Consider the following 134,898-nt stretch of genomic DNA (forward strand, 5'->3'; position numbering starts at 1 on the left):
GATTGTTCCTCATGCCCCCAAACTCTTGGTCATCCACCATGACGTGCTCAGCCCTGACCTGAACAAGTTCAACAAAGCAGAAAGAAAAAAATGGAAGTGAAATAAAAACAGCAAAGTTTTTACTAAGAAATGAGCACTGTATAGTGCTAGCACAAAGACTGTGGTGTGTTTTGATCCTGTAGGGAATTAATTCAGAAAATTAGTTTGCCATCGTTTATTTTTATAAATCTGAGCAAACTTTTATTTTTCACTGACATCTCATTTGAGTATTATATTTTCAGTGAAATCTTAACAAGGCTTCCTTTATGTCAACAGAAATCTCAAGAAGGTTTGATTTTTTTATTTTTTTATTTTTTGGTAGGGAAATCTTTATCAGTGTACTCATAAAACCACTATTAACAATACCACAAAAACGTATGAAGTGTAAAACAGACAACACATTGCAGAGCACAAGGAGCAGCATGCCTCCCTGCCCTCTTGAATGCCTGATGTTTATTGCAAAACAAAAAGCATGGCATATTCACACATGGTTAAGCATGCTTACATGAAGGTCTTTAAGTACAGAAAGAACAGTTGAAAGGCTGGTGCTTTCTAAGGCCTGTCTTTCCCTTGGTCAGATATCTACACTCCTGCAGCTCCACAAAACGTAGTTCCCATTCTGATCAATAACTTGCATCCCACTTGATTCTGATAGTTTTAATAAGCAGTTCCTTTATTTGCTATTGCAGGAGGTCTGCCACATCATTTCTCACCTCCTTTTTCTCCTGTTTGTTCTGATTGTGCTGCTAATTAGACACTTGTTTCCTGACCTCTGGCCTCTTGACAGCCTCATGCAGCCCCTGTGATGTTAAACAAAGGAAGGCACAGCAGCAATCCAGCAATCAAACCTCTGAAATCAGCCTCTGCAATCTAGGTGGGCTTCGTTAATATTTTTGTTCTGCGCAACACAGGAAGGAAAGACAAAGAGTGGAGTTATCACATCTACTGTTTGCTAAGATCTCAACAGTGCACTGAAGATGGTACACGGAAATTAGGTGTGGAAAAAAAAAATCTATCTTTGCAGCCACAATAACAAAGCAAGAGCTGCCAACATTTATTTAATTATAGGATAGTACCTAGAACTGAGATGTTCAAAAATGTTAACAGCTGCCCAACCTATGGCAAACCCAAAAGTTAAGAGGGAAAAAGTAAAAACTGAAAGATGGCTTTTCTGAGGAGCTAGTGGAGTTTGTAGAGTTCAGAGATAGTTTGGGGATGGAAGTCACTGTGGAAGCAAAAGAAATGAAATGAAAAGAGCAGGAGAACAAGAAAAATAATTGTGATAGCCTGGATGAGAAGGACTGGGGAAGGGGTTGTTTCACTCATCAGAGAAACAAACAATGAGGGAGCAGGCCCAGTCAACCCAAAATGAGGTGAAAATGGGAATGTAGCAGCAGTCCATGAAAATCAAGAGCTCTTGATCTCTAGACTGTATCTACCAAAAATACCATGTTTTTTTTGCCACGTGACTTCATGCCTTTAGAACAGTGGTCATCACTGAGGCAGGAGAACATTGCAGCCTGAAAAAGGTATTTTATGGCATCCGTAAAATGCTTTGATTCTTGATGGGGAACACAGGTGTTTCTGACTGGTTTTCACTAGACCTCCTACTGGGCATCTTAGGGAAGAACTGCATAGTGTGTAGGTCTCTGAGCTGCACAGAAGATGGGGATACATGTGTAGGGCACACTTGGAGGAAATCACTCACCACAGTGTAGAAGCAGTGACAAAGTGAAGTACAAACTTTGTTTAAATTCATCTACTTTATGGCAGCTACTGAGAAGTAAATACATGGAAGACTTGCTCTTTTATGTAAATCATTCATGTAGATAGACAAAACCTGTGCCTTTTGTTCGAAATGGTCCAATGTGAACCATTCTTGACAAAACTGTTAGCTGAGTCTTTTAATCATCTTTTTTTTCTGGAAGAGGAGGAGTTTTTTGGAAGCCTTCTTTTCAAACTGACGTCTCCTTACATTTATTGTGTTGTTTCTATAGAAGCGCTGCATACTGGCTGGATGGAGTCTGTCCTGAACATTCATGTGATGCTTCCTCTTGAGAAACATCGCAGTGTGGTGGATTAAAAGCTTCATATAACTCGGTTTCTGCAGAAACTCTTAGTGGACCTAAACTTGGCAGTTTATTCTCTTTGATTCTCAACTGCTCATAGAAATATAATAGCTTTAATTTCTTCTTAATACTGAGATGAAGTATTCCACTAGCAACAGCTGCTGTATCTTAAAGATGGTAATAGCAAGCATTCGAACAGTACTTTCATCTTCAATGTACTTTGTAGGTGTTCTTTACTTCTGAATTATGTCAAGTTTCTGTCCCTATCGATGCTTTTTCAAGTGAGGTACATGATTGATCTGCCATGGCAAAGAGGCAAAGCCAGTCACTCCAAATTCTGCACTGGAATAGGGCCATGATCTGACTTAGTGATGGAAAATGGCCCCAAAGGCAGTACAGCTGAAATCTCTTCTGACAGCAGAAATCTTCAGGCTGTGTAAAATCAGTTACCCAAACTTTTTCCTTCATACAGAAGGTGAAGCTCCTGCCCATCCCATGCGCTCCAGCCCTGTGCACCAGGTGAGGTCAGTCCAGAGGCTGCTGAACGAAGCAGGGGATTGAACTATCTGGTGCAGACATGATCCCCTGCTCTGAAGTCTGCCCCTATCCGTACCTCCCTGAATGACTATGCCTGAGGGATGAGAAGGCGATGTCCTGTCACTGGCAGCACTGACAAAACTCCCATTGAGCCTGGTGAGAGCAGGAGCAGGCCCAGCAGTGTTGACTTCTGATGTCATCGTAGTGGTTCTCTTTGTTTTCCCCAAGATCCCTTTGTGCTTTTCTGCTTTGCTTTGTATTCTGAATATTCAGATTGTTTCTGCTCTCAGGCCTCCGTTTGTAATTAGATTGCATTGGTTGTGAATCTGTCCTACAGGTTGACAAGCAAGTTATGCTGATCTTCACTGTAAGGTTTAATACAAGCCACCAGAGGAGGAGGGGAGTGGAGCTGTGGAGGAGGAGTGCCACTATTGTTCTGCCCTCAGCACTGCCAAAACTGTCCCTTGTTTTTTCTGCAGGCTGCCTGTTCAGATGCTGTTTGGACAAGCCTGGAGGCTCACAAGAGGGCAGGGAGAGGGTTAGCAGGGTCTCAGCTAGAAGTGCTTGTGCGAGTCAGGAAGCAGGCATGGGAGGAAGGAAATTAAGTGAAGACATCTGTGTAGCTTAACTCCCAGCAGCTCTGCCTGGGGTAGGGGTGGGAGTGCTGTGCCTAAGATGACATAACGTAGTTCGTCTTTCATGGGCTGAACACAGAGGAAACTGCAAAAGTGAAGCATGGTCTGTGTCACGCATGGGCCAGGCACACCAAGTGCATAATGGAGCAGCGTTGGCACTTTCTGCTCCGCCTTCCACACCTCAAAAAAACTCTCAAAGACAGTGAGCTGAGGAGGATGTGATATGGTCCAGAAACTGATCTTGGACTTTTTTCGCAGACGACTGAGCCAGAGGCCGACAGCTGAAGAATTGGAGCAGAGGAACATTCTGAAACGTAAGTCCTGATACTACTGACATTGAATCTGAAGCCAGCTAGTTTGCATTAGTTTAGATTTATATTGTGTGGGTTCTTTTTATAAAACATCGGCTATTCCATATGTGCATTACGAATAAAAACAAAGTGCATCATAAATGCAAGTAAATGTGCAAGTCTGCAGCAACATTCAGAGCTGCAGAAATAATTCATTAAAATTGCAGTCAGTAAATACACATGAATGAACAGCCTTTGGGAACAAAAAAAAAAAACAACCCTGAATCTTTTTTGCAAGTCCTGTTCCCAACAGAGGATCATTCTGAAAAGCCTTTCTGTGCTGCTCTCACACGGATACGAGCATCCCATTATAAGCTGGTAAAGCCATTAGAGCATGGCTTGATGAGTTTTGCTAAAAACCTTCACAGCAATCTAGACTTAGGTGGAGCCTTTATTTAATTCAAAAAAGAATCCTGTGTTTCTTGGGATAATTCCAGTGAAATGTTCCCCTGAAACTCTTCCTTTACATCAGCCAAAAACTCACCGGTAGATTCTCAGATCATTAAAGTATATTTTAAAGAGACAGACTACCATTTGGAGAGCCTGTGCTAAGTTGTGTGACTAGATCTGTTGTCACCAGTTCCAAGAGAAGCAGGACTGAGTCTAGCACAAACCTTGTAATCTTGTGAATGAATAGGGAAAAAAAAAATGCATTTCATTACTCACACTGAAGTGTTTGATTTTTAACAGGAACACAAATCTGTTCATCTCATTGTTGTTGTACTTCAGAAATAGGGAACTGAATAAACAGTTTCTTCCTTTTTCAAGTTGTTAAATCCTTCATTCCAGGAAAATTTTGAAAATGAACACAGACAAAAGTATTCCTAAATGGTACCTTAAAAGAGCATCATAGGTTGGTCCATTGTGTATCTTCTATTGTTGTTCAAACAACAGACTTGCACAGAATCATAGAAGTGTGGTAGCAAAAGACAGATTCTCTGGAAATTAGCAGAAACGATTGATTAAATTTTTTCAGAATCAAACTGCCAATATGTTATTCATCTGTTCATGTTGTCGTGCATGGCAGACAAGGGAAGACAGAGACACCACTATCAGTGCAAAGAGGAGCAAAGAGTAAACAGCAAAGAGAGTGCAGGGAGCCCAAGGCTGCCAGGAAAGCCATTTCTTTGTGTTAGCCTGTGATAGCCATGCTCCTACTATTCATCCCTGTGCCAGCAGCTGGCGGAGTTCAGTCTTCAAGGGGGCAGAAACTGGGGAACTGGTGGCACGTCCCTCTGTGATTGCGTTGGGACGGAGGCTGCCAGGACAGCTGGAGGAGGGGGAACCTGCAACATGACCAACAATGAGCTCAGGCTAATGGGGACAGAGGGCAATTCTCTCAGCAGCTCATGTTGTCATCCTGGCTCTGGCTACCAGCATGAAGCAGTGCGTGCCATGCAGCACCTGGCACTGGTATGTGACCAGTAAACACCACCCTGGCACTGGTGCTTGTGGCTGCCAGGGGCTGTGCAAAGGTAGGGGGGTCTCAAGCAGCAGCTCTGGGTGAAGTGTTAGAAGCGGAGAAGTGACATGACCAAAGCTGGAGTCCTATCAGAGATTTCCTAATCTCTCCCACGCAGAGACCTGAGTTGTTTCATTTTTCAGGGGAATTATCAGCCTCATCCGTTTCCTTCTGAATTTAGTAAAGGCTCCTAGATGACACAAAGGTGCCTGAAAATATTGCTGTGAATCCAGAACTATACTTTTATTTCCTAAATTGATTTTTTTATCTTGATTCTTAAGCACGCATCTGCCCCAAACCATGTCTGTCCTGGTAGACAAACAACGTCATAGTCACAGGAAAAGCTAAGGTGGTATTCCCATGGCATCTTAATTTTTGGTGAAGCACAACAGGACAAACATTTAAAAATAGTTACACAGCTTAAAAAAATACGTAAAATAATATTCTACCCTTAAACAAGTAAATATAGTGTCTGTTCAGTACAGAATTACTTTCTTCCTTTCCCTAGATTTCTGAGAATTTTGATAGATATAGTGAAGCCTATGGAGAAAGAGACATGGGATGCAATAATGAAGACTTCAAACTCTCTGTGTAAACAGCTCAAGTTGTTTGCAAAAGCCCAGTTCACAGCACACACCAAAAAGAAACCCCAGCATTCTCCCAAATGAAGTAAATAGGATTTCCTCTGCAGTTAAAGCTGACATTTCCTTGATGCAGTTGTCGTACTGAGTATCGTTTTGTTCCTGTGATGTGTAACTGCATTATTGCCAGTTGTGATGGGAAGAAATGAGGCAAAATGCAGATGTGCATTCATTCCCTGTAAGTGAAGTGATCCCTTCCGAGCTCCGTGCTGCAGGGACACTTATGAAAGCACTGTCTTTGTTAAATTACAAGAATCCATTACTTGCTTGTAGCAGCAGTAAGATTACAGCAGCCACAGCAAAGAAACTGAGAACAGGGGGACATGTGCTTGACCAGCCCTTCACTGACATGCACCCAAGGCAGTGACTCCTAATGAAATCAAAGGCACACAATGCAGAGAAGTACAGACCTGTAGAGTTAGTGTGTAGACTAAACTACTCTTTTTGAAATTAGTACTTGCAGGCCATGTTAGTTTACAAGGAAGGATGCCTGCATGCCCCAGTACAACTTCTGTGATGGATACAAATACTTCACTTGTCAGTCTGGCATATCAAGCTTGCATGAATTCCTCATAAAAACTTGGGTAGATGGGGTCTGATGGTCTCAGAATGTGCCAGGGGACATTTCACACTAGCACAGAAATTAGGCCTGAAAACTGTGACCCAGTAAACCCTGAAGAAACAGAGCATCTCCTGAATACATAAAATAAAGCAACAGTTCTGTAGATCAGCACTGTTTAATAGAAATGAAAGAAACAGTACTTTCTGTTTTCAGAGGAGAATGTATTCCTACTTCCCAGCTTGTTCCTGACCAAGGTTTTCAGCCTGCCTGGCTGTCTCTGAAGGTGGGTAAATGGGCTGAGAAATGAGGAGAAAAGAAAGGCATTGTATGCGGAGTACAAAAGTGAACCACTTTGACTCAGTTTATACATAACCCCTCATATACTTTCAGTGCTGCCCAGGCACCATGTGGACTCCATTTAGCGTTCTCTCTGGCTTAATCTTAAAGGATTTATTAGTGGCTGTGCTTCTGTGAGTGGCTATTTGCAGTCCTGGCTTCTCCAAATTTGAGACACAATGGGAAGAAAAAAACTGCTGAAACGCCAATTGCTAATCCAGAATCCAGCCCAGCAGGAAAAGAAACTATTGAAAGATGAAAGTATATGTAACAATATAGGTATTCTAGTTACCATTTAAAAACCTATTGGTAAGCCCATGGTGTCTTCTAATCTTTTGGCTCCAATATCAGATTCCTTCTTCCAGACAATGCAAGCAGTATTTTGGGGAAAATGGCATTTAAAGATAATGGGCGTGTTATAAAGCATCATACAAACTATTGGTGGGCTCTTTGTCCACTTTGGTGGAGAATTCCCAGTCCTGATGAAGTCAGTGAGCAATCACCTTGGAGTGGCTCTCTGTTGTCCTGAACAGCAAAAAACTGGCACCCGGCCCTTCTTGCTCGTTGTGTGACTTTGCCACACAGTGGCTTGAACAAAAATCCTGTTTTGTTACTACCATTCTGCCAGAGGTGCCTGCTCCTCTTGGATTTATTTTAGACCAAATTTAAGTGATGTAGTTCAAGCCTCCTACCCCAACATGGCCTTGGATGTCTTCCGTAGCTTCCCTACAGAGTTATTGGTGCCTGAGTTAGTTCTGTCTGAGTGAAAACCAAATCACACAATGGGCACTGGGTACTTGTAGCTGAGTTGCATTTGCTTTCCTTTGGGCTTGATTCTAGTAAGGAGCAATTCAGATATCAACAAAGCAGTTAAAACAGATCCTAACTGTCCATGGACAGGGCAGGGAAGTGCTGTGCAGGCTATTAACAGTAACATCTTGGAGTTGGCCAAAGTAAGGTCTAGGCTTCGTAACAGAAGAAGCTTTGAACTATGCAGGATGCACTGAGTAGTGGAGTACACAGAAACCTGTGATTTTATTGACTTTCAGTAAAGTTCATTGCCAAGACATGCATGAGAGCCTGTTCCTAAATTGAAAAAAAAGGTAATGTAGTCAAATCTTACTGCCCCCTCGAGTGGTCATGGTTGAGGCTTACCCTGGTGAGAATTTGTAGCATGTGATTTTTTGGCTTACTGTTAAAAGTGGACTTCCTGGGATGTGTTTTTGCACTCCAGTACAATGCTGTGAAGGCTCATGAAGGAGGGAAGGAGGCTCTCTTTTCACTCTGCTCAGGTCATATGAAGTTGCAGATGTTGCCTAACATCCCTACTCTGAGTTTTCTATCCATTTCCATTCCACAGAGGGGAAAAAAAATTATACACATGTTTCTTTTTCAGCTGTTGACCTCTCGGAATCAAACCATATCATAGCTGAACCCCTCACAGCAGTGAGATAATGGCTCATTGCCTGGCCCTTTGGCAGAGTGGCACACATGAAGAGTACCAGCACAGGGAAAGGAAGGTTGTGTAGATGTTTATGAATTGTGTGAAGAAGCAAAGAAGCTATGGGTCAGGCAGGTTCACCAGTCCCAGGGGGGCATGCTGTGTATCAGAGAGGTCCTGAAACATTAATATACTGATGGACAGGCTTATTTGTTGCACGCTTTGCATATTTGATAAGTCTGCAGCTTGACATTCCTTTATATCTCTTACAGCCCGGAATGAGCAAGAGGAGCAAGAAGAAAAACGAGAGATAAAGAGAAGATTAACACGTAAGGTGAGGAGCAGCTTTGATCCTAATATGGCATTACCATAACTTTCTTCCTGCTGCACGACTGTATTTTTTCTTTTCCACAGCACTATTTTCAAAAGTAAGGTATGAAGTCAGTCTTGAAAGAAGTCTTTAAAAAAAGACATCACCTCTGCTACAGAGTTTAAGTCCATGGACAGGGCAGGGAAGTGCTGTGCAGGCTATTAACAGTAACATCTTGGAGTTGGCCAAAGTAAGGTCTAGACTTCATAACAGAAGAAGCTTTGGACTATGCAGGATGCACAGCCTAGCATCAGTCTAACTGCTCTGTGTAAATGGAGTAGCCTACAAAGCTATTACAAGGAGAGAGCAAAGTTAAAACAGTGTTGATTGCATTTGAAAGTTCCAACTTAAAAAGCAGTAAACTAGGAAATAAACTTTTTCTGGAAGGGGAGATTGCCACTTGAGGCATTCCAACTAAATAGAGAGAAGCACTTGGAAAATGGTGTGTAGTGCAGAAAACAATCGCACAATCTTCGATCAGCAGGGAAGGACAAAGTAAACAGGACAGTTTGGTTTTGGTTTTCCTCCCATTTAAAAGTCATTTGCTCTTAAAACTGAAGAACAGTAATTTCAGATACACATGTTCAGATTCTCGGCTGGTGTAAATGTCTACAGATGTCCCAATATACATAGCCAGCAGTCTGTCCTGTTATTGTAGGTAAACTTTATTTCACCACTGGCTTCTATTTCCCACCTACAGAGCAGGAGAAAGTCCTCTAAAAACTCACAAGCTTATGGAGCAGCACCATTCTTCTATAGGCTTTTAGGTGGCTTAGTCTTTTTGGCATATGTGACTGCAAGCTTTTATGGTGCAAATAATGACAGGAAAAGGACTGTGAATATATATGCAAAGCTTACATTCAGGGAGCTGGATTGTTTTCTTTTCATGCTTAAAAATCTCAGACTTTATTCTCAATTAAATCAGCAGAGTTCTCTGACACCAGCTGGGTGATACTGCTTTTGTCTGCAGGAACAAAGAATGTGGCCCAGAGAGCTATAATACTATTTTAAAGATGCTAATTCCTTCCAACAATGGTAGAGATGCTCTTATCCCCTTATAGCATTGTCTGAAGGAATAGAACCTAACTGCAGTGCAGAGATTTTGTAGGACTTAAGCTCAGCGCAAAGGCTAGAAGTGCTGCTTTACCGGTCTGTCAATTTCTATATGTATATGTAAACATATACAGGAATCCAGTACAAAGTTTTATGCCATCTAATGAATAACTGTAGTAGATAAAAAACAAAGCTTCCCATAGCTAATCTGCTGCCTTACAAGTGGGGGCTTGCTGAAGTACATAGCAAATCAATTGTCTGTTAGAGATAGAGGCCACAGCTACATCCTGAACTAAAACACCCAGGCTACATGACTGCTCCCTGAAATCTCAGCAGATTTCTGTAAGGTTTTTTTCCTTTGTCTTATTTTAAGTAGGAACAAGCCAGTCCAGGTCCTTGGCAGTTCACTGTTCCATACCAGCATTCCAGGCTATGCTGTTTTTAGCCTTTTTTTTTTTTCCTTTAACAAATATTTTCTTTTGCCCCTAGCATGTTTGTAAGGTTGGTAGCAACATAACTTGTATTGTTTGATTTTGCTTACTTGTTAAACTGATGTAAATTGTTCCAGGACTAGATGATCCTAGCAGTCTTTTCCAAACTTAGTGATTCGATGATTCTAACCACAGGCTTGGTCTAACAAGGAATTTCATTCTCACCTGCCAAATGTACCATCACAGAGGCTCAGTAATGTCTGGAGCAAAGAAGTGAATAAAGTGTGCTAATGGCTAGATGACAACTAGAAATGCCAAGTGCCTAGTGAATCCTGCAAGAATTGTTATTCCCCAGCTCTGTCTTTCATGAACATGTCCCAGATGTGTCGTGTTTGCAGCAGAGAGGCAGGCTCCTTCTGTCGATTTGTACTGAAGTCTTATTACCAAAGGATTTTAAACCTCAGATCAAGCAGAAATTTAATTGAGCACGTCAAGAGCATTGCCCAGCAGACCTCTCTATTTGCACTGAGCTCTCATGCAGACGTGCCCACAGGGTGAATTCAACGTAAGGAAAGTATGCCATGTTGCCTTCCTGTATCCATGTCTGGTTGTAATCAGAAGGGGTTCTGGAGAAGCCACTGAAAAGACTTTTGACTTTGCACTGTAGAAATTGTTACTGTTCCGAATTTCCGATGGCATGATTCCAGCTCTAAGGGTACAACTCATTTCCTCATCCATTAGAAAGCTGTTCCTAAAATTCCTTCAGCAATCACACTTTGCTACAGTATAATGATGATGAGTTGTAACATGACATGCTGTAATAACTGAAATTACCTTACTAGGTCTAGATGTCTTATTAAAGGCAGTAATAAATATCCACTTGAATTCATCATATGGACAGGCAGTTTCTAAAAAAACTCTAATAAGTTGGGTAGCCTATAGCAAGCTGCACTTTTAAGCACTTTTCATGCTCTCAGACTCATCTAACTCCAAATTAACTAACTGGGGATAGGAAATAGCTGCCACTCAGAGAGTAAAAAGTAGGTAGATAGTGCTTGAAGCAGTTTCTCAGTAACTTTTTTCCCTCTTGCCAGATGAGGGAGAGATGTTTGCCTCCCACCTGAGTGCCCAGGGGTGGGTTTTGCACATCTGTCCTGCCCCGTGCTCTCTCCCTTGGAGTCCCACTGGCAGCTTTGGTCACCTGGACTTCTACTGTTTGAATTGAGGAACATGAATAAGCGGGGATTTTTCTGAGTTCTGGTTGCAGACGTCTACCAAGCCCATTCCAGAACTGTGAATGTGCAAAGATCCTCTGGGAGAAGTGTTGGATCCACTTTCCTTTCACGAGGAGATCTGGGCCTCCAGAAACTACAACTAAGAATTTATCCTCTCCTCGCTGTTGAGAATTGGGTGTAGCACCAAGGCAATTAACATGAGCCTGAACTCCCCCTGAGGTTTTCCACAGAGATAGAGTTGTAGGCTGAATGAATGGAAGATATTACAGATTTACTTGTAAAGAGGAAGCAAAGCTCTGCTTTTCCTGCCTTCTCTCAAATAGCATTATTCTCCCTGTTCCCCAGAGCTGTTCACTGCTTCCTGTCCCCCCACTGTCAGTAGTCTTTCACTGGCTACAAGACTAAAATTCTTGTAGCAGTAGAAACAACCAAAGTGAAGAGATGTGGCTGTTTCTTAAAATCCATGCAATAGTCTGAAGTCTTTGTTCCTGTTAAATTCCTCCTCCAGTACAGCTTAAAGCCCCTATTCATGGGAGAGCAAGCTGGAGCCTCTCCAGGAAGTGTCTTGCTGATAAGTATTTTCTATAATGGACCTCCCCTCACCTGCATCAGGACAGGATGTTTGAAATAATGAGTTGTGTGGCAAAGCAGAGGGAGGTGAAAGGAAGGGGGAAAAAAGGTCAGAAAGCAGTAAAGGTTAGCTGCTAATTTGGATAAACAGCATTTATAGTCAAAGAGGGAAAAGAGCTTTGGGGCATTTAAGTCACCTCCTGCTCCTATGTCTTAGCACAAGAGGTGAGGAGCAAAGAGGTGAGGAGGTTGTTAGCACTGCTAGTTAGAGTCTGTCATTTTTCACTTTGGTTTCTTCCATAAATAACGATTGTAACATTTTAATGAGGTAACAAAGCAAGCAGTGAAGAGACAGGGTAACAAGCCTTGTTGTGTCTGAAGTAGAGCAAAGTCAGCATTTCACATTTGGCTAAATCCCAAGATCAGACTGACAAGATTGGCTTTTCCTGCACTTTACTTGTTGACAGTGCTTTAGTTTGCTTCATATCCCATGCTGAGAACAAAGGGGTTTGAGTTAAAACTTCCCTGGAAAACTAGCTTAATATCAAAACTTGTAATGTGCCCATATTTATCTCTTGTGATACAAAACATCCAGAGGAACACTTGGCCTCCCATGACAACAGTTTCTGTTCACATTCACACTAAAATAACGTGCTGACTTGCCACTGAATTGGCATTCTCCCACAACTCACAAATGTTCACAAATGGATGAACAGGGAATGTATATGCCGAGGTGGTACACCCAGACAAGACACATATGGACATCCTGCTAATTCTAGCAGTGGTAAGGAAAAAAAAAAACACTCTTTGTCATACTTATAAAAAATGCCAATCCTCATGCCATCTTTTTAAGAAAATGTCTGCCTTAAATACCTCCCTCTGGTGCCCCTGAAAAGTTCCCAGATGTCCCAGTGTCCCTAAGGTCTGACTGAACTTATAGGGAGCCACAGGGTGAGCACAGAGAGAGACCCCTTTTCCCCTGCTTGGAGCAGCACTTCTTGCTGCAAGCAATTGCATCATGTCCTTGAATGTGTCCTTTTCCTGTAACTTTCAAACATTCTTGGTTCTTCCTATCTGTTAGAAGAAGCAGAGCTCATTTCAGATGTGGTCCATGAAGGATTGTGTAGCATGAAGTAATTTTGATCCAAGAGACCGTAACTCACAGGTCATTAAAATAAATGCCAAGGTGAGATCTCAGGTGAGCTGTGCCCTTGTCACAAACTGACACTGAATGGACACTTACAGAGTGTTCTGCAAAGCTGTCTGCCAGCTACTGCTGCCCTTAAGATTTAAGGGTGCTCTGCATAATGCAGACGTATGGAAAGAGCTTAGCAGTTCACAAGAAGCCTCTGTAATGGTATGAGAAAGAGGCAGGGCAGTTTGTTAACAGTACAAATAATGAAGCTTTTATTGCTGTCTTAAAATAATTGTCCTTTTCTCCCCATTTATTTTGATTGGATCTGTGCTTTGGCTTAATATATTGAATATTTGTGTATGTGTGCTTATGTATGCAAATATATGTAGATTTATGGCTGTACATTAGCTGTTGGATATAAGGACAGTATTTCAGCCAGACCACTGGCACAGGAACAGTGCATCTCATGGCAGCTCAGAGCTCTGCCATGGGGTCCTGGGTCACCCTGAGCTGGTCTTTCAACTTCACTTGCCCCAGCTGCTCAGTAGGGATGGGAACACAAACCACCACTGTAGTGGGATGTACAATACCTGTCATTGCAGTGGTGTTGCAGTGATTGTGTGTTTCCAAAGCAAAGTCAGGGTATCTAAAAACAATATGCAGTTTTAGAGGAAGAGAACCAGCTTTTAGTCTGTGTTACATTTAGGTGCCACCTAAGAATGAAAAAAGCACATTAACACCAAAGTTTCACAATGGGCATGTGATGCTGTAGCATTCTTGACACCAGCCAGGCATCAGGTTGGCACAGCATGGTGCAGTGGATCAGCAGTCATCTGCCCTCTCCTCTGTAGAACTTGTTCATCTCTAAGATGGATACAAACACGAGAGTCAGCTGGTAACAGTTGACAGAAGCTGCAAAATAGAGCCAGTCATTTTCTGGAAGGCTTCTTCCAGCTTGCAAGGTTTATAGGAATTCCTTTTTCACTTGGTACCATTCAGAAACACAGAGTTAAGCTGATAGATTTCATTTTTTGCTGATGTCACCATACTCCATGTCATAAAACATTTTATTTGAAAGAATAGTCCAAGTATCATCTGTGCTGTGTCCTGAAATGTTAAAAGCTGAAAATGGTACAGATAATATTGGTGATTCACCCTTTATTCAAGCTGCTGGGTAAAAAAAAAAAGATGATAGAAGTAAAGATGGAGTCTCACACTCTTATCTTTGCAATATTTGGCTGTAGTTGCATCATTATTTCAGTATAAAGATCTTCTCTATCCCCACTGTCCGGGCATTTTAAAAAAAAAGAAACTGAAAGAAAGATTCTGCTGTGTTGTTTCGTTAGCAGTGCATCAGTGCTAACAAAGCTGCCAGCTCCCAGTAGCAGGACTGCTAGAAAAACTAGTGATTTGGAATCACATTCCAGATGAGTTGTGGATCAGAGAGTAGCCTCTCTGAGGCTTATGACTTGAGAGACAATACATGAACCAAGCTACAACTTGATGGATGCTGCCCTAGGCAAAGGCACAACATGGCAGTAGAGGTGTGTGGTTGGTTGCACCTCCTTCTGTGATTTCTTTCTTTTCTCTGGGCAATAATGTCTCAGCTGCAGCCAGGACAGGTAGAACAGGGTTCCTCTTGTCCTGAAGCAGTTCACTGGGGTATCAGTTCAGCTTTGCAGCCTTTCTACAGGTGATGTCTGAACCCACTTTGTGAGTGGTGAGGACTGTCTGCGTCAGTAGAGCAGCACCACTGTCACCTCCAGTAGCACCGCTTTCTTATAAAAAAGAAGAGAGAAGCAAGCATCCTCCAGGGATGATCCAAGGAGAGTCACACAGGGATTTAAGTGCAGAGGTGGGATAGGATGGGGTGCAGTCCTACCCCAGCAATTTGTTGCTCTAAGTAGGTGGGGCTTCTTTCCTGTGATCTCGCAGATTTTTCATCCTCCTCTCAGCATCCTCTCTGGTTTGAATGTTAATTCTTCCTGGGAGGTGAAGTGAAAGGTACTGAGATGCTTAATTTGGGAGGTAGGTGGAACTGCACGTCAGGATCCAGGAGCCTGAACTCCTTGCAGAAAAGAGTCTCAAGCATTTTATGAAGTACTTAACTTTTCACTGGTCACAAGAGTGAGGTATTGCAAAGCCCACTTATTTCTAGTGAGTGGTAATAGCATGAGATACTGTCTAGCTAAATGTTAGCAGTTTATGTTTATTTTTCCTGATAATATCATTGTTACAGATGTTTCACTAATGGAGGATTAGCAGCTAATGCACATCCACATGCACACACCTGTTGTGGCTTCTTCAGAAACAGTCATTTAATTCCACTTGACATTAACCAGCAAGCTGAGCATCCAAGGAGAACTGATCCCAAAATGCCAATACCTGTCCTTGCCCATGTAAGCGGCCATTGCATACATGGAATACCAGAGATTGACTGGCTGCTCTCTCTGCTGAGAAGTTTGAAAGAAGTGGCTTTGGAACATTGAAGAGGCTTTCCTGACATGATACAGTCCACCCTTGCAATTTGTTATTTGGCTTGTAGTATGCAGCGTAAGCTGTTGAAGTCAAATATGCTGTGGCATACAATTGAGCTGCAGCACTCAGTGAAACATTCAGCAAGCAATAGTCATCATCCTGCCCACCATGTCTGGAGGATAAGGGCAGGACTGCAGAATGTCAGGATGGTAAGGAAAGTTGTTTGTCACCTTTTGCAACTAACTCAAGGCAGGATCCACCCTGTTCCTGTGCATAGCCGTTCCCTGGCAGCACTAAAGCATCCACAGCAGCTCAAGACAAGGGATCATGTGGGAGAGTGTGAGGTTATAAGGTCTTCATCTCCTCAGGAGGCATCACTGTGCCAGCTGTCTTTGTTGTGTTGCATTCAATTTCTGCCAGGGATCGGGGGCTTCTTCCATGGCTGCTTCCCAAACAACAGTGTTCTGCTCCAGCAGCAAGGTGGCATAACAAACAAGGTGCTGTAGCAAGCAACAAGGTATCTATCTCCCAGGCAGCAGGTCTGTGAAAGCCCAGTAAAAACAACAGTCCTGGTGATGTTTGAACTCTCTTATTATCACAATGGTGGCTGTAGTAAAACTGATCCCCAGGCAGCACTCTGCAGGGAAGAAGTGAAGTTCTGATGTCTTTTTCCACCGCTTCTTCAACCATGCAGCTGAGTCAGAGGCCCACGGTAGAGGAGCTGCGTGAGAGGAAGATCCTCATCCGCTTCAGCGACTACGTGGAGGTGGCCGACGCGCAGGACTATGACAGGAGGGCAGACAAACCCTGGACGCGACTCACGGCTGCCGACAAAGTAAGTGGAGTGACCTGGGGAGAGCCATGACCTGAACAGCTAGAGCATGTCATGGTCAGCAGCACCCCTCAGGTCCCACAGCCACCAGGGAGGAAACATCAGAGCTCTCTTCCCAGTTCACCAGGTTTGTTGGTTTGAGTTATACACCTTTGGCAAGAAGGCTCCTGTGTGTGTGGAAACACAGCAGCGTTACATCATTTAAAAAAGAGTAAGACCCTTGGAAGAGAAGGCTTGATGGTAGCCCTGTGTTATTTGTTCATTGATTTGGGGTTTGCTGCACAATTCTGCCAGCTGAGAATGCCCAGAAGCAATTTTCCACAAGACAGACCTAACAGAGCAGCACCTGCCAGAACTGAGCAGGCCTGGCTGTAAGAATGCCAGCAGGTCAAATTGGCAAAAGCACCTCCATCCCACCAAGGCCAGGTTACTTTTCTGTAGGGGTTGAGACAGGTGTGATTCTTCAGGATGCCTGCTCCCTCCCACACAGTACTGTAACCACTGAGCAGAGGCTTCATGAGCCCTGCAGATGAAAAACAGCTGTATATTTGGTAATAAGTGCACTGTCCTCTGAAATCCAGTTCTGGCTCCATGAAGCAGCGTCTCTGGTGTCAGCACTGGTGGCAGAGAGGTTAAATGGCTGTCAAATGGTCAAAGTCACATCCTGAGCGTCTAGTGGCGAAGAAGAATTTAAATGCTTTATGGCAGTTGTAAGAAGAGAGGGCTCTGAGCCTGGTAGGTGGCTGCTGTGCCTTGAATTCACTCTGTGATGCCCTTGTAATTTTGAAGACATTCAGGTACTTGGATTTAAGCCCTGCATATGTCTTTGCTGACGGCCTGATGCAGTGATGGAGGCCACACCATGATATCCAGTGTTTAAAGGAGCTGGAATTCTGGCTGTGACAATCACCTGTGGTGCGCTTGGTTCGCTTCATAGAGGAAAGGACAGACAGTTTTACTTAGTTAATTTGTTTAATTGTGAAGTTTTATAACCACTACTTTTCTCCTCAGTAGAGGCCCTTTTCAGCTTAGCTTTCAGTAACTTTCATGTAGTATAAACTGATCTGATAAAAAAAAATCTTTTTCTGGACGGTCCCCAGACCATAATATAGGGCATTAAATTTGCTTTTCCCATTTTACATCACCATATTGGCTAAATCAGTTGACTGAAGTCTTGTCCTATCTATCTATTGGGAGTTACATTCTCCCAGTAAGTGAGGGAAGGAATAAATTTCTAATCAGTTCTTCTGTCGTTGAGAGACCTCTGCACTGAATGGAAGGTGTGGAAATACCTCATCAGGGAAGAGAAGATGAAGTGACCAGAGAGGTCTTTTCTCACCCCGTGTCTGTGGAAAGAACAATTATCAAATATCTCTATGAAACATAGCCTGTTAAAGAGTTCAGTATGAAAGAGAATTACTTTGAGGTCACTTTTCCTTCTTTATAACACATGTGCGAGTCAGTACACAAATCAGAAGACTCATTTTTCTCTAAACAAACCTTTTTTTTCAGCAAAGCAGGAGAAAAGAATAATTGTCCTCCCAGTATCAATGCCCCTTCTGGCATATTATTCATGTTTGGGTCATCTGGGAAGTGTTCTAATTCCTGCCATTCAGATCACCTTCTTTTCCCTACCACTATCTTCTGTTGAGAAAAAAAAAAAAAAGAAAAAGTCAAATTGGAACCAATGCCACAGAACCTGACGAGCTACAGCATCCTATAACAGATTATTTTCTTCTAAAAGTTCTGATTCAATAACTGTCTTCATTGGTCAACACAGACTAAATTTATTGCAAAAGTAGAGTTTAGTAATGGGCTTTTCTGTTTCTCAGTAAATCTTTCTCTGTGTTCTGGACATGAGGAACTCTGTTCAGCCTGGCTTCATCTTTCCCAAATCTGACTGTTGGAGGAAGAAGGGCATTTCTGCATCTCCCCAGCAGCTGAGAGACGCAGGAGGTGATAGATTTCAAACCCAATGGGAGGTAGCAGGCCATTTGACCTTCTTCACAGTCACTTGAGCAGCAAATGGTCTGCTGAAGGTAGACCCTTGAGTTGGTGCATAATCATCTCTCTGCTCTGACAGACAGAGGCAGAGCAGTGTAGGAAGAACACGAGAGGCTCGTTCTGTAGAGCACACTCACAAGATCTGTCATGTAGGCCTTGTCCAGGCACAGGTCATTGGTGACCAGATCAGTGGTTGCTGTGAAAGCCCTGACGTGGGCTTGAGCTCTTTATCCTGGTTTAGACTCAATCAAGAAAACGTTCTTGACAGCCACAAGTACCCATAATTGGAGTGGCCATTTGCAGCCACTGATGTTCCCAGCAGTGGCACACACCTCGGGCTCCTGGGACCACTTGGCCACACTGGCACCTGGCATATCTGTTCCATATGCTCATGGGGAGGCCCACTTGTATGCTACAAATATCACAGCACTGTCAGAAGCCTGCAGCATGGGGCGAGGGCCATTTTAGCTGAGAGCCATTTCCACGAAGAAGCTGAGTCACTCAAAGTCAACCTTTCTTCTTCTTCTTCAGTATTCCCCTTCTCATCATTTTCTTTTCCCACGTGGACAAACCACAGAAGCTGAAGGTAACAGGTTTTCCTACTGAAGTTGACCCAACCACTTACTTAGGGTGAATTTGGATGGGTTTGGCATGTGGAACAATTGAGTCAGAACAGAGGATGGGAGCAAAGGGGCATGGCCTGAGGCAGAGAGAAGAGCAGGGAGCCAGGCCGGCCCCTTTCCCTCTCGAGTAAGCTCAGCCCCAGATTAGGTGGCTTCACCAGAGGGAATTTAGGACTGCATAAAGGGGAGAGACATTTCAGATGTAATTCTGGTGAGATCTACCAACGCTAAGTTTACTCATGGTCCAGCTCTGAAACAGAGCACGGGGTTTGAGAAGCTCTGGTGCATGATTTTTGTCTCATACTTATGGTAATTTGGATTTTGTGTATGAAAGTGTTTACATAATAAACCAAAATTGACTTTTGTATCAGCACTGTCTGCATTTTCAAATTGATCCATCCCACTGAAGCATTTATTTCTTCCCTTTATGCAATTTAGAACATTTATCTCTTTTCCTTTTCACGTGTTGTTGTTTTTTCTCTCTAATAATGTTATTTATTTCACTTCTAATATATTGTTTTGAGAACAAAGTGAACTTATTTTGATTTCTGTCATTTATACATTTATGAGTTTATTTGTCCTTTGCAGGCAGCCATTCGTAAAGAGCTTAATGAATTTAAAAGCTCTGAAATGGAAGTTCATGAATTAAGTAGGCATCTAACAAGGTAAGTTCATTATTTTAAGGACCGCAATGAATACTGTTGTTTTCCACAAAATAGAAAACAGCAACCATTTCTCAAGCACCCTGTGAACTCATGACCCCACTTAGAATTACAGGCTGTCCAAGAAACACACTAATGAACGTGTGCTGCCCTATTACACGGCTGTATGCAGGCACACACCATTCACTGTGTAACCTTTTGTTTGAAATCATCGTGCTCTGGTGTCAGTTCTGCTGCTATCGAGGGTAAATAGCATTGAAGAGAAGGACAGGGAACTCTCACTGAGTAAGTACATAGAAAGGGATGAATGAGTGCACATTCTCAGTACTGTCATCTACATCTTGCATTGGCCATGCAGAAGGGGAATATTTACTCAGAACTGTACGTAGTGCCAAAGAGCAATGACATGAATAAGGTCTGGTTGTGAAGTGAGGGCTATTTCTCCAGTAAGAGAGGGTTTATAGAAGTCTGGTGAAGAGACATGATCAGATTTTCGTTTGAGCTGAATGTGTGATTACAACTCTATACATTCCATTTGAAAATCTGCAGTTCTAATATATTTATGTTGACTGAAAAGGGAGCCACAAATATATGAAAAAAACTGACGTTATTTTTTTTAATCTTGAAGCTTATTCTCAAGTTCCTTTATCAAAACAGAAAACACAGCTGAGTATTTTTTGCTGTTCACAGGACCATGGCTAAGCCAATGTATCTGAATGCACACAATTATTTGCCATCACTGGAGTCAGCACTGCACTGTGCCCTGCCTGTGTCCTGGTTTCAGCCCAGACAGAGCTGATAGCACACTGATGTATTCATCAGATGGGCGGTGGTCATAACAGTTGCAGTTAAGGTTTTGAAGAAAAATACAGAAAAGCTTAAGTGTATGGGAGCTGCTGAGTCACAGCCTGAACCTCTGATTGACCACCTGAGGCGAGCACTGAGTCAGCCACAGGAGCACAGGTGAAGGCAATTCAGCTGTGTGCCGGAAGGGGGGCAGCCTGGCTGCAGCTCTCCTAGACCTATTGAAGAGCTGGCTGCCAGTGGGGAAGGGTCTCTGCTGGAGATCTGCTCTGCTGGAGTTTTGTGAGTGAGCCCAGGATAGGGATAAGCCTTCTGTTTATTCTCTTTTGTTATCATAGTCTGCTTTGCCAAACTCTCTTGTTTATTTTGTGACTATAACATTCTACTATTCTTTGATGATACGCTTAAGGAAAAATATTTTTTGCCCTAGGGGATTTTTTTAATGTATAAATTCTTTATTAAAATTCACCACATTTATAATGCATGTATCCCTTGCTGTAACAACAACCTTGCACTTCCTGTCATGTGCTGTGATGATGCACTGGGGTTTGCAATGATGAAGTGCTGCTAAAGGCAAGCAAGCAGCTGCCTTTGAGCCATGAGAGCTGGCCAGATCTGTCAGCTCCAGTGACTGAGGCTTTCAGGAACACCTGGCTCACTGAGCACATCTAACTTACAAGGGATGAGGCTGTTTAAGAGCAGATGTTGCTACAAGCAGTTGAGCTCCAGTGACTTCCTTGAGGCATTTTAGCATCCCACAAAACTACAGGCTAGTTTAGTTTTTCTGGGAGGCCTCTTTACCTGCTTGCCTTTTACAGGTTTCAGAGCAGTATTTTGCTTCTTTTCTATTGCTAGGGTGAGTGGTTACCCTTGGAGTTATGCTCATTCATGTTTGACAGCTACCACATGGCTTTGACCCATTCAGGCCTGGGTTGGGCAAACTCACAGCTCCAATAGAAATTGGCACAAGTGTTGGAAGTTCAGCAGGACTTGCTGGTTTGGCAAATGGCCTCAGGAAATACGCACTTGAAGGGAGCAGGCTGAAACAAAGGAGAGTAATTCCCTTAAATAAACTTAGATAAATCGCCATTATAAAATCATTAGCAAGGTAATGACCTATTCATGTCATTAAGCAGTGGCATAAGCTGGGCTGAGAGTGTCACTGCTGCTTTCCTAGTGGGACAGATTAATTAGTTCAAAAAAAATCTCACATTCAAAAAGTCAAACCCTAAAAAAACGCATTTGCACAGCTGATGAAACAAGCCTTCTGCTGATGAGCTCTTGCAGAAATGGTGGCCTTTTCAGCCCTGTTCCTCTCTTCAGACCTACCAGAAACACAGAGAAGCTTCTGATAGATCTGAGTGCTAACTGCTAATGCCTGTGAGCTGCAAGTCTGGTGAGAACCAAGGAAGTTTCCATTTCTGTTCTAACTCTGCAGTGCCAACATGGTGATGTCAGTACTGCAGGAATCCAGCTGCATAATTTTGTAGCAATTAGGTCTTTTTTTTTTTTTCCTTTTAATTTGTACCATATATGTGAAAATATTATCTTACTACTTCTCTCTTTCTTTTTCCCTCCCTTGCATTTTAGGTTTCACAGACCGTAGCAGTTAAATTCTACCTGAACTACTATGCTGTCTTCAAAACATAACAAAAAGGAACCATAAGTGCTGGTATTATTCACTTCCCTGTTATGTACAATGTAAATCTTACAAACTGCCTTTCTACAAAAAAAAAAAAAAAAGTAGATGAATATTTAAAAATATAAAAGAAAATTGTATGTACATGTGATGGGTACTGCAGCATCATCAGACCTGCTGGCTCAAGCTTCAATTACAGAAAACACCCCTGGTGGGAATCGTGCCAAGACGCAGCATTTATGTGTAAGACTTTCCTGGCATGTGGATTTGCCATACGTGTTCAAGCCCGGCTGGTGGGGCATCCATTAGTTCACCTTCAGGTACCCCTTCACCCTGGCAAGCCTCTGTCGTCAACCTGAGAGAGCCCTGAGATGGTATTCAGGGAACCACGGGCCTGGGTGAAGTCTCCAGTAGACCTGCACCTATGGCACTAAAGCACTTCCTTATACCAAATGCTCCTTTCAGTCTGCAAGCACCTTACGAGGACAGAGAAGAAGCAAAACTACTCTGTGGGCCGTTTCATCTGCAACCATCATCTGACTTGAAGCTGCTTGCTTGCCTACCCTGGAAAAGCATATGGCAACAGTTGGCTCCCAAGAAGAAAAAAGGACTCCCTATGTGGTCACTGCATAGTATTCTTTCAGGCTGTAGCTTGTTTTTATGCTCAAGCCTCATGATTGTGTGAGGGCCAACACACCTCCAGCAGCAAGAAGGGCTGGGATTGCCACCTGTGCTGCAGAGGGCACACCATGGGAAAATTGGGGGCTGATGGGGGACAGTTATCCTCCCTATACCAGGTATAAAGAACTGATCCTAAATGTGTACTGAGAAAAGCATGACGGTGTGTCAACTAGCCTAACAAAGGAAGGCTGTTTCATGGGTATGGATGGTGGGACTCCTCACTGGTACGTGCAGCTGAAGCATAAGGACAGAAATCCAGGGGCCTGTTGTTGTATTCTTATTTGTTTTTACCGTAGAGGTTTAATGTATGAACTGACCCAGTAGGGCACAGAGAGCTGGATGCTCTGGGCCTGGCTTACCTGCCTACTTGAGTGTGTGCTTAATGCTAAACAAGCATGCAGACAGTCTCACTGAAATCCAGACCAGGTCTCACAGGCTTCATTGAAGCTGAACACATTTAAGTGCTTTTCTGGATGTAGGCCAACACCTTTTAGATTCAAGTCCTTAACTAGTGCAATGCCAGTAAGCATGGGCGAACATTGCCTACGAGTCCTTTCTAGCTCTGGCAAGAAGCTATTACACTGTTTTGGGTCAGTGATCCAAAGCACAATAGCAACATTACTGTAAGTTCCAGATTATTACTTCAGGACACCTTTTTATTTCCGTAATAGCTATTATGCTTAGAAGATTAGAGCAGAGAGGCCAGAGTTTAACTAAAGCACTGTTATTTCTGTTATTTTTTCTTTTTCCCTTTCTGTCTTCCAGTATCTATCTATCCCTCTGTGCTCCCAGTCTGCCTCCATGCTAAGCTTGCCCTTCACTGATCGTGGGCCAAGAGGCCTCTCTCTTGCATGAGCATTTTCTGGTCAATAGCGCATAATCCCCAGCGCTCCTGCCTCATCTCAGGCCTCAGTTTCATTCCTCTGGTGCAAAAGAACCTGCACACAGCCCATGGAAATGTACTCAGCCTGCCCAAACAACGCTCAGGCTCCATTTGCGCTTAGTGGTACTCAGTATCTCACAGATGTGCTCCACTGGAGACAAGAGGCAGCATCTGAGAGCACTGATAGCCAGGCAGGCACTGCTTTGCAGTTTGCAGTTATGTTCTTGAAAAGCTGGGGATCATGGTGGTTGAATTTATTCACACATATATGTAACAAGACTGCATCACAGGCTTTAAGAAAGGGGAAAAAAAGCCTCTAGGCTTTTAACCACACAGCAGCAGGAAGGGGCTCTGCAGAATGGCTGAGGAGCAACCAGCCCTCCTCTTCCCTGCCTATGGTGCCTATAGGACCGTTGCTTCATGAGCCTAGAGGTTCAGTATGAATGGGAAGGAGAGCAGTGACAGAGATTGCAGGATGGAATAGGCTAGTGGGAGGGAAAGGAGATTTTTATTTTATTTTTTTGATTATTAAAATGAAGAGAAAAGAGGTAGAAGTAGCAGGCTGTTGTCAGTGCTAACGTCTACAGGGGAATGGGTAGTCTGTGGGCAACATCTCATACTGCTACTGACCCTGACAGCACCCACCTCTGCCAGCTGGTAGCCTAAACAAGCCCTACAGCAGTGGTTAAGGGGCATAACAGCCAGGTGCCAATAAATGCTGGTCAGTCACCAGCCACCAGGCCTTTGGCCAATGGGCCCAAGGCAAGTTTTTGCTGACCTCTGGCTGCCTCAGCATTCACGTTGTCCCCAGGGCAATGCTTTTATTTTATTTCTTAATTATATTCACTTCTAACAGTCCAAGCAGACACAAGGAAACAGTGGAAGAACTGCTGGATTTCCCCCAACTCATAAGTATAGCCTGTTACTGAAAAGGAGAAGGAAGAGGAAGAAACAGCACTATGAAGTGTTTAGACATCAGTAAGCACTGCAGAACTGGCACCTCGCCTGGCTTTAGCTCCAGCAGTTTGGGGTATTTTGCAAAGTTATTCTATGACAAGGCATTCTTCAAGAACTTGTCAGTGCCTGCATATCACAGCATGTCCTCAATGGGCAGACCCAACTCTGTCATTCTTGGGAAGTTGGATTATGTAAAGACAGCATTCCTGCTGAAGACTCAGTTACCACCAGTCATTCTCATTCATATTAGGAAGAGATTAGCAGTAGCAATAAACTACATCACATTTAGAGAATGGAAAAAGTCAACACAGAACAAAAACTGGTATTCCAGGGCTGATAATGGATGTAATAATATACGAGAGTCAAGTTTTTTTTTTATTATCTGCTGAATTGTGGGTTATTCATACTTAAAATGTACAAGTAACAAGACCTATCCTATAGCCTGTTGAAAGATGAGCTGGAAAATGAGCAGGAAGGAAGAAAGAATTGAAACAGCAACTGCAGAACTTCTAGATGAAAGCTCTATGATTTGGAAAAAAGCAATGGCAAGGTAGCACAACATTGGCACTGAGTTCTCACCCACACTCTTGCCAGGGCTGGACGACAGGGACCTGGCAAAGGACTCAGGATCAAGGGGGAAGGTCGGTGTTGTGGCCTTTCTCCACCCTAGGCACCATTGGTTAAGTACTTGCATGCTGAAATAGTTTTAGGCTTGATGCTCCCTGGGATAGGGCTCAGACAATTGGTCTGGACAGTTCCAGGTGCACACTCTAGACGTTACTGAAAGAGGAAGAAGGAAAAAAATAATATAATAGATTTTTATTAACAATTTTATGTCAGCTGAAGCTTGGTAGTAAGCCCATTCCACAGATACATTTCAGCCTAAGGTTTACATGTAAAACCACAGCACTTCATCACCACTGCAACTGGCCACCAAACTCACCATCCACTATTTCTACTGTGCCATCTGTACAGTGGAAACACTGCAGACCAAGAGTGGGAGCACTTCCAGCCTGCCTAGTTACATTAACGCTTGCATTCACACAAAAAAGGGCAAGATGGAAAACCCGTAGTTATATGTGGACAGGGGCTCCCTAACGTGCCTGCAAATACCATCACTTTGAATAGCCATGGGAAATGACTACGCTGATAAAAAAAAAAAAAAAAAATCAGGAAAGAAAAAAGGGGACAAATAATTTTTCCCAGGTGTTCAGCCTGCTTGAGCTTGGAACAACTTCTGTAAGCAAAGAGGAGGTGACGGGCACACTACCTGCTTTCCCATGTGTCCCAGTTACTCCTGCACCAGTTGCATTTGCCAGTTGATATCCAAGTGTATGTATATAGTTTGTCTTTGTATAGGAGTGAGTGTGGTGGCTGTCAATCATGTGCTCTTCCAGTATTGTAATTTAACAGATTATGGCTGTATGAAAACAATGTAAATAACTAGAAAAAAAATTAAGCTGGATCTCTATGTCCTAGGTTTTGTACATACTGAAACTGCATGCTATTTAAATTATTGTTTGTCCCTGATGTATGCAGTTTCTTAAAAAAAAATCATTTAAAAAAAAAAAAATTCAAGTATCTGTGTGCTTTCTTACACTGTCCCAGTGACTGGCACAGCTGAAGGCAGCAGTCCCCTGCTCCCTGCATGGCAGAGGCTGGCCTTACCAGGACAGGTCTATGGGCCATTGCAATTGCGTTGGCTGAGCCTCTCGGTTCAGTGAATGTGGACAAGGGACAATGATTCAGCTCGGCTCCAAAGCTGTACCGACACCAGGCTAATGAAGAAAGAACAAAATCGGCAGTCTGCAGTAGGCACACACATAGAGATCTAAAAACATCACAGTGTGATTAGAGGAAAATGCCTGTTAGTAGTACAAGCATTATTGCTGTTCAGCAAAGCAGCCATACCTGCCCATCCCACTACATTCACGTGGCCTTTCCATCCTCTGATTTCTCCAACCCAAATCCCAGTAGTTTCAATAGCTGGGAAGCTAATTACTTTAACTGACCAAATTCTGCTGATCTGTGTTGCTGGCACAGATACATACCATGATCAAAACGCTGGTACTGGGCTTCTCTGTTTGCTTCCATTCAGGTATGTTTTCACTCACCTCCTTCCAGTTGTTTGTGTGTATTTCCCATTCTAGAAGCCAACAAGTCCGTAGCTATCCTAGGAGATGTGGATGAGTAAGTGTTTTTTTTTTTTAAATCATCGGTTTTGACTAAAGATCCCCTTTCCCCCAACTACCTACTGATTCCAAAGCAGGATCAGATCGTGTTTTAGTTACATACAGGAATTTCGGTGCATTAAATATATATATACATTGGTAGGGCTGCAATGTACAAGGAATGTGAGAAGCCAACCTCTTCCACAAGGATCCCTACACCAGGGCTGTGTTTTTACATTTTCACTTCAGCTTTTTGTAAAACTAGCCTCAGGAAAGAGAGACATGTATTCAGCGAAGTCCTCTCATTACCTGCAATCAAATTGCTATCTAATGCCACCTGCAGGCAGGAAACTGAGAGAAGGGTTGAAAAAAAGTCGGCTCTCTCCATCAGACGCAGCCTCCAGGATCCAGCTCACCTTTATCAGCTGCTTCAAACCACTTTGAGAGATGTGCCCTCTGATGGTAAGCCCACAGAAACACCCAACAGCAAGGTGCAGCTTGCAGTCTCTCTTCTGATATCTGTTGTTACAGTGACATGAAATACAATAGTTGCTTCTATTTGATGAGTGTCCAAGTTTCATCAAGGAGATTCTTCAAGTGGATTCATCAAACCTGCCTGGTGGCAGCTAGAAGCTAGCTCCAAACACACACAGTTAATCTGCTGTTTTTGCAGCCCCAGGTGAGGAGCATTTCCACCTCTCCTAATGCGGACTACTGCAGTAGAGGCAGTAGACAGCACTGGACAGGACACCTACCCAGGCAGATTCCTTTCCCAGAGGTCTCCACCAATAACCTGGATTAACGATTAGCATATGAAAGAGAAGCAACTCCATTCCCCCATACTCTCTTGTACCAAAAGCCTAACAGAGAGCATTTCACTGCGCTACTCAGCTAGGAAAATATAGAGTTTTGGACTGGCTTTTGTGAAATCCATTATTGGATACCAACTTGCCCTGTCCAGCTCGAGGTGAGGCAGGATAGCACACAGAGCAGTAGGGCTCTTCTTCAGCACAGGGATTTCCAGCCATAACAACAAACTTAAGAACCACTAGGACACTCAGGCCTAAGCAGCTATCTTGTAAAGGTAACTACATTGTGAAAGCATCCCTCATGCAACACGAACCCAGTTTTTACCAGCTGATCTCCTACCCACAGACGCCTGATGTATCACTGTTACTTTACCAACCTCTGAGTTATTATCTCAGGCACTTAACTCCACACTCTCCTCCATTTCTTTCCATGTTTTCAAGCCCTTCACTGGAGTTCAAATTACTCATCATTTCAAGTACATATTAGAAATAAATTCTTTACTGTGAGGGTGGTGAGATACTAGAACTGGTTGCCCAGACACAATATGGATGTTCCTTCCCTGGAAGTATTCAAGGCTGGGCTGGATGGGGCTGTGAGCAACCTGGTCCAGTGGGAGGCGTCCCTGCCTATAGCAGGGGGTTGGAACCAGATGATCTTCCAGGTCCCTTCCAACCCAAACCATTCTGTGATTCTGTGATCATTTTTAAAGCACCATCCTCTGACATCTGCCATTACTTTTCTTATCTGGAATTTCCATCAGTTATTTGGACTGTAACTGAACAAGAACTGGTGCATGCAACATGGGTGAGCACAGATGTGGCATTCCTCTCAACCTCTCTGGAGGGAAGGCACTGCTTGAGGGGAGAACTAGATCAAAGCAAAGTCCACAAAGATATTTGGCATGGGAAGAAGAGGGAGGGGCTTTCACTCTCCAAAGTGAGTGCTCCAGTGTTGTTTCTATTGTCTCTGGGGAAAGAAAAAGGAAAAAAAAAATACAACTAAGCTGCTAGTTCTGTATGGAGAAACAAGTGGGCAGTAAGCAGTTACATGCTCAGTCAGTCAAGCAGAAACAACGTAAATAAAGAAAAAAAAATAAGTTTCAAGGTTCTCAGGAAAGAAGAAAAATGACTGCCGGATGACTCATCAACATGCTCCTGTAAAGACACTGGGTGAAAAGAAAACAAATTTGAAAGCTAACCATTTTCCTTGAATTACTTAGCGAGGGATTTCAGTAGGGCGCACAACTATGTGAAACTGAAAGGAAACTGTGACAATAATGATCTGTAGTAGCTAAGTGACCAAATTGGGATTGTCCACTAAAAACGTACATCTAGAAACTGCATTTATAGCAGTGCTTTAGTGCAAAAGGACAAAGAGCAAATGTTAGCAGCATATCATAGAATGACAGAATGGTTTGGTGGGAAGGGACCTTAAAGACTGCTTAGTTCCAAGCCCTCTGGACACCTCCCACTAGACTAACCTTTATCCAACATGGTCACCATCCAGGGATTGGGCACCCAACAGCTTCTCTGGACAGCCTTTGCCAGTGCCTCATCTCCCTGTGAGAGAAACTGTTCCCCACTTGCCAAAGGCAGACTCTGTTCTAAGCTGGGACTATAAAGACTCTTGCTTTGAACTCAAATCTGCTCATTACACGAAGGGAGCAGTGACAACTCACATTTCTCCCATTCTCTTAGAAAGCAGGCTTCAGAACTAAAGTATTACATTCAACTGAGCAGATGTTACTATAAACAAATTAGTAAGCCACATTCAAACTTTCAACCTCTTAAGAAGTCAGTAAGGTTTGGTGGGGTTTTTTTTTTTGTGGATAAACCATATGCCTCACAAATCCAAAGTAAAAGCTGCAGATTAAGATATACACAAACATCTACTAAGATCAGTGAAAGCAGCATGGAGATGAGCCATTATTCATTCTCTGGAGAGCTTCCTTTCTTCAGCATAGTCCAGAATAAATAATGTATTTGGTTATAGAAATAATCCTGCTATTTCTTTGCATAGAATCATAGATTTGCTCAGGTTGGAAAAGATCTTAAAGATCAGCAAGTCCAACCACAACCTACCCTAACTGTAACAACCCTCCGCTAAATCACGACCTGCTGCAGTCCTGTCCAACCTCAGCCAGTCTGTGATGCTGAGCCAATTCTGTGCCTGTCAGAGCAGCTCCAGGGTTACTCACTGATTGAGAAGGATTCTCCAAATTAAAAGCAGAAAGTTTAAAAATAAACTTTCAGCTTTCAGTCCAACGGTGATTGGAGGAATACGTTCTGACTAGTCTGAAAGCAGTAACACTGAGTGGCACTTTTAATCTTGCTTCAGGGCTTCTCTCTTCACAGAATATGAGTTATTGATTCCCTTTCAGCACTGAAACTGCTGAACACCTTCCGCATCATCAGTGCTTGGCTTTTGTTTTTTGTGTGAGTGGTTTTTTTTTTTTTACTAATCTGCAGTGTAAAGGCTGGAATAATGCATACATAACTTACTTTTAGTAAGCTGTGCATCCTAAGGGAAAAATGTTCAAATAAGCACTCTCTGACTGCACCACTGCTGCTTATTTGAAAAACTTGTGCACTGAATGGTACAGAAAGAAGTGCTGTTATTCACAGAACATATACACTCTTTCTTAACCACATTACTCAGCTTTCACACCTACTCTGGAAAAACAAGCTCCTTTTTGAAGTGAGCTGAATGGATTACACTACACTACAATGCAGACACAGCAGTGCTATCAAAGCAGACACAAACAAGCTTTTTCTGAATGGGGCAGACTCAGGCATTTCAGGAGCACTAAGGGCAGCATTCAAAATCTCACACAGATCATCTCACCAGATTCTTTCCTATAACCTGAGCTGAGCTCCACACTTCCCCAGCTAACCTGCTGGAAAGTAAACCTGACCTAGTTTGAAACAAATTTAAATGTCTAAAGCATCTGAAGTCTGCCCCGAGTACAAACTAAATACACTCTTTGAGGAGCAGCAAATGTACTTGGCATAGAAGCACCTCTGAGTCAAATAACCAAGTAAGGTATTCTTATACATGATTCTGTGGTCTGTATGAGGTGTGGAAATGTAATTTTACACTTCTACAGGATTAGTTCTCCAGCAACCTGCACATGTGGCCAATCACTCTCTGCTTTTACCTGCATCATAAGTTACATTTCTGCATCTAACTTATTCTGCAAACTAAACCAAACAAGCATAAAACAACAAGAAATTCAAGCCACAACAAATAAATGCAGTAAATATGAAATATCTATGTAGTCCCTGAGTCATGCTCAGTGGTATTTTTATTACTTGCCTGCAATTCTGAATTGTAATTACTCCTTTCACTGATTTCTTCCATACTTGCCTAAAGTTACACTTCAGTATAGGACAGATCACAAGGTACATCAGGCTGGAAAGGACTCTGCATGTCTCTCATCTAACCTGCTCAAAGCAAGGCCTGCTAAGGGGTAAGACCAAACTGCTCAGGAATATGACCAGTTGGAACTTGGAAATCTCCCAAAAGTGGAAACTGTACAATTTCTATGAGCTGTATCTACTGCTTGACTGTCCTCATGGGGGAAAAAATTTTCCCTATAGCCTGAAAACCCTCATTTCAGCTTACACCTACAGTCCTGCCACTGCTGTATCACCTGATAATCAACGCTCAGTCTGGTTTCACCTGCAGATGTTAAATGGAATAAGCACTCCATCACTTGTCCTACATCACTGATAAAGAAGCTGAACAGGACAGGTCCTGTCCCAGACACAGCCTCCCTTAGAAACACTTCAAATCATGAACCTAAATGAGATGAGGACTTACTGGCCACATCATTTTGCCATTATAAAATGAGGAAACCAGCAGGTGGCCAAAGCTCCTGCTTTACACATAGCAGTGTTTTCTTTTCAAATAATAATTCTTCAGTACATCTACTATCCAAATATCCAGACACTCCAAAGATGCCTCCTCCTTTGTCAAGATTTAAGATTGTTAAGATTGCAGATTGACTACAAACTTATGAGAAAGAAAAGCTCTTCATTATTTGCAGAGTAATATTTAATTCGGCCAAACCACTGAGCACCTCTCAAGAGCATTTTTCACTGAGCACAAACAAAGTACAGCCATAACAGTTCACTGGCAGACAGGAAGAAAACACTTCTAAGATATTTCAGAAAAATACGACTCACCTGGTCACTGTGATGTCTTTCTCTGTCTCAAATTCATGATGCCTCTTTTGCATTTACCTGCAAATCTATGGTTTTGATAGAGTACTTTGAAATTTCCAGCAAAGAACATGCTTTGTTCACCACTGAGTTCCAGCAGAATAAGAGATACTACGCATTCACCTTAAAAGCACCTCCAAGTAGTAACTAGTTCTATCAAGTATAAGCTGGCATACAGAAGTATTTTCTACAAGCCTACTTACCTTGCTCCAGGAGTTACATTTACTTCCCCAAAAGCCATAGAACACATTGTGCAATCAGAATAGTGTAGCTGGCTGGATTAAAATGCCCTAGGCATCATCATATCACCACTCAGTATTTTCACTCCATCCATATTTATTGAAAAACATTGAGCGCTATGCCGTGAAATGCTTTAATAGCATCTTCGAATTGGAGAGGAAAGGAAGAACATTACACCACAAAGAGGGAAGAACAGCAAGAGGAAATTTTTTAAATGCTTTTTTTTCCAAGCTGTCATAAGTGGGGAAAGTTGTCAGACAGAGTGTGCTGGAGTCCCACAGTGTGTGCGCCACAGATCTACAGCTTTGCTGACAATAGCATCAGTGTTATCTTGAGGAATCTACAAAAGATTGAGTTAAGATGCCTTGTCAATGCATTTTATGTGGACTGTTTCATTTTAAATACAGATTTTGAATCTCCAATTCAAATTTCATCTCTTTATACAAAGAGAAACTACAGTCCCACCTCCCTGCCCTAGCATCCCTCACATCCTACAAGCACCCCCAAGCTTTAGACACAAAACAGGAGAACCCAAGGTTCTCTTACTTTACACCCCTCATCTGTCATCAGACAGGACTTACACTGGCCCATCCACGACCATAAACACATCCAATCCAGCTACCCTAGGTCACATGAGGCTCCTACAACCCTGCTGTCACACTCATGTCTTTCCACAAAGGGAAAGTTCAGGGCTAGGTTTAAGATCCCAATGCCAAAACAACAAAAAGCATGCGCTGAGCCTACAGGTTCATGCCCAGAAAAGGAACAGAAGGGGTGCAAGACACCAGTCCTGGTAAGAGGTTCTGGAAAAATTAATCCAACTTCATCCATGCTTATTTTTACAAGAAAAAAAAAAAAAACAACACGTTATTATCAGAAGGAATGGTGTCAAATCTGCACAAACATAAATAACATATTACCCAGAGCCTACAATCCCTTCATTCTATGGAAGCCTTACCTCCTGACAGAAACTATTCCTCTCATCCCTTCTTCTGGTATGTTTAAAACAACAAATGACCGAGGCCAAAAGACATTTTTATGGGCCATGTGAGGTAATTGCACAGCACAGAGTGTAATGTTACATTTCACTTACATTTTCCAAAAACTGGGTGATCTTTTCTGCAGTGGTCAGCGCGATTATCTTCATTTTAAAGGTTAACAATATCTCCAAAGCAACAAAAACGAGAATTTTGCAGGATCCACTAATAACTTTGTCCCAAACCCTGCAAAAAGAAATGATAAAGGAATCACTAAGCATTACTGTAGTCTTTATCTGCTTGTATATCTGCTAGAACAGTGTTTGTACAATTACCTTTTTCAGATTGTTTTCCTGACTAGCAGTAAGTATATTGAATTTTTCAGTCAGTCAGTCAATGAAAGATATTTTATCAGTTCTTCAATCTGTACTGAGTGATGGTAAGCAAATGTATTAATATGGCATGTCCTTGTTTAGAAATGGAACTGCTTACAAGCTCAAGTGCAAAAAGCAAATCATGTTTTAACAGCCTGAACTGTGACAACTATTCCATATGGTGTGGTAAGGGTGAGAATTTTTCCTAGTGCAAAAAAAGGAAACAATTTGCTAGCATGCTCAATAATGAGATTCTTCAAATAGTCAGGTAAATGAACACTCAGAAGAATGAAATCCTCAATCACTACATCTCAAGCAGCAAAATATTCCAAGTCATTTCTCTAGAAGATATAATTATCAGCAAGATACAGGCCATAATGTTTAATAGTTGTTCCTTGTACCAAATTTAAGTGTTGCAACTCATTCCACTGTGCACAGAGTCTCTCAGAACTACAAAGCACTCCTACCACCTGTAAGAGCCAGGCTTGGACCTCACAGTTTTAAGGAAACCAGAAGACCAGGCCTTCACAGAATGCATATTCTTTAGCAACAGAACCTCTACAGCTACTGGGAGAGATTCACAGTACTAAAACAGCCTGCAACAATTTGAAACCCTTCATCCAGCAGCTCTATTTCAGGCCCAACTCAACAGACACGGGATGAAAGATTATCCAAAACCGGTGTGAGACCATCTGTCAGATGGCAGCTTTAATGTTCCTGCATTATTTTCAGTTCTTCACATTGAAGAGCTGTGTCAGAAAGACCTTCTGAGGATTACTTTTCTTTAATCCATTCAGGTACTTGTGAAAAGTGTTTCTCCTTTCAAACAAAACCACAGGAGACAGAGATCACACACCATTCTCTATAATCTCTGAATACAGTAACTGGAAAACATCTCCTACAGCCCACCTATAAACTCGGATCTGCAGGTGTGTTTCTTCAAAAGACAATTCAATTTTGGCATGACCTCTTCTCTTGGAAGAACTTGCACTTCAGCCTGGAGTGCCATGAGAACACAATGCAGGCATAATGAGCTTCAAAGGCCAGATGAGAGATCCATCACCCCTTTAAGCAAAGTCTTTCTTAATTCATAATATGGAATGTTTGCTGCTGTCATACAGTGTCTACTTTTCAAACCTTTCAAGTCACATTTTTGTCAGTTTCATCAGGGCAAGCAGAGCAAAAACACTGCATAAGCTCAAAGGAAGTTTCTACATGAAAGCTCTCTACGTTAGTTTTCCAAATCCACTTAAAATAAATTGATGTGCAATTTCTAGCTATGGTTAAGCATAGGAGTGCACTGTAAGAGTACGTACACCAAATGACAACCTGTCAGGAACACAGCTGGCCTTATGTACACTTCATCTCACCATTACTGGATAAAATTTCTGTACAGTGTACACAAATCTTGTGCATCTTAGGAAAAAAAAAGATGAAATTTCAGTTTTGCTGCCTGGCAGAGAGGGCTACAACTTAGACAAAGCAAGCAACCTCTCTAAGAAATACAGTATTAAATCAGAAGTTAAATTAAATCATAAAACACCACGCTCAAATCAGCTGCCACTTGAAAAATTAAGTAAAACTCACAGGAGAACCGGGGAGCTGTTTGCAGTTCTCAGCAGTTCTAATACTGCCATTTGGATGCATTTCAGATAAGCATTCGGGCTTTCAGATTCTAATCCAAACTGAATCTCCAAGCATTAATTAAGTTCATCTGTCACACGCTGCCCACAAAGTATGTTATTTCCTTAGCAAATATGGCCATTTTGATTACAACTGAATAATGTAGAAACCTAAACTGGCAAAGGCAAAGTGCACATCTATCATGTTGTCATACAAATTGTGGGTAAATAGAACTGTTGTGCCACCAGAAGTTCCAATGCTCTGATTCTGTAGCTAAAGCAAGAGTAAAAGCTTTTAGCCTCCATATTATAGAGCCACAACACACAGAACAGACTGCTTACAGGTGCTTGGTGGGCAGAACCTGCCATATAACAACAAGCACGCCACACACAGGGCAATGCTGAAACTGCAAACTGCAGAATAAGGACTTCACTAACCTAGTGATGCCCTAATATTGTTTTGCTCAAATAAACATTACCCAAATCTATTTCATCTGATAATGATACAGTATTACCATTGCTCCCCAAGCAAGGATTTCAGTTTAAAAGCCTGAGAACTGACTCCTTTCAGCTATCTATCACTAATAGGGGATTAGAAGTTCTAAATCCTAGGAGGTGACAAGTGCCTTAGGGAATAAATTGCTACATTCAGCTTCCTTGCTAGAAGAGATCACAAACAGCTTGTCTTGTATCAGTAACAAGTAGAACAAAACAAAACTGTGTCATTTTCAAGTCACCAATGAAGCTAACTCCATAACTACACAACAGGTAAAATGCATGTGGTAACAGCAATTTAAAATTACTATGGAATTACAAATAGAAAGGAAAAAAAAATAATCTTGCCTCTGTAAACTGGACTCAGGTAAACAGCCTGCAAAACACTTCTTAAACCAGAGATCATAAGGGAGCTTGCTCATCGCAGCACATGCCTTCAGATGCATCAGAAGCCTACTGTCTTCAATGTTTAAATACTGCTCCAGAATTTTTGGCTGAGAAAGGAAGGGCAAAAGTTAGGTTCCTTAAATTGCTGACCACCAGCAGGACTTCAAAAACATACATGCACTCTTCCCTAATGCAGGTGTTGGAGAGCTTAAGGCAATGCAGAGATTCCCTCTGCACTAATTACTGTTGTCCTCACAAGTAACACTGAGTTTCATCCACCTTGAAGCTCACTGCCTTAGCACACAGCCTAACAACCTACACACAGTGCACCAAAACCAAGAAAATCAATTATCAGACTAAATCCCTGTGCAATAAATAAAAATCTGGGCATGTATTTCTTGTTTAAAAGCAAAACATGCATAGAAAGGGCAACAGACAAACACACAAATAGGCTTAAAAATGTGAATGGTTATCATTTTGCTCAAGCTCTAATGTAAGACAATGCATGTTTTCATAAATCCTGGAGTGTCTTTAGACTTTTTGTCATAATAAGATAAGGAGTTAATGTAGTTGTCAAAGACAAAAACACTTCCTTTATCCATCAGCCTTGGTACAATGTGTGTATCACAATGACATCTTAGGGATACTCCCTATGTAATTGAGGCACATAGCTTCTAGAAAATGTTGTGCTTTGCCTCATTATCACCCAGTGTTGGGTGAGCAGTATTGGACTCTGAAGGACAAGCCAGAAAAGCAGCAGACATGAATCTAAATGTTCTTAAGCTTCTTACATCTTTGTTTTAAACAAAACTTCAAAGTGACTGAGAAATAACTCATCTAAATGCAATGTAAGCTTAAATGTAAGCTTAAAAAAAAAAACGTAATTGAGAACTACAATGTAGCAAACAAAACCAATTTTTTTCTAACGTTACTTTAGGCAAAGTGACCTATCAGATAACACAGCCACAATTCCAAAAGCTCTGCTCCTTCCACTTGGAACTGCTGCCAGAACAGAATCCACAGGTACTGGCCTGACACTCCAGCTGTCTCTATTCATTGTGCCTACCAGAATGCTCAGAAAGCATGCTTCCCAGGACTTGTTTACTTCTTTCCCTCTTACAGTTTTCCTCTTCCTCTCTCTCTTTCTCTAACACACACACACACACAGAAGTATTTTATCCTTACTAGTTGTTGTAATGAATCTTTGTGCTTGCTGTTAAGCTGATTCACAAAGCAACTGACAAGCCAATAGCATTCTATAGGATCCTCCACCATTTCCTCCATTGCCTTAGCAATTGCAAGAAACACTTCATCTTCTGGTTCCTGGAAAACAAAGTGAAAAACGAACTAAACACACAGCAGAATTAGACTGTACAACTCACATTATCTGTACATTCCTTTTCCCTGCTCTTGGCAAAAAAGAAAATGGAATCTAAGTATATAAAGAGAGATGCCAGCTGTCCCTGACATATTTATAAATAAAGCACTGGGAAACAGCTGCATTATAGTGACAGATATCTAATAAAGAAGAACAAATAAGATTTGTCTTGTTTTTAAAACAAATCATTCAACAGGAGTTTGGATCAACTGCGATTCAAAGTTCCCAAATATTCTCAAATGACAATTCATCTCCTGATGGCACTGCAATATTCCTACTTCTATAACCCACATTTTAAACCAGCAGATTTTTTTTCCTTTCCCTTGCCAAACAGGCCCTTCAAACACCATTGTCATGGATATTAATTACAGAAGAAAAGAAGGCAGCCATGAGCTGCCTTCATCTTATTTATTTGATTTGAGATAAAACACCTTCCCAGAGACAAATAAGCAACTTTTCCAGATGATGAGTCTGTTATTCCCCACAATACAAATCTAGAAGTGTGTGATGGGCACACTACTTCATTTTCTCCAGAAGAAAAGATCCTCGGTACAAGAACTATGAGGATGCCTAAAACACAGTTCCAGGTGTGACTGCACACAGGACAGAGCTGAGCTAACTATTCCACAGATACACTCTATTCTATAAAGAGTAATAAAGCTGGGCTCGAGTGAGCATGGAAAGTGAACATAAAAAATAAGGCAATGGCTCCTTCAGAAAGTTCATGGTTCCTTTCATCACCTCTCCTTTTACAGAGGCTTATATATGAAGCCCACACACTTGTCATCACACTACAGACACAAAATACAAACCTGTTTACCCACGAGTGGGCATACTGTAAACCAGAGAGTACATGAGAGTACATGACAGACCCAGATCAGTTCAGACTAACAGAAAAAGGAAGGCAGAATATTAATACCTGGATTTAAAAGCAAATTACTCTAAAATTTTTAAATTATTTAAATGAGGTGCTGCAAGATATGCTTTAGTAGCTCAGAGGGAAGTAATGATGATAGGAGAACGATTGGACTAGGTGATGTTCTAGATCCTTTCCAGCCTTGTGATTTTATGATTCTGTGACATAAATACTATTAGCATGGAAACTTACCAAAGGATAAGCCAAGTTTCGAGGCAATTTGCCTGATTCCAGTTGATGTATGCGGAGGAAAACATCTACCTGTGGGGTAGAGTCACTGATAAAACGAATTACATGAAGAGCATGGTGGATATCCCAGTACTGCTCCTTCCGGTAGTTCATCACCAAAGCATGAGATTTATGGTGAGGAGGAATAATTCCTAAAAATAATAATAATAATAATAATAATAAAGAAGAAAGAAAAGCATCCATAAAGAAAAAAACATCAAAACTCTCTTTCCAGGAGCCTAACTTCAATTCCTACTAACACTCCAGCCTACGGAAATGTAGGACCTGGCACAGAATATACATACAATTAACTAATGCAAAGATGCTATACATTACAGTTTTATTACTTAATTTAATGTTAGATCTCTGCTGGAAACACCTTTGCACACCGTATTACAGAAATTAATCCTCTCTAAAATCACACCTAGAAGCAAAATCAACCACGTGGTTGAACCAACTGCAGATTAGAATTTAAGAATACCATCCAAGCACCTTTTGATGCAGGGCTTTTGGCTTTCTCGACAGAGAAAACAGATAGGCATACATCCAAGTAGAGAGGCAGAGAAAACAAAATTGTTTCTGACATCCAGAAGAAATGCTCAGCATTTCTTTGTTTCCTTCTCCACCCCTGGAGGCATTCAAGGCCAGGCTGGATGTGGCCCTGGCAGTCTGATCTGGTGGTTGGTAACCCTGCACAAAGCAGGAGGTTTGAAACTGGATAATCACTGTGGTCCTTCTCAACCCAGGCCATTCTGTGATTCTATGATTCTAACTCAAAGCTGAATCTTGCAGTGCTCACAACAAAGCTGTCACCGGCTACAGTAGAAAGAAGATCTTAGAAACATCACAATGAAGAAACACCATTTTCATATCACCAATGGAGCAGAATTCTTCCTGTTGTAGAAACCCATGAGAACAAGACATTCTTCAAAACCCAGTCTTAAAGCAGGCTACCCGCTGCTTTCATATTTCATTTAAAGGGAAGGGGGGGTGAATTGCTGTCCAAGTGTTAAACCATGACATGCTTGAGGTCTAGTATCAAGCACAACAGACAGTAACTTATCTTTTATTTCCCAACTGCAAACTTATTTGCACTGCAAAAGCTGGGACGGAGCAAGACATTTTTATGTGATCCAAAAGCAGTTAACATCTGTGTTATGTTACACACTGCCAACTCCTTTTCTTAAACAGAGAAGACTCCTTTTGGCAAACAAAAGAATCTCAACACTGGCACGTCTAGAAACTATTTCAGCCTCAACACCATCCTGAGTCACATGTGAACGAGAGGTCAACAGAAACATCTCTGACATCCCACGTCACCTGGGACAACATCGAGGTGTACGAAGTGAACTATTACTATGAAGGCATGATTCTTAAATTGCAGGAAACTGGGGAGGGCGGAGGAGAAAACCATTTTAAAAGATTCTTTAAAATTCAGATAAGGCTTTCTCATACATTATTTCCAGCTCCACGTGTAGTGGCATGTGGACACCAAGAACAAGAAGAAGACATACTCAAGCTTTTCAACAGTGGCGTGATGCTCAACCATCAGTAGTGCAGTAGATCACCTTTCTCTTCCAAAGATTCAGTCATGCACCCTGTTTCACACTCAATTTGGCAGCGTTTCTTACATTCAGCCCTCTAAGAGAACCTCTCCTGATACCTCTTGTGAGTCAGAACTCCAGGACCCTCCACAATCTGCCCCGTCTCCAAGTGTCATGATCTCAAATCCAGTAAATCCAACACACTTGACCACTTAGTGAAAAGTCATTAGCACCTTTCAATTGATCACATGATTATCAAACTCCAAGGAGAACAGAATCTCTGCATGCTTCGTGTTTTGTTTTTCATGGTTTCTGGGCTATATACTTTCTCCAGCCTCATATCTTCTTAAACAGCAAATATCACTTAAAGCCAGAAACAAAAAACAGAAGTAATCTTCAAACCAAGATCTTACAGAACACAACTTCTCCAAAACATAAACATACATTTGCAAACCTTGCCAAGATTTTTAAGCTTAATCACTGCTTTATTCAGATATTGTTTCATACCTAAAAGAACCTTCCACACCAGTATACGATACATGGATGGGAGAGGGAACCTCTGACTGAAGGTGCAAAGCTTCTCAATATCTGTAGAGAAATAAAAATTTAAGATAAAAAAGTTTTAATAGAATAACAGTTTTGAGTCTCTGCTTATCTAAATATGACAAATACTAGGATCAAAATCCATGTTTACATGGCATATTATTAACAAACGCTTTCACTCGTTCAGTTGAGAATAGAATGTGTCTAATAAACTGCAACACTATTTCCTCTGAAAAAAATCATCGAATCATAGAATGGCCTGGGTCAAAAAGGACCACAAAGATAATCTAGCTTCAACCCCTCCACTATGTGCAGGGCCACCAACCAGCAGACCAGGCTGCCCAGAGCCACATCCAGCCTGGCCTTGAATGCCTCCAGGGATGGGGCATCCACAGCCTCCTTGGGCAACCTGCATTGACTTGATTTACAATACAACTAAAGCTACCCTACATCTCACCAGGAAGAAACTACCATTTTTATAATCATTTTGTAAACTGTGTTGCTATCTCAAAGCAATTAGGGACTTTGCTAAAGGGACATCTATCTTTCCATCCTATTAAAGATATGGCATTAATAAGAGACAAGCATCAATAACAAAACCATCACTGTTACAAGGTTAGATGGAATTAACAGCAGGAGACAATATATTTTCAGATGGAAACTGTTTTCATTAAAAAAAAAAAAAAAAAAATTAAGCTTATTGACCATAGAGAATGACAGAATAGAAAAAAACAACAATGCCAAGCATGCAGATGTTTGATACTCTTTAAAAATCAGGTTCTCAAACCCTTGAAACTCAAGGGACTGCTTGTACTGAGAGATGAAATAGGAAAGATGGAAAAGGATAGAAAAAAAGAATCCTTGGTAAAGGATGTAAAACTTTAATGTGCTCTAAGCACAGCAGCAATACACCATGCATGACTCCCTCCCCATCCACATGCCAAATCACCAAAGCAATAGAGGAAACATTGAAATCAACTTGCCCAATCGGTCATCTTTTAACAAAATTTCCAGTGACTTCTTTTCTTCAACTCCACGAAACCCCACTTTTTCATAATAGACCGAGCGGAAGTTTCTTTGAGAGTCTTCGGCCATGGCTGATTCCTTTTGGAGAAAAGCAGTAATTCAACTTATGAGTTGCAAAATCTAGGGTACAGAGACTCAAACTGCATACAGCTGCTAGGCAGAGAAGTTACCAAATCATCAGGTTCCAAACTCACCAGACGAGGCAAGCAGAGACAAGGGCCAACTGACGTTGGCCTCAGCAGCACAGAGGTGACAGGAAAGCACAAGGCAACGTACCGAGCTCTCTTCTTACGTCGCAGATCTGGATTAAACGCTCACGTTGCTATCAGACACAGGCACAGTGCGGAGTTTATCCTTTCAGTAGTAGAGAGGCACAACCGTCTCATCCCTATGCTGGAAACAATAGTAAAATGCTGCAGTGAGTACCGCGTCTTTTCTTATGTTCCACCTTTTAAGTATCAATTCTCAGTTCTCCCTTGCAGGCTTGCGTATATAACAAAGCTCTAATTTTCAATCCAAAGGGTTACAGAAGACCTTAACCTTTAAGCACAGCGATGGCAGCAATGCTGGCAGGCTATCTGGCAGAGCAGACGGGCTATGATTTGAAGGGCTTCTCCAGTGAAACTAAGCTACTCCTCCATACACCAAAACGCACAGCAGCATCTGCAGACACCAACAAAGACCACGTTTTGGCAACAAGTCACCACATCCACTAGGCCTACTTGGTCGTGATGTTTTTTTTTTTCCTTTGGGTTTTTTTTTTTCTTTTTTTTTTAATTAAGTACTTTTTCACTGCTTTGTAGGATCAAACCCAGACCGGCCAGAAACCATACAGCAGAATGCCTTTCGGCAGCGCAGAGCCGAAGCCGGCCGTCCGTCTGTGAGGCACGTGTAGGGACAGGGACACGCTGGGCAGCACGCGGCCTCAGCACAGGGGAGGCGCGGCTCACGGAAGCCGAGCTGAGGCCGAGAGCCCGGCGAACGGAAGAGGGACGCGAGCGGAGCCGAACGCGGAACCCCCCCACACCGGCCCGCAGCACCTACAGTAGCAGGACGGGCTCCTCACGGCGCATGCGCAGGCACCGCCCGCTCAGATGGGCGGGTTGGAGCTCACGGGGGTGGAGGCGGGGTTGCCGCTTCTGGCCTCTGCGTCCTCGTTCCTCAGTGCCCTGGGCGGGCCGTTGCTGTGCCTCACAGCTCTTTATGAGAAGAATTTTTTTCCTGATACCCATCCTGAGCCTCCCATGCCACAGCCTGAGGCCGTTCCTCTCGTCCCGTCGCTGTTAGCAAGGCAGCTGTGCTCAGTGAAGTGCTTCTCGCGCATCAGCAGGTGGCAGCCTGCTGCCATCGGTGCGGGCTTGCGATTTTCTTTTGGTCTCCCATCGCTAGATGGCTCTTCGGAGCTGTTAGAGGCTGACTCGAGAATGCAGACGATCAGTCAGAGAATCACCAAGGCTGGAAACGGACCTCCAAGATCATCCAGTCCAGCTGGCCATCTGTCACCAATATTTCCCACTAAACCACAACCCAGCATCCCGGTCACTGTGTGTGCATTGCTACAAAAGAAATCATTCAAGGCTTTTAGAACAAAAATGACATTAAAACCGCAGGCTTAGCATGAATTACTAATGATTGTTATTATGTGGATGATTATTATTTATCATTTAATAAAAAAAAATGATGCCTAGGCTTCTGTTATTATTATTGTTTTAAGACAGCTCTATAAAGAGTTGGACCTTCTTATTTTAACAGGCTTATTTTTTTGTAACTTCTACATACGCCTGCACTGAAAATGGCTACTTGGCTCGATATGCTGTGAATCAGTGTTGCCAAGCACACGGGTGATGATGTGACTTATGGAATCATAGAATGGCCTGGGATGAAAAGGACCACAGTGATCATCCACTTCCAACCCCCTGCTATGTGCAGGGTCGCCAACTAGCAGACCAGGCTGCCCAGAGCCACATCCAGCCTGGCCTTGAATGCCTCCAGGGATGGGGCATCCACAGCCTCCTTGGGCAACCTGTTCCAGTGCTTCACCACCCTCTGAGTGAAAAACCTCCTCCTAATATCCAACCTAAACCTCCCCTGTCTCAGTTTAAAACCATTCCCCCTTGTCCTATCACTATCCAGCCTTGTAAACAGCCGTTCCCTCTCCTGTTTATATGCCCCCTTCAAGTACTAAAAAGCCACAATGAGGTCTCCCTGGAGCCTTCTCTTCTCCGAGCTCAAGAAGCCCAGTTCCCTCAACCTTTCTTCATGGGAGAGGTGCTCCAGCCCTCTGATCATCTCAGTGGCCCTCCTCTGGACCCGCTCTTTCATAACCCGAATAAATGATCTTTTTGCCCTTTGGCTAGAGACATTAAATATCTTCATTCCTATCCATGGAATCTATTTGTTGCCATTGTAAATGAAAGCAGAATCTCATCACAAATAGCTGCAGGTGTCAACCAGGTGAGTGGAAGAAAAATCAGTTGACTGATGTATCATACCTTCCTAGGCATCTCTCCAAACAGCGGTAGCATATATGCTGAATCTTTAGAGTACAATAACATAAGAAAAGGTAGCATACATGAAAGATAAAAGCAGTACAGTTTTGGAATTAGCTTGGAATTATTGCAGATAGCAAAACCAGAATAATTATTATCCTGCTAACGTACTGCGCGTCTCACTTTCATCTGTTACTTAGAGTGGTAATGTGTTTATTTTATAGTGATGTGTCTGTATTGCACAAGTGAGTTAATCACTGGCATACAAAGTCACATCAGAGAGAAGACAAATGGGCATTGCTAATACTTTTATGGCTTTTTTTCATTCAAAATATGAACTGCATTGTGCTCACGGTTCTTGATAATCAGTGCTTTTACTGTTAAAGCTGGAATAATTACAAGGGAGTGGTATGCTGCTGAATATTGCAGCTTTTGGGAAGTGTACTGGGTTTTGTTCTCTCATATATGACTGATCTATCAGTGGAATTACAGATAATCACTGGGAGCATATCTTGCTATGTGAATTTATCAGAAGAAGATGAAAATGCAAAGCAATTGAACATTGATTTTACTCAGCACAGAGGTCCACATTTGCATGGTGTCACAATGCATGTTGTTACCTACAAAAAATAAAAAACTGCTTTTAGGTGAGCTTCATTTGCTCTGAACCAATTGAAGATGCACTTCTTTTTTTTGTATTACACTTGCATGAGAATATCTTCACTAGGTAAGAAAAGCAGTGTATACTTTCAGCCTTCTGAAGCACCAAGTTGTGTTCCTATTGCAGTAGGAGGTGATTAGTGTTTTAGAAAGGGGTTATAAGTGTGTAGTCTCAGTTTTCCTAAGACACAATTTCTAAGATGCTTCTGTTTCTTGAGAAGCGTGAACAGTTGGTGAGCAGAGCTGTGTTAATGGAGTAGAGCTGTGCTAATGGAAAGGACAATTTGCTTATACATTCACACGACTTTTTCATCGTGAACATCAACAGATGAAGAAAAGTTTGGCTCCATTTCCTGGCCAAAACAACATCATTCTTCTGTTTACATTCTACCTGAGAGAAGAATGCATATCAGACCTATAAATGCTCCCAACTTAATCTCTTGTTGAAGTGAGACAGAAAAAAACAACAGCACTCTAGGGTAATAAAAATATCATAAACCTCTTTGGCAGCAAAAGGGAGCTTAGCTTTTCATTTCAGCATGGCAGCACAATAACCAGGTCTGTCTCCAAGCAGATCAAACTCTGACTCTGTAATCACCATTTCATATCCTCGAATGGCAGCAAGGAAAGGCCCACGGAGCTGAAAACACCGTGATGAGTGGCTAAACTTGGGATGCTGAGTGCACGTATGTCCTACTTCTCTATTTTCCCGTTTCTCATAGAGAATGAGAGCATTTCAGAGGTGACATGCTTTTGTCTGCAGACACGTAAGAAAAGTGCAAAACAATTACTGAGAAAGTAGTAACATGCAGTTGCTTGCTCCTTTAGTAAATGAATTCATTCAAGACTGTGTTAGTGATTTTTTAGGATGCCTTCTGGATTCCAGACATCACTTGGATTTGTTACTTAACATCAGATACACAGTTGTGCACACCCTGATTCTTCTTCTACCAGTCTGACTGGTAGCTGAGTTAAAAGGATGTAATTGTTGTTTTTGACTGAAAATGTTGTGTTTTTAAATAGTACCAAAAACATGCTTTGTAGTGTCAGCATGCGTGGCACATTTGGGTCTCTGTGTGATAATAAATAGTCTCAAAGCGTCTTTCTTCTGCTTTGTAGCTCTTTAATTGGGATGTGACAGTGAGATGACAGGGGAAAAGTGTTGGTCAGTTTAGACAGTTTGATTTTACTGTGTATGACTAGAGACGAAACAAATCCTGTTGCCATATTGCAAGTATCTGCCCGAGGCTCGGCAGGGAGAACCGAAACCAGTGACTTCTCTGGATCACTAATGAGAGGCGAAAGGCTCAGATCTCACCAAAGCCATGCAGCACAGCCAGTAGTTGTACCCCCAAAGAATAATTTGTCACATAATCGCCTCCTTTCAAAAGGACTGCCTACAAGGGGGGGTGAGCCTTGTGCACAAGCCGGCTTTTGATCTCGGTGGAGCTCAGGGGGCTTTGTAGCGCATTCGCTTAAAAGACTGAGAAGCAACTAATTAATTACTCTAAATGATATCAGTCATGGTTTCCAGGCTTGTTTTAATGCACGAAGACAAGCTGTTGAAATGGAACGTCTGAGTGATGTTTGTTTTGTGATGGGACAAAGTAGTCTCCACCTCTCTCCTGATCATGGTTTTCTATACTGGCCATCTCGGTCCATGTTCCCATAGTCATTAAAAGTACTGCCAATGTCCCGCTGCCTCGTTGTTGTCCTACAGAATAATGGAAAGCTGTAAAAACACAGAGCAATTCACCCCACAGAGTCCCAAATTGCAGTAAGATGATTGCCATCTGCCTCTCCAGGTGATGATTTGCTGCTGTTAGCACTGAGAAGTTCCCATCAGGAAATAAAAGGAATTTTCTGTAAAGGTTCTTTTTTGTTACAAGAAATCTTTGCCAAACCAAGCAGTGTGAACTGCAGGGTGCAGGCAAACACACTCCTCTAACACCCTTCCTTGCAATGTACGAGAGAGCTGTGGAGTGACTTGGACTGTTCCAAGCCAATTGATTGTTTTAGTGATTTCCTGGTGAGCACATGGATTGCTGCTAATTTTATAAGCTTGGTTTTAAAATCGATGCTTGGAGAGTGCAGCATCTCTCACTTTCCCCTCCATAGATAAGGTTAGATGAAATGTGTTCACTTAAATAAAGCTGTTGGCATTGGCTTTGGTGTTGCTAGAGCTTTCCTAAACTGATGAATTTGAACTTAGGCTATGTTGACAACACTAGCTTATTTGGCATTCACAAATGGCAGCAGCTTATTAGACATTAATTATATATGACTAATTATATTAATTATAACGAATGAGATTGTATTAGGCTTAAGAACTATTTAAATTGAACTAAAAATTAAAGCAGCAGGATTTAATATCTGGATGTCATGGATGTGCTCTGTGTGGCCTTGAACAACGTGGCATGCTATTTTTTTGGGGTTTTCCAAAAGACAAGGTGAAGATAATGAATGGTATGTGCCTCCTTTGTAAAGCCACTGGGCTCCTGCCAGAAAAACAAAGATCACTGTATGTATTTTAAAACTGCAATTTCAGTTCTTCTAGTTTTAAGATCTTTTTTTGATGCTGTACAGTTCAGATCAGTCAGTCCATAAAAGGAGAAAATTCTACCCAAACTGCCTTTTTAATGTGTTTTATAAATAAATATTATTTATTTATAATTATTATTTGCAAGAGTATTTCTAAGCAGGCAGGAATTTCATAAAGACCTGAAGTTGTACCCTGTCTAGAATGAGAATTTCAATCTTGGGCATTTGGAGGGTCCCTCGGCAGTGATGTTTCAATAGATGGGTGCAGCTACTGGGGGAGGGAACTTCTAATTGAGAAGAAAACAACACCAGGTAATTCAGAGAAAAGCCACCTTCGTCAGAGAATGAGCTCACCAGCTTCTCCTCTGCCTCTGCCTTGCCAGCTGCCAAACTGAGATGATCACACAGCTCATTCTGTGGGGACTTGCTCGTGTTTACAAGGCACTTCAAAAACGTGAAGCAGTACAGACATTTGCCAAACGTGGGTGGATAGCTCTGTCTAATCAGCAAGTGACTCAGTCCTTTCTCCACGGAGGCCCTGTTCCTCCTGTAGTGCTAACAGAAATTATTCCTAGCCAGAAGTTTCTGAAGCCAGAAGGGCAGGGTGTCCTGCTGCAACTTGATTCTGTTGTTTTGAAACTGCAAGCAAAAGGCTCAGAAAAGTGAGTGGTAAAATAGTCCGTTTCAATCAGATCGCATTGTGCTGAAGTGGCTCCGCACAGCTTATACCTGTATTGCCTCACTCTGTGTTTTTTTAACACAGTAGCTTAGTAATATCAACATCCACCAATTCTACCAACTCTAAACTACATCTACAGCTGCAGATGAAGTGCCTGGGACCACCACTCTCTTGGCACCAACATCAATTGGTGCAGATGGTCCGTGACCGTGTTATTAACTTCATCACCTCCAAAAGGGGGTGGTTATAAGCAACTTGCTTAGGGGGAATAGTCTGTGCTGTGTGCTAACTTCAGACTGTGCCACAGGAGGGATACAGAAGAATACAAGTTGATCTTAGCCAAAAATCATGCTTGGAATGTTTCTAAGAAATTCACAGAATAGAGAATGGGTCATTAGCACCCAGGAACATTCTTGTTCCCTGCATTTCTTGTGAATCTGCTTTTTGTCTTTTTTGTGCTTTGGTCCCGTCTTCTGCTCTCTGATTACCTTCCTTCACGGTCTGGAGAGCCTGGAACAGTCTGAAGTGTAAGTCCTTTTTTACCATAGGCAGAAACAGCACCACTGCAATGTTAAAGAATAAAATCTAGTTGTGTGGAGACAGCAGTGAGAAAAAAGGCCACCAAACCAAATGTAGTGTGCTACAAGTCAAGCTCAATTTCCAGCTACCTCTGAATTCTCGAGGGCTGAAATGTAGGACTGAGCTTTTTCAGGTTTCACTGTGCGAAACGTATTTGTGCAGGCAACAAAGCCAGTTGCATTGAGAGGCAGTCATCACTGCCTGGATGTGACACGGTAATTTCTGCAAAAGCCTTCAGTCTGCAAGATGTGATTAGCTGCAAAAGGCAGAGTTAATAAAACAGATTGGAGCAGGCACTGAAAGGTTCTCTAACACCGTGCATACACCACTCCTGCAGCGCGAGTTACTGTGCATCGATGTCTGGAGGAGGGGGCCTCCACTCTCCTACAAAATGTTTGCTTACATGTACATCCTTTCTTGTGGAAATACAGAGCTTAAAGCTGTTGTCCTTCATTCATTCTTTTTTTTTTTTCTTTTCAACTTGTTTATTATTCTACAGTCAGCACACTCAATCTTTGATCCAATGGGGGGGGGAAAAAAAGCACATTTCTGGCAGTCAAGCAACCTGGTTTCTATTTGCATTCTGCTATTAAAGCGATCTGGCATAAATTGCTGTCGACAATGGATCAAATGAGGGAGCAGATCTGCCTAAAAACGAGTCCAGCAAAAAGCCGCATTTTTGGTTTCCAGCTAAATGAAGCCACATGAAGCATATGGCTGCACACACACTGCCTGCTGCCAGCGCCCGCGGATGACAGGAGCGGAGCTGGGGGCAGGAGTGAGGGTTGCTGCTCTCCATCTGCCAGTAGCCCAGCTTCATCCTACGGGCCCTGCTCACGGGGCTGTAGCTGCAAGGAAATGACCACAATCGTTCACTTGAAGGCAACGATGGGGTGCCGCACCAAGGTTTGTGCTGCTGAATTCGCTGGACGGAGCATTCTCAAGGGGAAAACGTATTACAAGATGTGATGTATGCAGGAGACAAGCAATAGCTAGTACTAGTGAGCCTCCCAAGGGCATCTTCTAGAGGCTGTGTGTAGCTTCCATCCACACCGAGTGTGATGGTGGCAGCAGCAGCCAGCACAGGCACAGGTGCTTTGGGTGCTGCTGGGCTGTGGCAGCCATTCCCCAGGCTGCAGGAGGTAGGGCTGTGCTATCTGGCCTGTAAGGCACTCTGGAGTATTACCTGAACAGAATATGCCCCGTTGTCCTGTCTGCTACGAATGCTGGCACAGCAATGCAGCTATTGCACCAGCACATTACAAAGCGCTCCACAGCTACCCGACAGGAATTAGCAATGAAGGCATTTGCTGCTCTTTGGCACAGCAGCACTTTTTAATAGCCCCTTCCCGGGCAAATTCTCCAGTCCCAAAGAGAACAATGCAATGCATTTAACATACCTCTGTTTAATATTTATGGCTACGAGCCTTCCATTGTTTTTGCTGCATGGCTGTTAATCAGCAGGGGCTCCAGAGAACAGCAGAACAAGCCAGTGGGACCGCAGCAGCCTTGCATGTTCCAAAGCTATGGAAAATGGGCAGGGGTTCCCCCCTCTCCTCCATTTTCACGTTACCTGCATTTAATAGCAGAACTCTTATTTTGCTTCATAAATCTACACCTCGGTATCTCACTACACTGACCCACATTTGAAGAAGTTTACCTTAGCATTTCTATAGCCTCATTAGCGTGGTATTTTTATACCCACTGCTGTGTTTGCACTTACCTGTATAGTTAAGCACTGTGTGCTGGATTCCACTGTATCTCCGAAGCGTCCTTTCGTAGGAATTGTTCCCATAGGTGCTGTTTTCCGAAGATTTCTATGTCTTAACCTTTGGAATGGAAGCAGTCTTGGTTTTACTGTTAAGAATATGTCATAAAGTTTGACCCTGTTTTATTTCAGCGGTTAATTGATCAGTTGGGGCGCTGGTCTGGAAGCCTGACTGAGCTGCATTTGCCTGGGCATCAATTCTCCCTCACTTTGCATACTTCCATTCAGTCTAAGAAAACAATGTGTATTAAATCAGATGAAAGTACATTTTATGTGCATATAAACACTGATACATCTTTGAAGTAGTATAGGTGCAATGGCAGTAGTGGAAATGAGTACTATACTGCAGTTCTGTGTTGAAGTAAAACATAACCACTGTGCAGATTTTTGTGTATTACAGAAATGTGCAGTTCACAGCACCACGTGATTTGAGGGAGGTGAGCACTGTCAATGCCTGTGATTTCCCATTCATGCACAGCCTGCTGCCTCAGCCTCGCTGCACATTCTTGGTGCCTGAGAAATGGGTGAGTACTGACATGAGCAGATCTACCGTCTTCCTGAGTGCGCTGCTGCAAGATAGACAAAGCAGCACAGACAAGGCTCCCGCCTTTTTGCAGCATCTTAAAAGCAATATATCTTTCCTCAGAGCCCAGGATTTCCCACTGCTTGTTATTATCATAGAATCATAGAATGGCCTGGGTTGAAAAGGACCACAATGCTCATCCAGTTCCAACCCCCTGCTATGTGCAGGGTCACCAACCAGCAGACCAGGCTGCCCAGAGCCACATCCAGCCTGGCCTTGAATGCCTCCAGGGATGGGGCATCCACAACCTCCTTGGGCAACCTGTTCCAGTGCTTCACCACCCTCTGTTTGAAAAACTTCCTCCTAATATCCAACCTAAACCTCCCCTGTCTCAGTTTAAAACCATTCCCTCTTGTCCTATCTCCCATTTTGCACTTGATGAGGCGTAACAAAGGCGTTACAAGGGATGAGATGAAGGCTGGGCAGATGTAGGTCACTGGAAGGAGCTGAGGATGAGGATGAGGAAGGAAAGGCATCCCAGGACAGCCATGGGGAAGTGGGAGGAGAGCCTGAAGGGTCTCCAGGCTGTGCCCAGGACAGGCATCCTATGTCCTCATTTTCTCTGCTGCCAGCCATGCTGCTTTTGGTGGCACCCTTTGGCAATAAAACCAGCTGTCACCCTGGGACACATGGCTTGGCAGGCATTAGCTCAGGCCTGGCAGCAGCACTAAAACCTCAGACAGGCCAGTGCTAAATCTTCCTTCCCTCTCTTCTTCCACCAGAATCCCCACCCCAAGCACAATGCCTGGGTGTTTCACTCACACATGTTGAACCTATAGGCTGACCAGGAAACACAGGCAAAGGTGAGGGCAATTACCCCACTCCCTGAGTATGTGGGAAAAAATGACAGACAGCTGGGATCACATCCTTTTATGTCTTTATTTGCCAGTTAAGATCCTTTTATTCCATCGATGCAAATATGCAGAACAACAGGAAACCATGATTTAAGCAGCACATACCAGTTGGCCGAGAATAAACTAACTACATTCCCCAAGCAATGTAAAAGTAACAATGCACATCATCTTCCAGAAGAAGAAACAAACAGATATTGCAGCCGAGAGGCACAGCAGGCAGCTTCCGTACAAAGTAGTTTGGCTGTTTTAAATGCTGGAACCGGCCCTCACCGTCCCTCCATCCCCACCCCCCACCCCAAAAAGTCCTACTATAATTTAAACACTTTTTTTGTTGCTTTTTTTTTTTTTTTTTTTTTTTGCTATCTACATAATATATAAAATATAAACTCTGTTTACTTATAACACTTACTTTTCTTGATAAATAGCTCTTTAAAATATCTACTGTACATATGTCCATGCGTTGACATTTTATATATATATATAGCATTTATATATATGTATGTATGTCTGAAAAACAATAAATATATACTTAATATTGACACAGCAACAAACTGAACATATTCTCATTTTCAAAATCAAATAAAACCAGTACAGAGAGAAACAGTGAGTGTCATTTGTGAAGCACGGCACAGCAGGGAGCTTGGATTCCTGCCCTAGCGGGGGCATCAGGTATGCCATGTATTTGAGTGGTTGTATTGTTAACACCTTCTTTAATGGATTTGTCTCCAAAGTTACTTCAAGTCATACATTAGCCACCCTGTATGCCACGTGTAACACAGACTGGGAGCAAACTCAGGGGGAAATGGGGAGACCCGCCTCTTGACTCGCAACGGAATGAAAGAAGGGGAGGTAAGCGAGTCTGACGGATGGTGTAAAAAGAAAAGAGAGTAATGGATGGCTGCAAGGTCATAAGTAACCACAGTAAACACGTCAGTAGATTTAAGTGCTTTTAGAGACGATGGCTGGCACTGCTGCAAACAGTATTTTGATTATCTACAGCCAACACCGTGCAATGAACCGATTTTCCCTTTGCCACAAGAAGATACAAATGAAACCCACGTGGCCAAATTCAAATGCTGGAAGGGGGTCACTGCATGACACTGCAAGGGTGCAGTTCAGAGCTGGACCTGCCCAAAGGCAGTGGTATCCACCAAACAGGCATGGGGACTTTTTAAAGCGTGAACCTAAAACAAGAAAAGAACACAACTCCAAACTGCTAACTTCACAAATGCCAAAACATAATAGAAGGGATTTCTTAAAAACTTCATTTCAAAACAGCACTCTGTAGAAATGGAACTTAATCCCAAAAGCAAAATTGAAAAAAAAAAAAAAAAAGAAGAAGAAGAAGAGAAAAAAATGACCTGCATGTGTTGTGTTCAGTTTTGGATTGACCACAGCTATTTTGTTTGTTCATTTCACAGAAAATGATGAATAAAAGCTATTTCAGTTTGACCCACGCTGATACCCATCACTCTCCAACCCCACTGCTTTGATTTGGCAGCTTTGAAAAAGCCATTACTTGCCTGGGCTCTGGCTTCATACACTCAGTTAAGTCCTGAAGTTATGACACTGGTTCATGAACGCAGATTATGTATAGTCCTGTCTACTGAAAATTTCTTCTTTTCATGAGCAAATGGGAGTGGGCAGTTATTGTGAAGGGGAAGTTGTTTTTACTGGACATACTCCATCCAGCAGCTCAAGAGAGTGGAAATTTGAAAGCAGATACAACTGCCAATGATTATTCAGTCACACGTCATCTCTAAAACTTACAAGCTTTGCTCCCCACAAGTAACAACTTCAGGAACAAGAAGCTGCTCTCCTGAACAGTCCTGCCATTTCACAACCAGTCCTAAATACCCAGAGAGGGCTGCAGGGGTCAAACAGCCCAGTGTTTCGTATGTGCTTAAGGCTACGTCACTGGGCCACTGGACCACCAAGCCAACGTGTGAAGTATCTGCACAAAGCCAAACATCTGCTGGGTGCACTCAGACCTTTGCAAATACACAACAGTGAAGAGACTTCGCAATTTGTGATACCTTATACTGAAGGAAAGAGAACAAAGTCAAATTTAAACATTCCCAAAAACAAAAAATTGCCATCAGTAATTTCTGAATCTCTGCAAGGACACCATCAAGCTACTACATTTATCTTTACCCATGAAATAAAATCAGCTTTTTTTTTTTTCTTTTTTTTTTGGGTAGAGAATTGTTTTAATTTGTCTGGGTCTTTTCCACTTTTGTATGCACACAGAAATAAACAAGGTAACAGAAATTGAATTGTCTTTGTGCTGTGATTGCACACAGCAGGAAAGCCTTCTTCTTTGAACGGCTGAACTCCCAGGACAGCTGCTCATCATGATTCAAAAGCTACTGAAAAGAAGGAAACACGAAGTACAAAGTGGAGAGTGCCTCTGATTGCCCCGTGCTGGCTGGGCAGGAATTTCTCATGCTTTCAGCCAATGCTAACGATGAACTCTGCAAAAGTCCATCCTGAGCCTAAACTTGTCTATGCAAGCCCTGATTCTCTGCCTTGTTGGCTGCATGGGTAAGGACATACCATCTCTACTCAGTATTTTTTATCTACACAGCTAAAGTACTACTAATTTAACACATGCACAGTATTAGATATAGGAAAACCCAAAGCTCTTGCAGAGGTCTTACATCTCCATGCAGGACTTCACTGAGGTCAGCGCTGAGGCTGTGCACGCATCTAGCAGGAGCACAGGGACATGGGGAAGGGTTACTCTACTACCCCTGGTGTGAAGCCCAATCTGATTCCCATTGAAAACAAAGCATCATCTTTCAGCTGACCATCCCAGCACTGGAAGAGGCTCCTACAAAGCGTAAGAGCACTTCACCCTGGATGCCCCCCTTTGGCTCTTTTCGTCTTTGGCAACAGACCATCATGTTCAGTATCCTATGTGCACAGGTAGATGGCAACGGAAAGAGCCTCTCAACAACAGCTCTGGGAAAAAGGGATTAACATTTGTCATCTAGCGTATGAATCAGCCCATTTGGGGGCCACTGTAAATTCCAGCAGCAGCCTCAGTTTGGCCATTAGGCCTGCACCAATTCTAGCAGCGTTCGTCTCACACACTGTGGCACAGCATTAAAGAACAGCATTAAAAGTGCAATTCCAAATGTATGTTCCCTGGTGTGGTACCGCTTTTGAGTTCAATCAAGAACATCTCTTCTAACTGCTGCCCAAATTCTCAAAGCCAGCAGGAACTACAGAGGCTACTTAGGGCAACCCAATGTACTTTTCAGCTGTACCAAAAGAGCAGAGGGCTTCATACTGCCAAGGAAGATCCCAGACTGTAAAGTAACATTTATTTTTAGAACTGTGGTACATATTCTATAAATAAACCGATTCCTGGCTCCTCTAAGCCAGGTGGAAGTTAAGTATCTTTACATTTGGAACTACAGCATCTTCGCCTCCTAGAGAATGGAAAAACTGTAATACAATCCTGAACGTATGCAGTCACTGCTGCCGTCCCAGTTAGATAACAGTTCACCCCAATCGAGCCTAAGATCTGTGCTGCTGTCAGAAAAGGATGCCCCCTCTGCCCCTGCCCCTGCTCACCTTGGCTGCCTCTCTAGGAGCTGTGGTCACACAGTGAGCTGTACAGGATCCAACAATACAGGACTAACACAAGTGTCAGGTGGCTCTGTAACCAAAGCATTACATTCTATTTCTGCTAAGCAGCAAGTTCTGCATTGCTAAGTCTGCACAGAGCGTGGATGATGACTGACACTGAAACCTCCGGATCCAAGATACAACGGTTAAGGTCAGGACCTGTCCCTGTTCCTTGTGTTTCACCTGCTGACAGCTCACTGCAGGGAGGGTTGTCTAGGATTCCAGGGTATCCTCTTCCAACTGGAATCATAAAACCCAGAACGACGCATGAAAAAAGTAAAATGCAGATAGGAAAAGCTGTCCACACTCATGAACCAAAACAAGGTGCAAAGACATGAGCAGCAATTCCAGCACAAACCACTAAGAAATAAGATTCACAAACATTTTGGTCCATGTTTAGTTCCAGTTTTGGATGATATGTAACTAGACACGGTTACTTATCTACTGTGCTTACATTCATGACTTGAACTTGCCAGTATTTTCAATAAAGGGCTTCTGCCTTATTATAATAAAAATCTCTCTTGATCCCTTTTAGGCTAATTCAATGTTTCAGAGGAGAGGGATGATTTCTTGATCAAATTTGGTCTTCTGTACTTTTCTGTGCATTTTAAAGGGCTGTAACTGTACATCATGGTATACCATGACAATTACAATAGGAAATTCCTGTTGGCAAGGACACTACTACAGAAATTCTAAGATAGGTCACTGTAGGAAAAACATTCAGATTTGTCAAAAGCTTCTTCCAAGAAGGAACGATGAAAGCTTGCCTGAGGCCTCTGCAAAAACTGACCGCCCCGGACACAATCTCTAAAGCTGGCAGAACAATACGACAGGAACAGTTCTCTGTTTGGCTGCAGTTTTGTGGTATTACATTACTCCATCATCAGTCACGCTCTGACACTTAGGGGAATACCTCATGAAAGGTCACACATGCATACCCTTTAAAAATGAAGCATGCACTAGTAATTTTGGGGTGGGATTCAAGTTTCCTAATATTAGTGACCTAAAAATGTAGAAGTCAAGATTTTCTGCACAGACAAAGGGGGAGGACTGGAGTTTCCAGTACGCACTGCTTCTATGTTAATCTGAGGAGGAACTGCATCACCCCACAGAGAGTTCTCTCTGTACTGACAACCATGTCCTTGCAGAGCTGATGGAGACAACATAGCTGACTTTTAGCTGGCTTTTGTGTCAGAGGAGATGAATCACATTAATGATGCTCTCCTATTCAAAATTATGCAGCACTAAAACTGGGAACAGGACAGGCGGGAGCATACAGCAATCAGATGGACTCATTTGAAGGAGCTCTTCAGAAGCCCTTAGTGCTCCCAAAAGTAGCAAAACTGTAAGTGCTTTTTAAAAAAACCTGAATTATTCTGATTGCACTCTTTCTAACCCCAAATGGCAACATTAATCTAAAAGAGGGTCCTATTTTCCTATTTACTGTTTGTCCAAATGTCCTCCTCTTTCCCCTAGTCAAAATGAAGATAAAAGAATCCTGAAACAGTTTTTATCAAGTTTAATACAATTTAGTGCTATATGCTCGTTTTCTACTTTTTTTTTTTCCTATCTGAAAACCTAGTGCTGTAAACACATAAGCGCAGGAGCAGCTTGATGCAGAAAAACAGCATGCCCATTTACTGGGATAATACATGTGCCTTTCACTATATTTTTTTAAGAACTGAAAGAATATATTCTTTCAAGACTGCAAACTAAACTATTAAAAAAGACAGTACAAACTTATCAAGAAGGTTTGTCCACCCCTGCACTGATGACAGGGAACGATCACTACAGTACCAGCAGCTAGCCACTTGAAGCAGGTAAAGAGGTGAGATTCCTCTTCCCACCTCTGATAGGTGACAGTGATTTTTTCCCTGGAAATGACAGGAAATTTTCTCATCCCTTTCTATTTTTCAGTCACAAGCACCATTTGGTGGAGATGAAAGCTTTGGGGTTGAGCTACATGCAATTAATTGTTGGTGTGGATGTCTCAAGTGTGACTTCACAAAAGTTTAGAAGAACTGTCTAAGCATCTCAGGGTTTGAGGGTTAGAGGGTTAGATTCTACCACTTTGTTATCTACCTAAAACCAAAATGCGAGATGAATTCACTCAAAAGTGAGTCTCACACACAGGAGATTGTGTGCAAACCTTTGTGAGGCTAGCTCGAGTTCAGCTGTGTAATAAAACCCACCAGCACTTTTTCATGCCACCTGCCATTCATCAAGGTTTTTCACAACCCATTTCAATCAGCAAATCTGTACAGTAAACACTGAAGCTTACCATGAGCTCACAGAAGACCCTCCCTCCCACAATAAATGGGGCATATGCACTGCAGTTGAGGGCTACTTTTTTTGTAAAAGCTACACATCTTCCTACATAATTGTGCTTTAAAAGAAAACGACAAACAATTAACCAAACCAACACATAGAAGCTCCTAAAAAGCTGTATGAAAAGTGAGCTGCCAAAATTTTCTGCGTCACGCAACACTCACACGAAGTCCCACTGTTCTGTGTGTTGGTTGGAGGTGTAGTAGTACAGCATGGTGGTGTCAGCTGTCATGGTAGGAACCATTCATGTCAGACACTACAGAAAAATTGATGACATGACAGTACCTTCACAGCCCTCTGGTAGGTAAGGAAAATCTAAAAGGATCTTCCCAACCTTTCACAGTAAACACAATTGGATAATCTAAAGCACCTGCAAGCAGGAGACGAGTCCATGATACATATTTCCAATCATCCAGATAATACTGTTACTAAAACAGGTAAGTCAGCTCTCAACTTTCCTATCCATTTTGGGCATTTCTAAGGACCTTTCCACTTTGGTATTTAGCCACCAACCGATTTAGTTGATCCAAACACCACATTTCCTTCTCCCCTATCCCCACAGCTGTTTGCAAGATGTTCAAGCCCTTCAAAAGGGCCGAATTACCATTTCCTCTAAGAGCTGTCTGGATCCTATTCTTTCCTAGAAGCTGAGTGGAGCTAGCAGTACAGAGACATCCTGCTCTTCCGCATGGCTTCACTGATTAAATACGCTGGGCTCAGTTCTGGCTCCTCAGTCATGATGGAAATGTTCTGCCACTCCCCCAGCTGGTTTGACTTTTTAATGGTGTCCACCACACACAGGGCATACAGACAGTCGTCAAAAGTGGCAGCCATCGTGAGAGGCCTCCCGTCCCAGGTCCTCCTGTCGTCCTGGTCCTCAAAGGCCTGCCGGACAGCTTGGACCATCTTAATGGTGCCTCGGAGGTACGGGGAAGGGATGTCACTGAAGGCCTTCTCCGGAAGCAAGGAGTTGCTGACCGGTGTGGAGTCCTTCAGCAGGAGCTCCCGCTGAGGAGAGTTGTTGCTCTGTCCGTAGAGATCGGTGCCGATGACGATCAGCCGTCCCGCCGAGCCCACCACGATAATGTCTTGTTTGAACTCCCCTGGGACGTTGAAGTTGAGTGTCACCGTGCAGCACACGCCGCCTTCCAGAACCATCTGAAACGTACAGAAGTCATCACTGGTGATCTGCCGTATCCCCTTGATGTGGTCCGTCTGCTTCACGAAGGTCTTGAGCAAGCCGTGCACCTTCACAGCCTTCTGGCTGGTGAGGAACGTCAGCAGATCAATGATGTAGGTGCCAACCGAGTGCAAACCTCCGCCCCCCATCAGGTCGTCACAGCTCCAGTTGTACTTCTTCCCCAGCAGGCTTCCGCTGTGAACCTGCACCTCGCACACCAGCAGCTCCCCCACGTAGCCCTCCTGGATCAGCTGCTTCATCTTCACAAAGGCGGGCAGGAAGCGCAGTACGTTCCCCATGATGCTCATGAGTTTTGGGTAATAATGAGCCGCAGTCATCATCCTGAAGGCATCCAGCGGAGTCGCCGTTCGGTCACAGATGACATTTTTTCCAATGCCTGAAAAACATTCACCGAAAAAAAAATCAACAAAAATATACTGATGAGTAAACTCATCGCCCCAAACTAAGCCATGGAGAAAGACCCCTGAAAGAAAATATTTTGATATTGTGTTAAAGGCACAAAGATCCCCTCTGGCATTCACGTAATTCTTAAGCACCGCCATGAAAATGTACCCTGTTTGTTCTTAAAATGCAATCATGTCTCTGTAGTACAGTAGTGATAGATATATCTGGATGCATAAGTAAGCTAAGGTAAAGTGGACTACTACCCACATTTGCTACCTGCAGCTCTGCCATCTCACTCGCATCTCTTCTGTGATGCCCTGCCTGTGTGTGGGCCTTCAGTAGCTGAAGCTGAGCTTCAGATTCAAATCCTCACAGCGCATGAGTCACACAGCCTGAGGTCCACAGAGACCTGAAGCAGGTGCACTCACAGGCCTGGGCTTGTCTTCTCAATGGCCTTGTTCCTTCATCCTTCCCATTCTGACTGTTCAAGGTGCCTTCACCAGAGACACGGAAAGTACTGGGCTTGTTGCATAATTTAGAATGCAAGAGTTGCTTCTCACAGAACACCACGCTATTCTGAAAAAGGGAGGCATTTTTTTGAAGGAGCTCTTGAGAGATGTCAACAACACAACCACAGTGCCAAGGGAGAGTCACAATTGCTCTGAAACAGGTCAAACGTAACTGTGACAATCTGTTCCCTCCCAGAATTGCCCATATGTGCACAGCTTACTGAAGCTTGCACAATGATCCTGTTTTATCTGGCCATCAAGGTATGCAGCTGAACGCAGCGCAAGCTGAGATGCCTAAATAATGGTTTTCATATTGATTTTCCCTTGTCCAATACTTTCACTCAACATCCATACACACAAATAGGGACAGATGAACAAAGTAACAGGCAGAAGCCCGCAACAGAAACTCATCTGCAGAGAGCAACATGAAGTGTGACCACGGGTAGATTACTTCCCACCTTCCCACGTTCAGCATGAGATGACTGGAGGCATATGTCACAGCAGAAAGGAGTAGAACGTTTACATAAAGCCTGCACCTAAGCTTCTGACATGGGATAAAAGAAAAAGAAAATTCTTTAGGGCTCCAGTCTCCTTTATAGTCACAAACTTGGATATTTTTTATGTTTAATGAGCAGTATTAGGTGAGCTATACATAAAAACACCCTATAGCACTAAATATGAACTTTGTCTTGGGAACCCAGGGCTATAGCTGGGTCTGGCATTTAGAAGAGCTGAGTTTGGATCCTGTCTGCTGGAATCCAGATGAATAAATCCAGTAAATCATTCCATCTCTTTGTGCTTTGATTCCTTTTCCCTTAAGACAGGAGAAGAATTCCTTTTTCTTTAAAGAGATGTTGTGAGGATAAAATTTCACATGTTTTGGAGCTGTTTGGATGAAGTCATATAAATACAGACAGATGGCAAGGATCTGCCCGAGCCCGCTTACATGAATATTTAACAGTCTGACTGCAAGAAGAAGGGGGTCACAGTCCAAACATGCAATAACCAGTTTATCCACGCTGCCTATTCCCAGTCTTTGTCAGCTGCTATTTGAGTAGCTGAAACTGGAGGGAGGGCTGTCACCACTGAGGTGGCAGTCGCGTCTAGTAACACCCAAAAAGGGAAAGATTCCTTCAACTTGACCTATTTACCTACTACACAGTCAGGTAAGCACAGAGGGACTCGTTTTCCTCTCATGCTAGCTAGGAATCCTCTATTCAATGGCCACAGACTTCCTTTCTCACCTTTCTTCTCATCTTTACAGACTACTACTGGTGAATTAGTTGCCATTTTCAACTTCATAACATTCCTTTTCCTGCTTCTGAATGATATTTTTCTGCATGTGTTTCTGCATTCATCCACCTGCCCTTTCTTCCTCTAACTAGTAGACCCAGCTGTGCCACCATACTGATAACTAATGTAACAGCCCACTGAGTCACAGACTCTTTGCGGAGAGATCGTAGTCTGGCAAACTGATTACAAAATAAGGGAAGCCAGTCAAAACTTGCCTACAGTGGAATCTTCCTGAAAAAGCCATTTCTCCCCAAAGAACCCATTGATACTACCTCATGATCTGACCTCTTCACCTCTATTTGACACGTGTGACTTTCTGCTCCAGTTCAGCCTGTGTCTTCCTGCCTCTCAGGTGTCAGTCTCATCTCATCTGGGGTTTGTGCAGGCACTCACCTCTCAAGATATGCAGCTCTACACGTGCGTGTGAGGAAAAGGGTTTGCTTTCATTAGGCACTGGAGCCTGGGGACAAACTTCTAGCCGTGTGCCCAATGGCCAGGGCTCAGTGGGGGCTCAGTCATGACTGAATGGGGACAGGAAACAGGGCTGTCCTTATCTACGTACCAAGAGATGGTAATAAATAAAGTAAAATTTAAGAGTTTTCACATTTCTTATATTGATGAAAAATTGGTATTTAGATCATAAGTAAGGCACACATGCGACAAAAAGGGAAGAGCCCTAAATATTTGTATGGAGACAGGAAAAATGTGGACTCTTACATTTACTCCTTCTACTATTTCAACCTTTTTGGAAAGCTTAAAGCCTTTTAATTACAGCAAATCCAAAATGCAAATGTTCCTAGAGCCTGTGCATATGCTGATAATACATGCTGTGCTCTCATCCCTGTCAGGGATTTAAGCAGATTTCTGGTTGGCGCTCAGAAAGCTTTTGTACTCCATTAAGGCTCGTCCATGCTCTTCCAGCATGACACCACTCAGCACTTGAGCCTGTGCACACTATGTGTCTTTGTCTTCTCTCTAGCTGCAAATCTGCAAGCAGCCACCTTAGCTATCTGGAAACAGGGAGAGAACATAAAAGGTTTGCTTAATTCAATTTCCAGGAATACTCTGGTGTGTTTATGCAGCTAGAATAAGAAGCTGGAGGATCAAAACACTCTCATTTTCTGCTCTTCTCCCTTTGTTTCCCTTACAAAGGAGAAGAAAAAAGGGCACTTTCCCTTTCAGCCATTCTCTAAAGCAGCAACATGCACACAGAGGGCAGTGTGGAAGGAAGACCATCCTTCTCAACACTGACAGTCCTGCGCTTCTGCCTGCAGACTCCAAAGGAGCACTCTTGGGGAACTGACCTATACACAATATCCACTCCCATTCTCCGTGCGTAGGCTCTGCAAACGTGGTTTGTCATTTCACACATCCTTGAAAATCACACCATGTACACCACTAGCTACATGCCTTAGGCCCACTCCATCCCACAGTACTCCAGCAGGAAATAACAGTGGTGGAGATGGAAGGTCCATCCATTAGACAGACCAGATCCCCAGGCCAATGACTGAGGTATAATGTGCTTCCACCGTCCTCAAAACCATGTAAGGATGTGAGTGTAAGCAAAGTGACACAAGAGAATTTGACTTACAGGTTTCTTTGCTCAAGAGCAGAAGATGACAACATCTGATGACTGCTTGGTTCCTCTTTCAAATGAACATTATGAAACTACTACTAACATTAGCATATTCTCAGCATTTTACAAGGAAAGATAAGGGCTGAACGGCCCTCCTGGGACTGTTCTGAATCTTCCAAGTAAAACCTCAAAAACTTAAGATACCAATCTGTGCTTATTTTAAGAAGGTTATTTAAGAGATCTCCGAAGGAGTGTGTGTCCAAACAGATCTCTAGAAACAGCTGAGGAAACAGAAGAAAATTGTTTATGCTATCATTCTTTTGAGTGTAGATTTCTCAAGCACCTTATGCAGAAAAGTCAAATTTTATCAATATGTTTACTAACGGTTTGTCAGTCACCTCACAGTAAGTTTTGTCTGGATGTCATGTGATATTGGCAAACTTCAGCCTTTGCTTTAGAAAGTCTTGGTGATACGGAGGTAATTCTGAAAGCCAAACAGCCCACAGCTGACAGCAGAATCCCAGAATCATAGAACATCCTGAACTGGGAGGGAGCCACAAGGATCGTCCAGCCCAACCCCTGGCTGCACACAGGATCACCCAAAATTCAAACCTGATGGCTGAGAGCAGTGTCCAAACACTCCCTCAACTCCAGCAGTTTGCAGCCCTGACCACTGCCCTGGGCAGCCTGTTCCAAGGGCCAGATCACTGTCTGGTGAAGAACCTTTCCCTACCCTTCAATCTGACCCTCCCCTGCTGCAGCCCCATGCCGTTCCCTGGGGTCCTGTTGCTGTCACCAGGCAGAGAGACTGTATCTACAAGAAAAACAGATACAGTCCAGGTCAGCAGCATTTTTTTTTTTCCTATGTAGAGTAATAATAGTAAGGAGGTGGAGTAAGAATTCCAGATTTTGAAATAGCTGAGGTCTGCAGTTCTTCATTTACAAAAGGCCCTAACTCCTCAGTTAGCAGTAGCCAAAGTGTCCCTGCAATGCCCCCGAGCTGCACAACCCACAGCAGAGTTCCTGGGCCAGGCCTCAGGAACTGTAATAGGCACAGCCTTCACCAGCTCTGGACAATGCCATGTCAGCTTGTTCCCCTCTGCTCCGAGTGCTTTAAATACGGACAAACACATTTTCACAGTAAAATAATAATTAAACAAGAGTATCCACCACTGAACTGTGGCAGGACTACTTCTGTATCTGTTCAACTTAGGACACGATGCCTCAGTGCAGTATTTTCTCCTCCTATTCACAAGAAAATAAAAAAGAGCTTTCTTTGGTGTCTGGGCACATAACCAAAACCCTCACTGACACTGACGAAAGGTTCGTTAGTTAGCAGTCACTACCTATTGGATAGGGCTGAAAGGGAAAGTAAGGCTTTGGTGGCCTAAGCTGAGTTGGTCAGCAGAAAAACACACTTCTGAACGTTATGGGGAGCTGCTAACACTCAAGGAACAGTTCTGAAATACAGGAGTTGTGGAAGAGCACGCTTACCAGCTTATTTCAAACTGATGATTTTCAACGTTTATATCAGAGGATACCATCTGCTTTAAAACTGTTCTGTTTTTGTTTGTTTTTTTAAGAAGCTAACTCAAAATTGCATTCCAAATGGTGGCAATCCACATTATTGTTATTAGAAACTATTAATATGACTCCAATAAATAAATGCAGACAAAAGGACAAAAGCTTCTGCTCAGACCTTCATCATTACGGTTGTTGCCTTTGGATCCCATGCAGAATCAGAGAAAATCATCTTTGGCACTCAGCTCTGTTCTTGGCTCATAACACATGTTGCAGTGACATGTGCTATGTTATTAGTATACATATTAAAATAGTTGCAATCAGATCATGGTTTCATTCCCCATGCACTTTGACATGGTTTGAAGATACACAGCAGTATCATCTAACATATGAGCGAGGAGTATCTATCTCATTTACATTCTTCCAGCGTTATAACACTGATATACAGTGATATACAGCTGTACATATATATATATATATACATATATACAGGATATACAGCTGCTTTCCTAAACGTGCCCACCTTAACAACAACAAAAAAGTAGCAAATTTAGTTTAAAAGCTCTACTTTGCTGCAAACTGATGTTTTTGGCCATTTCGACCAGACCAGATATTGGCCAGACCTCACCTGGTCTGGTCTGGTCTGAAATACAAAAAATCATAGTCAAAACAGAATCAAAACAAAATGACATATCAGAAGTCACTACTTCTCATTCAGGTAGTTTACTTGCAGCAATTTCCTCTTGTGCACAAACATGCACATATTGCCAGCTCTGTGGTTTTGCACAGAAGCCATCTCAGAAATCATGTGAGGCGCCAGGAGCCGGTGCACAGTTCCCTGCAGTTAAATTGATGTTTGATATAAGCCAAGCATCAGCAGAGCTGTGTGTTTTGCATATTCCCACACTACACAGAGATCTGTTTGCAATATTAATCAAGCCAGGGTACTGTGATGATGCAGCCCCCTTAGGTATTCAAAAAACGCCTTTCCATTTTGATACTGCATAAAAATTTAAATGAATTCTGGTATATACCTACATGCAAAAACATACAGAATTGATTGAGGGTACTGACTTCAGAAATCCTCACACCTGTATGAACCATTGCCTTCTATCCTTTCCTTTCAGATCTGCAAACATAGCACTGGAACGCTGTCATTTAGCCAGGACCTCAAAAGTGTTCTCAGCTATCTACACTGACTCTTGCCTAAGAGACAACCCTAAATAAAACCAAGGGTTGGTAATCAAAAAGTTCTTTCCTTCCCAAATTCATCGTGTTTATGAAACCCCAAAGACAGGGGTAGTGATCTGAGCTGTAAGTGCCCTGAGCTGCTGCCTGCAGGGGACAGCCCTCAGAACTGAGAACAGATGATGCTGTTTTTTCTGTTTCACATCCCTCTTTAACATAACCTCAGAGCCATGCTCCCTTTCATCTGAAGCTGGAACAAACCAGTTCAGCACTGCTCTGCATTTCCAGCTCAGGTGTACCATAGAGACACATGATGTTCAGACTGCCTCTCAAAAACTCAGTGCTAATACAGAATTTTGGAGCCATGGCTCTTAACAATGCTCAATTAAGGGTGAGTTCTGATAGTTGGGCTGGCTCTTCAGTCTCTCGGAGTTAGAATTTAGCATGCTACAAGCATCACAAGCCATAAACCATTAGCACTGGCCAACCACCATTTTCTGATCTGCTCTTCATCTGCTGCAATGCTTCTTGCTGAGCACTCATCCTTCTTCATCACAACTCCACAAACTGCCTGGTGTCACTGCTCCTTCTGCATTAAGCTGCAGGGGATGACCACAGGGACACTTTGCTCCTCTGGGCAGATTCTGTAGTCCTAAGTGGGATGCAGCAAAGGAAAACGGAGAATGTGGCCGAGGGAAGGAAGAAGAGGACAGGGAACAAAAGGAAGAATGCTACCTGGAGGAAAGAAGGACATGGAAGGGGATGGGAGTTTGCAGCCACCAGCTTAGAGAAACACAGCATACCCAAGTGGCATTGGCAACATCCCCAGGCCTCAGAAGCACATCCCCAAAGGGTCTCCTTCAGTGCAATGCTGGTGTGAGCCCTGCTAGCATCTTTTCTGCAGAAAAACTAACAGTGAAAGAGGAGGAAAGAGACTGTATCCTCCTGGGCAGGAGGAAGTAATAATGATTAAAGCTATCAACTTTAAAAAAGCGATGAGAGTGCGACTTAAGGATGTGAATACAAGAAAAACTGTTCAGAGCAGAAGCTGTGGAGCAAGATAAACAGCATGAGAACCAAGGACACCTCTAGAAGAAGAAAGAACATCTCAGGGCTCTGATTGGATAAGCGCCTGCATGAACAGTTGAAGAGTGTTTTGTAGAATGCTCTGTTGACATGTAAAGGTGGATGGGAAAGTTGTAGGGGTGGATGGGAAAGCTAGAAAAAGAAAACTTGTGAAGGTATATAAGTGATGTGAGAACTTGTAATAAACAATTTGAATCATTCACATCTGAATCCACGCATCAGACACTGCACTTAAGCTACTGTCCAACTCTACATCGCTAGAGGAACGTAGTACCGGGGCAGGCTATGCAATGGGCTGATATTCTTTTCTGATGTACCAAATTTGGAGATGAATCACATACTGCAAAGCAACAAAAAGCTTCGGAATCTCTCAGAAAAACTGTCTGAATAAATAGGGGTATGTACATTTCTAGCAGGAGCAGTGAAGAAACTACCGGACTGTTGATCTGCTCTTGGAGCGCATTCTGGGTGACCTCATGGCAACAGGCAAGCTTAGTGTGAGGTGATTCAAGTGCATTTGCACACAAGACACTGATTTCTTCTTAGCACATACATGTGTCTCTGCTCTTACTAGAGGCTGCTGCTGTCAATATTGTGATACAGTAAAACTTCGAGTGACAATAACAACAATGGTTGTATTTTCATATTCAGCGCATGATCTGTCATTCAGTTCCTTAAATGGCTCAGAAAAAAAAGCATTTATCTCAATTAATGGATCTGGCAGGGGAAAATTGATGGCAAGACAATGTTTCTTCGAGGAAACCTTATTTAACAAAACTTTTGACAAGGAGATAAATCTGGGTGATGAATGCCTGCCTAAAAGATTGGCATTAGTCACAGCTCTAACACTGGCTAAGACAATCTCTGATAATCACAGATATATATAGCTGCTGCAAAAAAATCAAGTTGCTACAGCATACTGAGTCATAGCTCACAAACTAATTCATTCTAATAGGGCATGTGTGTGTATTACTTGTCTGCTCCAAGTGTGAGGTAAAATAACAGCGACGTAAGGAACAGATTTCCCTTTGCAACTGAAACAGACTGGGGAGGCACACAGAGGGCAATACACCTCGCTGCTAACTAGCAACAGCTCATTTGGCCATAGGAAACCAATTGCTTCTACAGATTTTGCAAACCCTGAATCTCTTCCTCTGCATCAAAATATTATGATGTAAATAAACACTTGTACTGTCATATTTCATAGTCAGTGGAATGAGATGCACATCACAAATATCAGATGAAGGACTAAATACAGTAAACATTCACATGCCCAAACAGTGTACGCCATACCATCCAACAAGGGGCTCAGCTCATCTATCTTAGAATCACAGAATGGTCTGAGTTGGAAGAGATCCCTAAAGGTCACCTAGTCCAACTTCCCTCCAATTAACAGGGACCCCTACAGTTCCATAAGGTTGCCCTGAGCCCTGTCCAGCCTCACCTTGAATGTCTTCAAGGATGGAGCTTCCACCACCTCTCTGGGCAACCTGTGCCACTGCCTCATCACTGTAATGTACAAAAACTTCCTTATACCCAGTCTAAATCCCATCTCTTTCAGTTTGAAACAATTTCCCCTTATCCTATCACAACAGACACTGCTAAAGAGTCTGTCCCCTTCTTTCTTGTAGCCCTCCTTGAAGGCCCCCTGAAAGGCCACTCTCAGGTCTCCCCAGAGCTTTCTCTTCTCCAGACTGAACAGCCTCAGCTCTCTCAGTCTGTCTTTGTAGGGAAGGTATTCCATTCCTTGGACCATTTTTATGGTCCTCCTTTGGCTCCAACAGGTCCATGTCCCCCTGGTACTGAGGACTGCACACCTGGACCCAGAACTCAACAGCACAGAGTAGAGTGGCACGATCATCTCCCTCAACCTGCTGGCCACACTTCTTTTGATGCAGCCCAGGGTACGGTTGGCTTTCTAGGCTGTGAGGGCACACTGCTGGCTCATGTCCAGTTTGCCATCCGCCAGTACCCTGAAATTCTTTTCAGCAGGGTTGTGCTCTTTCATTCTCCAGCTTGTATTGATTGTAGTTGTCACGACCCAGGTGCATGATCTTGTACTTGGCTTTGTTGAACCTCACAAGGTTCACCTGGGCCCACTTCTGGAACCTGTCTAGGTCTCTCTGAATGGCATCCTGTCCTTCAGGTGTATCGACAGCAACACAGCTTGGAGTCAGCAACATACAGTTTAGTGCCTTCTAGCCCTGGTGTACCACGCTGTGATTCCAGGTTTTAGGCTTATGTTTACTGCTGTAATCTCCTTTCCACAGACAAAAATGTAAACATTTGGATAAACAGAGGAAAACTGCAATTGCTTCTGCCTTGGCTGCTTTACAGCTGCAGATTAAGACCAAGCGTGCTTCAGGAGTGACAGGTACAATAATAGGAGCACCCTGCAGAGATGGAGCTGCCGCCACTGGAAGTGGCACACAGCTGCATCAGTTGGCACCCACGTGTCACCCAGCTCAGGAGGAGTACAGGCCACATGAACAGTTCTGCAGCTGCAAGCCATCACAACAAGCAAGATTTGTGAGCTGTCAGTTCTGGGAAACGATCTCAGCTGGATCAGCAGTCTGCAAAACCAGCCTAGGAAATGGGAAGAGAGGCTGGGAACTGTTCTTTCTTTTTGTTTTTTTTTTGCTTGGAAAAGATACTGGGTTCTTAGTAGGTGGCTGAGGCAAGGTGTGGTGCTAAGCTGAGCAAGTGCACCTCCTGGTTCCAAGAGATTATAATGATGCCTGCTGGAAATAGAGTGGCATCTGAGCAGAACCAGGATGGTAATCAGGATGAGAGAAGACCGTAATGATGATATTAGTTTTCATGATCTATTAATATCAGTACTAACTTTGATTTGCATAGAGGTGGTAATTAGGTTTACGGACTGAGATCGTGTCTGTGCATATAATGCTGTAGGTACAAGTGCTGCTGTAGCAGTATCCAAAGCTCTTAGACACAGCTGCTGTTCATCTGGAGCTTGATACTGGATGAGCACAGCACAGATATATGACCTCTCGTCCACAGATTATGCATCTGTATTTGGACAATACCCTGTTGTGAATGTAAGTTTTCCAATAAGAACATATTAATTTTTGGTCTGTCAGCATGGTTAATCATGTCCATTTCAACAACAGCCTTTGATGTGGGATTATAAAGAATAAGCATTACCAAATCCTAGGCAATGTGCTTGAGAACAAGAAAAGCAACCAAGTCTTGCATTATGATGTATGCAAGCACAGTTTGCAAGTCAAAGCAAAAGTCTCCAGCTCTTCTCTAACATGGGTGAGTGCAATGCTTGGTTCCCATCCCACCTGGTGTGTCATCCTGATCACTTCTCTGGAGGCTCTTATGCAAATAACAACATAGGAAAATGAAATAAATGAAGGACTTGGTGGATTTTAATCTATGTACAAAAACTTTAACTGCTGAGAAATCAAAAGGTGCAGATCCACCCTGATAAACCATGCACGCCACAAGGAAATGCTCCAGGGGTCCCATGCTGAGAATTACATTCCCTGAGCCCTACTCAGGTGCTTTCCATGCTCTCATGTGCACTTAGGAAAATGTATATGGGACAAACTGTGCTGGCTTTCCCAAATTCCTCTTCAATTTTTATCCAAATCGCCATCCAAACTACATCCCTGCTGAGCACTTCCCCGCACAAGAAGGAAAATGAAAGGCTCCCCTATGTACTGAGATAAACTGACAAAGGGAAATGATTTTGCTTCGCTCGACCAAATGCTCGTTAATTTCACTGGGATTTTAATTGTTTAAAGACCAAATAAAAAACTCAGTGAAAATCCCTGTATTTGGTCCTTCACTTGTTCCAATTACTCTCAGCTCCTCTATTCACATTCTTGTGCAAAATGCATGCCATCAGTCCGGCATACTGTAATACCTTCCCTTTCCATAGTGATAAAATCACAGCCTGTGGTCAATCACTACTCTCAGGAGGCATTGTTATCCGTCTTTAAATATGTTTCTTTCTGTGTTAGTTGACAACAGCTAAATGCCCAGCTGCTGTAAAGGCTTTGGTAGGATTAGGAAAACAGGCAGTTTCATTTTCTTTCAGCTTGCCTTTCCAAAAAGAATTGTTTATGCTTACTGAGTCAGATAAATTTATGGCTGATAATTAGAGTTAATTTTCTTATGTTTCTCTTGCCTACCCCTTCTACTCCCGTTAAAACTAGCAAGTCGTAATCAGGTACTAAATAAGAAACTGACAAAAAAGAAACAACAGATTCATGCCTGCAGGTAATTAATGTAGCCATTATTTTGCGTATTTTGCAGGATTCAAGAAGCTTTAAGAACCTTGAAAAAATAAATCTCGCCAGCCAAGTGATAGGGAAAGTGTCTGGAAAACTGAGTTTTAAAAAAACCACCCTAGATGTTGCAATGTCATATCAGTCTGTATCTCATGTGGCACCACAGCAAACCCTGTGCCCTCCTGCACTTTGTATTTCAGGGTTTTATTTAGTAAACATTCAGTGATCCTATCTGTACGAGATGCATTTCAGATTCTAATACAATCCTTGCTACATGATTCTAGGGAGCATCAGCCTCGCTACCTATGTGACCCAGAACATTTTTTCTAACCTTATCTCTCTCTGATATTTTTAGCTGGAGTATTTCTACTTCTTTCCCTGCACACTGGAGTTTGAAGAACCTCTGTGCTGAAGCAAATGTGAGTAAGCCCTGCAGTGCTGGGTGAATGGAGCATGCATTTGACCTAATTTTCTGATTTGAGTGGTTAAATTTAAAAATCATTACTTGCCTTCCCAAATATTGCGCTGAATACAAGGAAGACTATATAGAATGGGATGGGCTATCTTAACCAGACACATCTGAAAACTGTCCCACAAACACTTTTGACCTTGGTCTACATGCATGTACAAACAGATTCACATATAGAAAAAGCAATGGGGAGCACTGGGGGAGCTCCTTTCACGCACAGAGATAGAAGGGTACTGGAGGTGGAGGTATACAGTGTCACTTCTTCTGCTCAGGAATGAGTATACGTAACACAGAACAGCAGAAATGGAAAATGTCAGTTCATAAGTACTGGCCAACCCCCCCTAGAGCCCATCAGAATATAAAATACCAGCCATAATGGTATCTCTCTGTTGGGATACTGTCGATCCAAAACACGTGCTCAGAGAAGACCCCACCTCCTTCACATGATGCTGACAAACTTGGCTCTACTGCAGCCATTACTGGGTCTGATCCCTTCTGTCCACATCTTCCATCTTCAAGTTAGTGAGTGTTTTGGTAGTGGAGGTTTCAGTGGAGTAAGTACTGAGCCTTAGTAAGCTTCAGGACGAATTTACCTCAGCTTTAATCTCATTAATTAAAGCAGTCAAACTGGCCATTAGCTAGGCTCTTCCATCAACAAGATCAATGGAAACAACAATGCACAGATTAGAGCAACCTGTGGTTTAAACTAATTGCATTTTCAGAAACTTTCCAGCCAAAACTACTCCATACTTGAGTTACAAGGTTCTCCAAGAAACTTCAAAGTAAGTTAAAAGCCCCCTGCTCTATCAAAAGACAGTAGCCTTAGAACAGGGGCACTTTTTCAGTTAACATTTTATTCCTGCCAGAGGGAGCTAAGTGCTATTAAACAGGGTCCATTCTGAAAAGCAGGAGCAAGGATGGATCAAAGTGAATCAGCAATTCTAAATACATGAGACAGTGACATTGCGCTTCACTGGCTCCAACCCAGGATCCATAAGATGGATGCTTGACTAATTACTCCCTGGGCTGCAGAGCTTACACAGGAGCCAAGGACTGAGTGCAGCTCCACCAGCTGACTCAGATAGCAATAACTCACTGGGTTCAACCTGCCTGGACTCCAGATTGCCCTGTCTGCAGTCAATCTGTGGGCTAATTCTCCCAAAAGGGTTTCTTGGAAAATGCCATTCATGCTCACAATGGCCAGGCGTGCACTGGACAAGACACAGCTATGCTACAGTAGCAGCTGAAACCATATTTCACTAGGCTTTTTCACAGCTTCTTCTAGTGGAGACTGGGAACTCTTTCCCACTGCTGTAAATCTGCTGAAAACAAGTCAACACTGGAAACACTTCCCCACTGAGTTTAGTAGGCTGGATCCAGACAATTGTGGCAGCCCAGCTTAAGGTGTTCTTCATCATCAATCTGATCATCATCCTTACTGTCTGCTGTTGATGTATCTGCGTTGTAATCCCGGGGCCCAAAATGCTCAACAAGCTCACTGTGGAAAATTAACTTGTATTCACAAATCCATCTTAGTGCTGGATACCCACACAAGAGAGGAAGGTCAGTATGGGCAGCTCCTCTTCGCTTCCTGCTATGGGAGAACTGTGGGCCAGGATGCAGGACTTCACGTAACCTTGCGAGGATGCATTCGTTCTGTCCTCAACCCTCTGAAGCTCCAGGAGAATTTCATGCAATAGCCCAGGGGCAGAAACCTGTGGGGGAAGGCTCTCCTGTACTTGACCCGTGCTGCAGTGGGTGAAAGAAGCAGCGATCTGTACCCATCTAAGGCAGGTATATGCCTGAGTCAATGAAGAATAAAATACCTGTAAAGTGGGTCAGTAAAGCTTAGAAAGCACTTGCACTGACATCTCCTTTCAGTAGCCTGCTTAACACACTGATCTTCAAGAAAAAGAGGGCAGAAAGTACAATTCATTTTTGAGTGAGTAAAAATCCCTTCATTTTGCCAGTATGCAGTTAGAAGCCTTAATCCCTTCAAATACTGCAATTTTCAGCAACAGACCTTGTCAGTTTGGCTCAGGTTCCCATGCAAAAACAGCCCTAAAAATTATTTCAGCCTAATATCACAATTTTCCCCAAATACACATCATTTTCCAGTGGTAGCCTCTACAAAAGAAGAGCAAGAAGTCTCAGAGTTGACAGTTTCACTATTAGTCCCATCGAGATTTTAATTCTGACTGATCTGTTCGCAGGGGCAATTCACTATGACTAGGAGGCCCAGTGTTGGAATGCTGGAAAGAAGCTTAGGCTAATTAATTGCATTTCTTTTTCTGACTGCAATGTTTTCCTGCTCTGCTGGGTACTCGGAGGCCAGCACTGGTTCCTCTGAATAGCAGTACCTCATCATGAAATCAAAAGAAAGGCTGCAGGCAAACAAAAAGTATATTTTTGTTAGCACAGATTTGCTGTTGGCATATAATCATACTTCCCAGTGTTAAAAGGAGATTGTGAATTAACTACAAAAGACATAAAAAATAAACTTGAAAAAAAAACTGTTCAACAGTTATAGTGCATATGTCAAATGGAAATGACTCCCATTTGCATAGCTCTGCAGTCACATTCAACAGTGTCTCAAATGGCTTCATAATAACATGCCTGTATCTTTAAAATCATTTAATATAGCCCAGGGTTTTAATAACTTAAAAGACACATCAGTCAGCACAGACTAAAAGCTAGCCAAGGTTTCTTAGCTTTTTTAGGCTGTGCCTACAAATAGTTTGTTATTATTCCATAATGATGCATGAAAAACATACCACCCCCAAGCATGGTATTATTGATAAAAAAGTACTTTACAGTGATTTGGCTCACTGCTATAAGCCATTCTTATACCAGTAAAACCAGCCATATTAGAAGCCAAACCACTGCAACTTTGTATATAAAACACCACATCTCACATCCTACGCCAGGACTAGTTTACATGTAGGTCAGGCAGTTCCTTGGAGGTTTCATAGAACCATTTAAAAGAAAAGACCTCTAAGATGATCCAGTCCAACCATCCACTTACTACTAATATTTCCCCACCAAAATACGTCCCTTAACACCACATGTATACATGCACTGAACATCTCCAGGGATGGTGACTGCACCACCTCACTGGGCAGCTTGTTCCAATGCATTACCACTCTTCCAGAGAAGTTTTTCCTAACATCCAATCTGAACCTCCTTTGGCACAAATTGAAGCCTTTTGCTCTTATCCTTATCTCTGTTATGTGGGAGAAAAGGTCAATTCCCAACCCACCAGCACCTCCTTTAATGGTGTTGCAGAGAGCAGTGAGGTCTCCCCTGAGCCTCCCTCAGCCTCTCCTCATAAGACCTGTGCTTCAGACCCTTCACAGCTTTGTTGCCCTTCTCTGGGCACACTCCAGAGCCTCAGTGTCTTTCTTGTAGTGAGGGGCCCACAGCTGAACACAGTACCTGAGGTGCAGCCTTACCAGCACTGTGTACAGGGGACAACCACCTCTGTGCTCCTGCTAGCTACGCTATTTCTGATACAAATTTGTATTACTTGGGATGTGCTTCCATCTGCATGATGCTTCCATTCAGAAAGCAAAATGTGACAGTGCAAGAGTGGATTCATACAAGAGCTTTGCTCCAAACTCCAGCTGCAAAGCACAAGGTCAGAGGCCATCAGAGAAGACTCCTCTTTGGCCAACAACACAAGTGTCTCACTCACTCACTCTCTGTATGTCAAGGGTTGATTCCAAATTAATATAATTTTTGTTGCTTAGAAGTTTTAATAAAACCATCCTCTTATTTTTCCCTTCTGTTTACAAGTCCAGCCTATTGAACTGGGAATCCCCAGACCAGATAGAAACTATGTAGGACACATCAGAGCGGAGCTTTTTGACCTTTCAGTGCCATCACCAATTTCTATCTCAACTGCAATTTGGTATCTCACCTGCTGCTGAAAAATTTGGAGTCAGATTATTCCTTTCCAGGAACAGGAATAACCAGCAAACAACTGGAGTATTACTGAAATTACTCCCTTGCTAGTTATGTATCACAGTTCACTTGTAGGTCTCCACAAAGCTGAGCAGGCACCATCCTACGTTATAATTTGCACAGATCTCAAATTTGTTAAAATTTGTTAAAAGCCTGCTTAAAACCAAACCCTGTGACTGCAGAGAAAAAATGTTAAGATGCGATGCTGAATGTACCAGAGGAAAAAAACAAAACAAAACAAAACAAAAAACCATCTTTGAAGGGAGCTCTGTAATCATTTTGGTTCATTCTTTAACATCTGGGAGTCAGACTACTGAAGATGGAGGGCACAGAGTAAACATGTCATTAAAAAGTGTGCTGAGCAAAAAAAAAATATAGGTCCACTCCACTCATTCCTTATCATAGAATCATAGAATCATAGAATCACTAAGGTTGGAAAAGACCTAAAAGATCACCCAGTCCAACCGTTCACCTATTCCCAATAGCTCCTACTAAACCATGTCCCTCAACGCAACATCCAGCCTTTCCTTGAACACCCCCAGGGTCGGTGATTCCACCACCTCCCTGGGCAGTCCATTCCAGTGCCTGACCACCCTTTCTGAAAAGTAATACTTCCTCATGTCCAGCCTGAATTTCCCCTGGCGTAGCTTGAAACCATTCCCCCTGGTCCTATCACTAATGACACGAGAGAAGAGGCCGACCCCCAGCTCACTACAACCTCCCTTCAGGAAGTTATAGAGAGCAATAAGGTCTCCCCTGAGCCTCCTCTTCTCCAGGCTGAACATTCCCAGCTCCTTCAGCCTCTCCTCATATGGCCTGTGTTCCAGACCCCTCACCAGCTTCGTTGCCCTTCTTTGAACACGTTATACACGTTATACAGAGAATAAAAATAAAAATAAATTACAAAACCCCTAATTATCACAGCATATTTTCCTTCCTCCTTCTGCAAAGCTCTTCCATATGCAGAAGAATATGGCAATGTACAGGAAGATACTACAGAAGGCACCAGAACATGAGTTGCAACGAATTACAACAACAAAATCCAAAATTCTCAGTTATGTCACTGTTGGAAATGCCTCTCAGTGAAATGACAACAACACCTTCAAAACTAAATAGAAACACCAGCTGGTCATGGTTATACCAGCTGAGCCTGGCAGCCTCAGCCTTCAGTGCCACAGGTTCTGCAGGGCCCAGCTGAGGTAGATGTCACCAGCGTGTACACTGGAGAGTTAGGATCAGGGTGCAAGAGATTTATTTGCAACATACCTTCTATTCTTCCCACTAAGAGTTAATATTTACCTCACCTAACCAGAAGCAGAGTGCCAAACCCAAGAGAGGCTGATTTGTCTGTGGGCAACTGGTTGCAGGCAAAAGTTCAGCCCAGTGACTCGGTGCACCAAGAGGTGGGTGCCTAAACAACTTTTTGTGCTTTCTCATGATGCAAGACTTATTCAAAAGCAGCACTGTGGGAAGCCAGGTTCAAGCAGCAGCATGTACCAAAGGGGTGTTTCTGTTGCTGCAGTCAGCATCTCCTATCAAACACTGCGTACGCACTTCTGCCAGGGATGTTACAAGCCCTGGCTTTGCCCCCAAGGCTATATGCGTTGCAGAAGTTAAAGTAAGCACGCAACCAAGTCCAAATCAGTCTTCCAGGACAGAGGCCACCCAGGCTATTTTACTGAAGGTGTCCTTAGCTTGCAAGGGCATGTTAACACTGAACAATATGTATGTGCTCCCTCCCCTTCTATTCTTTGGAGAAATGTCTGCTGATAGGTCTTCATCTTCCTGAAGGTGAAGGGAAACTGTATCAGACAACATAAGGTCAGGGACAGTAGATGGATGATCATTTCCCACAGGAAAGTACAGCCAGTGTACCTTTATATCACGTTATCTGTGTACTCAGTGCTGCCTGCTCTGTTTGCACTGCTACCTTAGGAGAGATTTGGCCCTGTGGGTCTGACCAGAGCCACACATTATCCCACTGCAGGGGCTTGGTGCAGAGCAGGGTGTCACGGAGCTGACTAGATCAATCTATGCCCGTGACAGGGGGGCAGTAGGGCCCTGCCCTCCCCCCACACCCCGGCCCCACAAAATGGAAAGGAAATAAGGGAGAAAAAAACAGCGGCAACAATCTATGGAGGAAAACTTATTTTACTAACTATGATATCAGAATGCACAATAACACAATACAATAACACAATACAGTAAAAGTAAAAAAAAGTAAAAGTAAAAAAAAAGTAAAGTAACACAATACAATACAATCTAATTGAAATTGAGACTAATAAATAAGATAGGAGAGAGAGAGTTCCTGAGACTGAGACAAACCTGAAAAGCTTGGAACAGCTAGGAAAGCACCCTCCAGCACCCACTGCAGGGAGTATAAGAGAGCGCCCCACCCAGAAGGGTCAGATCCCATGACTTCCATAATGAATAGGGGTAGGTACCTGGAATTGGAGCATTAACACTTCAATGCGCCATACACTACATGATGTTTTGATGTGGAATACTGAAACCCAAAAAAACCCCCATAAAACCATGACACAGGGGCTGGAGCTCATCAGGAGATAACAGGCTGCTTGACCTTCAGGGATTTCACATACATACTGCCAAACAACTGCATGCATTTTGTGTGCTGATTGGATATACAGATTCCTTCAGTAAGTTTTTGTCCACTGTACGTATATTTAGTTTCAGAAATGCTTTTCTCAAACTATGCCATTAGTGCTTGTCCCGGAGACATGGCAGGACATACATATGGCAACATTCTGGAACAGCCTTTCTGTTGCATTTTGCACCAAAGCAGCCCTGTTAGCAGAGGAGTTTTCCATTTCTGTACAATTATCCATGGGATGCCATCACACCAATGCAAGTTTCTCTAGCTTGGACAAGCCTTATCTTTACCGTTACAAGCGTGGCTTCCCTTAATAAAATTACTTTTGATGTTACAATACTTGTGGGTGAACAAGGCACATGTCTCTGCTGATGCCAACGATTTTTCAACACAGCAGATTTCAGTTGGCTCTCTGATGCTGAGAAGAAGCTGGGCTTCATAGAAAATTGGATGGTTCCCTTCTGACTCACATCCAGTTGGGCTATCCTTTGGAAAAAAATTGCATTGTTTGTTCTCAACAAAACCAGCCCTCTTCAGTCTACAGAGAATATTTTGTTCTCCAACCATATGGTCGAGGGCTTCTGTTGCTGCCGTTGTTGTTTTAACTCATCTAAAATCATCTCTTCCAAAGTGAGAATCAACAAAATAGGAATCTGGTCACCTGGTCACAAAATCCTGAGAATGGAAAGTGATGCCAACATTTGCTCAACTCTTATTCTTCTACTTCCATTTCAGAAAAGACTCTGATGCTTCCTTTAGAGAAAGCAAATGTTCCCAATCGTACATTCACTGCAGTATTGAAGAGTTTTGCTGCCGTGCAAATTACCCTCCAAAGCATCAAGCAATGAGCTCGTCCACACAAAATATCAGCTGTGACATGCACACCTGCTTTAAGAAGTGAGTCAGTTGCCTAGGAAAATTTGAGGATAGGTAACAAAACATCCATTTCAGAGAAGGGTGGAAGGCAAAAAAGTAGCTAATTCATTGGCTTCTAGCATTACTGTACAAAGCCTGGAAAAAAGGTTACAATATTAGATATTATACAGAACATAGAAAATGAAAAAAGGATAGACTGAGCAGGGAAGGAAAGTTTTATAGTCCACAATTTAAGCAAGATTTTTTCATCTAAAAATACTCTAACAGTTTTGGTAATTACTTAAAAAGGCTAGAAGGTAGAAACGCATCAAGAAAGAGCTCTCATTCACACCAATGACCTAGCAGAGGTTTAGCAATCCTGCACCACCTATCCCAGTGCTGGAAGCACCTCCAGCTGCCAAATGGAAGCAATTAGTGGTGGAGGAAACAAATGAGCCTCAGGCACATTTGATTAATGACTGCTCTCATGCAAATATGCAGACAGCCACATCAGTGCTATCTTACCTTAGGAAAATGTTCGTGTTACGTGATTTTTATTCACTTGTTTATGCTTTCTGTCAAGCACTGGAATTACAGAGGGGATCCAGCCTCCCACTGAGAGAATAGAGGATGGCTACAGAAGGGTGCAGAGCTCTGCTGTCCAGTTTTCCTCACCTAAGTGCACTAAAATGCTGTATCTTTCAGATCTCGTTTCTACTTGCTAGATGTAAGTGGTTTACTCCCTTCAGCACAAATTGTACCTAAAAAGAACATTACTGCCTTCTACACAATTAGCATACCAGGCAGTATTGGCAGCTTCTTCCTCAAAGTATTCTAAATGCACTTCCAAAAATAATTTTTATTGATTATAGTTACAGGAGAGATCTCTGCAAGGATCTTGGTTGGCTTTACTTGCGCCACAGACCAAGGAACTGTAATCTGGGCTCCCCAGAAAAGGACCTAGATAAACCTCTATTAAGGTGGGAGCTGAACATGCTTCTCCAGGAGAATATCAAAGTTTCAAGGCATGGAGCATCCTTTGGTTGTCCAAACGGGTATCTGTAAGTACTTTCACAGCATATCATTGGGAATTTTAATCTCAGGCTTCTCCATAAAGAAAGCCTGTAGAAACTCTAGTGTTAGCTGTAAAACACCACCACAGCCAGTCTTCAGACACAGGAATCGTGGAATCACCCAGGCTGGGGAAGACCCCTAAGATCATCCAGTCCAACTGTCAACCTACCACCAAGATTTCCTCAGTAAACAGTCCCTCAGTACAACATCTAAACGTTTCTTGAACACCTCCAGGGATGGTGACGCCACCACTTCCCTGGGCAGCTCGTTCCAGTGCCTCACCCCAGCTACCTCAGCCGTCTCTCTGTGAGGGCTATGGAAGGAAAAGGAATATCAGATCCTATTAAAACCAACTTTGCCTGTCTCTGAGTGCTCAGAGGTAACTTCCTACCAGTTTGGTTCTCAGCTAAGGGTTCTCAGCCATTTATCTGCAGTCCCTCAGGTCATCCTGGACCTGAACTCTATTCCTCCCAACAGAATTAACACATTTAAGCTCTGCCTTCAGTGCTGGGCTTTTTCCCTCTGTGATGCAGAATGGAAAGATTTCAATAGGATTCAGGCAGTTTTAGAAGAGGGAGGCTAAAAGCAGCCCTTATCCACTCTACAGCTATTTGTTAGAAGCAGCCAGTGCAACTTCTCTGATGTTTCCAGCAAACCTCATGTTAGTCCACCTCAACAACACACTCAAGATCATAGGATTTCAGAACATCCCAATATGGAAGGGACCAATAAGGATCATCAGATCCAACTCCAGGCCCCACACAGCACCAACCAAAACTCAAACCCAGTGTCTCAGAGCAGTGTCCAAACACTTCTTGAGCTCTGGCAGCTTGGTGCCATAACTACTGCCCTGGGCAGCCTATGCCAGTGCCTGACCACCCTGTCCGTGAAGAACCTTCCACTAATGCCCAGGCCAAATCTCCACGCCATTCCCTCGGGTCCAGTCCCTGCCAGCAGAGAGCAGAGCTCAGCGCTGCTCCTCCACTCCCCTCGTGAGGAGCTGCAGCCGCCATGAGGCCTCCCCTCAGCTCCTCTGCTCTGGGCTGAACAAACCAGGAGATCTCAGCTGCTCCTCATGTGTCTCGTCCTCTTGATCCTTCATCATCTTTATTGCTCCAGTTTTCCTCAGGCTGAGAATGACACCAAAGGAACAGGAGGAGCCTGCTCTCTGTTCCATGGGCAAAATCCTGCTCCAGTTGCATTGGTAATGCTTAATTTGATTTCCCACAAAATCACTTCACTCCCCTCCATAAGAGCTGCTTGTTCCCACTTGCCCTACCACTATCACTCCAAAGTGTAATCAAAATCAGTGGCAAGGAGAAACCTGAAGCACACAAATGTGAATCTGGCTGAAGTCTTCACTCCCCTCCACAGCACACATAGATGTATGTTGAGGTATAAAGGGACAGTTTCGCCCCAGAGCGAGTGAGCAGAGCACAGAAAGGCTGCAGCAGTCCCTTAGTACTCAAATGCCTCTGAAGGGCAGCAAAGGGACCTCTGAGGACATACTGTGAGAAGGTGATACATCAAACACTTGTTTATCTTGGCAGCCAGCTCCTAGCAATGCTTCATCCCTACCATATGGCCAAGTATCACTGATACAGCAATGGGCTTCTGGGCACATTTTAACCACATAAAAACTAGATCTCTTGCAGTCATTACATTAGGCCATTTTATCATGCTGAAGCATTAGAAAGAATGCAACTGGTCAGCCCCACTGAGGAAGTCGTACTCTTCATTGTATGGTTCCATCTGGAGACAGTATATAGCATTTTATGCATGCCTGCTTCAGCAACTGCAATGCTTCATCCTAGGAATGGTTTCAACTCACGGTGAACTTTACAGCATCTGGCATAGCAGCCTTTTTCACACTTACCAATCCTTCTGGGGAACATTTGGGATAAAACATTTATATGTCTATTACTGAGCTATATGCCAGATTTTAATAGGGTTTCATTCATTCAAACCCTTAAAGTTTAGACAGTGAAGATAAGAATTGAAGACTAAAGAAATGAACAGAGCAGTGTGAAAGAAGAGATAAAGCACCCACTCCTTAACAGATAGGAAACAATTTGCAAATCATCTATTTCAGAGAGAATTTCAGAGATTCAATTCTCTGCATTTCTTTATGACAGAATGAGATGGGACTGGCCACAGAATCATTTGTAGGTGATCTTCACAAAAAAATAAAAGTTAGTGGGATCAGGCTTTGGGTATTATGTGACTTTTTAACATGCTCAGTAATCCCATGTTAAACAAAAACCAAAAAAAAAAAAAAAAAAGGGGGGGGGGGGAGAATTAGGTTTCATTAGTTCTGCTGTTTACAGAACTGTCTGACTCCAGCTCAACAATGTACCATGACTCATGAGTAATGGCTATGGCTCTTCAGTAAAGCATGCCTTTACCTTTGCAGGCACAATGTATTGCAAACAACATACCACAATGACAAGGGAGATATCTCAGAAGAAGAATGAAAGAAACATTTTTTAAAATAAAGCAAAAAAAGAGGAAGAGGAGGAAGGGCTGATGTTCCATTCTCTTCTATTAAATGTTGTTCTTCTGACTTAGAAGAGGTTTAGGTTGAGCTTTCAGATATGCTAGTCAACACACAAGGTGCCAGGCAGAGAAGTGGTAAGCTGTATAAGCAGTAAACAAAAAACTATGCTAACATGTGGCCTGATCCATCTTGAATAATCCAAGAAAGGCTGAATAGTATCCCAGACAGTAAAGAAGCTTGTTAGAGGAAGTCAGTGAGCAGTGTCTAGCTGCAGGGAGCTGGACCATCATCTAGATACAATACTCAAACACTGCTTCCAGACATGGTGGAAAGCCAAACCTGGTAAGATGAAAAGAAAACAACTGGCAACCTCAGTATGCTGGCCGATGATCTCACACAATCAGCCAATACAAGATACTAGTCTTTGAGTTACAGAGGAAAATGTGTCACCAAATATTTAAAGGCTGTCTTTAAAAAATAGTCCTAGTTATATAAAACAAAATCAATTACATTTAATAGCTATTTCTTTCAGCTTGACCTAAATGCTCTTTCAGAAAGGATTTTCCATCATTGCATTAGGAATACAATAGACAATAAAACAAAAAAGATGATGATAAGCCAAACTCTGGAGCTGACTTATTCAGACACAGAGGTCTCAAAAGGTTTCAACCTACGGCCAAACTCTAAGTGGCAAGATCCCATGAGCATTCAGTCCAGTTAAGACAGAGAAATGGGAGGAAATCTCAGCTCAAAGTTCACATTCCTCAGCTCTCCACCCCAGATAAAGACGCGTGGAGTAACAAAATGTGTAACAGGAAAACAGGTAAGTGCAAGTATTGTACAGGTATGCTGTGCAAGACTAGGAAATAATCTACAATTTTGATTTAAAAAGGAATCTAAGGTGTTTCTTTGTAATGTACGTTAACATGTATACATGAGTGAGATGGAAAGATGAACAGTTTAAAATCAGAGGGCTTCCTTCTTTCAACACACTCCAGGTTGTCTGCCTGTTATGTGATGGGATTTTCTTCTGCAAAGTAGAGTTTCCAGAGGAAAGTGAGAAACATCTAACAGTGATACACTTGGAAAAGGTACCACATGTACTACATGCAGCTTCAGAGCAACCTCAGCTGCGCCAGCATAAGGAAACCTGACAGCCTCTTTGAAGGCAGCTGTTGGTAGCGCAAGTGTGACGTGCACCTACGAGTGAAAACATGCTTCCATTCTCATTGTGTAGCACATAGTGGAGATGTCCCACCAGAAACTTACTGAGGAGTAAATAAGAACTGTCACATCACTCATTCATGGAGGCAGCACTGCTTGAGGGATAAAGCATGCGAACTGCCTGCAGGGATGTAACGTGTTTGTATCGCAACTGAGAGCCAGCGTACCACATTCTTACAGAAAAGCACTTAGAGTCTTCATGTTATTCCCCGGTTCTCTCAATAAGCACAGATACAAAGGAGTGGGAAAACATTTTCAGCAGTTCATAGTAACTGTGAGTCATGCCCTGCTGGGAGTAGAGCTGTGCAAATACACAAGTTTGAGGCCATGGGTGTCTTTTGTAACTTGTCAGGAAATTAACAATATTCCTGATGAAAACTGAGCAGGATAGAATAGGTAAAACCAAAGCAAAGAAACATACAAATTAAAAAAAAAATTACCATTACACTCTGAATCTCACACTAAAACAAAGAATTTTTCTCCAGACCAGTGAAGTTGAGTTCAAATAGTGCCTCAGAGATGGCCAGTGCATCTGGCTGTGGTTGACGAGATTCACAGAATCATAAAAGCATACAATAGCTTGGGTTGGGTTGGGTTGGAAGGAACCTCACGGATCACGAAGTTCCAACCCCTCTGCCACAAGCAGGTTGCCAGTTGCTAGATCAAATACTAGATCAGACTGCCCAGGGCCCCATCCAACCTGGCATTAAACACCTCCAGGGAGCGTATCCAACAGCCTCTTTGGGCACCCTGTTTTAGCACCTCATCAGTCTCTCAGTAAAGGATCTCCCCGACTCTACTAAACCAACACAAACCTGATCTGGAAGAAAAATCAAGTAATTCTGACTAAGAAGGTCTTATCTGGCATACCAGGCATCTCACTGCGCAACCTTTTTGAAGTCTTTCCAAATTGTCAGGTGGTATGAAACAGATCACCAAAACGCTTTAGATAATACTGCAATGACTTCATACTCCTTTCAGTGGGAGGGGTACTGAGTTAAACCAGATGGTGGTACGTCTTCCTCACTACCTCACTGGGCTGAATGATCCCCAAGGAGAAACTCACGCACCTTCTAACTCCCATCTCCGCACAATGCACCAAGCACTGAGGATCCTTCATGGTGATTCTCCCTCAGCTCACATGGTCAGCTCTGGTCAAGGAGAAACCCAGCTCCCCAGCAGCTGGGCCACAAGAATCTAGCCATATCTCCTGCAGAGAGAAAGCATCACTGTGTGTTTTTCACAGACTCACAGAACACAGGGGTGTGAGACCCAGTCACAAGGAGGTTCTTAAAAGAGCAGGTTGCAAGTGGCAAGTCTGCCTAACAATCTGTTTATGACATGTACAGTTACTGCTCTAACCACATAAGCTGTCTGTGCTTTTGACTTCATAAATTTTATAAACTTAGTTGTTTGGGAGAAGGACAAAACTTTTTTCCCACTCGAAGCCACTGTCACTTTATTTGGTGCAGGTTTCCCTTTTGCAAAGCTCACTTAGTCGTTTATAAAATCTCTGAGCACTTTCATTATTACCAGCCACCACATCCTGCAAAGCAGCAGATAATCACTGAAGATCTGTATGATCAGTGAAAAGAGGCTACAAACCCTGGATTCATTTTGCTGCTTTCTGTCACTAAAAATTAAAGTATCTAGTCTAAACCACACATCTGGGATTGCTTTGGACTCAACTGATATAAATACACACCTCTGGAAGGCTATTCACCTTATCTAATTTAGACACATATTTCAGAATGGTGCCTGTCTTTCTACTGTCTACAAAGACAGCGTTGGTATCCAGTCATGACCAGATGCCTAAGCAGAGTCTAAAGAACTGAGACAGGCCTCCACTCTAAAGGACACAGATAGCAGCAGCAGGAGAGAAAAGTTAATTTGCATCTCTCAGATCTCAGGCTAACGGGCAAAAAATTAGAATGATCCTTCCTGAGCTGCACTGTTTTATAATGCCTATTTGGCACATTTGTGCCTGGTCACAGAAGACATCTGTAAAGAGAACAACTGCAAGTCACTCACAAAGGGTCTGATCATAAACTGCAGGCTTTTCTTCTGGGCTATGCTTACAGAATGTCTACTTCCTAAAACACACAGCCTTTGTGCCAGTTCTTCTTGCCCTTCAAGAGTCACTGTGAGTCTCAATCTTCCAGGGGTGCTATGAGCTTGACAGCTCAGACCTGCAGTAGACCAGCAGGTATACTCACTAGAACAACCGAAAGACAGGTGTCTGGCAAGTTCCAATACTGAACAGAGAGTATAAGCTCAAAATCAAACCTAAAAAGAGAATTCAGAATTGCTAATCCACGTTTAAGTGGGAAATTCCTACATCTTTGCCAATGTTTTCGACTGAGTTAGCCAAGTCAATCTAAAAACACATTGTAACAGGAATGGGAAGATGCTCACTGTAGGCGGAAGCCATGAAAAAGGCATCTGGTCTGAGCTGTTGTATGACTCGTCCTCCTCGCTGGAGACATTTCAAGAGATCTGAAGGGTGGATCAGGCAGAGATTATACAATGCCCATTTCCTCAGCTGGGGAGATGCTGTATGGTCAGAGTGAGCTGAAGTTAACAACAGCACTGCAGTCAGGCTCTGCTGCTCTTCTCTGCAACATCTCTGCATCTGACTTATTATCAACGGGCAGCTGCTGCAGAAATTGAAGCTATGCTGAAATGACAACTCTATTAAAGGGGCAGATGGTCCTACAAGCAAATGTTTCACTAAGGACTGGGTAGATATCATCAAACTCGATTCTCAATGACTCAGAGATGACAGCTGATATCCCAGGAGATGAAATTTCAGTGTTGCTGTGCTATGAATACAGGGGGGCTGGAAAATTCCTGATCATGACTTGACTTAAAAATATAACGAAAATGTCTGAAGCACAAGTCTGTTGGTACGGTTAGCAGCTTTTATGACAGTCATGGATGAAATGTGCCACTTCTGGAATGCAGACAAACTTCATATTGCAAGGGAGTGCAGCTGCACCATAAAGCATAAAATCACGTAGCTTTTTGGATGGATTATCATTCATAATGAAGTAAGAAAATGGAGAAAAATGAAATGAAGAAGATGCCAAAGTGGACCATATTTACCCCAGAAAAAGTGCTGCTGTTTTTGAGACACTGGAAATCTGATTCACAGGACAATTTTGACTGCATATTAATTCTCCTATTATCTTGATAGAAAATTTTGAAATTCAAACTAATATTGATTTATATTATCATTTTCCCCGCACACAAAGGATTCAGAATGCCAACTTGTAATGCAATGCCTCTCACAGGTAATGTTTTTTTTTCAGTCTTCTTCTTGCAAATTAGAAGATCAAATTTGATATCCTCCACTATTTATACCCTCCAATCAAAAAACATGGAGATTCTCTGAACACAGCTCAAGGGGGTAAAATATCACAGCTGATCTCTGCCATGAGCTGTGGTCTCCAAGTTTTTCAACTAATCACTTACTGAAACCAGCACAGAACTACCCTGGTTCAAAATGTGCAATTCATTCAGAGGACACAGGGGTTGAAATTCACATAAAGATGCTCACTCAGCAAGAACATGGGATGTTTCTTCATCGTTCCTGAGGGAAGATGGCCATGACATTGCTTATTATGCAGAGTTAACCCTCCAGGGCTAGCCCTCCATCTGCAGGAAGCAATGACAAAGAAACTTGGAAAACGTCATTCTCGCTACAAGACTGATCCGTACCCATCTGGCCAAGCTTAGACACCTTCAGATTCATTTCTAATCTTAACCTGTGTAAAATATTCTCTCAGCCTAGCTACGAATTCTGAATCACAGAGGTAAGCCCTCCTCCTTTTTAAGGCACTGACAATTATATTGGCAAAATATAAGGGTTATCAAAAAACAGAACAAAACAAAACAGCTCTTATGCCTATATGCACATATAGGCACAAACACACATAAGCAGATACAACAATGCTGCTTATTATCATGAATAGTCCCTGCAAATCCATGTGACTGTTCTTGGCAACACAACAGCTGGAAACGTTTGTAGGGTTGGGACCATGTGTTAAGCCATTTTGTTCAGAAACTGTGAGGTAGTGCTATGTTGTTTTGACCCATCCTATCTTTGTACCTTCTGTAACACGTCATTCACTTACCATACAAAATAGCAAAACACATTACAAAACGCTATTATCTTAGTGTTTTAAAATGTATCTGGCACGTCAATGCCCAGTGAGTACTCCAACTGGAAGCTCTGGTGGCTCTTCTATGTGAACCACATAGCATTTTAGTTCCACTTACAAGCTCCATCTTTATGAAATCTATAGGCCTACCAAGTATTGTGCATGTTTCTGCTTTCTGCATCCAAAGGAGGATGAAACAAAAAGGTACACAAATGGGCAATTACAATGATTAAGACAACAAAGGAACTGCTCTACAAAGAGACTGAAAGGTCTTTAGCTTAAAAGGAAAAGCATGACAGGGGATATGATCAAAGTTTACAAAGCTATGTAGGCACTGAAAAAAAGTACTCATGGAATTGCTCTTCACTTAATTCAGTGATGCAGGAAATTCACTTAGCAGGAAATCATTCAAAATTAATAAAAGAAGGTGCATTTCTACTCAGATGGTAGTGAACTTCTGGAACGTGTTGCCACAGCAATGATCAGTAACACCTGCCACAGCACCAGCAGGTTCAGAAAGGGATTAAATAAATCCAGGTACAAACAGGGTCCATAAACAGGGAACAGGTAAGAACGTTCCTACTGACATCTCAAATACAAGAACTGCGTCTGCAGGGGACTGCAGTGCAGCAGCCAGGCACTTGCACTCTCTCTGGACAAGAATACATTTAGGGCTAGAGAAGAAACCAGGTGTAACCCATTTGGGTGTTTCTTAATATTTATATGACTGACGGCTAGGTGGCTGCTAGTTTGGGGCACATAACTGGGGATTGATTTCCATTAGCATCCATTAACTTCCTTGCAGACACCAAAATTCATGAAGCCTACCAAAAAGCGTTTTCTCCATTTACCCTGTCTCCGGGGAATGAACTCCACAGCAGATAAGCACTCTCTTATATATCCCCATATTTGCAGTTATTTCATTTTCACATCATTGAGGATCCTGGTAAACTCCCTTTACGGCATCCCCTTGGCAAACTGATGCTCCTTCCTCTTCAAACCTGTTTTAATACTAAATATCCCAAATCACAGCATCACAGAATTGCAGGGGTTGGAAGGAACCTCTGGAGATCACCTAGCCCAGCCCTCTGCTAAAGCAGAGGATCACACAGGAAAATGTTCTCGCAGGTTTTAATATCTCCAGACAAGGAGTCTCCACAACCTCTGTGAGCATCTTGTTCCAGTGTTCACCCCCTTCTCCCGTGAGATTTGCTTTTATCATTCTACTAGGAGCCAGGCATATAACAGAGTAGCCCGATGAAAGTTCAGAGCTGCCCTTAAGCAGTTCATGACAGCCTGGCTTTGCAGGAACACGTTCTCCATGGCGCAGCAAGCAGCATCAGGATGACACTGGGAACAGCAATTACAAACATGCCTGCAAGGCCTGGAGCTCACATGCTCTGAACAATAAGCACAGGAGGACACTGAGAAAGGACTTCAGCAGATGCCAGATGACACGGAGGAGTGGTTGCCTTGCTGACACCGTCACTGTTGTTTTCCTACTGCAATAATTACCTGACACATAAAGTCTTCATACACACACTGTATAAATCAACATCCTCCAAATAAACTGTTTTATGTTTAGTGGCCTGCTATAGCGATGACTGACAACAGCAACGGGAAGAATGATTCTGTCAGGCCCTGCTCGCTCTTATTTTAGCTTTCTTTCACCTGCATCTAATCTCCAGGCATAATGCTAAAGGCAAAGAATAGACCAGCAGGAGACTAACTGACTGTAACAATAAAGGGCTTTAGCAAACTTGAGCTTAAATTTTAGAAAAAAAACATCTGCAAGTTATACCTCTTGTTTTCTGTCTACATATTAAATAGATCTTAAAATTTTGGCTCATGCAAAGCCAATTCGTTCATGCTGAGGAACTTGACTGTCAAATCCAGTAAGACCCCAAGCCTCATCAAAAGACAAGACTGCTTGTGAGTCATCTGTGAAAAGAGTGTGACCCACGTAACTTGAAAATTCATCCTCTCTTGGATCATCTTAATCCTATGCAGTTTACTGGCTTGTACTTGTTTTCATGTGTTACAATAGGAAGAACGATCAAAGAAACACCTCATCTCTTTTGGATACAAAGGTTATTTGAAATGGAATGAGCAGTCTTGTCCTAGTGTGGGAATATTGCCCAAATCAGGGTAAAAACTTAGACTGAAGTCAAGGAAGTTTATGACTTAGCATGTCACTAAAACACTTCTTAACCAGCCCAAATACTCTTGCAAACTTAGTAAGATTGTTAACAAAGCGACTGATGTTTCAAGAATTTTAGTACTTGAAGTATCCAAACCAAAGTTAAGTTTCTCATTTATTTCCTCCCTTGGTTACACCACTGCCTCTTCACTGGTGTCACAGTGGCAAAAGTGCAAGAATGAAGCCAATCCCTTTAAGGGCTAGTTAAAACATGCAACACCTTCTGCAAAATAGGGCAGCGGCTGAGGTTGGGATTGTTCAGCTTCCAGAAGGCTGAGGGGAGGCCTCATGGCAGCCTGCAGCTCTTCACTAGGGCAGCACTGAGCTCTGCTCTCTGGTGATGGCAGCAGAGCCCGAGGGAACGGCATGGGGCTGCATCAGGGGAGGGTTAGGATAAGGTTCTTCACCAGAGGGTGGTCGGGCCCTGGAACAGGCTCCTCAGGGCAGTGTTCATGGCCCCAGGCTGCGGGAGTTCAGGGAGTGTTTGGACTCTGCTCTCAGACATCCGCTTTGAGTTTGGATTGGTGCTGTGTGGAGCCAGGGGTTGGATTCAATGACCCCTGTGGGCACTTTCCAACTCCGGGTATTCTGTGAATTTGATGAGTCCCTCAGGACATCTCAGCAGCTTGGACACCAGGGAAAAATCTGACTTCCTTGGGATTATTCTTGATTTCCTCTAAAGAATCAAGTTTTACTGTATCTTCTTGATACAGCCCACTACTACCAAGGAATAAGAGAGGGGACACACAGTCCTAGGATCATAGAATTGTTTGAATTGGAAGGGACCTTTGAAGGCCTTTCTAGTTCAACTCCACTGCAGTAAACAGGGATATGCTGATGTTTACACTGTAAAGCTTTTATGATTTGCTGTAGGCAGAAAAAAAATAATCCAAGTTCAACCATATGTCTATGAGATGTCTTTTTGTACTAATCTTAGCCATTCTTAAGACAGTTTTATCCTACTTATTAAGTGAGGCAGACTACAGGAGATACCTACCATTGCCTCTCCAATCACTGCTGCTGCTGCTCTCTCTACCACCCCATCCTTACCTTCCTGTGCAGCCCCATCCACTTAGTGTGTCTACACAGCGTGCAAAAGAATAAATGGGTTTCATGCAGCCATCTCCATGCAGGCTTTGAGGAAATCATAGCAGCTTTTATCCTGAGTAGCAACAAGGTATGAACCTACTAAGTTTGTAGGTCAGACATCCACTACCTGTTATCTTCTACTGAATGAAGCCCACAATACTACACCTTTAATGATGTCATCACCTGTACTATCATACTGCTAGCACAGATACACCCAACAGTAATGTAGTAACATCATACTCCGCTCATGGAGCCAGTACCACATATGCTTGGGCTTGCCTACCCAAATCCTGTCCTGACTGGCAGAGGATCCTGGCCAAGACTGCTGCAGGAGGCCACGGTTTTAGAAATTTGTCATACAGAAAGTTATAGTTCTTCTTGAAGAACTAGTGACCATATGCTGTTATTATCATCAATAGTTCGCATTCTCTGTGCTATAGATGGAAAATAAAGTGAAAAAAAGATAAAAATTATTTTTCACTTTTTTTTTTCTTCCCATTTGGAGTTTCTGAATTTAAGACCACTGCATGCATTACCAGCGTATCTCCAAAAAACCTGTGCAGGGCTTTTGTGTACAGCAACATTGGCAAGAAAGATATCTTAAAAATAGAAAAATGTGACAAATCATGTGAGCTGTGAAAGGAGTTGTTTTTCTTGTTCCATCTTTATGGTGATACACAGTGTTCACAATGGGCTCCCGTGTGACAAGACAGTGAAAATGCAATATTTGACAAACCAAAATTATCTGCCACGGGCAAAACTTTTAGCTCATTTTTCTCAAATTGACTCAATTCTCAGCAGATTGTGTCTGTCAGTACCAGTTTGAGACCTTCCTCCTGTCCTCCAGATCGCTACCAGGGTGTAAAAAAGAGCCACCATCCTCCCACACCATGCTACACTTGTCACCACCCACTCTTCCCATCTCTCTGCTCCTTAAGACACTTGTTTCTGTTCCCAGAATGTATCTTCCAGACAGAATCAAAAGTGATTTCATCTCAGCTGGAAGCCTAAGTCCTTCCACCCACTACTGGCTTGGTTCCCTTTGTTTAAACCAAAGGTTTTCTCCAAAAGCTGCATGGAGAAAGGGGCTCTTGAGTTTTTTGTTCTGTTATTTGCTTGCAAAGATTTCTTGCTGAAGCGTGCAGGGCTCACACTGAGACTGCTCTAGTCAGAAAAACAGACAAAAGTAACCTCCTGATGACTGAGCATGTATTGTTTGACAGTTGAACTAGATGATCTTAGAGGTCTTTGCTAACCTACATAATTCTATGAATTGATATGAGGTGCTTTGCTTCACGGACTTTTCTGAACTCAGTGGCCCTAAAATGCTCTAATGATAAAAAAATATGCCACCTGGAATAGCTGGAAAGTTTCCTGCTAATTCTTTCTTCTAGCATCAGAACATGTTTCTGCACAAAGATTCGATTTGTTTAACTGCATTTGTTTAACTGTTTTTGTTACAACTTCCTCCTGGTCTGTCTTTGTGCTCAATAAGGTCATAAGCTCTCAGAGAAAGGAACGTGTATATTTACAGACTTCAAATACAGTTTTTTTGGCCCTGAAGGGAGCCTACAGATGCCACAGGAAAATAAATAAAGAACTTGTTTAAGTTACTGACCTACTGAGTCTGGCCTGCAGCAAATGTCCCTTCTCCTCGTACAACCAGAAAAGGCAAAAGGATGAATACTGCTTAAGGCTAAAATGCTTTACAAATCTACCATAATCCAGGGGTGACCAGATCATATGCTTCTACATCCTGTCAGCCCCTGCATCACATGGACATTTCTAAAGAGCAAACAAACATCAAAAGAAACATGGTTCACCATCAGAGTCCCAAATATTTGTGTTCCCTGAGCTCCTGCCAGGCAATGCCTCCTTCCACAAGTGATGGCCTGGAGACGGAGAAAGTATGTACCAAAGAGGAATGCCATGTGGAGGCTGCAAGTGCAGCCTGACGAAGCTTAACAAGACAGAAGAAATAAATGCCAAACCCCCTGAGACTGTTCTGGATGCAGACCAGGTCTGAGGGCATCGGTGTGCAAGTGGGGGTGCCTCCCAGGCACCCACATACTGCATGACCCGGGCCAGAAGGCAGAGCACTGGGGAGGAAGCTGAATAAAAACATCTTCGCTCTGAGACTGAGCAGGGCTTGCCAGCTGAACACAGCAGTGCCGCATTTGCACTGACATTAATTTCTCTGTTTAGTTACTATAAGGAAAGTATTTCTTGGCAATTCACAAGGAGCCTTTGTTGTCCAGTTCCCAGTCTCTCTGCGTCTGAAGCGCTAAGCTGCTTCCCATGCACAGTAAACCTTTTCATGCTGTGCACAGGCTGATTTGGACAAGAGACACGGCAACCTGAAAGCTGAAGAGAAAAACAATTTTCATTTCAGCACCTAGATAACACACAGATATTGGTAAGCATCTTGGAGCAAAAAGTGGGAACTGCAGGCAAAGCCACTGCTGTGTTTTGTTTTTCCCAATTTGTATCCTGCTGGGTCTCACAGACATCAAATCACTATGCCCGATCAGAACTCTGTAGTGTTTTTGTTCAAGAGGAAGAATAAATTAGTTCTGCTGTGCCAAATTCTGGTTTGGAAAATTACCATTTACCTACCCATGAATTTCCCCATAATAACAGCATGAGTACTGCTCCCTGCCTTAATGCTGCGGGCATGGGCAGGGCTCCTTTGTGCCTTCTGACAAGTGGCACCTCTCAGCTCTGCAAAGCAGCATTTCAGAAATTGGTGAATGAGCTCCCACTGTCTGTGGGGAAAAAAAAAAAAAAAAATCAAAGATCAGAAATATCCTCAATAAATCCAAATATGCTTTATAGATATGTGTTTGCCAAATCCAAATGAATTATGAGAAGGGTTTACACGGAATGTAATGCACAGAAGCCTGAACTGTAACTGCAGGATGTATTTGATTCTTTCTCTAAAGATTGAAGTGCCACCTGACAGCTGCTTTTCCCAAAAAAATGTGTTCTTACATCTGCAAGCTATAGTGTAGAACTACAGAAGCAGCCTCCCATTTTGGTATATACAAAATATTCAATCACATAACTAAAAGAGAACAATTATCTAGTACAGAATCTCAGGTAAAGGGACTTCAGAAAGCCCAGCACGGAGCAAGGCTGCTCACCCTCAGTTACAGTGGTGCTTCCTATATTTCCATGTCCAAAAATTGGAAGGGAACCATCCCCTCATTTTGAAATGCTGCCTGTGTACAGTGCTTATTATTTGCTTTCTGAGACTGAACTGCACTGTAAGAACAGCTAGCAAGATTCTGCAATGGTTAGTAATTACAGTATCATTAAGGTAGGGGAATGAGCAGCTATCCCTGCAACAGTATGAGGTGTTAGGGCAGTTGCTCATTGAGATGGCCCCTCCATTAGTTCTTTCAATCTCACAGATACTACTGACCTTTGTACAGGGCTTAAACACTTGACTGCATTTTATTCCATCTGCAATGTCTCTTGTTCCAACTCGCTGCCTTTTCTTAATGAATGGTTACAATCAACACTTTCAGGAGCAGCCACTGATTCTGGATGAGTCTGAATTTGACAGCCCACTACATGACCCAACAATGCTGATATTTCAGGTGTTCTGAGTGAAACAGTGAAGGCATGTGTTCAGTAGCAATCAAAATCAGGTGCAAGAGATCCCTCTGCTTCCTTACTATTCCATTGAAATGGAACTCCACTGGCAAGTGGAGCGTGGCTTCTAGAAATGAAGTGACCAGGGGTGCCAACATAGCTGCCACAACCTCCTCTATACAGAAAGTAGCCGGATGTCTTGGTCATGGGCTGTGCTTTGTCACTTTAGTATCAATAGACAAACAAATGCACAGTCATCTCCACAAGGCTAGTGCATATGCAACAGAATTACTGACCTCCAAGCCCACACTTCAGCTAGAAGACCATATACATCCTTGTTACTACTAATGGTTCCCCCTTGCATCTGTTAGCAATGGATGATACAGCATATTCTCAACGACTCCCCAAGGTCTTAAATGACTCAACTGCTTTAGTTTACATGTGCAGGGACACTTTCTATGACTATATTTAGTTTTAGAAAGGGTCTGGAAAAGTGATATAACCACTGGAATGAGGAAGTATTTATCCCCCGACTGGAAACACATGATGATGATGTAAAGCTACTATTTGGAGAGCTCTATTTATACTGTTGTTTCCTGAGTCTAACATGACTCAGAGAACCTCAGGACATGCTGTGGTGTCACTGCTGTATTCTGCCACAACTGCTGTCACAGTTTCGCAAAAGTCTGACCAACAGCAAGTCACCACTGAGCTGTGAGCAAGGCTGAGCAACAGATGTTGAAATTTAGAGGAAGATTCACCCATCTAGAGAAACTGGGTCCTGGGGGATAAATAGCATTTTAACTGATTTGGTTGGTTGGGCTTTTCTTCCCATGACTTCAGGTCTCCTGACATATGAGTCAAATAGCCTCTGTGGAAAAAAAATGATGTAAAGTCCATGCATAGAAATGTACAGGGGAAAAAAAGAAATACACAACCCAAACTTTTGACAAATTCCCTCCTGCAATGAACCCGCCATTAATAATTTGACCAGTTTGTTATCAGTACCTTTAAACTCTGTATGAATAATGGTAGGCCAGTAACATAATTATATGGGAAATAGCTAACAACTACCATATAATAAATACACAAGGACAGTCAGTGTACAGTGAAGCTTTATTTCACTAACTGTTGCTTGTTGTGACTTTTTCTTTTTCTTTTTACAAATCAGTAACTGCCTTCCCAAAGCCAATTCCTTCTGCTGCTTGACACGTCTGGCATTTCTGTGACCGCCACTTGTTTAGAAGTATTCACTGTAAGGTTTACAGAGGCAGAGGAGATCCAGCTGTAAAACAAGTTCCCAGGAGCAAATCTTGTGAATTCAGCCTGAATGCTTCCGCTGTCATTTTGTTCAGACAAGAACAAGAGTCCAGATGGAATGGCATCCATCTATTTCCCTTTCTTTTTACCTTTAAAAAAATGAAACTATAGCACAACTCTCTGCATTCTGAGAGCAACAGCCAGATGTCCCATGGCTGTGACCAGTCTGTCTGATGTAGCAGACTGAGAAAGAACAGGGTAAATGTTGTTAAAAAGAAGAAAGTAAGCAAAATTTCACATTTACAAGTGCCAGTGGATTATGTAAAGCTAGTGAGAAATGAAATAAACTGGCATTAGCATTCCTAATGATATTAATACTTCCCAACACTAATTGTATACACTGATCACTCTTGCAAAGTCAAGGTGTGTGAACAAAGGATCATTCAAGATGAGGGGTTCCTTAAGCAAATCACAATCTAATGGCTCTGACACACCAAGCAGATCTCTAAATATGATCCTGTATTTCTAGGCCAGTGTTGTTTCTGGAACTCACCCATACCAGTCAGTCACAATGGTACAGTTACGCTGTACACAGTACTGGCCTCTCTATCATCACTTGGTTCAATTGATACCTTGTCGAAGATGCAGCAGTTTTACACCTGCTTTGCACAAAGCAGCCAAACAGAATAGCTAATTGAGCTATATTTATAGCTTAGATTTCACCAGTAGTTTATTCAGCTCTTTGACAGTTTAATATTTAATGGAATCACAAGGTGACTAAATGATGCTACACCGTTCCATTCTGAAGGGCAGAAATCCCCATTTATTACAGCAGCAGGCAGGATGCCTAAGCAGTTAAATCATAGGGGAAAAAGAACAGCTCAGGAAAGAGAGAATCACAGGCAATTATCTTCCTTGAGATACCTCATGCCTCAGCCATGTCAGAAGCAGGTAGACTCATTTCCAACAAGGGAAAAAGAGCTGGATAAAAGTTCCACAAGACAGCCTCACAAAATTGTTTAAACTTTGGGACAAACGGGAAATAGGCTAACTAAAAATCCTCATGTTGCCATACCAATGAGTAGTACTCAGTCATTACAAACATCCAAGGGAACCACACAGCCCTTGGCTTTCCAGAGACACCGCGGACATAAGGCGTCCCCTGCCATCACCCTGAATAGCCTAACAGTTCTGCTCTCACAACATCTCCAACACCAGTCTCCCAGACCTCTGCTGGGCCACCTGTGTTCTGTGATAATCCCCACAGTCCTTGTCCTCCAAAAAAAACACCAGGATACATCTTGTTGTTGCACCATGTTCAGTGTCCAACGAAGTCACATATGAAGATACAAGCCCCAGCCATGGGTAGGATCACAGCCAGCACCTGGCTGGGAAAGCAGCTTGTATAGAGAAACAAAGCACAGCTGGGTACATAATGATTGAAAATCAGTTATTTACTTCTTCACCATGAAATACTGCTTTTACAGTAAAAATTACACTTCTTCAACAAAAGCATGCAGTAAAAGTGTTTGAGGGTTACATAATGAAAAAAGCTCCATATGTTTTGGGCTTTAGCAAATTGTTTCCCTTGCTCCTACCACACTTATCCTGCCATTTTAAGTTTTGGCAATGGAAAACTTAAGGGAGCTGCAAGGTGCTTGTAATATAATCAAAAGCAGAAGTTCCCCATTGGCCATAGCTTGCTTGCTGAACAACCCTATCCCCAAAAATACTTAGTTGAGGAAGGTAGAAAAAAATTTACATTATCAAATCCACTTTTGTTACTACTGATATCTTTCACAGAAAGAAAAAATAAACACTGCACCGAGTGGCAGCATTGGCGGTGAGTGATAAATCACCATATAACTTTCTTGTCTCGTTATTGTTGCACACAATATTAATTCAATTGCTTGCCACAGTGAGAATGCTAATATAACCATTGATTGAATATATTCTGCATTACTGAATCGTTGTAACAGCATTAATCACCCAGCACCCAGAATCACTAATGGAACTTGACAACACCACAACGGCATTAATGCAGTAGTTGACTCCTCAGGCATGCAAAAAGAAAAAAAATTTATGACTACCTAAACTTGATTTCTCCTGCTTTCCTCATGCCCTCCTTAGCATTCCCTCTAATATTCTATGGTCCTGTTATCTATGATACTCTGAGCAGCTTTTCTTCTTCCTCTTCAGCTTACCTCTGAATTATTTTAGCAAATGGTTTCAGCTGTAGCTGAACTGATGATGCACAGAGGTACAATTATTTCCAGACTTTCACTTCCAGTGCTCAGTGAATTCGTAATCTGTCTTTAGGATGGTTTACCAAGAAAATCCACCTTTCAGCTCAAGCACAACAATGCAGAAGCAACATTTTACTTTCCATCAGATTTCACCACCTGTTGTTTTTCATCCCAGAGACAACACAGGCCAACCCTGTATTGCCAGCTGTTACCTTGGACATGCACTTTTTAGGTCTGCATATCTGGATTATGCTGAAGATCTTGCTTAGACAGCTTCTCCTGACATCTGCTCCTGGTGTCCCTCAGCTTCACAGGATGCTTTTCTGATGCTTCATTTAAGAAAAGGTTAAGCTGAACACAAATTGGACTGTCATTCAGAAACACAGGTATTACAAGTGCAGTAGCTAGTAGAAAACACACTTTAAAACTATTCTAGCATATTTTGCAAGACAGAGTAGACAGGACATCCTGCAGGTACTTTTTATACAGTGTCTGCACAGTTCTTCCTTTCCTGGGCTTCCAAAACCTGACATATCAGTTACTCTGACAAAGTTTCCTCAAGTCCTGGTCAAGAGAAACTTGCTTTCCTCCATTCAGAACACTTCAGCAGAGATTGCTTTCCCAGCCCATCACTATCCCCTCGCTGCTGTCTCCACACACTCTTGCACTCTTGCATCAAACATAAGCTTCTTTATCTTATCTTTGGCTTCAAGGCTTTCCATCACTTATCTTCACCCTATCTATTATTTCTCACCTGGCACGGAGGTATCGATTCCTGCTGCTGCCAGTGAAGCCTTTCATTATTACCCAACAATCAGACTTTCCAACAAGCACTTCCATACTTTCCTATCCCCACGCTCACCTCCTCCACCTTTATCAGGTCTGACACCTGGAATGTAAAACAGTGCTTGTCTTCTCTTCACTCTCCCAAACATTATTTATAGACACCTGTTATATATTGATTTCTATTAAGATGAGAACCTCAGAAAAAGGAATCAGATTTCTCCTTTGTGCTGATACAGTACCTAGCATGGTGGAATCCTGCCCATGTGGCAGGTAGAGCCAAGAGGATGGTGATGTGTAACCCAGTAACAGTAACTAATGTGTGGTAATGTATGGTAACACGGCGCAGATCTCATGTATGGCCATAGGCATATTGGCTGGTTCTGGATGTAAGTAGTCTGTGTACCAAAATGGCTGAGAGGTAAAAGTCAGAAAACAAAATACATCACTGCATTTGTTATTCTTGGCTACATGGGTGTAAACCTGCAATTCTGTAACAAAATATTTCAGAATATACACATCCTGATTCAGTTATATAGCTTATTAGTAGACACCCACAGAAAAGGAAACAATCATGGTCAAAAGCCGAGAGTCACTCTTAAAATCTTTCTTAAGAACTCACAGACTCCTCAGTCCATCTGTTGCAAAAAGTTACGTGGATATCATGGCTTATTATAGCATAGCTTGTTCCATTTTTTCTTACTGAAAGAAACCGAACTGGTACAAAACCATCTTTATAGCCATACAGCTGCATCAGCATTAGTGTTTCTGTTGTGCAACCAGCACGAGTTTCATAATAGCTCAACGAGGAAAGCGAAGCGGAGTTGTAGCTCATTGAGTCATATGCACACGTGTAATAGCATCATGTGGAAGAACCGCTCTGAACAAGAATCATCCAGAAATCTTACATGGGAGTTTCCACCTTTAACATGCATTATTTTAAGCTTTGTGCCATTTTCAAAAGTGAGCAATTATAACACATCTTCTGAAGGCTTGCTTGGTGCTTCCATGTAGAGAAAGGTCCAAGGCCGTGTCTACACTGCAAGCAGAACATGACCACTGTGTTTGACAACACACTTGAGTTCTATTCTAGCATGAAGAGTGATGAAAGCACAGTATGGACATTCATGAATTGAAACATACCTAGTGACTTTACACAGGGCGTGCTGATATTTGTGCTACTCCAGCTCCACTGATGCTGATTTCCACCTAGCTATGTTAAAGTACATAAGGCACCAGCCACACATTTTTGTATTTGTGGACAGCTTTAGGGCACCAGGGTGAAAAACTGAGACTCTCACTCTGCTTTTGTTCCTGTTGGTGTGCTCTTGTTTTGGGGAGACTGGGTCCTCAATATCAGTGGTCCTGAAAGCTTGTGATGCAGGAGATGCTCCTCCTGAATGAAATACAGAGCAGATCCTTCTCATTTTCTGCATGTTGAAAAGATTAAAGCGTATACTATACTATTGTACCATAGATATAGCACAATGTCAAAGGCCTAACCAATCATAGAAAAAAACTTTTTGCTTCTCCAGACATATAAACCAAGCATAGATTCACCATCTCTGACTGTGCAAGATATTTTTAATCCAGGCTTTTGGGTGACTTAGCAGCATTGGCAAAGGCCTGAATGGCATAAAGCATCAGTAGGGAATTTTACTGCAGAGTCTGCTCAAACTACATGTACTCACAGTTACACTATTCCTGCATGCATCAGTGAAGTGGAAAGAGCTTTAGCTCTGCTTGTTACTCAAAATGCAAAATAAAAATAAAGAACAGAAAGTCTGTTGAAGTTTCATTATGTTTATCTAACCCGCAAAAGCTTCTATAACTTCTTTTTTTTTTTTATTAAAGTCAAACCTGAAGAAAGTCCTGTGTGCTTGAAAGTTTTTTTTTTCCCAATTTCATCAAATGTAAGATGCCATAGTTTCCATCCAGCTTGGGTCACCACGACTGTACCCTACCAAAAAGGAAAATAATTTGCAGTAGAAGCTTAAACTCTATTCAAAAAGGGTATGAAGGTCTTAAAAGGTTCCCCACTTCTGTATCACATATACACACACACAAACACACCCAACTGATTTTTCCCAGTTCTTTTTTCTCCATTAAGTATTCCTCTATTAGGTTTACGTGCAGCTTTCAGCAATTGTTTCCCTGCAGCCATCATCAAGGGCAGCAAGACCTTATCATGCAACATCTCTGCCATGCAGATTTTGCACAGCTGAGAATGCTGAGAGGCCAAACACTTCACCTGTGCTTCCACTGATATTTATTCCCATTCTTGAAAGCAGGAGCAATTCTCAGACTACAGTCTGAAAAATAAGCCCATATAAATGCCAAAACTGCTCAAAATGGAGTAGTTACTGTCAGCCCAGGCTGAAGATACAGTACAGGTCTTAGCTCTTACAAGCACATGGGTTGGAAGGAGCATCAGAAGATCTGAGAAAGGAATAGGAATAGTTCTACCCTCCCACCACCACCTCCAGTTTATAATTCAATCCAGCTAGCACAGCAAGCCAAACCATATTCCCTGTATTTTAAGAATATGCTAATCAGTACATAACACCCTATTATCCACGCCTTCACAGGCCCCAACACATTTTAACTGAGATGGTAATTACACTGTAACCTACACGGACATGTCAAAACAGGGGAGCTATTTTCCACATATTAACTAATTTGTGGCAAAATCCTACCGCAGTCAGAGAAAAGCCATACTTTTGGCACATGCAAGGTGATTACAGCAAGTTGTCTTATAAGCCTGAGAATTTGGAATCATTATGAATTTTTTTTAATCATTATTACGTGATCATTACTTTAAATATCTCTGCATAGTTTTCCAACCCGCTGCACTTCCATGATTTGGGCTGCGTCAATCTCAAGAGCAAACCACTGACACAAGGTCACTTTCTACCACCTCACGAAGATAATGCACTTATTTCTATTCCAAACCAAGACAGTTTGCTCCAAGGCAAATGTGCTTCTGAAAATTAGGTCATTTTTTGTGGTTCATCAAGTCCATTGTTTCCAAAAGTAAATAGCCATTATCCTTACTGATTGCGTAATTGTTCTCCTTCCTTAAACCAAGGGCTTTGAAGATGAGAGAGGAAAGGCTGCCTGTCTCAGATAGCCTCAGTGGGAAAGAACAGCCTGCTCTTGTACTTGCAGGAAGACTCGCTCTTGTTTTCACTACATTTAGGTTGCGTTTTGTTTCCCAGTTAGAATTACCAGAATTCAGAAGACTGAAGAACCATCCTGCAACCCTCCAGCAGGATATGGAAGCTGCCATACGAATCTTGCTATCTGTTCAAGTGTAGTTAAGGGAAGCAGAAGCCAGAGAGTTCAGGAAAAGGAGTACAGGTTAAGGAGACAGGCACCATAGGAGGGCATGTGGGTGTTGAAACCTATTCTCTAATTTCCTTCTCATAGACAGTCACCAAATTTCCCCACAAAAGCACACAGATCCAGTCAAAAAGCTGCACTAAGCTATGCAGATATCTTTCACGGCATGGCACATCTGGGCAGAGGAATACATTTCACATTGGCAGTGTGGTAAAAGGAGCTTCCCAGCTGAGTTTAAGGCACTTGCAAAACCAGTTCTTGGGAGAACATACTGCATCTAACTTGGTAAGGCAGTTCTGGCCCCTCCCCTCCATGCTTTTAAACCATTCACAGAGGAAGTTAAATTCAGCAGCCCAGGAAGGCTCAGTGTTTGCTTCCCTGCTCCCACTGCATATAGAAGCAGTGAGGCTGAGCATTTCTGAAAAATTCATCTGAGGATCCAGGCCAAAGCTGGCTGCAAGCACTGGGAACTCTTGTTGTCTCCTATGGACCCTGGTTCCATTCTAGGCTACCTCATCATCCCACAGACCAGTGTCCTTCAGTCATTTACTGCTCAAAGTTTTCAGTGTCAGAGTAGAGTAGAATGTACTGTTATTTAAGATCATTTTCATAATGCCTGCAGTACCTTTGGGAATTCATTTTTTTTCTCCTCCAAATAGCAATGACTGAATTAAGCTGCTGCTTTCCATGGGCTATTTAAAAGATCAGTGGTCTCACTAAAAGAGTGCTAGAAAGCACCAGCCACACTGAATCATGCACTCTCACAAGTTTCACACTGAGCCCAGCTTAATTTGTCCAAAGAATCCGGGCAATTCAGTTAATGAGAAGTAGACACGCAACACTCCAGTTATTCAGAGCCTTGTGGAACAGCAGGTATCTGTGCCTTGTGCTCTATCACATATCAGCAAGTGACTCAGAAACTGCAGTCCAAAGGAGGATTTCGTATGTATTAACTGAACTACAAAGAAGCATCTCAAGGAACAATGAGATGGCTAATAACTTCGAACCACCAAATCTGCAGAATGCCATGTGACACACTGCAGGGAAGGATATCCAAAGATTGGTGCTGGTGCACATACCAGATGTAATTCTTTAAAGGGGTTTCTCCCTTAAACGGATGAAGGTTTATAATGGTACTAGAGAGACAGTGAAGAATTAAAAAAACCAAAACCACAAAAAAACCCAAATTCTGATTGTAAGAATTTCTTTTCCTGAAATCAAAACTGACCATTATTCACTCCTGTTCAAAGTTCATCGCTGCTTGTCATACAATTCAGGGTCGAGTTTCAGAAGTTGTCAGGTCTGACTAATGCAAATAGAGACAGAGCATTGCTGATAGGTACCAGAAAGGCATTAAGATGACATATTTACAAAGACTGTAAACTAGATGCATGTTTCTGTATGAACCAGATCTAATGTGCCACATGTTCTTCATGCATTACATTTGGGTCTTGTAATACAACAACTGCAGTTTATTGTTCTTGAATTTAAGGCTGGTGGGAGCATGAGACTGACATCCCCAGGGACCTGCATGTTGCTCTTGCACAGAACAGCAGCTATGATTTTTTTCCACAGCACTCCAGTCTAGAAAAGGACAAATACCTGAAAGTACAGGGGATTTGATTTCCTTGTTCATTCAGTCCTCAGCAATCCTTCCAGAGGAAAACAGCTGCCAGGTTATTTACAAGGGTCCACACAATTCATATTGTATTGGTACAACTTAGGGAGCCCAACTAAATGTCCCCAGCATCTAATATGGCTAGGCTAACACTTAGCAGAATCCCACTTAATCTAGCTCTCTTTAACACCCTCAAAGTGTTCATCAATAATATCTGTATATTTGAAATATCATGCCCAGCCACAGATTTCCTTACATAGCAAAATATGCAAGTTTCCTTGTACAGATCTTACCTTGCTCAAATACTTAAGCACACCTCCCAAAAAGGCCACGACGGCCTCACAACAGAGTTCTGCCTTGATGCTGTAAAATTACAGCTTTAGTTCAGGACACAGAATTGCAAGTGGTTTCCACAGAGCGCATGTTAATTTTAAGCAGCTACTCACCACCTCTTTCCATCAGCTCTCAAATACCACTAGAACATCATCCAGTTGAATGGCAAGAGCTGTTAGACCAAGCTGGTCACTGAAGAGGTGAAAAATCACAGGTACTTTCTATCTGCTCAATATGGCTGTGATCAATGGGCCTAATGGGTTCCAGCAGCATCCCATAGACCAGCTTCACACAGCAGTGTGAAAACACATCACGACCCGTTCAATTCATACAGTGGTAAAGAATGAAGTTGTAAAGAGTGAAAACACAACCCCTCAGCAGTGCAGTTCCAGAAGTTCTGAGAAAACACATGGCAATTTTCTTGCATGTGCTTCTTTCACAATCCATCCAGCTTTACACATTCAGTGTTATCTATGTAGGCTTTAAACAGTTCAAAACCTCTGATGGGTCACCAATATCACATCAGAAGATGGACTGCAACCACACGCATCATATGGAGGCAGCTTCTCTGCTTTTTACCACACCATTTGAGTAAGACTCCTACTGGAACCAAAGTGTGAGGGATTGTCCACTTCCAAGCTTTTCCACCACGATGGTTTGACTCTCCAACCATTCCAAATGACTGTCAGTTGCACACAGTTCAAAAGATGATACACATCATTAATAAACGTCTTTCGATGCTGTTGCTGAAATTACACATATGACACACAAGTGCAGAAATCTCTCACAGAGGTGGATGTGAACCTGAAGAAGGGAAAATAAAGAACTGAAGAGAACTCACTGAGGTGTTAGAAACTGAAGTTACATTGGAATAATGGAGTTGAATGAAGAAGATAGCGTGACTGCAAAGGTCAGAGAGTCCTCCAGCAGAAAGACTCACTTGAACTACAACCTTCTGAGGAAAAAAAAAAAAAAAAAAGCAGAATCTCCAAATGGGAAGAAAACTTTTAAAATGAGATGCAACTCTGCTCTATGCAGGACACTGCTAGGTGACCTCAACAGTTCTGACTACTCAAGTGGTTGGAAATGCATGATGCAGCAGGAGTCTGAGTCTGACTGTTTGAGACAAACCCAAACCTAAATAGCTGTTTCCATGATAAATCCGTTGCAGCTAATTCCAAAGATACAATGTGACTGGTTTTTCCAGTATGCCACAATTATGCCAGTTTTATACCTGAACTTTTTTTGTTGTTTTTGTTTTGTTATGAATTGTGACTGTTAAAAGAAAGGGCAGTTATGGGACTAAGAACATCATGGCACATCTGTGCAAGCTAAAATATCTACTGCTACACATAGAACAATAAATAAAGCTTAGTACAATGCAATCAAATGACGACGTTAATCTGCTCTGTCTGATCATAGTATTTTCAGTGGGTTTTGTTCCTAGTACATTAAAGGTACAACAGCAGTAATATCATGGCTTAAGATGGTAAAGTAAGCAGTGGAGGATGGAAAAGGATGAAATTGCAATTTTAGCACTGTTGCTGGATTAAAATCAGAGAGAAGGATAACTACCAAAGAAGTCATCAAAATCTGAGCCTCCAGGAATGACAAATACAGAGTGAGGAAAACGGTAGTGGCCACTGACTAGTTTTGGTTGATTTTGTTGGGCTTGGTTTTTCTTTGGCTACTCTAACCTATGCAACTCCATGTTTCTGTATCTCCTTCGCTCCTCTGTAAAAACATGCTTCATGAAGAAACTGCACGCAATACCAAGCTCCTGCACCAACTTCTACACTAATGCCACAGCAACCAGTGTGAACAAGACCAGGCTATGCCAGGTTACAGTCAGCTGGGCTGCAACACCTCAGACTCAGCACCATAAGCCTGTTAAATGGATTTGCTGAATTCCTGCTGGGTGAGGTATGCTTTTTGCAAGGTTATGATTCAGAAATACACTGAAGCAGCTGATGAACGTGACAGTTATTTTTGTTTTTCACTGCAAAGACAGAGGAGGTACAAGGATGAGAAGCGTTAGGAGAAATGGGGTTACTGCACAGGTACACTTGTGCCTAAGCAACCTTTCTCTTCTGCATTGCTTTTGTGTGCTTTAACACATTTGGTCACACTGACTATCATCTTCCAAACACAGCACTAACAAATCTTAAGTGAATTCATGTGGGTTTCCTGAAAGTACTCCAAAATCACTATGCAAACAAGAGGTAATCAATCTAATTATATCAGCAGCCTCTACTCTCCACTCCACAAACAGCAGACCCTTCCCAGAGGGCCAGTCAACCAGGTGAAGCAAGCAATCACAATCCTGCACATCCCAGCCCAATGGAGGAGGGTGAGTGCTTGCCAAGTTCGTGCATAACATATAATTTGTCTGTGCAGCTCCAGGGACACGGTTCAAATCAGCTTGTGGTCTCTGAAATTATTTTCAGTACACTTGGCCAGTCTCTTTAGCAGGCAAATCAAATTTTGAAATTCTCTGTGCTCAGTTGAGGCTTTCTCTACACGAGCAAGAAAAAAAGGAGATGTGATTTTCTGGCCACTTCAGTTTCATGCTGGTGTTACTTGACCGACTACAGCAGATTTATTCTTCGCATACACTGCTGTGACACAGCAAGGTTCAAAGATGGCTTAACGGTATACAGGGATGTACCAGCATTCAAAAATGAGTCATCAGAAGATCAAACTGCACATAATGTCATCAATGCCTCCCAAGCAGATGGCTACACATAAAGATCACAGAAAAGGCTAAACCAGCCTTTTCTTCCATTTTCTATGGGTGGAGTGTGAAATAATGACCAGCACAAGAGGGAGAGGGTGAAATCACAAAATACTCCTCCACCCTACAGAAAAATCTTCTTAAATTCTGGCTCTTAGGCCAGAGGTTTGAGCCTAGGGGATAGGGAATCACTACGTCAATGCAATAGTAGAAGCAAACCTTGAAATGTAATGTGCACTCTTTCTTGTAAATCCTATCTAATCCAAAATAACTTGCATGAGAACAACTTGGATAAAAAGAAACCAAGAGAAGAAAAACATACTTTAACTATACAGAGTCATGCAAACTCAAGAAATAGCCATGTTAGGAAGAATCTAAGCTGCTCCCTTGGGCAAAGCCTAGCAAGCCAGTGACAGGTCTCTTAGCACTCCACTTCAAACCTAGGGTTCAGAAATGTGGCAGCACATGCACGGAACTGAGTGAGAGATGGACAACCCTCAACTAGCTGTAACTGACAAGCTTCTCAGCAATTTTTAGTTCAAGGACCACCAGGCTGTTCCGAAAATAAATCAATAAAATTGTTTTGCTCTCAGTTCCCCATTTGTGTCTTCTGCAACTGTTTAAGTATTAAGTTAAAATAATCATCGTATTTTTCCCTCTTGGGAATTTAAGAGAAAGTAGGTGTCTGAGGACAATGTGATGGCACCTCACATGAGCAACATCACAGGATTTGATTTTTCTTCATGTAAAACATCATCCACATCCTCACAGCTGTGTTTGTTTTTTTTTGTTCAAGTTATACTCTTTAATTCACAAAGTGGAAAGCCTGCCCCAAGAAAAGAGTTCTGCCATGCATTCACTCTCCAGAGACTAATAGCACATAAAAGCTTCAGGAAGGATTCACGAGGACCTAAACACCTTTCTTCCATTCATCTCATTCCCCTCCAGACACAAAGGCCTTTGCATGTAGCTAAGGCACGACCTTAAGCCTTGTCTGACCAAAGCAGAAGTACTGAGCAAATAAAGCCCCACGTTGCTTGCTGCCCTTCTGCACTGGGGCCTAACTGAGCCACAGGTAATTCTAACAACTCAACTCCTACAAAAAATTTGTTGCCTACCAACCACTTGAAGGGAACTCCCAAAGCTCTGGAAATACACTCAACTATTGGTGTGAAATAGGAAATTCCAGCTTGGGTCTCCAAAAATGATGTCACAGAGATGCTCTTAGCAGCACTATTTATTTATAAATCATTGGAGCATTTAACTCCAATTAAATGCGACAACAAGTAAGTTTGTGCACTGCTGCTGGAGCATCTCTCCTGTGAAGGGAAGCTGAGGGAGCCAGGGTTGATCAGCCTGGAGTAGAGAGGGTTCTAAGGAGACTTCACTGAGGCCTTCCAGCACCTAAGGGGACTATACAAGAAACCTGGGGAGGGAATGTCAGGGATCAGAGTGACAGGACAAGGATAATGGCTTTAAACTAAAAGAGGTTAAATTTGAAAGAATTTGTTCAGAATATTCAGTCTAGAGGGTGATGAGGTGATGGTAAAGGTTGCCCAGAGAAGCTGTGGATGCCCCATCACTGGAAGGTTCAGTGCTGGTTGGATGGGGCCCATAACCCTGCCCACAGCAGAGAGGTTGGAACTGGGGGGTCTTTAAGGTCCCTTCTAACCCAAACCATTCTGTGATTCTACAGTAATGCCTGCTGCACAGCTGAAACAGACAGTAGGCAAACCACTGCCAGAACCAGACAGCATAACACAGGTCTGGCTAACAGACAGAGCCCTGCAGTGCCTCACAGGAGCTGGGTGACAGCTGAATGAGGCAGATGGCAGGGCTGTGACACAGAGCTGAGGGCAGCAAGTGTGACAAGGTCTCAACAGAGCTCTGCTCAATGCTGCTCCCCTTCCCAGAGAATAGAAGCAAAGATTTGCCCTGGAGCCTGAAATCCACGTCTGAGGTTTCAAACTATGTTTACCCACTCTCTTATATGCTGAATTGTCACCAGCTAGGCCACGTTGGCTGGTGCACTTCAGCAACTGAGGCAAGAAGCAGACAGCTTACATAATTGAAAGGTCTTGAGTCTGGGCAACTTCTGATGCATCTCCACGTCACATCAAGCCAAACAGATCTCACTGGCTTTGGCAAAATCTGAAGTTATTCAGCAAAGTTCTTATTAAACATCTGGTGGCTTAGTGATGCTGAAGCAGATATTCACTGCCACTGCTTAATAAATAACATCCTGTAACTATCTCAACTTCTCTTTGCCCTCTTTCTCTTCTAAGAACTGCTAACTTTTCATGTGTCACTGCTACAGAGATATCTTCAGTAAGCTGCCACATTTGGTGCCTAAATTGATTTCTGCCAAAGCAGGACACTGCTTGTCATGCATGCTCTGCACATGGAAATTCAAATTGGAGCCAGTGGTGCCAGGCAAGTCCCTTTATTTCTCAGTTAAATCCATGAAGTTCATTTCCACAGGGAGAGAGCTTACATGTAGAGCACCTTCCTCAGGTAAGCTCTAGCTAGTTTGCAGAAAGAACATTAGAAGATGCACACCACTTTAATTATTTTTTAAAGCACTTTTACTTCCAAGGAAGGTTCATTAATTCACTGTATATCAGTTCTGGAGACGCTATAGCTCCCACTGAATTCTTTCCCATCAAATTCAGTTATGTCTTCCTCCACTTCAGCATCCCTTCAGGTTCTCCCTTCCCCAGCACAACGTAAGCCCTGCCCCAGGACCAGCCTCCGCCACCTCCTCCCAGTTGCATCCCATCACCCACTCCTAGAGACACTTTTGGGGCAACTTCTGCTCAGTCTTCTGAGGATGAGCAAATTCAAGAGGGTAAGGAAGCGGGAACGCAGCCCACAGCCATCTAGGAAGTGAGCAAAGGAGTGCTCTGAACTGCTGACACAGCCACCAGCTACACCCTCCTCCTCCTTCTGTTTGCTGCAAGTCCTGCTGCAGCAGCACTGCGCTACACCTCTCCTACTCCCTCAGCACACTCACTCCTCACAGACCTTTCTTCAGCTGGTTTCCTCTGGCCATGTTTGTCAGCATTACGGGTCTCCATTTCAACTTTCCATAGGCATCTTTCTTTCTGTTTCTAACCAGGGAGGTGCCTCATACTCAAGCCCCGAGGACAGCCCCTGAAACACATCCTCCTTTTCCAGTCAGATGTTGTCTGATGGTTCCTAGCTCTGGGTAAGTGTGTATTTTCAACGATGAGAAATGCCAAAGCAGATTACCCCCTTTCAGTGTGAGGTTTTACAAAGAGATGGGTACAGCCTCCCACATTTGCTTCACATTCAAGAAACCTGCAGCAAGCATGTGGCTCCTGCAAAAGGAGACAAAGAAAAGATGTGAGCCTGCATGGCTTCTATGCCTTGTACAGTGATGTAGGGACAGCTTGGGCTGTCAGTGACCAAAGCCCTGGTCATGTTCTGTCTTTAGTACTGCTTTCAAATGAAGGTAACAAGTCAAATGGCAGATGCTGAATAAGAAAACCAGTCATGCAAAAACAATACTGTATTTTCTGTTCTGGCAAAAGCTTGCTGCTGCTTAAGCTCTACAACAGTTCAGTACTCACAGGTTTCACTACACATTTCCATCACGAATGGCACTCTCCTTATCCCAATTCCAGCGTTTACAGATTAACCACGTGCTCCAATACGAAACTTGGCAATTAAGGTATCAGCCATAAAGCAAACATTACACACAAAAAAGGTATCTGTTTAAAAAAACCACTTTATTTAGTCCTTCTTTTCTAATATCACAGAAATCCCAGGACAATGCAACTGATTGGGTTTGGCTTCTCATTTTGTCTAACCCTATGTTTGGTAGCATACTAGTTTCTTTGGAAATCTGGTACAAAACTGTAATAGCTAGAAAGCAAGCAACTTCAAAGACACAACTTTCTGCCAGTAACAAATGAGAAGCTTTCAAAGCCTTCTTATTTCAAGCACACAAAAGTTCTTTTAGAATCCTCAGTACTACTCAAACTCTAGGTGGGCCAATTTGAAAGGTCTGCAAAGTCTAAGTTCAACAGAAACACAGAACAACTTAAGTTGGAGGGGACCTTAAAGACCACCTAGTTTCAAGCCTCCAGCCATGGGCAGGGCTGCATCCATACTGCCCTTGAATGCTTTCAGGAATGGGGCCATCCACAGCTTCCCTGGGCAGCCTGTGCCAGTGCCCCATCAGACCTTTCAGGAATTGACTTTTAAAGCATGATGCAGTAGAGTCTTCCTGGTTGCCTCTCACCAAATAACAGTCATCTCAGCACTGACAACTTAGTATACTGACTGCCAATTGGACAACTGCATGTATCCCCCTGCTTTTCAGCAAAAGAGACACAGGGCAAGCTGTCTAAGGGTCAAGGCACCTTCCAGTCACAGTAAAATCTCTTGTCAGAGCTCTGAAAAAAGAACAGAAGAAAAGTATCTTCACAGCTCTACATTAAGGGCTATAGGTCCTGTGAAATTAGGAACCAGATGCATACAGATTCCTGACCCCAGCTGCCCAAGTTCTTCACTCTGCCTCTTCATAATTCGATTCAAAACATGGGAAGAATAAACTGCATCCATACATTCATGGGGAAAAGCCTGAATTGCATTAGCTTGCAGGTAGATAGAAGTATGAACACCAAAGACTAAATTCTTTAAGGAAATCTAGAGGTAAATCTCAGCTATTGTTACTCACATGAGCCACGGTATTTTAATTAATATCCTAACCACTGCCCACATCAATCCATCTCTCATACTCTTGTAATTACAGGTTTAGAGGCTGGAACAGCACAGCTATATCAAAACTCAGGCTCACAGTATGGTTTTCCAATCTGAGGTGCAAAAGAGTTTGTCTTAGTCTCATTTTCTGTTATATATAGTTGCAGTCATATCACAAGCCTCATACTCCAGCACACAGCTATCCAAAGTGTGTTCTAAGTAGAGATTTTGATACACGTAAGAATATGCATGTATATTCACACTCATTAGAACCATAAGACAATAATTGACATGATATGACCAATTCCACCACGCAGCTGCCAGCTTTATGCACCACCCAGCCGATGCATAACTTAGGCTAGCATCACAAGATCAGGAAGAAAATTTTAAATATTGAAAGTATTGGTCATTATTACCTTGGTGGCATTGGTAGAGGTGCAAGCACCCAATAATGCCAAGCAGGAAACTTTATCAGCGTGTGTGAATTCTGAAAATATGCAATTGTCTTGAATATAGAGTGAAAGCCATGTCCTGCCTTGATAAAATACATTCTTGGTAGCCAAACAACAGTTTCTTATTCTTTTATGCTATCAAATTAACCTCACATCTTAGTCACTTCCCGAACAGCTAACTTTTATTCATCTTTTTCAACAAAAGGATATATGAGAGTAAGCAGTAAGTAAGCAAAAACCTCAAAATCCTCTCCCTTCCTTCCCCCACCCATTACTGCAGAGCTCACAAGGTCACTTAATACTGCACTTGTTGCAGTGTATTTCAGATGCTTCAGGAGAAGTTTTAATGCCTTGCCAAAAGGTAGATTTGATGGATCGTCCCAGTTTCCCTTTGAGCACCAAGTGATGGGAATGTTTTCAACAGCTCTGCCTCCCTACTCATCTGGGGAAAAGCAGATGCAGACAGAAGGAAAGGTCTTGCATGTGGTTGTTGGCAGCTCAATTCTATTTGGTGCAAACTCCTTTTAAGTACAGTTACAGAACACCAGCACTATGCTGATTTTCACCCAGCATCCTCAGGTTATTCTGCCCAAATGAGAAGGCCATGAGCAAACAGTCTTAAAAGACAGAACAGGACTGAAAAATACCCTTCAGGTAGTTGTAGAGAGCAATAAGGTAACTCTTCAGGCCTACTTCTCTCCAGAGTGAACAATCCCAGCTCCCTCAGCCACTCCCCATAAGACTTGTGCTCCAGACCCCCTCACAGTTTCATTGCCTTCTGCAGACATGCTCGAGGGTCTGTGTCTTTGTTATAGTGAGGGGCCCAAAACTGAAGACAGTTCTTGAGGTGGAGGGCTGAGTACAGGGGGATGATCACTTCTCTGCTCCTGCTGGCAACACAATTTCAAGCCAGGATGCCACTGACCTTCTTGGCGACCTGAGCATCAACAATCCCAGGTCCATTTCTACCACACAATCTCCCAGCCACTCTCCCCCAAGCCCATAGTGATGCCTGGGGTTGTTAAGGTCAAATTGCAGGACCTAGTACTTGGTCCTGTTGAACTTCATCCCACTGGCCTCAGCCCAGCCAACCAGCCAGTCCAGATCCCCCTGCAGGGCCACCCTAGTCCCCACACAGATTGACCCTTCCTGCCAACCTGGTGTCATCTGCACATTCACAGAATGTGCACTCAGTGCTCTCATCCAGGTCACCAACAAAGATAAATATCTTTGTACACTTAAACTCTACTCAACAGCAGCTGCAAATCTGAACTTCATCACAACCCTGAGCAACGGCTTAAACTGATGTATTTGCAAACAGCATTGCATACGTTCATGCTACTGTTGATCACTCAAAAGTTAAAAAAAAAAAAAAGCAACTCCTCCCTCCAGCCCAGCCAAACCCTCCTTGTTTGCTGAAGAAAAGGTTTTCCCGGTCTGCAATATACCACAGAGAAACTCCCATTAAAAACAAATACACAAACCTCCCAGCTGCTGATCTATCACTGCTCACAGAAAACTGAATTCATAATATTTTTTATAGCATCTGTTAAATACAGGACGGATACTGAGATGATTACTTGCAACAGCAACCTCCAGAATATTCAGTGCCAAATACAATTCTACAGCTCAACACTGCCACTGATCACTGCCAACTGTGAATATTCCCCAAAGAAGAAAGTCCCTCCAAATTCCTGCATTTCCTTCAGAAGCTGCTTTGCTCCCTCTGCACAGTGGGAAATATCTGGAGGAAGCAGCCCTCAGAAGGGATCACTCGATCTATGTGAGCAGATCTGCAGTTTCTGACAGCAGCACTCACAGTATCAATGCAGATTTACATGAAGAGTAGCAAGGGCTAATGGCATTATGATCAAAGACAGATAAATCTACTAACCTACACCAAGTCAAACCACATGGGCAAACAGATGAGTACTTACAAGATGCATTCATCAGACAGATTGACTCGCAAGCATAAGACCTTGCTCAGTGCAGGCACACAAAGTATCAGAATGCTTTCTCCTAAAGGTTAGATGATGGAGTCCAGCAAAAAAAAAAAAATGACTAGCAGCATTAACATTCCAGGTACTTGGCTCTCAGAAACTATGCTAGCAGTCACAAACCACATCCAAACACGCTTTGGCTATTTTAGCAAAGTAGGACGTCACAATTTGAGCATCTCATCACAGTAATTTTTAAGCAGAATTCTTTAGCAACATCAGCAATGAGTTCTACCTGCAAGTCAAGGATACGAAGCACAGGTCACCTTCATATGTGTTTGGAAAATGCTGTATTTTGCATTCACAAGCTAATTTCAGGGAATACAGTTACTGCTCTGCCTTAGAAATGAGTCTTTATCAAAGCATCTCATCTTCTCTAATCATAAAGCATTTTTCCCAACAAGTTCCTTCAAAGAAATTAACAAGTCACAAAAGAATTCAGCAAGTACCATTACACTCATTGGCCAATTGACTTTCACAGGCTGGGGCTCATGTTTCTATTCACCTCTGCTCCAAACACTTTCACTCCTACAGTCATGCCACCATAACATGTTCCACAAGCACAACCATACCAAGCTGTGGAATTACACAGATGTAGCTTAGTTTCATTTAACTGTTTTGTTGTTGTTGTTGTTGCTGAACCAGTGCAAGTGCAGTTTGCATGCCAGTTCCTACTTACATGAATTATTACACCCAACAAATATTCCCTGTAAGCAATCAGGGACTTTCTCTTCAAGAAGACAACCAAAGTCAGCAAAGATTTGCACAACGGTGTCCCAAGACTCTTCTCAATCAGTTCCTACATGGACACAACGCATCTTTGTTCAGAGAACACATTTCTGCAAGGCCAACCTGCTCTCCCTGCTGTGTGGCTGATTTTCCTCCAGACCACCACAGATTCTCAGTAACATCAACTATTTCCTCTGATTCAGCAGAGCTTTACTGGCATTCACAGTGGAGTAAGCAACATCAAAATCCAAGCTATTAAATGCCTCTTTCAGAGATACATTTCTGACATTTATTTTAATGTACGTGAGCTTGACTAGCATTATGGACAGCAAAGCACTTTCCAGATGTTCTCTAAGCAATTATCTCACCCCTTTCCTACTCTCACATAAACCAGTAGCAACTGCATTGTCTTTTATGGATGGAGGAAGTAAAGGAAGGGGAGGAACTTCCAGGAATTTTTTAATTTAAATATTTTTCATCGGAACACTACTCAACTTTTATGCACATAAATGTACATACATGTGTATATTTATACGTACAAATGTAAGTGCATAATGCACATGAATAAATACCTAGAGAAAGAACTGTGAGTGCTCAATTTAGTCGTTTCACATTTTTAAGCAACATCAATTCAGCAGTAAGGATAACTACTATTTTACAGTTCTGTCCTTGCTTCACTCTTTGGATTTTGAAAAGCTCTCTATATTAAGGCCTCTCATTAGTTGTGTGAAGCCCAGTACCGTAGAGACAATATTTAATTCAACCATGACCTCTCTTCTGGGCATTTCCTGGCAAATAATGACCAGATGGAAGAGCTAGAGCTGCCAAACATTCACTGCAAGGAAGTGCCAAAACAAGGGTCTTTATTGCTGATAAAAGCCATGGAAACATCAGAATGCAAAACAAAGCTGTTACCTTTTCTTCCACCCCCATCTGCTTCACTAAAGCTGTAACTGCTGTTGCAATGGAACTGAAGGCATCACTTTATACCCTGAAGTTAAAATCAGACACAGATGCAAATGACCAAAATTATTTTGAACCCTGTGTTAAATCTTTATCTTATATCACTGATGATCATTAGACCCACTTATGTACCTCATCTGCCAGTTTCTCTCACCACGTTCTCATTTTCTGTGTTCATCACCACACTGAGACCTAGGAGTTACGCCTCATGAATAACTTCCATCAGTAGCCCCTGCTGGGCTGAAATGAAGGCTGCTATGATCTCTTCACAAAAGAAAAGAGGGGATACACCCAATGTAACTTGCACATTACTAAAATCTGTACTTACGCCACCTTGGATGCCATTCCACTGCAGCTACAGGAGACACCTATAGCACTCAAGGTTAGAGGGCAACTTTTTAAGCTTTGTTATGGGTACAATAACAAGGAAGGTTGACTCTGTGCAATGCTGGAGTAACAAGGGCAATCGGTGCCAGTTCTACTATGCAGTGAGGCTCAGACTCCCCTGCTCTTCACCCCATTTTTAGAGTAGCCACCTTTTGAACAAATACAGAAAAAATCTTTAAACCCTTTGGGGCTTTTGCTCAAAGGCCTTCAAGCTCATACTGACCTGAAAGCCAAACTGCATTCCTCCCAACATCTGCAAAAATAAATCACCTGAACTGATGCATCACCAGCCTTCGCAGAGAGTACAGCTATTCAATGTCACTGAATAGCCCAAGCTGAAAGGGACCCATATGGACCTTCCAGCCCAACTCCTGCCCTCTTATATCGTGGTTCCAGACCTGCCCCCACTGCTGGAGGTGCAGCCACACAGCACAGAACAGAGGGAACAGCCCCCCCCCCCTCACCCAGCGGCAGTGCTGGGCCTGATGCACCCTTGTCACCTACCAGAACCCCTTGATCCCTTTCTGTAGGGCTTCACTCCAGCCTCTCATCCCCCACTGCACGTGGTCAATGACTGCCCAGTCATCCCTAGATGGCCAAGATCTCTATGCAAAGCCTCTCTACCCTTGAAGGAGTCAGTGTCATCTCCTTGATTCAGTATCATTTGCAAATGATGCTAAATAGAACTGGCTCTATAACGTACCAGTACAGTCAGAGCTGGACCACACTTGTAGTAAAGACAAATTCATACCAGCTAAATGCTCTGCATGTACATGCAAGTGGCCATTTGCACCTCCACAGGAGAAAGAAATTATTAAGGGTGAAGAATGGCACACACACCAGCTGGACTTCTAATGGCCATGGAACTTTTATTACATTCAAGAAATCATAACCCTAGAAGTCATAATTATACCACTACAAAATCTATGTGCAGACCAGGCCTTAAATCAATTTAGGGAACATAACGAGGGACTGTTCCTTACATAGCTATTTAAATAAATTTGTTTAAATCAAGTCTTATGACCCGAGATCATTTTTCTGTGAAGACTGTGGTTTTGTTGCACGCATGCATGCTGACCTTGTAAATTAGGTCTCTGACTTTGACAGCTCACTCATGTGAGCTGCAGGGTTATTAAACAAGTAACAAAAAATACACAGCAGGGTAAAGGCTTCTGCTTTGGTGGTTTGAGGAAATCAGTACAATTCTTAGCAACTCCGGATAACGCTGTGGCAAGCTGATATTAACAGTGAAGGGTGTTGTTGCACTGCAGCAGCTTGTGGAAAACACCAGCCCTGGCTGCCTGGAATTTAACTCCATTTCACTCCTTGGTGCTTTGCTATCACTACTGCTAAATGGACAAAAATCTATTGTACATACAGAGAAGAGGGCAATAAGCTGCAGTATGCCTCAGCATGATTTAGGTCTCAAATAAGCAGACAGTTCAGTGTGTTCAGGCTCAGCTACCCACCTCTGGAGTCACATGGCAAATCTCTGTTATGTGGTGTCAGACTTGAGCATTAAGAGGTCTTCAGAGGAGAGTAGAAGCAACACTGGGAAGCCTGAAAACTGTTCTTTTATTTGTCCAGGAGATTCTCCTTTCTCTGCATTTATCTACACATTCTTTGTAAACTCCTTTAATTAAACACCTCCCCAAAGCTGGAAACTCCAGGAGCAGTTCCTTCATCTGCTGACAGAGTGCCAAGCTCACTCTGACAGTTCTTTATGCTGACAGGTTGTATAGATAAAGGACAAGTCCCAAACTCAGTAGTGTGGAAGAAAGTCATTGCAGTGAGGGTGTGAGCAAGGACCAGTCAACCCAGCACTGCAGCACATGGAACAGTGGCCGCTACAATTAAGAACAAAGTTACAGGGTCAAGAAAAACAATGACAAAATATCTATCCTCTGCCTTATAGGGCTCAGTCTGTCAGGGATGCTGTAATTTACTCCTGAAGTTAAATAACCACAATACTCTATATACAGCTAGAGCTATAAACACACCTTTTCTCGGAACTTCTCTAGTCTTAGAAAGGAGGGTGCCCATGCCCTGGTACCCCACGCTGCTGTTCTAAGTGCAGTGACTGAGGGCTTGGGCAGGCTTTTTTTTTAGCCAAGGCAACCATAGGCAAAGTAACCTCTGACACAGCCTCACCTGGTGCAGCACAAGGATTTTGACCCCTGCTAGCTGCTCCTCAGCCTCAGCAAACCTGGGTGTGTCATTGCAATGAGAATTCAGTGCCCCAGTGCCCAGTGTTCCATACTGGGCATCTAAATTACATTACCACCACAGAACCTGAACTGGCATTTACTTTCACCAGGAAAAAGTAGGAAAGTGCATTTGATCTAAAAGCCAGGAAGGAAACAAGGGTTTTTTTTGTTTGTTTATTTTGTTCATTTTACAATGGTACCTGAACAGTCATTTCTACCTTAACCGTCTTGTGCACTCAGTCCCAGGAGTTTCACAGGAACCAGACTGGAATTAAAGGTCTGCAGTACTGAAAAAAAGGCAATGGGAAAGCTGTGTGCTATGTTCTGCTTCTTCTAAAATATACACAGCCATCATTCTACCAAGATGAAGGCTTGCAGCTGCCTGCCAGCACACTCTTTGGACTCACTTTCTCATGTCTATCATGGGAGAAAAGAGCAACACTGCCGTTCCTTCCCAGCTCTGCAAACTGAAGATAGACAGCACTGCATCTGACTTTTTCTTTTGCAGTAAGATGCCCATAATTCACTTTTAATACGTTGCAAAGTCGCTTGCCTTCCAAGCACAAGTGCTTGCTCTGTTCAATGTCATTGCTTGTCAGGCAGTTTTAAATTCAATATTGCAGGACAAATATTACATTGATATTCATAATTGTGATAGTATCTTACCTTAATAGAGGGTCTTAGCACATTATAAAACGTGCATCACAGAAGCTGTTCCACAGCTAGAACCCGGTAACCTCTTAATAATTTGTATGAGTGAGTGCAAAGGAATGTGTACGTGAATTACAGATTACATCAGATCTGTGAATTACTCCAGCACAGGTGATGCTTCTTTGATCTCAGGGGAAGGCCCAGCAATACTCTGCCAGCATTTCATCACCTCCAGGCTCCCACAAACACCTTCCAAACGACAGGCCTGTACCACCTGTCTGCACAAAGGGAAGGCAGGAGCCCAGCAGCACAATTTATGCCTCTTTATTCATGAAGATGTTCCCTCATGACCATGATCAAGTACAGAAGCACTGGTCAGCAAACAAATTTAAGTGCTCTTAAGAGGAACAAGCTGCACAGGGCTGGGAAAGTTGTACTCTGCCTGCACAGTCCCCAGGCAGAACAGACTCCTACCAGGTACTACTGCAACATAAACATTTCAAAAATAATGCTGTGCAGACACGGCTGCAAGTATGCAGCGGACACTTAGCATGTAGCTTAGTGCTTCTGTCCATGGCTGAACATGAGAGGAAGCAAAAACAGGCAGTAGGTTCCCATCTCCAGAAACACGCTTGAAGAACATCTGGCATTTAGTGCCAGTGCAAAGCATAAGCATTCACAAGAACCTTCACAATAAATTTTCTTCAGTTAAACTGACTTGACTCAAGTACCAAAGCAACAGAAACACAGAAATGGCTGCAGCTTTCCCTAAAACAGACATGAAATGCCATCAAGGGCTTCTCAGCTCCACCTGCAGCAATCACTTCAAGTGATGCAGCAGCTACTCAGTCACATGGTGCAAATTCCAGTGAGCATCTGAAGAAAGTCATATTTAATTGACTCAGTTAAATATGGTAGAGGGATTACGCTGACAATTTCTAATGAGGTGGAGGCTTGCACTGTACCAGGATCTCTTCTGATGCTAAACACAAGGGTTCTGGTGACACACTGTGTGTCTGCATGTGAACCCATCCCCTTTCCTGGCCAGGCCTGAGACACAACTGCATTGCTGGTGCACACAGGCAGGGTGAAAGCAGAATGATGCTAGCAGACATGCTGAACATTTCTGCTCAGTGAGAAGGGAAAACATCCTTACTCAACACTCAGACCGGTTTCTAGGCTCACCCAAATATTTAAGTGCAGATCCTTCCTGATTACCAAGCAGCAAGTCAGCTGAGAACTGCAGAACAGGCCCCTGAACTGGATCTGGCTCTGTTTCTAACAGAGATAAGCAGAAGACACCAGTGGAAAAGTTATCAGGAGGGAAATAGAGCTTTTAAGCTTGTTATTTTCTCCCTCCCTGCTTCCAGGAAGCTACAGTTTGGGGGACTTCCTGAACCAAGGCTGAATTCACACTTTTGCATTGTAGTAGTGGTTGAAGGGCTGGGCCACCGTGCCCAGAATAAGCATAAAGCAGCAATACGTGCCTGTATGTCACAGCACTAGCAACAACAACACAACCACACGCTTCCTGTGGCACTGTTTGAGCACACAGCTGTGAGGACACCTGCCTGGCCCCACACCACCTCCAGTGCCCACACCAGGAAGAAGGCAGTGGGCTGAAGGCACTGAGAACTCACAGTGCAAACACAGGCACATGATGGAAACCCACTGGCTGCTGCCCCAGGCTCTTGCTTTTTGATAATGAAACCTCTTTGCCTGAAAACAGCACTTCTAGCAACAAGGGACTTCAAAAAGCAAAATATAGGTTAGGAAAAAAAAATGGAGCCCGCAGCTTTCCAGGACACATATGCCTCTCCCCACATGGAAACCAGATCAGGGTGTATCAATGAACAAGACTGGCTTTCTTCAATCTCCTGCAATGCAGGACATCACTTTCAGCCCTCTTGAAGATGAGGTTCTATGAGTAGAACCTCTGGTACAGCTGCCCATGTCCTACCACTGGCTGCCACACAGTGCTTCATGCACGAAGCCCCAGGAGGAAAACAAACGTACCAAAAAAAGAAAGATGTGGTATTGTTTTTTTTTTTTTTTAAAAGACCCACATCCTTTCCTTATCATAAGAAGGAATTGTTCACGCTGGTCAGAGGACCCTGAAGCCCCACTTGATAAATGCCAAGCCCAGCAGCAGGCAGAAGGCAGCTCCGGGGCGAGCAGGCACAGAGTGGGGAGGAAGTGAAGGGAGAGCGGCTGCTCGGGAAGCACAGCTCCCATCCCTCGCTGCCACCTGCTTCGACACACCATAACTTCCATTTCCACGAAATTCAAATTAAAATCGAGCGGCAGACATTTCTCTCCGAAACGACAGGGAGACGGGCCAGTTAGTAGGTGTTACTACCTCTACAGCAGGCAAACAGGCGGCACCGGAGTAGCCGGAGGAAAGCAAACTGAAGAGGAGGCTGAAAGAGAAGCGGGCACGGCTGTTCTCCCAGCGAACACCTTTTTGTTTCAATTCTTTCGCTCCGTTGCTAGCAGATTGCATCAGCGAGCTACGGGCTCAGCCACACCGCTTCCCAGCATCATTCGCAAGCCCAGCACGCGACGGGGAGCGGCTACAGACGCTCGGAGAGGGACGAGGCGCAGCGTCACCTCGGGTCCCCCGCGATCCTCCGCCCGCCCGCCCTGCCCCGAGCCGGGCGCTCCCCCGGGCACCGCCCGCAGCACCGCGGCCGCGGGGCCCCGCACTCACCCAGCGTCTTCACGGCGACCTGACGGGTGAGCGGCGGCGGCAGGTTGACGCACACCAGGTCAACGTCCTGGTGCAGCAGCACCTCGTCGATGCGGCTGGTGTGGAAGGGCACGCTCATCTCCTTGGCCAGCTCCTCCGCCTCCTCGGCCGTGCGGCCCCACAGCGCCTTCACCGCGAAGCCCTCCGCCTGCAGCAGCGGCACGATCACCCGCGCCGTCAGCCCGGTGCCGAACACCCCCACGCCGGGCAGCATGGCGGCGGCGCGGGCGCACGGCCGCCCCCCGCTCGCCCTCAGCGCCGCCCGCACCCGAGGGCGGCCGCCGCGCGGCCGGGAAGGGGACGCGGCTCCCGCTGCTCCCCGCTGTCAGCGGGCCCCGCCGCCGCCCCGCGCCGCCTCAGCAGCGCCGCCATGCCCCCGCCATCCCGCTCCAGACCGCGGGCGGCAGCGCCGCTCCCCCGCCATGTCGGCCGCGGCCGCCCGCCGGCCGCCTCCCCGGGCGGCTCGCCCCGCCCCCGCCGCACCATTGGTGGCTGCCGCCCGCCAGGCTCCACCCCTCCTGCTTTGGCTCCGCCCATCGGGCCGAGCCGCGAGTGTGGGGCTGGGGGCGCGGCGGGCGGGAGGAGCCGAAAATGGCGGCGGTGGGCGGCCTGCTGCCACCGGGGGGCGGGGGACGTGTTCCATTCGTGCTTCCTTCCTTTCAGGTAGGAAGGAAGAATAGAATGAAGAAGGGCGGAAAGACAAAAGCACTTGAAATAACACCGCTGTGTGGCTAAAACAAGCTGACCATGCTGTGCTTTCCATGCACTGGTAGCACTGACCTAGAGGAGACGGGTGCTATGTGGCTCCCTACAGCTGGAACGCGAACTGCAGCCATTTGTCCAGTAACCACAGTTGTGTGGCGTTTCCTTGATTCACTGAACCATAGAATATCTGGAATTGGAAGGAACCCTCCAATCAATGAGCCTCCTGGCTCCACGCGGCACCACTCAAAATTCAAAGCCAATGTCTGATGGCGTTGTCCAAACGCTTCTGGAATTCTGGCAGCTTGCAGCTCTGACCACTGCTCTGGGCAGCCTGTTCCATGCCCACCACTCTCTGGTGCAGAACCTTTCCCCAACTACCACCTGACCATCCCCTGACACAGCCCCATGCCGTTCCCTCAGGCCTTGTCCCTGCCACCAGAGAGCGGAGCTCAGCCCTGATTCTCCTTTCCACTCATGAGGAGCTGCAGGCCGCCAGGAGATCTCCCTCAGCTCCTCTGCTCTGTGCTGAACCAACCAAGGCACCTCAGCTGCTCCTTGTGTGTCTCCCCCTCCAGACCCTTCACCAATTTTGTGACAGGGTGCTTAAAGCGCAACAAGTCCAGCAGAAGCCCACCATGATGGTCAGGGTGCTGGGCATGAGAATGCACAGCAACACCATTTGTGAATGACTGACCCGCCCTGGGCTGTGTGCCCCATCAGTTGCAATGGACCCGTACCAGTCTGCACTAAAGCAAGGTGCTAATCTTCCTCAGTTAACTGTGAAATAGGATGACCGTGCTGTGCTTGCTTGTCCTCATGAGCACTCAAAAGGGCTGAGGGAAGCCAAAGCAGGACAATAAGCTTCTGAGTGATGTAGAGTATGGTCTCACTGCAATGTAGGCAACTGCAATTATCACTGACAGCAGAATCCATGGTAAAATCCACATCACTACTTGTACTGGCTACGTACTGACTTTACGTACTATCAAATCCAGTCGATATTTTTGTGCAGTGCAAGAAAGGTTAAGGCAGCACTGAAGTGCTCTGCTTTGAAAACACGTCTAGCTGGAACTGAGGCTCCTTGGGCTGTGTGTACTCCAGGAACTTTGAGGCCTCCTGTGTTCCATTTATCTTTGATGTCTTCCCATTCCTAAGTCTGCCGGTCTTGTCAAGAGAGACAACATTTTGTTCTTACAGTTGCTGCAGCTTCCTTCAAGGAATACATGCACATGTGGATTTCTCTGATAGAAAACAATTTTGTCCTTAAACAGCGAAGAACACAGTTGTTTGGACTATTTCTCATTGTGAAATAAATGATTACCATAAAGCATAAATGCATTTCTGCATTTCTGAATTCTGTAAATGAAAGCAATCAGCAATAAAGTAATGAAAGCATTACAATCACCATTTTGGTCCAATTACTTATTTCAGTTGAGTTTTGCAGCACCACGTCGTTTTACTGTGCAGTGTATATCCTGGTACATCACCAACTTTACATGAGAAATCCCTACTTAATATCTCCTCTACAGAAGACTGATAAAGTTGTTTGCAAAGATTTGAAACTGTCTTCTCAGTTGAATTTCATATTTCAGGTAATTTCTGTAGAACAGTATTGGTTTCTTCTTTATTAAATATTGATAGTATTATAAAAATCAGAAATTCTTAATTTTTTTTTTAACTTTTCATTTAATTATTTTTATTCAACCATTATTTAGCTTTGTGCTTCATTTTAATATTACCAATCTAGTTAGTAAGTTGTAGGTACTAGATGTTAAAAGATACAAGAGGGTATGAAAGGATCAGTCAAGCACACGTGATGTGCGAATGCTTGTTATTAGTTGGCTTAAGGAAAATGCAGAATGTTGGTGGTTTTCCAAATGTAGTCATCTCTTAGCAGATAAAAGTCCTCAATCTACTTGTCAAAATGTGTGAAGGTCTTCCCACGTATTGCACAGGTTTCTGTTCTTTGCCCACTGAACTTGCCAGAAAAAATGCAGATCTGTTTGATAGAACATTGGGAACTCAAACTCTTTCTTTCTTACTTCTCTGTTCTTGAAATCTGGTCTTTCTCATTTTTCCTGTCAGACTGCACAGCTGCATTTCTTATACATCAGTCTGAACAATGGAAAGAGCTAAATAATACATGGCTTCTGTGAAATCATGAAATGGAGCTCACTGTCTCTCCAAATACTTCTCAAGTTCCAGAATTGTAAGATTAATTAACTAATTTCCTTCTACATACATCAGTGTCTTCAAATACGAAGCAGCTGTGAATTTTCATTAACCAGTTGGCTCCTTCTGGGACGTGAGGTTTGTGGTTGCCTCTACTGAACTGCCGCGTCTTTGAGACTGGAAATTATTTGCTTGGAGATAATACTGTTTCAGAGAGGAGGAAAAAGTGGTGATTCAGACCTGTCTGGTTCTCCCACTCAGCCTTACTGAGTCATGTACCACACTAGAAACGATGTGTGAACTGTGTTGCTCAAGTCCTTTTTTACATCTAATATAATGCAGCTTGCAATTTCTCAGACAAACAGAAGTCTGATCAGCCATACATTTTGTTTTAATGTCTCTTTGAATACATTTTCACTGAGAAAAACTTATTTGCTGTGAGGATGACAGAGCACTGGAGCAAGCTGCCCATGGAGTTTGTGGAATCTCCTCTGGACAGTCTTTCCTGTGCAATCTTCTCCAGGGACCCCACTTTAGCAGGATTTGAACTAGACGATCTCCAGAGCTCCCTTCCAACCCCTATGATTCAGTGATGCTGTGATCATGTGAAATTCATTCCTGAGAAGTGCAACCCACAGTGGGGTCTTGTTGTGGGACAGAAGGATGGGAACTGCTTTAACATTTGTGGCATTGGTCCAAAGTGCAATGGAGAGCACTAGAAAAAAAGTAGAGTGTGTGCCATTTGTCGTTCTTTTCAGTGGGAGTTTTATCCAAACCCAGACTCTCTTAGCCTGCTCAGTATATTTTCAGTTTATTCTTTTCCTGTTTCCAAAACCATTCTTTACAAGATATCTATGCCAAGCGTGGATGGGCTTTAAGGAAAATAGCAAGGCTTTAAGAAACTACATTGCTAACAAAATACTTCAGAAGTTGTTAGCACTCTGTTCAAGACACACAGAAGGATCTAAGTATGTACAGTTTCCACTCTATTTATGTAAACATCTAGTGAAGGAAGACAAGTATGAGCATTCCCACTTTACATGAGTAGTAACTGATGCTCAAGTACGATGTTTTTTGTTGGGTCTTGAGAACTTGTTATTTTGTGGGTATTGAGAGCAACTGAGCACCCAAAATGGTGTACTGAACTTGTAGACCCTTGCAGTTTTGGCCTAGCTGACTTTCATGAGCTCCTGTCAGGCACAGGTCAGTAACAGCCCATTTTCCTGGAGAGCTCTGGCTGCTGCAAGTGTTCCTGCCAGGCATCCCGAGACCCTGGATGAATGCAAGAGACTGGACAGCAATGGCTAAATCTTACTAAGCTGCCTAGCAAATCCATGGCTGCTGTCAGGCATAAGTAGACACGTGGAGAAGGGGATTCTCATATAAGTACCATGCAGAAAAAGATTATAACAGAGTGAGTAAGCGTAATGAAAAGCACCAGCACTTCTGCATGAGGTTTACTGACCCACAAGAAAGTACGCAAAGTTCATCAGTTTAATGACGAGGTACTCATGTTACCTGGGGTGGCCAATAGAGTGCCTGCCCTGGGACTACCTCCACCAGGTCCCAGTGGCAGCCAGCAAGAGGTCTGCTAACCCCCCCCTAGTACCATGACCATATATATAACAGCGGGAGACAGTAAAGCATCACATATCAGTATAAGCAAGGTCATTCACAGAAAGCAAGGATGATTGATTACATCTACACAGTAGTTTCTCAAAACAAGTTTCTTCTAGCTGCATGCAGAAGCTAGTGGCAGTTTACTTGTGTTCCAAGTTAACTCAAGCCCTTTCTCACGGGCTACTCGCTTGTTCAGGCCATGATCTGTATTTTTCCACTCAATGAGTCATATTGAAATTCTTAATTCTGAAAAATAGTTTTGAGCCTAAGCAGTAGTTAGTGCCACATCACACTTGTTAAGCACTGTGCAAATAGCTGTAATGTGCTGCGGAAGTGATTATTACTAAAGCAATAGAATTCCACACCATTCACAGGGCAGCTGAGATGTTTCTACAGGATGAAGGCAGCAGAGCACCATCGATTTATTAGTCACAGGGGACTGCATGACAGCAAGCATGTGCAATGTCAAGGTTTTTGAGTCTTTCCATGCAACACGTGTTGTGAAGGAGTTCAGTCGGGTAAAAAATGCACTTTGACAGGAGATGGATGCAAGGATGTTCTGCTCTGCAGTCAGGCAGTTGTCCCCTTATCTGTGTCCTGTCTCTGGAAGCGGGTAGGACTACAATGGGGCTTGCAAGAAGCCTTGAAGGAGTCAGTTGTGGGATGAGTTTTAAAGGAAAACAGATCTGCGTGAATAACACATGTTAAGTACTGCAGATTTGGAGAGCCCTCCAGCATACTGCACATCAGCTCCATTTCACAATGGAAAACCTGCTCCTGTTGGACAAAGGCTCAGTGATTCAGTCAGGGTAGGCAAGAAATTTTTTGTGCTTGTTACAACAAGCACAGGCACTGTGAGAGCTGGGAAGATGCTGAATCTCTGCAGTATCATTTCCTGGGAGGAGCTGAACCCATCTAACTGTCCCCAAAGCCCCCTCAAACCTCAAGTACGATCCTGTCATCCTACACAGTCTTCCTCACTTATTTCAATTTTAACTTCGAACTTATGGCTCATAAATTGGTTTGTGAGAATTTTTATCCTGAACAGAAAAAAAACCAACAAAAGCTACTCAAAAAGTCCTTCCTTTTTATGCACTGAGAAAACAAATGTTAAGAAAAATAATTGGTTTGGTCTAATCCAGTACCACGGTATGAGCAGATATGCCTCCAGATATTTGCAAATACTCTGCACAGCTATTTCTCCCTTAAAATCATGCTCCTTAGGATCTTAATATTTAAATAGGAGGCTTTAGATTCACCACTTGTACTGATTAGATCATGTTAAAGTTCATCCTGCGTTACCTGGCCTGTGACTTTTCTTCGTGAAATCGATAATGCTCAGTCATGTGCTCTTTATTTGTTCAAAAGGTAAAATTAATCCCATGCAGTTTCTAGGCTTTTGGTTCTTTGCAAATTCTCCTTTAGGTATAATAGCAAAACCATTATTGGGAGTTCTTTGGTCCACCTTTGGAAGGTTCTTGTCTCTCTGGATGGAGCACCCCTATCCAGGGGGTACGGAGGTTACACTGTGCAGTGCGTGAGGGCATCATGCATTCACACACACTGATCATAGCTCACAGGGGTGTTTTGAAGTAGATGTTATGTGCTTTCTTTATCTGTGCACCATAGAAGACTTCTCCTTTCCCCATAAAGGCAGTACCCATTTGCCACAGCTATTGTTATGTGCTGTACAGAAGTGGTAGCCTGCCTCGGTGCTTCATTCCCATGTAATCACACATGGAACGCACAGAAAGAAACAGCAAACTTTAATTCTTTCCCTCCTAGTCAACAAGGTATTTCTTAGGTTTTTCAGAGCTGAAGACTTCCTTCTTGAAATTAATCATTTCCCCTTCCTCCTTCACCTTGCTCAGCATGTGCCATCATTCAGCATCAGCTGAGTTGAGTGTGAGTGTTGTTCCTTCCTCTCTCAAGGAGGTCTGGGAGTCTCTGGTACCCAATTGCCACCCATAGGAGGACCAGGGCAGAGCTGCCCTCTCAGACAGTCTGCAAAGCGAGACAGGCAATAAGGCACCAGATTTAATGAGGTTATGTTTCTTCAGTTCTTTGAAATCAGATCAGCTCAACGCTGACACCCTGTTGAAAATAAACAATTTCCACACCAGAAATTCCTGTTAATATTTAAACAAGGCTTAATCTTCCTCCTGGAATGAAAACGCACATTTTCAAAGGAACTTTATTTCAGAGGCGAATGTTTCTTCAGAAGTATTTTAACAGTTCAGAGAACTACATACCATCAGAAATCAGATATTAATCATCAGGAGTAACACAGCTACTATTTTAGGAACCAGTGCAGCATCTGTGCTTGATCAAATACATCTTCATGAAGAACTTGATGACATTTTATTGCAGGGAGGGCTGCAACAGAGAGCTTGCTGGTGCCACACATCTCTCCTCTAGCACACATGGTAATGTAAACTGCAGCTGCATGTGTGTCTATCAGAAACACACCTTTAAATACAGGGCAAATGACCAGAAGTGGACGGCTGAGGACTGCTTAGTAATACCAGAATATTTCTTTGAATATGGATAAGTCTGTGATACAGGGCTAAGCACTTTTAATATTAGAAAAGCATCTCAACAACGAAAGTAGGGCAGATTTATTAAGGACATTACGGAATCAGAAGTCTAATACGGTACACATCAGCCTGTGTCCCACATACTTAATGTGGGACACTGTAAGACGTATCGGTGTGCTCTTGTTGTTCCAGTAAGAAGCAGGACAAAGGAGGATATTAAGACAGCACTGCACTCACTGTAGTGTTCAGCTACATATCTCTACCAGACACATAACTTTTATCATTTACCACGAAAAGTTAGACTGGTTTCAATCACATTTGTAAGGCGTTTTACAAATCCAGGTCAGTGCGTTTACTTTTAGAGTTTGGACTTAACTGGATTTGATTCTGCAGAGAAATGAAATACAGTAAATATCGTGAGTGGAAGAATCCAAGGCAAGTCAAAAAAAAGCACATGGCACTTGTCCTGAAATCATGGACATCTCGAAAGGCGAGCTGCTTGGGTTTTGTTTTATTCATTTCAGACCTGAAAAAAAAATGGAGAACACAATGAAGGGAAGGAAGAGCATTGTGATTAGAGTGCTGGAATGTGACATTTTTGTCTCTGCATTGTTTTTTATCATGTCAGATACCAAGGTATCTTTCATCTGGCATAGAAAATGGCCCTTAATTAAATTATGACTCATTTTCACGACAGCTAGGGAGGAGAAAATATTAACTCTTTTCCTGCAGTAAATGCTCTCAGATTAGATTCACAGTAGCCTTGTGTGATGCAAATCCTGCTCTTCTCCGTGTTAAACTCCCACAGTAAATCCAATATGGACACATCTGCCTTGAGTCAGTCCCCCCCCAGCACATTTGCAGTAGCATTAACCAGCAGCCAACATGTTTCAGTGGCCCAGGTGTTGTCTCCCATTAACCTCTATCTCCTAGGCAGTGCTTCCCTCAGCACCACCAAGCCAGAGCCATTCCAGCTGCTGGAGATGTGGCTTCAGCAGGTAGCATGGCATCAATTGGGAACTCTGCCACAGGATTGCCAGGCTGCACGTGGGCTGGGGCAGTTTGTATGAAATATGCACAGGATGCATAATGCCAGAATGACACCAACCACACATTCAAAGTTGCTTGCTGGCGCCTGAGAGCTACAGGGAACATGAATGGGATGAACAAAGGTGAAGAGGTGGGTGTTGGGGAGAGGAAAGCCAAGCAGCAGTCAGAGGTGCCTCTCTTCTCACAAGTACAGGAGAGAGAAACTGGAGGCAAAATGGACATTTGATGGAAGCCCTGAGCGAGAAAGGGCTGGGAATGGATGAAGGAGAACTGAAGCTGCAGCCTGCAGCGACAACGCTAGCAGGTTACCCTCCTCCTCTTTTGTGGCCACAGGGACACATCCCTGCCTTCTGCTGTGCAAAATGAGCTGGGTGGAGTGATTTATGTGCAAGGGATTTAAGCAGTCATTTAATTGACACTTAAAGGAGGAAGTGAGTGACCTTGGTTAAAGCGATCTGCTTTATTCCCACTTTGCATTTGTGCTTAATCATTTTCCCAGAGAGCGGTTGACTCCTCTAGTTGGCAACTGCTGAGATTTCTTCCACAGCACCCAAAGCCTTTTGCTATATTTCGTACTCTCTTGTATTTGCTAACTTACTCTGTGATGCATTTAAATACTTAAACAACTACAGTTTTTACTCTAACACTTCATGTTTACTTCGTATTATATCAGAAATTGGCAAATGATATTTTGTATTTACTAGCTAATTCAATTCCTTCCCCAGGAGTTTTGCTGAATTGCTTTTGGATAGAAATTAGGTTATAATAACGTGCAAAAAGGCAGCATTGTTTTCTGTTATTAAATAAAGTCATATTAAATGCTTTGGATGTGGAAGAAGAAGGTATGAAAATACATTCTGTATTTAGAGTCAGATGAATTATTAAACAAAGGAAATTGTCATTTGTGAAATAATCTGTTAACCAGACAGGTAGGAAAAATATGTTTTCCGCTTCTTAAACCTCTTATTTAATTTCTTATTTCTAATGAACAAGTCATTGACCAAGGTACAACAAAGACACTGAAATGAAGCAAAATGATTTTCTCACTTGCAGGGAAGGCTCCAAGTGAAAAGGCCTTGTTCATCACTTCAGTAAATGGCTGCTCCAGAAGTTTACTTACTGACTTGTCTCCCCATGTCAGTACTCTGCTCTTCTTTAAAGCCTTGCTAGCAAATGTGTTGCTAAAACACTGAGCTTTTATTTTGAGCGAGGGCTGGAGCTCAGGTTTTCCCTCTTCCTCACAAGCAAATGCCTTGTCTTGTAAAACCCTTAGCAAAACCTAGCAAAACCTTCATTAAGACCCAGAGTTAAGAAGCTTCCAAGGCATCCTCGATATTGATGAGCACCTCAAAGCTTACTCCTCTCAAATTATACTTGCTGCACAGCTGGTTTATGCTGATAGCTTGCAGGGAAGAGCTTTCTCTTTTCTTGTAATGCATGGATTACAACCACCCCATCACCAGGATACATCGACGATGCATGCCATGGGACCTTCTTCTCCATGAAGTTCAGAGGTACTGGCCCTCCACTGGAGGGAATTCAGATTAATTCTGGATAGACAGCACAATATATGGGGAGATCCATATAAGGCCAATAAGAATTCCAGAGGTGCTAGTCAGGCCATGCTCAGTACCTGATGCTACAGAGAGATCTCAGTTAGACCTCAGCACTGAACAAAGAAAGGTACACAGCTGAGGATGTGGAGCATGAAAACCAAAATGCTGAATTTCTGGTCCAGTATCACATGATGATAACAAAGTCCTGATCATTTGTTTACATTCAGATCATCTTCAAGGCCAGGAGGGCTTCACCATGCCCAACATATGTACAAAGAAAAGTCTTTCCAGTAGGGAAAGAAACGTAGTCTGTACAGTCCTTACCTTTAAATTACCCGAGACTGCTGGGTGGCCTGAGAGAAAACAAATTAGTTGGGCAGGAATGGCTGATCAATATGTGGAGGCAGTTTCAGCACTCTTTACAGGAGGCACAAGAGAGAGGAAAAGAAAAAGGAGAACCAAAATTTGCTGCCTTAGAGAAGATGAAGATGTTCAAAGGAAGTGTCAGGAAAGGCTGGGGAATTCAGGACCTGGAATAAACCTCAGTTCTTCGAAAATGCTCCAAAGAGAGATGGCATAAAACAACCACCAAGCAATAGAGTTACCTGGATGACTGCTCTGGCATTTGATCCCTTTTTGTTACGCAGGAAGCAAAACCCAGAACAGTTTTTTTCCTGGAACAAAGTGTTTGGGGCACCTCATCTCTCTCCAGGAATTCAATATTGCATTAGAGAATCACAAGCATTTACCACGACAGCCACTGAAATCTGGGGCTCCCATGTGGAGCAGAAGCCAATCAGAAACTCAGTCCCAGCCCAGTGTTTTATATGAACTGTAAGGGGTTTGAAGCTCCTATTTACCACATATTTTCATATATGTGGTACATCAGCATGTCAGTACACCCTTTTCCCTCCCCAGCTGTTGCACCTCACTCTTCCCTCTGTGGCACAGCAGACTGGCACCAGCTGACAGCAGTCCACATCTTCCTAGCACACGTGATTTCTGATCAAAAGCCAGCAGCTTGGCTGGCAGGAAAAGACTGAAAAACATCATTGCAATTAATATGGAGAAACTCGAAGCTGTAACACTATCAGCAATTCTGCAGGATGAAACGTGGCAGTGCAAAAAGACTAAGCGACATTTTGCAAGCCATCTGTTTTATTTTGCTTTGTTTTGTTTTCCAAGGAACGCTGGACAATTTTTAATGGACTGGTTGGATGGGCAGATTGCTGTGATTGTAGATCAGGGTGTGGAAGAGCAGTAATTCTGCGAGATTGATAGAGCAAGTGGGTATCAGAACCGCAGAGCATCCAATGCTGCCAGGTAAAAGCAGACAAAACTCTTTCATGGCAATCTGCCTGTGGCAGAGTTGCAGAGCCCATGCCAAATTTGAAAGCAGAAAGCAAGATCAATACGGAGCAGAGCACAAATTAACATAGCTGGGTTTCAAGCGCATCCTTCATTTGTCCTCTAAAATTTCCTTTGTCTCTGCTACAGTTCAATAGAGAGCACCGAAATCTCCCTCTGAGCTATGATTCAGGCTGCAAGGAGAAGGAGAATCTACACCATAGACATTAGTTTTGTCTCAATGATGTGTGGGAAAATAAAATTTATGTGGAGTTTCTTGCCTCAGATCAGAGATTTACTTGAGAATATCAAAGGCTTTTTTCATTTTCCTCAGAGATCTCTTTCCTTAAAGCTCTTTATCCTTGTATGTACGACATGGTCACATTAGGGCAACATGAATGTCAGGGAAAACAGGGTCTTCTTCTAGGGGCCAGAAGCTGCAGTTACTTGTCAAAATGACTCCTGGGGAGACTCACCACAGCTTTCTGGTGGGAAGAAGCTATTCCCTTGTATAAGCAGGGCATGGGCTTATGCACTGATATCAGTGTATATGCTGCAGTTCAGCTAGAAACCCAAAATTTGATCAAACTTGATAAAAGCAAGCTTTCTGCTGTTCATTTTTCATTAGGTGCATGACTTGAACAAAGCCACCTTCCCTTTCTTTTCCCACATCTTCTCTTGTTCAGATTTATAGTGAGTTGTGGCGGTTTCACCGTGCTGCACCTGCCATAATGCTGAAGAAAGAAATTGCATTTGATTTTGTCATCTGAATTTCATGTATTGCCTGAGACAGGTTGCTGGCATTTGCACACTTTCCTGTAGGTTTATAAGAATGCCTGAGAAATTCAGCTGAAGGTGGCAGGAATTTCAAATCTTCTGCCAGAAAGGACAGCAGGGTGGATGCGGCCAGACTGCATGAATCATAATGTAATAAGGAGCACCTTATTACGTGCCTACCCCCAAGCCTGCATGGCTGAAAAGGCATAAGCAATGTGAGATGGAGCCTGGGTTATTTCCACCTGAGCCGCCTCACACCCTGAAAGCTACATCCGCTGCTGTGCCTTAAAGCATCTCTGTGACTTCTTCAATTGTGTGGGAGCAAACAGCAGTGTTCCACCTCTCCTGGCTGGGTACCACGCAGATGGCTTTGTCATGGGCACAAACAATGGAGCACAGCTGGGAACCTTAGCCTAAAATTAACCTGTTTTGCCCCACACTTTGTCTCAAGCCAAAGCCATGCTGACCATCATTTCCCATACAGAGGGAACTGCTGGGGCTTAGGGAAGTTTCCTGACCAAGAAGGAAAGAAACACTGGATGCTCAAGATGTCAGGCTGCTCTGGTTTGCACCCTCACAGGGTAGAAGTGCCTCAGACTCCCTTGTCTGCAGACAGAGGGTTCCATAAGTGCAGACTTACTGCACAGCACTTCGAGGTGTGTTGTTGAGTATTAGTTTACCTAGGCACGGTGATTAAGCTGAGCCTGAATCAGTCTTGTCCCCAGAGTACCTACAGGAAAGCTCAATGCCTTGCTTTTCTCCTCCTCCATAAATTTCAGAATGACCTCCAGAGAAATTAACACAAAAATACCTTCTCCTTATGTTTTCTGCTGAGAGTTTTTTTGGCAAGATCTGCAAATAGATTTACTCCAATCATAGTCCTCGAAACTCATCTCATTAACAGATCTCTCTGCAGAAAATCTCAGGACGGGAGGACAGGTGCTTGGAGGGGGCAGCTAACACAGAACAGCACAGATAAGTGAAGAACCTTCTCAGAAACCTTCATTCAGAGCAAAATCTTCACACCACTCCAGATAGCCCACTCTTCCCCCCTTTTTTTTTTTTTTTTTTAGTGTAATCATCTGGCGTTCATTTCTTTCTCTTCCTCCCAGAGATGCTGCACAAACTTATTTCCCCTTAGGGTCAATGGAAACAAAGTGAAAAACCCTCTCCTCAATTTCTGATGCATGTTTGATAAAGAAAAAAAGGATGATGAATGCAGTGGAACCCAAAGCAGGCCCAGAGCTTTCACAGTGTTATCATCCCGGGTTTTAAACCAAGATGGCAATTAAAGATTGGAATGAGGTCAGCTGCAGTAACCCAGCTAAACGAGATGCAATTAATAGGAGGCTGACCTCCCTCACCCTTCTTCCTCCAAATCTCTTCTTTGTCTGTCTACACTTACTGCTCCTGTGGAAAGAAAAAAAGGAGAGAAAAAATAAATAAATAAATAGCATTAATAAGATGTGACTTAACATGGCCATTTAAATATCTAACTCTCCTTCTTCCTGCTGTATTGCTAATACACACATCGCACCCTGTTTAAGGCTGACAAGGAAGGATCTGAGTGTTTGTAACATCTTCTTTTAGCAGATCTTTTGCTCTGTCCTTACAGAGAATGCTATCTAAGGAATTCTGAGTGTCTGTAGGTGACAACAGTGGGTGTCACACTCATCCGTGAGGAGCACTTCTGCGATAAGCTTAGATCCCACA

The 134,898-nt window shown here is 43.1% G+C and overlaps 3 protein-coding genes across 5 annotated transcripts in view; 1 reads left to right on the top strand and 2 right to left on the bottom strand.

The window, feature by feature from the left end:
• The window catches only part of PHACTR1 (phosphatase and actin regulator 1), a gene marked incomplete at both ends in the record, with an annotated part of 284,448 nt that extends 264,976 nt beyond the window's left edge, over nt 1-19,472 (top strand). For all 3 annotated transcript variants that reach the window (XM_079533808.1, XM_079533809.1, XM_079533810.1), the window contains 4 exons: nt 3,539-3,594; nt 8,345-8,406; nt 16,039-16,179; nt 19,392-19,472. In XM_079533808.1, coding sequence (XP_079389934.1) covers nt 3,539-3,594; nt 8,345-8,406; nt 16,039-16,179; nt 19,392-19,472 — 340 coding nt within the window. The remainder of the gene's footprint in view (nt 1-3,538; nt 3,595-8,344; nt 8,407-16,038; nt 16,180-19,391) is intronic.
• Nucleotides 19,473-32,126: 12,654 nt separating this feature from the next.
• LOC306944564 (TBC1 domain family member 7-like) lies at nt 32,127-41,432 on the bottom strand (the record flags this gene model as incomplete). Its single annotated transcript, XM_079533129.1, has 7 exons — nt 32,127-32,213; nt 32,967-33,096; nt 35,690-35,835; nt 36,914-37,051; nt 38,215-38,402; nt 40,302-40,382; nt 41,321-41,432. 7 exons carry the CDS (start codon nt 41,430-41,432, stop codon nt 32,127-32,129), a joined length of 882 nt encoding a protein of 293 aa, XP_079389255.1.
• A 16,705-nt stretch (nt 41,433-58,137) lies between these two features.
• Nucleotides 58,138-121,635, bottom strand: GFOD1 (Gfo/Idh/MocA-like oxidoreductase domain containing 1; the record flags this gene model as incomplete). Its single annotated transcript, XM_079533638.1, has 2 exons — nt 58,138-59,057; nt 121,383-121,635. The coding sequence occupies 2 exons, from the start codon at nt 121,633-121,635 to the stop codon at nt 58,138-58,140; spliced, it is 1,173 nt and encodes a 390-aa protein (XP_079389764.1).
• Nucleotides 121,636-134,898: the final 13,263 nt, after the last annotated feature.

The sequence above is a fragment of the Tetrao urogallus genome (genome assembly GCF_951394365.1).
Source record: "Tetrao urogallus genome assembly, chromosome: 3".
Classification (NCBI taxonomy): domain Eukaryota; kingdom Metazoa; phylum Chordata; class Aves; order Galliformes; family Phasianidae; genus Tetrao; species Tetrao urogallus.